Here is a 144,179-nt window from a genome sequence, read left to right as displayed (position 1 = left end):
GACAGGTGTAAGATGGTATCTCAGATTGTTTTGATTTGCATTTCCCTGATGACTAAGTATGTTAAGCACTCCTTTAAATGCCTATCTGCCATTTGAGATTCTTCTGTTGAGAATTCTCTATTTAGCTCTGTACCTCTTTTTTTAAATTGGATTATTTGATATTTTGATTTCTAGTGTTTTATCAGATGTGTGGTTGGTGATTATCTTTTCCCATTCTGTAGGCTGCTGTTTTGTCTTATTGACTGTGTCCTTTACCTTACATAAGCTTCTCAGTTTCAGGATGTCCCATTTATTAATTGTTGCTCTCAGTGTCTGTGCTACTGCTGTTATATTTAGGAAGTAGTCTCCTGTGCCATTGTGTTCAAGGCTACTTCCCACTTTCTCTTTTATCAGGGTCAGTGTAACCGGATTTATGTTGAGGTGTTTGATCCACTTGGACTTGAGTTTTGTGCATGGTGAGAGATATGCTGTTGCCTGTCTGTGAGACACAGCATGTCTAACGGCAGTGCAGACACAAACCAAGACACTGAAGATAATGTGGCCAGACAGACTCTCTGGCTGTTTAAATGCTGTGGTTTGTGGGCCCTTGATTCTCCTCTTCCCAGTACAGGAGGAGACCCTTGCAGGGGACAGAGACTTGAGTGGGAATTACACAACTGTGTAGAGTAGAGGCTGAGACTGAAGGTGAGGATGCACCATGGAGAGGAGCTAGCAGAGGAATAGTGTCAACAACATTTAGAGATCTAGGGTCTCTTGCAGCATTAGGAGGGGCAGATTATTCTGAGGACACCCAGTACAGGATCTAGTCAGGCATAGGAGCTCTGAGGAGTGCTGTTCTTGGAGGTTAGAAACCTCTGGGTGGAGGTGGGTGGGTGAGGGTTGGGACATATTCATTCTCTGTGAGTGGCTGTGGAAGTGGTTGGATCTGTTAAACACCAAAGGATAATGATGGTAATAATACTGTCCCTCTGGCATTTGGTTCTGAATGTGCTCTCCAGCACTGACTGATGAAAAAGGTTCACAGCAAGGTTCCTTGTCCAGGGAAATGCAGAAACTCCCAGGCCCCACATTCCATATTTGCACTAGGAGGCCCCTGTGTTTTGTTCTCCATGTGCTTGACCTGGACCTGCGGCAAAAGAGTGATTTTGCTTCCAGGACAAAGGGGATGTGTCAGGCAGTCTGTAGGCCCTATTAGTAGCTGAGCCAGGATGGCACTATGTCCAGGGTGTGTGTGCAGCCCTTTATGTCTCTCACCCCAAGGCATCCTAATGTGGACCCTGGTGATCCCTGCTAGGCCACTTGTTCTGCTCTACTCTGAGGAGACAGTACTTGCTTTATCCCTCAGCTCCTCCCTAACAGACTTTCTCCTTTGCCTGCTGTCAGCCAGCATATGGAGGCCAGCAGTGCCTTGGCAGGCAGAAACTTCAGCCTGACCCCATCTGTTTCCTGATTAGAAAAATCTTTGGCTCTGACTCCTGTGGTCAGAATCACTCACAACCACTAGAGGGCAGAGTTGGGTCCCATCCTCTCTGTCCCACCCAGGCTTGGTTTCTCAGGGACCATCAAGTTGGCAGGGTCTTATTGAATGTCCAGGATGTACAGGAGAGCGCACTTATGCTGATTTTTCACAACATGGTCACAAACTTCCACCCTTTCTGGAGCCGGGCTTTCTCAGTAGCAGACAGCCCAAGATGAAGATCTTGCAGCATGGCACAACTTTCTCAGGAGGATTCTCCCTTGAAGAAAAAGCATTAATAAAGAGAATCTCCAAACAGGACCATTTTAACAAGGTCGTCTGTTGCTATAAAAAGTGTTACGCATCAGTGGTGCTTCAGTAAGTTACCTGGACAGAGATGCCATCCATACTGTGAAGATGCTTGACTGTGGGTGTCTGAAATGAGGATGGAGATTTCAGGAGGCCCAGACATGTCCATCAGAAGAGATTGCTCTCCCCTGTCTCCCTGAGCATCTATTCATCTATTGAGGGCCCTTCTGCCTTTTACAGTTCCCTGCACACTTCTGGTTCCTGTGACACTCCTATTCTCCGTGGTCTTCCCGTCCTTAATTTCCATTCTTACCTTATTTTCATCACTAAGGTTTTTTATTTATCCTCTAAACAAAACAAAACTCCTCTCTTCTATTTTGTCTTTATATAAAAATGCCAAATCATGTTGTCTGCAAGTGTTTTCCTAAAACATTTTATCTCAGTCATCACACAGCTAGATCCTTCTTCCTATAGACCTGAGATGGCCATAACCTCTTGCCTCTGAGAAACTGCCTTTCTGGGGTTCTAGTTTTCCCAGGTACTCCAAGTCCCTCTTTTTCATCCACTGTTTTGAAGACCAATCACAGGAAATCATGAAGTGACAACTCTTGCATTGCTCTCCTTGGACACTAGAGGGCAGACAAAGATAAAGTTCCATAAGGTGCTAGATAACCTCAGTACAGGAAGACAGCTACCTGATAGTTCTGCTGGAGCCTGAACTTACTGCTGGTTGCAAGGACATTTCAGCAGATGAACAGGGCACTTCATCAAGAGTGTTAGCAGGGGACTTTCTTCTCCTTCTCTTTCTCCTTCTCCTCCTCCTCCTCCTCCTCCTCCTCCTCCTCCTCCTCCTCCTCCTCCTCCTCCTCCTCCTCCTCCTTCTCTTCTTTCTTCTTTCTTCTTCTTCTTCTTCTTCTTCTTCTTCTTCTTCTTCTTCTTCTTCTTCTTCTTCTTCTTCTTCTTCTTCTTCTTCTTTTTCTTCTTCTTCTTCTTCTGCTTCTTCTGCTTCTGCTTCTGCTTCTGCTTCTGCTTCTGCTTCTTCTTTCTCTTTCTCTTTCTCTCCTTCTGCTCCTTAACCTCATTTCCATCTCCTCCTCCTCCTGCATTTTTGAGACTGGAGACAAGATTTCTCTGTGTTGTTTTGTCCTGGAAGATGCTCTGTAGACCAGGCTGGCCTGGAACTCACAGAGATCCGCCTGCTTCTGCCTCTGGTGTGCTGGCATCAAAGACATGTGCCACTACCACTGGTCAGCAGGGAACTTTTTAGACTTGGGTAATAGTCTTAATTTTGTAGAACTTTATTGTCAAATGATAAATATTCACTCAAATTCACTCATTTATTCCATAGCTTAGTATATTGGAATAGAATATGAGGCATGTAACCACACCCACTTCAGGTATACATATTTATTTTCTGACTAAACAACAAATATTTTTCTATGTTTCTTTTCATTAACCATTGACCTGAGCCTTGTTCCCTGGCAACCAACTGACTTCTTTCTGGAGTTGAAGTTTGGAAATAGAGTATAATTCAGAAACATCAGAGTCTTGTCTACCTATCACAGGTAAGAATCATGTGTGAGCGGTTCTGTCACTAAGAATGTTTTTGAGATTTGAACTGCATTTTCCTTTGATGGTGAGTGAACTCACCACTTGTTGGAGCACATCTGAGTGACATCAGGTTTGGGCTATTTTAATCAAGCTGTCATGCTCTTGTTCAAACAAGACTTTGACTGGGCATGTTGGTACATGCCTTTAATCCCAGCACTCAGGAGGTAAAGGCAGGTGAATCGGTGAGTTTGGGCCAGCCTGGTCTATAATTATGAGTTCTCAGACATACAGGGCTATGTAGAGATCATCTGTCTCAAAACCAAACAAAATACAAGCAAACAAACAAAACCCATGACTTGATGTGATGCCATTCACTTGTTTCCTCAGGCTAAAGTCTTGGAAGTAGAACTGTTGAGTCACAGAAGAAAGGTGTTGAACTTTCAGAGAAGATGTGAAGTTGCCATCCCCAATCACCATGTAATCATTTTCCTTACCCTCTAGCCATGTGTAGCTGTATCAGATGCTCCATGTCTTTGCCAACACTTTTGCCTATGGGTCATGATCTGGTTATAACGACTGGGTGTGTGGTGGTGTCTCATTTCGGACACTTCCCTGAGCTTTACTCCTTTCCCTCTACACACACACACACACACACACACACACACACACACACACACACACACACACACACACACACTGACAATTTCCTCATATACAGAACATGACTGATGAGATTCTCCAGTCCACATTTCCTATGGTCTTTCCATCATCAATGTGGAGCTTCTGAAGACAGTGCATTAAGTAGCAGAGTGCACGGGGACCCTCCTCCAACTTGGTGCAGAAGCCCAGGATTCGGAAGATTACCATGCTGTCCAGTTAACTGAAGAAACTGGTCCTAGGACAGGGAGCTTGGAGGAGCTGAGGGCCTTCAGCCTCCATAATCCAGCTGTTCCTCAAACAGGGAATTGAGGGCAGAGAGAGCATTGCCTAGGCAGGAGCTGTGACCACAGAGTGTGCTGAGGAGGAGACAGATTATTGAGAGCAGGGTGATAGGACAAGCCGTGGTTGTACCATACCAGGGAAATGACCAGAAAACTGCCGTAGACTAAGTCTTTCTGTGTGGTTCTGTGTGCTCTATAGACTGGAAAATGGAACCAAGGCCAGTTCTTATGTGGCTCTAAAGTCTTTCTGAGTTTGAACCTCATGATACTATGTTTGGGAAATCAAGATGGGCTAGGTGGGACCTCCTGATTGTGTCCTCTCAGATGTAGTCTGCCAAGGCTCACAATGTTTCTGAAACTCCTGCTCAATGGCCTGCATTTGGACTTTAATTCAGGCCCCAAGAGCCCAGACTGTCCTTAGTATTAGAGCCAGCAGGCTCCAGTGCATGTGGGTTAGCACCTGTGAACTGGAGAGAAGCTGGCCACCAGAGTAGCTACAGTAAAGAGGCAGATTTGCAGTGTGTTTCATGAACTAAGGCATAAATGGGAGGGGCACATGGAGACCGATGAAGATCGATGTGTTGAGACACCCTGAACCTGGACTCAGGAACTGTAAGTCCTGAAAGCAGGGAGGTGTTTTCAGGGTGTCGGGCATGTGCACGCAGTTCCCCTTTACCCAGGTCACATTTCCTCAGTTCCATTCCATTCTCCATCTGTGACATCCTGAGAATGCATCTACTCAGAAAAGCCCCGAGCTTCTCTAGTTATAGCTTTCTGCTTCAGTCCCTTTACACCAATACTTTAATAGTCCTGTGACTGCTTTATAAGTCTGAAAATGGTGACTCCAGATTTGCAGAGAGGGCTTCAGAGTCCCTGCTGTGCCTCCTAAGGGGACTAAAGGAAGAGCAGGAATGGGAGGCAGCTTTGCCTCACTTGCTGCTCATTGGTTCCCACCATGCAGCCCAGCCAGTAGAGTTCAAGGTCCTTGGCCTGGACTGCCCCGCCCTCTGTCCCCACTCAGCCTATCTCCTTTGGTTCAAAGTTCCTGCCTGGGCAAGTGCATATATTTGTGACATTTACAGGAGGTTGATCGCACACAGCAGCACAGACTCAGGACTGGGAGCTAAGCATGCCTTCAGACAGACTTTCTAGATGGCTGAATTCTCTGACCTGTGGGCTTCTGCTTCTCTTCACTGTGCAGGGTAAGACTACCTAGGGAGGAATGGGGGACCCATGTCCAAGCTGCCAAAACTTGATGAGAGTTGCTGGCTGAGATTGCAGGAGTAAAAGTACCAGGGAGGAAGGAGCCGGTGGAGATGGCAGTGTGGGAAATGTGAATCTCCTAATTCCCTACAAAAGCCCAGAGTCTAGCCCCTCTACCAAACAGGGGGTCTGGGAGGACAGAGGACCTCCAATACTGAGAAGCTACCCCAGCATGATGGGCTCTCAGTTGTGTTGGATATAAATGTCAAGGGATAGAGGAGCAGAGGGGACATTTCCTCTCTGTGTGTCTGAAACTGTAGCTGCTACTGACTTGGATAATAACAGCGTAACTTCATGCTGCTGAAGAGTCCTCATGTGTCACTCTCAGAATGGAGAAGTACCATGGCACTCCATAAAGGCCCTGCAGAAGGTACTGGCTGCCACTAAGGTATGCAAACAGTTCCAGTCCTACAACCTATAGTTGTACCTACCTAGAATCTCTGGGTTCCCTTCTCCATGCTCCTTATCTAGGCTTGCTTTCTGGGGCAACTAGCATGTGCTGTGGGTGTGTACAATTTTCAGGTCCTATCAGAGCTGAGTCAGAGGGCACTGTGCTCAGGGTGTGTGTGCAGCCCTAGGTGTCCCTTACCACAGCGCCTCCTAGTGTCATCTCTGGTGACCTCTAGTCAGGCTTCCCCACTAAGAAGACTGCACTCCCCTTGGGCTGGGACTCTTCCCTCTTGTTTCCAGGGATCTGAGAGATCACCAGCACCTTCTCGACAGGAGATTCTGCCAGATTCACTCAGGGCTGTTATTTTATTTTATTTTTTTTCATTTTTTATTAAGAATTTTTCTATTCACTTTACATACCAACCACAGATCCCCCCTCTTCCCTCTTCCCACCCCCAGCTTTTCTCCCTACTCACCCTCATCCCCGCATTTTCCAAATCAAGGTCTCCCATGGGGAGTCAGCACAGCCTGGCCCACTCAGCTGAGGCAGGTCCTGTCAGGGACAAGGATAGAATCTCTAGTTAGTGGAAAAGTACAGACCCCCATAAGACAGGGAACTAGATCATCTTACAGTCAGGTTGCCTAGCAACAGGACATTGAGGCAGAGCCCTTGACCCTTTCACCCTGTAAACATCCTATACAAACATCCTGATAGCTTGCCCCACCTTATGCAGATGACAGCTTCTTGCTCCCCCCACCCTGCAGAAACTATATAAACCCTCTTGGAGAAAAATAAAGTTGCACCTTGATCAGAATCTAGACTTGGTGTGTTTCCTTGTATCTCCTGTCTCTATCATTCCGTCCTTAGGGTGGTCGTGAACCCGTTGAAACCCTGCAGGCAGGGCAAGGTCCAAGCCTTTACCCCCTGCACCAAGGCTGTGCAAGGTGTCACACCCTAGGCACTGGGCTCCAAAAAGCTAGCCCATGCACCAGGAATGGATCCTGATCCCCCTTCTGGTGGAGCCCTGCAAACAGTTCAACAAAACAACTGTCTCCCATTTCCAGAGGGCCTAATCTAGTCCTATGGGGGAAGCCACAGCATTTAGTCCACAGTTTGTGGGTTTCCACTAGTGTGCCTGGTCCTTTCTGCATGTTTACTCATCATGTTCTTGATGTCCCCTGCTACAGAATCCCTCTTCTCTCTCATTGATTGGATTCCAGGAGCTCAGCCTGGTGCCTAGCTTTGGATCTCTGCATCTGCTTCCAGCACTCACTAGATGAAGGCTCTTTGATGACAGGGTATTCACTAGACCAGTCACCTTAGTAGACATTCCGGCACCCTCTCGACCTTTGCCAGTAGTCCAAGGTGAGGTCATCCTTGTAGATTCTTGAGTGTTTCCCAAGCACCATGCCTCTTCTTATTCCCAGGATGTATTCAGTTGATCATGGTATCTCTTTCCTTGCTCTCCCACTCTGTCTCTGTTCCAACTCAAACCTCCAATTTCCTATGTTCTCATCCCCCATTCTTTGTCCTTCATTACCACCTGTCCTCACTCCCAGTTTGCTCATGTAGATCTCATCTATTTCTTCTTCACTGGGACATCTATGTGTCTGTCTTAGGGTCCCTCCTTGTTAGCTAGCTTCTCTGGAGCTGTGGGTTGTAGTCTATTATTCTTTGCCTTACATCTAGTATCCACTTATGAGTGATACATACTATGTCTCTCCTTCTAAGTCTGGGTTACCTCACTTAGGATGATATTTTCTAGTTCATCCATTTGCCTGCAAATTTCATGAAATCATTGTTTTTTTTACTGTTGAGTAGTACTCTATTGTGTATATGTACCACATTTTCTTTATCCATTCTTCAGTTGAGGGGCATCTAGGTTGTTTCCAGGTTCTGGGTATTATGAATAATACTGCTATGAACATAGTTGAGCATGTGTCCTTGTGGTAAGATTCAGTATTCCTTGGGTATATGGCCAAGAATGGTATAGCAGGGTCTTGAGGAAAACTGATTCCCAATTTTCTGAGAAACTTCCATGCTGATTTCCAGAGTGGCATTACAAGTTTGCATTCCCACCAACAGTGTAGAAGTGTTCCCCTTCCTCCACATCCTCTCCAACATAAGCTTTCTTCAGTGTTTTTGATCTTAGCCATTTTGACAGGTGTAAGATGGTATCTCAGAATCATTTTGATTTGCATTTCCCTGATGACTAAGGATGTTGAGCAATTTCTTAAATGTCTTTCTGCCATTTGAGATTCTTCTGTTGAGAATTCTCTGTTAAGCTCTGTAGCCCCCCCCCCTTTTTTTTTTTTTAAAAAAAAATTGGATTGTTCAGTATTTTGATGTCTAGTTTCTTGAGTTCTTTATATATTTTGGAGATCAGCCCTCTGTCAGATGTTGGGTTGGTGAAGATCTTTTCTCATTCTGTAAGCTGTCATTTTGTCTTATTGATCATGTCCTTTGCTTTACAAAAGCTTCTCAGTTTCAGGCGGTCCCATTTATTAATTGTTGCTCTCTGGTGTCTGTGCTACTGGTGTTATATTTAGTAAATAGTCTCCTGTGCCAATGCATTCAAGAGTGCTTCCTACTTTCTCTTCTGTCAAGTTCAGTGTAATTGGATTTATGTTGAGGTCTTTGATCCACTTGGACTTGAGTTTTGTGCATTGCGACAGATAGGGATCTATTTGCAATCTTCTGCAGGTTGACATCCAGTTATGCCAGCACTATTTGTTGAAGATGCTTTCTGTGGTGGTATTGTGTTCCCCAAAATATTATGCACCCTTACAAACTTTAATCCCAGAATGTGAGCCTTTAATCTCAGGGAGTGATGGCAGAAAGCAGAAAGGTATATAAGGTGTGAAAACCAGGAACTATTTGGTTAAGATTTCAGGCTGTGAGTAGCAGTTCAGCTGAGATTCATTCTGGTTGAGGACTGAGAAGCTTCCAGTCTGAAGAAACAGTATCAGCTGAGGAATTGGTGAGGTGAGGAAGCTGTGGCTTGTTCTGCTTCTCTGATCTTCCAGCATTCACCCCAATACCTGGCTCACAATTGATCTTATTAATAAGAACATTTTAAGATTCATGCTACAGCTTTCTTTTTTCTATGGTACAGTTTTAGCTTCTTTGTCGAAAATCAGATGTACACAGGTGTGTGGATTAATATCAGGGTCTTCAATTCGATTCCATTGGTCCACGTGTCAGTTTTTATTACTATAGCTCTATAGTAGAGCTTGAGGTCAGGGATCGTGATGCCTCTAGAGGTTGCTTTATTATACAGTATTCTTTTAGCTATCCTTGTTTTTTTTCCATATAAAGTTAAATATTGTTCTTTGCAAGTCTGTGAAGAATTGTACTGGGATTTTGATGGAGATTGCATTGAATATATAGATTGCTTTTGGTAAGATTGTCATTTTTACTATGTTAATTCTACCTATCCATGAGCATGAGAGATCTTTCCATTTTCTGATATCTCCTTTGATTTCTTCCTTCAGAGACTTAAAGTTTTTGTCATACAGGTCTTTCACTTGCTTAGTTAGAGTTACCCCAAGGTATTTCATATTATTTGTGGCTATTGTAAAGGGTGATGTTTCTCTGATTTCTTTCTCAGCCCATTTATCATTTGTATATAGGTGGCCTACTGATTTTTTTTTTGATTTAATCTTGTATCCTGCCACCTTACTGAAGGAGTTTATCAGCTCTAGGAGTTCTCTGGTAGAATTTTTGGGGTCACTTATGTATGCTATCATATAGTCTGCAAATAGGGAAGGTTTGACTTCTTCCTTTCCAATTTGTATCTCCTTTTGTTGTCTTATTGCTCTAGCTAGGACTTCAAGTACTATGTTGAATAAATATAGGGAGAGTGGACAGCCTTGTCTTGTTCCTGATTTTAGTGGAATCACTTTGAGTTTCTCCCCATTTAATTTGATGTTGGCTGTCGGCTTGTTGTAAATTGCCTTTATTATATTTCGGTACGTACCTTGCATTTCTGATTTCTCTAGAACCTTTATCATGAAGGGGTGTTGGATTTTGTCAAAGGTTTTTTCCACATCTAATGAGATGATCATGTGTTGTTTTTTTTTCAGTTTTTTTTATTTGGTGTATTACATTGACAAATTTTTGTATGTTGAACCATCCTTGTATCCCTGGGATGAAGCCTACTTGGTCATGGTGGATAATTGTTTTGATGTGTTCCTGGATTCTATTAGCCAATATTTTATTTAGTATTTTTGTATAAATATTTATGAGGGAGATTGGTCTGTAATTTTCTTTCTTTGTTGCATCTTTGTGTGGCTTGGGTATCAGGGTAACTGTAGCCTCATAAAGAATTTGGTAATATTCCTTCTGTTTCTATTGTGTGAAACAATTTGAAGAGTATTGGAATTAGTTCTTCTTTGAAAATCTTGTAGAATTCTGGGCTGAAACCATCTAGTTCTGGGCTTTTTTAGTTAGGAGATTTTCAATGACCATTTCTATTTCCTTGGTGGTTATTGGTTGATTTAAATAGTTTATCTGGTCTTGATTTAACTTTGGTATGGGGCACCTATCCAGAAAATCATCTATTTCTTTCACATTTTCCAATTTTGTGGAGCACAGATTTTTGAAGAATGACCTGATGATTCTCTGGATTTCCTTATTGTCTGTTGTTATGTCTCCCTTTTCATTTCTGATTTTGTTAATTTGGATGTTCTCTCTCTCTGCTTTTTGGTTAGTTTGGATAAGGGCTTGTCTATCTCATTGATTTTCTCAAAGAACCAACTCTTTGTTTCTTGGATTCTTTGTATTGTTCTCTTTGTTTCTATTTCATTGATTTCAGCCCTCAATTTGATTATTTCCTGGCATCTATTTCTCCTGGGTGAGTTTGCTTCTTTTTGTTCTAGAGCTTTCAGACGTGATGTTAAGTTGCTAGTGTGAGATTTCTCCAACTTCTTTATGTGGGCATTTAGTGCTATGAATTTTCCTCTTAGTACTGATTTCATAGTGTCCCATAAGTTTGGGTGTGTTGTAAATTTGTTTTCATTGAATTCTAGGAAATCTTTAATTTCTTTTTTTATTTCTTTCTTGACCCATTGGTGATTCAGTTGGGCATTATTAGGTTTCCGTGAGATTGTAGGCTTTCTGTTATTTGTGTTGTTGTTGAAATCTAACTTTAAGCCATGGTGGTCAGATAAGATACATGAGGTTATTCCAATTTTTTTGTATTTGTTGAGATTTGCTTTGTGACCAAGCATGTGGTCAATTTTGGAGAAGGTTCCATGGTGTGCTGAGAAGAAGGTATATTCTTTTGTGTTAGGGTGGAATATTTTGTAGAAATCTGTTAAATCCTTTTGCATTATATTGTCTGTTATTTCTCTTATTTCTCTGTTAAGTTTCTGTCTGGCAGACCTGTCCATTGGTGAGATTGGGGTGTTGAAGTCTCCTACTACTGGTGTATGGGGTTTGATGTGCAATTTAAGCTTTAGTAATGTTTCTTTTACAAATGTGGGTGCCCTTGTATTTGAGGCATAAATATTCAGAATAAGCCTTCATCATTTTGGATTTTCCCTGTGATAAATATGTAATGTTGTTCGTTACCTCTTTTGATTGATTTTAGTTTGAGGCCTATTTTATTAGATATTAGGATAGCTACACCAGCTTGCTTCTTAAGTCCATTTGATTAGAAAATCTTTTTCCAGTCTTTTACTCTGAGGCAGTGTCTGTCTTTGAAGTTGAGGTATGTTTCTTGTATGCAGCAGAAGGATGAATCTTCTTTTCATATCCATTCTGTTAGGCTGTGTCTTTTTATAGGTGAATTGAGACCATTGATATTAATGGATATTAATGGCCAGTGATTGTTAGTTCCTGTTATTTTTTGGTGGTAGTGTTGTATGTTTACATTCTTTGGTGTTTGTTGGTGTGTGAGTAACTATTTCTTGTGTTTTCGTGAGTGTATCTAACTTCCTTAGGTTGGATTTGTCCTTCTAGTGCTTTCTTTAGGACTGGATCTGTGGAAAGATATTGTTTAAATCTGGTTTTTATCATGAAATATTTTGTTTACTCCGTCTATGGTGAATGAGAGTTTTGTTGGGTATAATAGTCTGGGTTGGCATCCATGGTCTCTTAGTGTCTGCATAACATCTGTCCAGGACCTTCTGACTTTTAGAGTCTCCACTGAGAAGTCGGGTGTTATTCTTATAGGCCTCCTTTATATGTTTCTTGGCCTTTTTCCTTTGCAGTTCTTAATACTTTTTCTTTATTCTCTATGTTTAATGGTTTGATTATTATGTGGAGAGGGGACTTTTTATTTATTTTTGATCCATTCTATTTGGTGTTCTGTAAGCGTCTTGTATCTTTATAGGCATTTCCTTCTTTAGGTTGGGAAAGTTTTCTTCTATGATTTTGTTGAATATATTTTCTGTGCCTTTAAGTTAGTATTCTTCTCCTTCTTCTATCCCTATTATTTTTAGGTTTGGTCTTTTCATGGTGTCCCAAATTTCCTGGATATTTTGTGTTATGACTTTGTTGGCTTTTGTGTTTTCTTTGACTGATGAATCTATTTCCTCTATCGTATCTTCAACACCAGAGATCTGCTCTTCCATCTCTTGCATTCTGTTGGTTATGCTTGCATCTGTAGTTCCTGTTCATTTACTCAGATTTTCCATTTCAAGCATTCCCTCAGTTTGTGTCTTCTTTATTGTCTCAATTTCAGTTTTCAATTCTTGAACTGTTTCCCTCACCTGTTTAATTGATTTTTCTTGGCTTTCTTTAAGGGATTTATTGATTTTTTCCAATTTTTTTGTTTGACTTTTCCTCGATATCTTTAAGGAAATTTTTCATTTCCTCTTTAAAGATCTCTATCATCTTCTTAAAGTCATTTTTAAGGTCGATTTTTTTTCTGTTTCTTCTGTGTTGGGATGTTCAGGTCTTGCTGATGTAGGTTCTGATGGAGCCATATTGGTTTTTATGTTGTTGACTGTATTTTTGCACTGGCGTCTACCCATCTCTTTCTCCACTTGGTGCAAGTGGTGTCTGTGTCTGAGGGAGCCTTTCTTGGTCTGATCGATACTCTTGGTCCAGTGGGAGCTCTTGGTCTAGTTGGGACTCCTGGTCTAAGCAGTGCTGATGGACTTTTTGTCACAGGGAGCAGCTCTTAGTCCAATTGGCACTGGTGGGTTCTGTCTCAGGGAGTACCTGCAGTCTGGGAGGGTAGGTATGTTTGGGAGGGGTTGGGCTTGTGGGTTACAGGGTCTGGTGGGTGACGGTCATAGTCCAACATGTCTGTAGGATGCCTGCCTATTGGCCTGAGACTGGAACTGCAATGGCTGGTGGGCCCCTGGGCCCAACCTAGAGAAAGACTCACCTCTTAGTCCAGTCGGGCACTGGCAGGCTCTATCTCAGGGAACAGTTGCAGTCTCAGTGGGTGAATGGGATTTGGAGGAGATGGGGATTGTGAGTTACAGGGTCTTGTGGAAGATGGTGGTAGTCTCACCTGTCTGCAGGAGGTCTGCCTGCTGACTGGTTTGAAACTGGGACTGAAATAGATGGTGGAATGGGGGTGCAGGGTTGTGTCCCTAGTCCCAAAGCCTAGTGGCTGGGGTGTTTAGGTTTGAGCATAAAGACTCACCTCTTAGTCCAATCGGGTGCTGGCGGGCTCTGGTGGGCTCTGGCGGGCTCTGTCTCCATGGCTGATGTTTGTTTGAATGTCTGGGCTCAGAATCACTGAGAACAATAAAATGAAAAAGATTTGTGTCCCATCCCCTCTATACCTCCCAGGCCTGGCTCACCACAGGAACAGCAAATAACAGAGTCTAACATATAGTGCAAGGATTGCACAAGAAGAGATGTATGATTTGGGTGTAGCCAATCAGCTGCAAATTTAGCACCCAGGAAATTGAGACAGGAGGATCTCCAACTGCAGAACCAGTCTGTGCTACCTAGCAAGAACTTGTGTCAAGAAAATAAAAAACAAACAAGCAAACAAACAAAGGAGAGAAAATGAAATTTCTTCAGCTGTGTTTAATTTTACCTGTTGGTCATAAACTCTGTCCCCACTCTGGGTTATGGCTTACAGCCTCTGGTGGGAAGGACAGTTTACCAGATTTCATGTGAACTTTACAGAGAGCTTTTCTGTGAGGATGAAACATCGTGCATGCAGCTAGGCTACATGGGATAATGTTCAGCGTGACCGAATAGACCCTCTACTGGCTCACATACAGTTGATGCAGAGGACACTGTGTCATTGCCACATATATGGCTCAGGGCAGGAAGCTCATAGGGCTGAATGATGTCCTTGAGTCCCATGGTGCCTAGTTGAGTCTGGTGAATGGACTAGACCTGGAGGTACCTCAGTGAAGACTGTAAGAGGTAGGAAACATGTAAATCCTGTGTTTTCAGTCCAGGGTGTTTTGATGTGGCTGAGCAGAGGATAGAAAGGACAGAGCAACAAAAGTGGCCTATTGGACAGACTAACTGAGCTGTCACCTCTTTATTTACAGGCCAGGACTCATCCAGGCCCATCAGGAACACACACACTGGACAGGTGCAGGGTAGCCTTGTCCACTTGGAGGATATCAACATGGGAGTCCACACCTTCCTGGGAATTCCCTTTGCCAAGCCACCTGTAGGACCTCTGCGGTTTGCTCCTCCTGAGCCCCCTGAACCATGGAGTGGTGTGAGGGATGGAACTTCCCATCCTGCCATGTAAGCTCTTCTGGGGCCCAGTAGACTTCAGGCCTGGGAGTGGGCTAGTGTTGTGAGGGATGTCCCAGCTGCAGTGGTTCCAACTTCTCAATCCCACATCCAGTTCCCCTTCTTCATGGAGTAGGGGGGTTCCCACTTATATTTTCCCAAGGCCCTGCTCAGATTCTGAATGGAACAGCCAGTTCCAGGCTCAAGGTTCAGTGCATGGCACCCTCAAGGAGCTAGCCTTGAGTACTACAGATGGGAGCACAGGAACATTTGTCTTGAGAGTCAAGCTATGTCCTGTGTCTCTGACACTAGGGGAAATATCTCTGGGAGAAGATCAGGCTCCATCACTTAACCAGAAGAACTCCTGAGTTTTATAGCAGAGACTGAAGAATCCTAAATAGTGAAGCAGTGGTCCCCAAAGGACAGTACCCTCCACCGTCACTGTGCCAACCCATATAAGCAGATGTCGTTTGACAAGAACAAGTGCATGTGCTGACCATGAGAGGCCTGTGGGAGAGATGAGGAACCCTGAAAATGGAGACTTTAGATGAAGGAGGTCTTACTACTTTGTGGGAAACTAATTCATACCCATTTATGTAATAGCACTGTAGGGTCAACTCACCTGTTTCAGGCCTTATTGGGAATAGGGAGAAATGGTAAAAATATCAAAACCCATGGTCAAAGGCTGCCTTGAGGTGTCCTAGGACTCTCTATTTCCTGACTTTCCAATAAGTAGGATCTAAGACCATCTAAATCTATATATGGAGATCTGGGCTCTATCACAGCTTCCCTGAAGCCTGAGACTTTTATCTGTGGAGGAGTGACTTTATTTTATTTATTTATTATTTTGTGTATTTGGGTGTTTTAATGCATGTATGTCTGTGCTCAATGTGCATTCATTGTCCTTAGATCCCCCTTTGACTGGAGTTATAGGGGTTGTCAGCTGTCATGTGGATGCTGGGGATCTAACCCAGGTCCTCAGGAAGAGCAGCCAGGGCTAGTGACCACTGAACTATCACTCTATCCCCAGGAGGGACTTTAGAAAATGATCTCATATTTGCAGCATGTAGCTTTCTAGGAGCAAATCTATCCGGTTTCTGACTTTAACCAATTTGAGCCAGTTCAGTCCTTGGAATAGTTAACCATTTACCATTGTTGACAGGTGTCTACAGAATATCACTGTAATGAATTCAGTAGCCAAGACCATGTTCAAAGGCTCCCCACCTCTTCTTTCTATGTCTGAAGACTGCCTGTACCTCAACATCTACTCACCTGTTCATGCTTCTGAGGGCTCCAACATACCTGTGAGTATTAGGCCATGGACAACTAGGGGTGGAAGGACATTCCTTCTGAAGGAATATGGAAGGGCTAAGATCATTCTGGATCTTGCTTCAGTATAGATCCTGCCTGATATTGTGTCCAAGAATGCCTTCTTGCCCACCATAGGCAGTTAATTCATGGGCTTAGGCACAGAAATCCCTGGAAGCACTGAGAAGTCAGAGTCTTTATCTTAATGAATTCAGGGCTTGTGCCCAAAAAGCCCAGTCAGATTTCCCAGAGATGAGGTTTGTATCATGCCCAAAGCAAGTCATAAAATTGACTCATCTGCTTGGCCAAAAGATTGGAGGGCATTTGTTTTATTTCCATATGTGATCATGAAGGACACATGTCTTTCCTTTTCTGAGGGTCTCCTGGAGTATTGGAGACAGACTTTGGTACATGAGACAAAATAATGGTTGAGAGGCTTTTCTTCCTGATGAAACTTGGATCCTTTAACAGATGATGACAGCTGGGAACTGTCTATGTGGGCAGCTTTTGAGACAAAGCAATGGATATTCTAGATGACAGGTGGCACTTGAGTTGGGTAAGGGGAATGATCTCTTACTTTATTTTTTACCAGGTGATGGTATGGATCCATGGTGGTGGACTCGCTTTGGGCTTGGCTTCTGTGTATGATGGATCGAAGCTAGCAGCCATTGAGGACATCGTGGTGGTCACCATTCAGTACCGCCTGGGTGTCTTGGGTTACTTCAGGTGAGCCAAGGGCAAGGCAGATAATTGGGAGCTGGGCAAAAACAGGACAGCCCTGTGATTCCTTCCCCTGCCACTTCACAGCACTGGAGATCAGCATGCCAGAGGCAACTGGGGCTACCTGGACCAAGTGGCCGCCCTGCGCTGGGTCCAGCAGAACATCGCCCACTTTGGAGGCAACCCTGACCGGGTCACTATTTTTGGCGAGTCAGCAGGTGGCACAAGTGTGTCTTCACTTGTTTTGTCCCCAATGTCCAAAGGACTCTTCCATGGAGCCATTATGGAGAGTGGAGTGGCCACGATGCCTGGTTTCGTCTCTCAGTCTGAGGTGGTCTACACAGTGAGTTCTCTCAATTCTCCACATCCTAGTCCTCTGTCCCAGCCCTCACTCTCAGAACTCCTGGTTCTGTCTGCTCTCTGAATGCGGTAAATATCATAGGGGTACCTAGGACTTTCTTTTTCCTTCTTCCTTGCTGAAGGCTTCAAGGGTTAAAATGCATACACCTCTGTCTCACATAAGCTGAGTATTTTCTCTGCCCAAAGCAGTTCTGCCTAGTAGCTCACATTGTGTTCAGAAGCATTGCAGCGGATGCATTAGTTCCCTTGTCTATCTCATATTGACACTGGGGATGTGGGAACAATTGCATTTCTGCTGCAGTCCACATAGTTTACCCACTGTGATTTGTGGGGAATCCACACTAACTAGGAATATTAGGAAAACTTCTTTCCCTGCCTGGAATGATGAACAGGTTCCTGCTTGTAATCTGTACAGATGGTGGCCAACCTCTCTGGATGTAATCAGATGGACTCAGAGTCCATGGTGGGCTGTCTGAGAGGCAAGAGTGAAGAGGAGATTCTGGATATCACTAAGGTTTGATTGCATGGTGATAGTGTCTTGGAAGGGGTCTGATAGGGAGTAAAACAGAAAGTTCTTTCTACTCAGCGACAATGTAGCTGATGTGCATGGCTTGATACCCTTGTAACTGCCAATGCAAAATAGATACAAGTTCAACTAAACCAGGGATGTGTATGGATATTATGAGATTTTTTTGACATTAGAAAATATCTAGGCCCTGAACTTGATCCTTCACCTTGAATGCCCTTCAGGTCTTCAAGATCATGCCTGCTGTGGTGGATGGGGTGTTCTTTCCCAGGCACCCTAAGGAGCTGTTGGTCTCTGCTGATTTTCGACCTGTCCCCAGCATCATAGGTGTCAACAATGATGAGTTTGGCTGGGACATCCCAATGGTGAGTCCAGATACAACTCTTTGATTAACTGATTGGATGGGAGAGGGTGCTCAGAGCTCCATAGCTCCAACTATATCGTATTTGAAAATCAACTTGAACCTTTCCATCCGCCTCTTAGTACCTGTTCCACATTGATACTGGGGAAAAAATGGACAGAGAGACCATTCAGGCTGTTCTACAGAGCACACCAGCACAACTGGTAAGACTCTTAATATTGTGGGCCAGTGAAAAGGGAGCTTCTAGTTATCTGCCATTGCCAAGAGCCACCTGAGCAAAGAATACAGTATGTTTCTGTTTTGTGGTAGTGTCACCCTCAGTTTTGTCCTTTGCTCCATTACCTTCTCCCATCTCAGACCCCTCTCTTCACCTGAGGATACTGATTCCTGGTGTTAAAGTTTTCCTAACACATCTTTTCTGGATCCCTCTGACCTAGATGATGCCTCCTGGTGTTGCTGACATTCTGGTAGAGGAGTATTTGGGAGACACTGAAGACCCTGAGATTCTCCTAGAACAGTTTAAGGAGATGATGGAAGACTTCATGTTTGTGGCCCCTGGCTTGCAAGTAGCCCATGCTCAGAGTGAATACATCTATAAATATGCCTCTGGGTTGGGACTCTACCTAGTGGTAGAACACTTGCTTCATATGCATAATGCCACATGATTAATTTCCTGTAGTGTCACAAAGAAAAAGAGGCCTGATTCCAAGGAGATGTCTCAGAGATGTGGGTCCAAGGACAGCCCTCTGGTGTCCAGGTTCCCACCTGTGTATTTTTCTTTGGTTCCAGGCTTCAGAGGACTCTTACTTTAGTAAATCCTCATGTCTAATGTAAGAGCATAACTCCTCTAGACACAAATGAAGAAAGTGATGTAATGATGTGCTAGAACTCCCTCAAATGACTCTAGGTCATGATTTAACCAAGGGCTTTCCAAAGGCTCATTTTTCAGTCTTGGAGTCCACACTCCCCTAAACTCCCAGCCATTGTAACAACTTTAGGTCACAGTATCTCACACAAATGTTGAGATTTGACTGGTCCAGGTAAGAGGCAACTATGTCATGCTGTGTCTACACTTCCAGGTCCCCTTGCCCCTGTCTACTTCTATGAGTTTCAGCACCCAACTAACTTTTTCAAAGATGGAAGACCACCTCATGTGAAGGCTGACCATGATGATGAGATTTCCTATGTCTTTGGATCCTCCTTCTGGGGCAGCAAATGTGAGTCTTCCCTTTAAAAATCTCCATGAGTAAGATGGGGACCCAGATGAGAACTGAGGGATGACTGAGCTCACTGTCCAAGTGAGGAAACTGAGGTTCTTGGAGAGCCTTTCTCAGCCATCTTGTAACCCCAAATGGTATACTAGGACTAATCTGAATCCTTTTCAGTCCAGATTGTACTTTCTGTCCCATCCCTGCCCTGATGGTGATGTCAGGCACTTAAAGCTATGATGTTTTTTTAAGTGACTATGCCAGAGCAAAGAAAGGGCCTCTAGTCTAAGAATAAGCTGGGGTGGAGGTGGTGGGTTCATTAGAGGCTGGGACAATTAAGGGCAGGTGGAAAATGGAAGACCTTGGATCTAGGCAGGTGAGGAACATGAGCACCAGAGTTAGGTTGTAGCTGGGATTGTGGATGTGGCAGCTGCATGGGGTGTCTGGGACCTGGTCCTTTGTCTTCCTCATGACTACAGTTGACCTCACTGAGGAGGAGGAGCTACTGAACAGGAGGATGATGAAGTACTGGGCCAACTTTGCAAGACATGGGTGAGAAGATACACCCCTTGAATCTCCCAGGACCTCCTCCTGTTCCTGTTTGTGGTAGCCTCATGAGCATATATAGATGCTTTATCACATGATAGGTTATTCCTCAGGGGCAGGTTTCTCTCACACAGTTGTCCCATCTGAGTGTCAGCCAACAGTCATCTCCTGTGCCCTGGTGTGGGTGACAAACTGCTCTAGTTTTGTGTACATGAGCCTGCTATAGAGAAAGGAAAAACATCTCAGATGGTCTTGCCCCTTATGGAGTGACACTAGCAGGACTTTCTTTTTTGCCTTATCATGAGACCATCCTTCCTTGTCCTTGAATTCTGGCCTGCTTCATGCACCATATTGGCCCAAAGTAGGGGATCAAGTCTGTGCACAGCATAACTCATAGTGATCCTCACCGCACCCTAACATGGGGGTGTGTCCACAGGAACCCCAACAGCATGGACCTGCCCCACTGGCCTGTGTTTACCCAGGATGAGCAGTACCTGCAGCTGGACATCCAGACTACTGTGGGCTATGCTCTGAAGGCCAGCAGGATGCAGTTCTGGACCAAGACTCTGCCCCAGAAGATCCAGCAGCTGAAGGACGTTGAGAACAAGCACGCAGAGCTGTAGCATGTTATGCACCATAGTGGAGTGTCCTGAGTAGAAGTGGAGTCAACCTGAGGTGCCCCACACTCAGAAGAGAGGGCTGACTCCATCCTTCATGTGTCGGTGCATCCCCTCTTCATGTATCTGTTCAGCTCACACTTAAGTGTGTCACTGGTACCCTGTTTGTCTGGGTCCTGTCTTGTTTCACATATTCAATAAATTCCCCATGACAGTGTGTTTGTGTGAGCCCCAGCGGATGCCAACATTGCTTTGTATCCTAGTGGACCTGCATCTGTTCTTCTCTTCTTTTCCTCATCTTCTCCCAACCCTCTTTCTCCTCTTTCCCAAATCCTACATTTTTTCAAATGAATCAGAAGCTCTGGACAGTTTTGAACACGACACATGTGGGTGGGTATTAAAACCATGTGCATATCTCTCAGCAAGTCCCTATGAGTTGATTATAACCTGATTAGTAACAGCACTGGTGTCTTGGTATTTTAAAGATGCCATGAAAAAAATCATAATAAGCTGCAAGCTGAGTGTTGTGACAGATGTGTGGCCCCACTACTAGCAAGACTGAGGTGGAGGATCTAATGAACTGAGAAATGCAAGGGTAACTTGTTCTAAATATGGACACTCATGTAAATATATAATAACTATACAGATGAGTATATATATATATATATATATCTATATATATATATCTGTGTATTTAAGTATGTATCATAAACAGTATGGCATATAAACAACAAAAATTGGTTTCCAGAGTTGGTGATCATGAAGTTCAGGATTAAGATGATATTAGATTTGGTATGTGGAGAGGGCTTACTCTCTGACTCAAGGATTGCCCCATGTAATCTCCTTGAGTAAATAGACAAACAATGGTGTTAATTGCCTGGCCACTGCTCAGTGGACCCAATCTTATAATCATGACATTGGACATCAGGCTGTAACATACAAGTATGAGCCACAAAGACTTTCAGCATATAGCATCCAAGGTCCTCTCATCAGCCAGCAAGATTGGCAACAATTTAAAACCTGTCTAGCTATTGTCTCCATTGGTTGTCACCTGTAATGGACTGTGTAACAATCCACTTAGAAATTTCTGTGCTCAAATGCGGAGGACCTTTTTTTTTTTTTAAATTGAGTAGCATGTATGTTTAGGCATGTCCATTTGTGCCTTGATTCTGTGCCAGTGTGTGTGTGTGTGTGTGTGTGTGTGTGTGTGTGTGTGTGTGTGTGTGTGACAAGAAGAACCACTTTAGTTCCTTCCTATCTGCTTGCATCAAGGTTTGTTTTTATTCCAGGGCCCTACAGATGTGGTGAGACCCTATTTGCATGATCACAGCAGAGATGAGTGAAGCTGTTTGACTTTGGTTTAGTGTAGATGAGGTGTGAGCTGTTCAGCAGAAGAAATGGTCTGCCTGATCACTGAATAGAGGGTCCTTTGTCCTTTCTCAGTTCCTAGCTACTTCTTGCTTCCTTCTGAAACTCATACTGTCTTTGGTCCTCTAGCTCAATAGTTTTTTTTCCTTTTTTTGTTTTTATTTTCATTTTATTTTGTTATTTCCAGACAGGGTTTCTCTGTATAGTTTTGATGCCTGTCCTGGTTCTTGCTCTGTAGACCAGACTGGCCTCAAACTCACTGCCTGGCTCTGCCTCCCAAGTGCTGGGATTAAAGGCGCGTGCCACCACCGCCCAGCTTGTGTGATTTTTTAGTTTTCTTCTTTTTTATTTAAGAAATTTTAACAATTCATTTTACAGACCAACCACAGGTCCCCCTCTCATCCCTCCTCCCACTCCCCTTCAGCATTCCCTCCCCTGACCCACAACCTATTTCCTCTTCCAAAAGTGTAAGGCCTCCCATGGGGAGTCAGCAAAGCCTGGTACATTCAGTTGAGGCAGGACCAAGCTCCTCCCCCTGCATCAAGACTGTGCAAGGTGTCCCACCATAGGTAATGCACTTCAAAAAGCCAGCTCATACACCAGGGATGGATCCTGATCCCAGTGCCAGGGGCCCCTCAAACAGAAGAAACTACACAACTGTCTACCTTATTTATGCAGAGGGCTAGTCTGGTCCCATGCAGGTTCCACAGCTGTTGGTCTAAAGTTCCTGAGTTCCTATGAGTTTGGTTCAGTAGTCTCTGTAGATTTTGCTATCATGATCTTGACCCCCCTTGTTCATATAATCCCTCTTCCCTCTCTTTGACTGAACTCCTGGAGTTCAGCCTAGTGCTTGAATATGGCTCTCTGTATCTGCTTCCATCAATTACTGGATGAAGGCGCTATGATGACAGTTCAGGTATTCAACAATCTGATTACTAGGGTAGGCCAGCTCAGAAACCCTCTCCACTATTGCTAGTAGTCTAAGCTGGGGTCATCCTTGCCGATTCCTGGGAACCTTCCTAGCACCAGGATTTTCCCTATCCCCATGATGTCTCCCTCTATCCACAAATCTCTTTCATTGCTCTTCCACTCCATCCCTCCCCCAGGTAGACCATCTTGTTTCCTCAATTTCTCATCCTCCATGCCCTCCCCTCTATTGTCCTCTGTAATCCCCAGTTTATTCATGGAGATCTCATATATTTCCCCTTCCCAAAGTGATTCATGCATCCTTCTTAGGGTCCTTCTTGTTACCTAGCTTCTCTGAAGCTGTGGGTTGTAGTCTGGTTATCCTTTGCTTTACAGCTAATATTCACTTATGGGTGTGTACATACAGTGTTTGTTTTTCTGATTCTGGGTTACCTCATTCAGGATGACCATTTCTAGTTCCATCCATTTGCCTGCAAATTTAATGATGTCTGAGAGGCCTACCCATTTCTCTGTGGGAGGCCCACTCCCAATTTTTCCCCAGGGTACTCTTGAGGAGTGAGGGATAAGAAATATTAGATAGAAAGATAGAGGGCAGAGAAACAGATAGAAACACAGGATAGCCTCAGACAGGCCCGGATCAATATCCACCGGCCACTTCTGTCTCTTCTAAATGTCCTTTTATAGGAATGCCAAGGGGTGGAGCAAAAGACCTCCCCCTAGCACAGCCAAGTGCAGACCCTTCCAGTCACCTGGTAACCACGCACGTGGTCAAGCAATCCTCTAATGCAGCCCTGCTGAGTAAAGCAAGCTCAGATCTCACTAGGAAACCTTTTGTGGGCCTCCACACAAAACATTGTTTTTTTTTTTTTTTTTTTTTTTTTTTTTTACAGCTGAGTAATACTCCATTGTGTATATGTACCACATTTTCTTTATCCATTCTTCAGTTTCGGGGCATCTAGGTGTTTCCAGGTTCTGGCTGTTATGAATAATGCTGCTATGAACCTAGTTGAGCATGCATCCTTGTGGTATGATTGAGCATTCCTTGGGTATATGCCCAAGAGTGGTATCATTGGGTCTTGAGGTAGATTGATTCCCAATTTTTGAAAAGTGGCCATACTGATTTCCAGAGTGGCATTCAAGTTTGCACTCCCACCAACAGTGGAGAAGTGTTCTTTTTGCTCCACATCCTCTACCTCATAAGCTGTCATCAGTGTTTTTGATCTTAGCCATTCTGACAGTTATAAGATGGTATCTCAGGTTGTTTTGATTTGCATTTCCCTGATGATTAAATATGTTAAGCACTTCTTTAAATGCCTATCTGCCATTTGAGATTCTTCTGTTGAGAATTCTCTATTTAGCTCTGTACCTCTTTTTTTTTAAATTGGATTATTTGGTGTTTTGATTTCTAGTTTCTTGAGTTTTGTCAGATGTGTGGTTGGTGATTATCTTTTCCCATTATGTAGGCTGCAATTTTGTCTTATTTATCATATCCTTTGCCTTGCATAAGCATTTCAGTTTCAGGATGTCCCATTTATTATTTGTTTCTCTCATTGTCTGTGCTACTCTTGTTATATTTATGAAGTAGTCTCCTGTGCCATTGTGTTCAAGGCTGCTTCCCACTTTCTCTTCTATCAGGGTCAGTGTACCTGGATTTATGTTGAGGTATTTGATCCACTTGGACTTGAGTTTTGTGCATGGTGATAGATTTGAATCTATTTGTAATCTTCTACATGCTAACATCCTGTTATGCCAGCACCATTTGTTGATGATGCTCTCTTTTGTCCATTGTATGGTTTTGACTTCTTTGTCAAAAATTGGGTGTTCATAGGTGTCAGGAACACTTCTCCACTGTTGGTGGGAGTGCAAACTTGAATGCCACTCTGGAAATCAGTATGGCCACTTTTCAATTTGATTCCATTGATCCACATTTCAGTTTTGATGCCAATACCAAGCTGTTTTTATTACTATAGCTCTATCATGGAGCTCAACTTCAGGGATGGTGATGCCTCCAAAAGTTTCTTTATTGTACAGGATTGTTTTAGCTATCCTGTGGTTTTTGTTTTTTCATATGAAGTTCAGTATTGTTCTTTTGAGGTCTGTGAAGAAGTGCATTGAGATTTTGATGGGGGATTGCATTGAATCTATAGATTGCTTTCGGTAAGATGGCAATTTTTATTATGTTGGTCCTACCTGTCCATGAGCATGGGTGATCTTTGCATTTGCTGATATTTTCTTCAATTACTTTCTTCAAAGTCTTAAAGTTCTTGTCATGTAGATCTTTTACTTGTTTGGGTTAGGGTTACCCCCAGGTATTTTATTTTATTTGTGGCTATTGTAAAGGGTGCTGTTTCTTTGCTTTCTTTCTCAGCCCTTTTATCATTTGTATATATGATAGGTACTGATTTTTTTTTTTAGTTAATCTTGTATCCTGCCACATTACTAAAGGAGTTTATCAGTTTTTTTAGTTCCCTGGTAGAATTTTTGGGGTCACTTATGTATACTATCATATCATATTGTCTGCCAATAACTAAAGTTTGACTCTTTCCTTTCCTATTTCTATCCCCCGATCTCTTTTTGTTGTCTTATTGCCTAGCTAGAACTTTGAATACTATATTGAACAGATATGGAGAGAGTGAACAGCGTTATCTTGTTCCTGATTTCAGTGGAATTGCTTTGAGTTTCTCTCCATCTAATTTGATGTTGTCTGTTGGCTTGCTGTATATTGCCTTTATTATGTTTATGTATGTACCTTGTACTCCTGATCTCTCTAGGACCTTTGTCATGAAGGGGTATTGGATTTTGTCAAAGGCTTTCCCAGCATCTAATGTGATTACCATGTGTTTTTTTTCGTTTCAGTTTGTTTATATAGTGGATTACATTGACAAATTTTATATGTTGAACCATCCCTGCATCTCTGGGATGAAGCCTAGTTGATTATGGTTGATGTTTTTTATTCATTCTTGGATTTGGTTTGCCAGTATTTTATTAAGTATTTTTGCATCAATATTCATGAGGGAGATTGGTCTGTAATTCTCTTTCTGTGTTGAATCTTTGTGCGGTTTGAGTATCAGGGTAACTGTAGCCTCATAAAGAGTTTGGCAATGTTTCTATTGTGTGGAACAATTTGAAAAGTATTGGTATTAGCTCTTCTTTGAGATTCTGGTAGAATTCTGTGCTTAAACCATCTGTCCCTGGGCTTTTTTTTTTGTTTGGAAGACTTTAATGACTGCTTCTTTTTCCTTAGGGATTATAGGTCTATTTGAATGTTTATCTCATCTTGATTTAATTTGAGTATGTCATACTTATTCATGAAATTGTCCATTTCTTTTAGATTTTTTTATTTTGTGGAATACAGGTTTTTGAAGTATGACCTGATGATTTCTCGATTTTCTCATTGTTTGTTGTTTTGTCTCCCTTTTTGTATCTGATTTTGTAAATCTCCCTCTCTGCCTTTTGGTTAGTTTGGATAAGCATTTGTGTATCTCATTGATTTTCTCTAAGAACCAACTCTTTGTTTCACTGATTCTTTGTAGTGTTCTCTTTGTTTCTATTTATTGATTTTAACCCTCAATTTGATTGTTTTCTGGCATCTATTCCTCCTGGGTGAGTTTGCTTAATTTTGTTCTAGAGCTTTCAGGTGTGCTGTTAAGTCACTAGTGTGAGATTTCTGTAACTACTTTATGTAGGCATTTAGTGCTATGGACTTTCCTCTTAGTATTCTTTTCAAATTGTCCCATAAGTTTGTGTATGTTGTACTTTTATTTTCATTGAATTCTACAAAGTCTTTAATTTCTTTCTTTATTTCTTCCTTGACTTGGTGGTGATTCAGTTGAGCATTATTCAGTTTCCATGAGTTTGTAGGCTTTCTGTAGTTTGTGCCATTACTGAATTCTAGCTTTAGGCTATGGTGATCTGAGAAAATATAGGAAGTTATTTCAATATTTTTTTTTGTATCTGTTGAGATTTTTTTTGTAACCAAGTATGTGGTCAATTTTAGAGAAGGTTCCATGGGGTGCTGAGAAGAAGGTATATTTTGTGTTAGGGTGGAATGTTTAAGTAGTTGTCTATTAAATTCATTTGAGTCATAACATCTGTTAGTTCCCTTATTACTCTTTGAAGTTTCTATCTGGCAGACCTGTCCATTCGTGAGAGTGGGGTGTTGAAGTCTCCTACTATTAGTGTGTGGGGTTTGATGTGTGATTTAAGCTTTAGTAATGTTTCTTTTACATATGTGGGTGACCTTGTATTTGGGGCATAAATGTTCAGAATTGAGACTTCATCTTGTTGAAATTTTCCTGTGATGAATATGTAATGTCCTTCTTGATCTCTTGATTAATTTTAATTTGAAATCTTTTTAAAAAAATTTTATTTACTTGTATTTTACACATGAGTGCTCCACATGTATAACTGCATGCCAGCAGAGGGTGTCAGGTCCTATTAAGTTGGTTGTGTGCCACTATGTGAGCACTGGGAATTGAACTCAGGACCTCTGGAAGAGCAGCCAGTGCTCTCAACCACTGAGCTATCTCTCCAGCCCCCTAATTTGAAATCTTAAGCCCATTTGATTAGAAATCTTTTCCCAACCCTTTACTCTGAGGTAGTGCCTGTCTTTGAAGTTGAGGTGTGTTTCTTGTATGTAGCAGAGGATGGATCCTGTTTTCACATCCATTCTGTCAGCCTATGTCTCCCTTGCTCCCCGCCCCCCCGCGCAGCCCTCCCAAGACACGGTTTCACTGTATAGCATTGGAGCCTGTCCTGGAACTGGCTCTGTAGACTAGACTGGTCTTGAACTCACAGAGATCCACCTGCCTATGCCTCCCGAGTGCTGGGATTAAAGGTGTGATCCACCATTGCCCAGCTAGTCTATGGCTTTTTATAGGCAAATTGAGTCCATTGATATTAAGGGATATTAATGACCATTAATTGCTAATTCCTGTAATTTTTTGGTGGTAGTTTGGGTGTGTTGCCCTCCTTTGGAATTTGCTGGTGTGGAATTATCCATTGCCAGTGTTTTCATGGATGTATCTAACTTTCTTAGGTTGGATTTTTTTCCTTCTATTGCTTTCTGTAGGCTTAGATTTGTTGATAGGTATTGTTTAAATCTGGTTTTGTCATAGAATATCTTGTTTACTCCATCTATGGTGATTGAAAAATTTGATTGCTATAGTAGTCTGGGCTGGCATCCATGGTCTCTTAGTTTCTGCATAATATCTCTCCAGGACCTTCTGGCTTTCAGAGTCCCATTGAGAAGTCAGGTGTTATTCTGATGGGTCTGCCTTTATATGTTACTTGGCCTTTTTCCTTTGCAGTTCTTAATATTTTTTCTTTATTCTGTATGTTTAGTGGTTTGATTATTATGTGGCGAGGGGACTTTTTTTGATCCAGTCTATTTGGTGTTCTATAAGCTTCTTGTATCTTTATAGGCATTTTTTCTTTTGGTTGGGAAAGTTTTCTTCCATGATTTTGTTGAACATATTTTCTGTGCCTTTGAGCTGGTCTTCTTCTCCTTCTTCTATCCCTATTATTCTTTTTTTTTTTTTTTTTTTGGTTTTTCGAGACAGGGTTTCTCTGTGTAGCTTTGCGCCTCTCCTGGAACTCACTTGGTAGCCCAGGCTGGCCTCGAACTCACAGAGATCCGCCTGGCTCTGCCTCCCGAGTGCTGGGATTAAAGGCGTGCGCCACCACCGCCCGGCCCTATTATTCTTAAGTTTGGTCTTTTCATGGTGTCCCAGATTTCCTGGAAGTTTTGTGTTATGTCTTCTTTGGCTTTAATGTTTTCTTTGACCATTGAATATATATCCTCTATTGTATATTTCATCCTAGCACTCAAGAGGCAGAAATCTGTCTGGATCTCTGTGAGTTCAAAGCCACCCTGGACTACATGAAATTGATTCAGTCTAGGAGAGAAACAGAGCTAGGCAGTGGTAGGTCACACCTTTAATCCCAGTACTTGGGAGTCACATGCCTTTAATCCCAGCACTTGAGATCTCATGCCTTTGTAACAGTATTTGGGAAGCACATACACTTTTAATTCCAGCACTAGGATGGAAATGACATGGCTGGGTGGAGAAAGGCATATAAGTTGTGAGGAGACAGGAACTAGAAGGCCTTTTGGTTGAGAGCTCATTTGGCTGAGGACTCAGAGTCATTCAGTCAGAGGATTCATGGATTTGGTGAGATGAGAAGTTTCTCTAGTGGCTTGTTCCTTTGTCTCTCTGATCTTTCATCAGTTACCCCAATATCTGGCTCTGGGTTTTTATTAAGACCATTTAAGATTCATGCAACAAGTACATGTTTAATTTTTGAAGAAAGTGCTAAACTGTCTTCCAAATGATTATACAATTTTGCATCTCTTCCAGCCTTGTATGATGGTGTCAGTGACTCCATGTCTTTGCCAACATTTGGCTTTATAGTGAATGGGAATGTGATTGAATCTCATTTTATGTATTTCTATGAAGTTTGAGAGTTTTCTCTCTATCTGTCCCTTGATCCCCCCCTAATTTTGTCCTCTTACCATAGAAATACATTCAAGAGTCTTCTTCATTTCACTTTTTTATTAGTGCCTTGGCCATCAATAGCCCAAAGCCTTTGAGTGATGGTCTAACAAATGGCAGAAAAACATGGGCTGTCCAAAATCTGAGCCACAAAATCATCTTGGATTAAGAAGAAGTACCAGGATATCTAGGAAACATGATGAAGCTGGTTCCCTGACTCCAAGATTAGAGTAACTAGAGACTTCCCAGCCCCACAGCCCAGCAGTTCTCTGGGTCAGAGAATTTAGAATAGAGACAACATCTGCCAAGAGGAGTTCATGGACTGCACAAGAGTGCAGAGAAGTGGCTATTGGGAAATGAAAGTAAGCCGTGATGGTGAGAGGAGGCAAGAGGCATGACTGCCATGCTAGGGGAAAGAGAAACAAGGAGGAAGTCTTTCAGTTCTAGGCTGAGGGTTCCCAGGACTACTGGGACTGGAAATATGGACCAAGGCCAATTCTCAGACAATAGTACAGACTGACACTGATCCCTACAGCACATCCTCCAAGAGGTTAGACTGGGTCTCATGGTAACTCCTGATCCTGTGTTCTTTGATGCATCTTTCCAGGTTTCTTTATGATTCTGAAACTCCTATTTATAGATGTGTCTCCAGCTTTTATCACAGGCTATGAAAGCCCAGACTCTCCTTAGTCTGGAGCCAGCAATGCCTCAAGAAATGTTCATCGAGTGAGGCCTGGGAATGTAGTGGGTAGCCATTCCAACCTTGATCTGGAAATTCCAACCCCCATTGAGGCTTCGGTAACTGTCACGCCTACAAGGCAGGGCCAAGAGAGGACCCTGAAGACCCAAGATCCCGATGCACTGCCCTCTCTTGGTTCCTGGACCCTGGACGCCGAAGGTAGACTGAGCAGAGTTCTCTAGAGAACACCGCCGGACTGCGTTACGTCTTCCCCAGACCCTGCAACCTACCTATATCCCTTCATTTGTAAGTTAGGCCACTAAATAAACCCCCCTTTTAACTACATGGAGTGGCCTTAATAATTACACCAGTATGGGAAGATTGCCCAGTGGGTAAGGAAGCTTTCTGCCAAGCCTGACAAACAACCTGAGTTTAATCTTGAGGACACACATGCTAGAAGAAGAAAAGAACTGACTCCCACATGTTGTCCCTTTTCTTCCACGTAGGTGCCATGGTACATGAGTGCCCATACATGTGCATGCATGCATGCACCTGAATGCACATGCAGACACATAATGATAAATAAATGTGAAAAATTAAATGATATTTGTAAAGTAGATTGATGACTATGAAATTTTCTCATAAAGGTTTGACCAATAGAGTAGCTGCAGTATAGACGTGGATAGAAAAATAGATGAGGACTTAGGTGCAGATTTGCAGTGTTTCAATGAACCTGCCATGACCTGACAGGGAGGGCACCTGCAGACCTTAAGATCACTGTAGGGACAAGGGACCCTGAGGGTGGACTCACTACTCTAGGAGTCCTGACAGCACAGAGCAGTCTTGAGGATGAAGGTCACTTTCAGAGCTCCTGCCCTTGCACTTCTCTCCATCTGTGGCATCTTGAGTGTGTACCTACTCACAGGAGCCCTGTGGCTTCTCCTGTTACAGCTTTCTGTTCCCTGATCTTCACTCCAATATCTGAGTTGGGTTGGTGAGTATAAGAACAGGGATTATAATGGGCTATAGAGCTAAACAGAGAATTCTCAACAGAGGAAACTCAAATGGCCGAAAGACATTTAAGGAACTGCTCAACATCCCTAATCATCAGGGAAATGCAAATCAAAACAACTCTGAGATACCACCTTACGCCTGTCAGAATGGCTAAGATCAAAAACACTGAAGACACCTTATGCTGGAGAGGATGTGGAGCTAGGGGAACTCTCCTCCACTGCTGGTGGGAATGCAAGCTTGTACAACCACTTTGGAAATCAATATGGCGCTTTCTTAGAAAATTGGGAATCAATCTCCCCCAAGATCCAGCTATACCACTCTTGGGCATATACCCAAGAAATGCTCAACCACACCATAAGAGCACTTGTTCAGTTATGTTCATATCAGCATTGTTTGTAATAGCCAGAACATGGAAACAACCCAGATGCCCTTCAACTGAAGAATGGATAAACAAAATGTGGTACATATACACAATGGAATACTACTCAGCAGAGAAAAACAATGGCATCATGAGGTTTACAGACAAATGGATGGATCTAGAAAAAATCATCCTGAGTGAGGTAACCCAGACTCAGAAAGACAAACATGGTATGTTCTCACTCATAGCAAGATACTAGACATGAAACAAGGATGACTTGTCTGCTACTCACATCACCAGGGAGGCTACCTGGAAAACAGGACCCCAAGAAAGACACAGGGATCACCCAATGACAGAGAAATGGAATGAGATCTACATGAACAGCCTGGACATGAGTGGCGGTAATGAAAGGCGAGGGTTGAGGGAAAGAGAGCTTGGGGGAGCGGGAGATCCCAGCTGGATCAACAACAGAGAGGGAGAACAAGGAATAGGAGACCATGGTAAATAAAGACCACATGAGAATAGGAAGAAGCAAAGTGCTAGAGAGGCCCACAGAAATCCACAAAGATACCCACACAACAGACTGCTGGCAGTGGTCGAGAGACAGCCCGAACTGACCTACTCTGGTGATGGGATGGCCAAACACCCTAATTGTTGTGCTAGAAACCTCATCCAACTACTGAGGGATCTGGATGCAGAGATCCATGACTAGGCCCCGGGTGGATCTCTGGGAGTCCAATTAGCGAGAATGAGGAGGGTTTATATGAGCGAGAATTGTTGAGACCAAGGTTGGATAAAGCACAGGGACAAATAGCCAAATGAATGGAAACACATGAACTATGAACCAATGGCTGAGGGGTCCCCACTGGATCAGGCCCTCTGAATGGATGAGACAGTTGATTGGCTTGATCTGTTTGGGAGGCATCCAGGCAGTGGGACCAGATCTTGTGCTCATTGCATGAGTTGGCTGTTTGAAACCTGGGGCCTATGCAGGATTGTTTGGCTCGGCCTGGGAGGAGGGGACTAGACCTACCTGGACTGAGTCTACCAGGTTGACCTCAGTCTGTGGGGAAGGCTTTGCCCTGGAGGAGATGGGAATGGGGGGGGGGTTGGGGGGAAGGTGAGGGGGACGGGAGGGGGGAGAACAAGGGAATCCGTGGCTGATATGTAGAACTGAATTGTATTGCAAAATAAATTAATAAAAAAAAAAAAGAACAGGGATTATTGTGACTTGGGGTTTGAGGGCAGAGCTCTTGGTATCCCAGAATGGCTTCAGAAGCCACACTATATGTTTCACTTAGGGTTACTATTGCTATGATGAAACACCATAACCAAAAGCAACTGGGGAAGAAAGGGTTTATTTTGTTTGAAGTACCCTATGACAGTTTATCATTAAAAGCCATGAGGACAAGAACTTAAACAGGGCAGAATTCTGGAGGTAGGAGCTGATGCAGAGGTTATGGAGGAGTGCAGCTTACTGGATTTCTCTTCCTGGCTTTCTCTCTGCTTTATTATAGAACCCAGGACCACCAAAACAGGGTGATACTACACAACAATGGGCAGGGCCCTCCCTCATCAATCACTAATTAAGAAAATGCTGTATAAGTTTGTGTATAGCCCAATCTTATGGAGGCATTTTCTCTATTGAGGCTCCTTCCTCTCTGATGACTAGTTTATGTCAAGTTGACATAAAACTAACCAGCACATTATGCCTTTTTAGGAGGTCAAGGAAAGAATAGAAACGGAAAAAGTGGCTTTGCTCTGCCTGCTGGCTATGGGTTCCTGCCATTTTAGAATTCCAATACATATGTGGAAGAAGGAGGTTCTCTTAGAGTCTGGGTATGGGATGTAGGATTCCTCAATACCACATAAGTCAATATTTTGCAATCATTTCTGTAATTGGCACAGAACTCCAATATTTGGGTGTCTTAATTTCATTTCCTGTTGGTGTGATGACATACCCTGACCAAAGCAACTTAGGGGGGAAATCACAGAGGTAAAACTTTAAGGGACTGAGTCAGACCATTCCATAATCAGAAACAGAGAGTAAAGAATGCAAGCATTCCTGCTCATGCTCAACTCACTTTCTTCATTCATAGCCAGTGTAGAAGCTCATTCCTATGGAGTAATTCTTCCCATGACGAGAAGTTATTCTCACCTTAATTAACATCATCAAGAAAAATCCATAACAGTTATTGCCTAAAGGTCAACCTGATCTAAACAACCCCTCATTGAGACTTTTCCAGGTAATTCTACAAGGTGTCATGTCAATGATGAAAACTAACCATTACACAAGGCCTGAAAGAGTACAGAGGGAAGAGGTGAATGTCAACACATGCAGCCAATGATTTTCATAGATAGACTGAAAAGTCTCTATATCCCAGACTCAGAAAGAATAACATCCAGTCCCCACTTAGCTAAAGGCCTCCGTGGAAGCCAGGCTCCACCCCAGCTTCCACAAACCCTGTGGCCTTTACCTTGTTAGAAATGGACTTTGGAGAAGGATCTTGTCTTAGCAGGGCCTTATGATGAGCAACAACTGAGGTGGCTGAGAGAAAATCCTGATTAAGGATATGGTTTTCACCAGTGCACAGCTCTTAAAACAAAAGTCTGCCATTGTCATCAGGTGTCTAAAATATATTGATGAACTGAATTCAGAAAATCTGGAGATTAAGATGAACAGGCCTTCTGTCGCTATGTCTGAGGACTATCTGTATCTCAGCATCTACACACCAGCCCATGCTCATGAGGGCTCTAACCTGCCTGTGAGTTCAAGCCATGGTCATCTGGTTGAGAGGCAGGGAAAGGATTTCTTTCTCAGGCAGATTGGAAAGAAAAAAATAAACTGATCCTTGTCAGTGTGGACTCTGATGAGAGAGTTTCTCTATAGGATCCTGAGTGTGGGGCACAGAAAACTTGAGTTCTGAGATGTCTGGGGCTGTGGCTCTTTGATCAACTCAGGACTCATTCTACCAACTTGAGCCCTGTAGACCCACTCAGGTGTTCAAGGGCAGAATGCCAAGGCCACTCAAATTTCTAGCTTTGAAATATCTGGTGAACCAATGAGATGTGATGATCTCTTTGGATAACAACCAGGAAGGACATTCTTGGAGACATCTCTTTTTGTTCTGAGTTTGAAGGTTTTGAAAATGATGACATTACTTTGTATCTAGAGCTATAAATTCATGGTAGGATTCCCAGTGAAGAGAGAGGGGCTGGAAAATGCCGTTTGGGCTAGAATAATCCACCTGTGGCCCAGGCACCAAATTCTGTCTGTATGTGTACCTACACAGAGAGAAATCAGTGGATTATTTAGTGGGCAGTCCAGTGGAGCTTGGGTTGGGTAGGAGTCTCCTTGCATCTATCTTGACTTCCCAGGTGATGGTATGGATCCAGGGTGGTGGGCTACTTTGGGGCATGGCTTCCATGTATGATGGATCTATGCTGACAACCATTAAGGTGGTCACTATCCAGTACTGCCTGTATCTTCAGCTTCTTCAAGTGAGTGTAGGGCTAATTAGGGCTATGGGGGCCAAGCAGAAATAGGACAAATCTGTGATCTCTGTTTCTATTATTTCTCACCACTGGAGACAAGCATGCCAGAGGCAACTGGGGCTATCTGGACCAAGTGGCTGCTCTACACTGGGACCAGCAGAACATTGTACACTTTGGAGTCATCCCTGACTGGGTCACTATATTTGGTGAGCCAGCAGATGGCACAAATGTGTCTTCATATGTTGTGTCCCCTATGTCCCAAGGACTCTTCTATGGTGCCTTCATGGAAAGTGGAATCACCATCCTTCCTGACTTCATTTCCAACACCTCTGAGGTGGTCTACACAGTGAGTGCTCTCTATCATGTAGCCCTGAGTCTGGCAACATAGCCTTTACACAGTAGTATTCTGGTATTTTGTTCAGTGGGAAAAACAAGGACCACAGAAAAATAGTTTCTTTGCATTAGTTTCTGAGAGGCTTAAGGGTTGGAATCCACTATTGTCTGCTTTCCTCATGCTGAGTATGATATGTGGCCAGCAAGGCTGTACTCAGTGGCTTCCATCATTGGCAAAAAGAAGTATACATGAGTTGGAGAGATGGATCAATGGGTAACACTACTTGCTATGCAAATGTGATGACCTGAATTCAATACTCAAAACTCATAAAAGGCATGATAGAGTGCTATGTGTCTATAATTCCAGTGCTCTTATGGCTTGATGGGTGGCAGAGACAGGAGAACTCCCAGAGTGTCCCAGGTGGAGTATCTTAGAGTAGACTGTGGCAAACCAAAAGGCATTGTCTCAAGCAATGTGGAAAGAGAGGATTGATACCCAAAATCATCCTCTGACCTTCACACACAAATTGTGGTAGTCAGTCACATGCTCTCACTCACATATGAACACACACACACACACATATGCACATACACTCATATTATTAAAAAAGAAAAGAAAAAATACTGTGTGAGTAGAATGGTCTTTCTGAATATCACCTCTAAGCAACAGACATGTAGTTACAATTTCATACTTACTCCAGTCTACACACAGAGCACAATGGGATTTGATATAACATCTAGTTATACTTGTTAGTACTCTTCTATCTGCCTTGAAAGATGAGGCAGCTGTTACCTGGTCCCTTTACAGATGGTGGCCAACCTATCTGGATGTGAGCCTGTGGAGTCAGAGGCTTTGCTGTGCTGCCTATGAAACAAGAATGAAGAGGAAATTCTGGCTATTGACGATGTTGGAAGAATTATGTAGCTTAGAGAATGGGAAATAGGGGAGTGTGGGACAGCTAGTCCATACTATTCTAACAAATTACTCCACCTTTACATCTTCATGTCTTTTTAGTTCTGGGTGCAAAGTGAACAACAAGATAGGCTAGTCTAGGTATAGAATATCTTCTAGGATGGGACTGGGAAGTGGATAAGCATCCTGAGATAAATTTAGGAAATTAAGGAAATGGTGTGGGTAACTGAGTAGCAGGCATTGAAATACCTATGGGATTGACCTTCAGCATTGACCTTTAATACCCCTCAAGTCTTCAGAACCACCCCTGGTGTGGTAGATGGGAAATTCTTACTCAGACACCCCTTGGAGTTGTTGGCCTCTGTGGATTTTCACCCTGTCCCCAGTATCATTAGTGTCAACAGTGATGAGAAGGGTTGGATCATCCCCATGGTGAGATACAGTTTCAATCTCTGGTGGTGGGTGGCAGTAACTCAGAGATTTGCAGAATCAGTTTTATCCTATCCTACACTTATGACTGCCTTCCATATCTCAGTTCTACTCTAATCACACCATGAAGGAAACAAACAGAGAGACCATGAGGCTGTACTAAAGAGCACAACAGTACAGATGGTGAGATTTTATGGGTTTTCCCCTAATAAAGGGTCTTCTATTAGTCTTACCCAGAGAACAATCCATTAAATAAAGGTTGGTGTATGTGTGTGTTTTAGGGCAGGGTCATTCTAGAGCTTACATATTTCTTTCTATACCATATCTCATTCAGGGCCCCATCTCTCCATCCTGAGACTATTGTACCCCTACCCAATATCTGCACAACCTCAATCTTTCTGGCATCTCTGGTGTAGATGTTGCTTCCTGAGTGTAGTGATCTGTTAATGGGAGAGTACATGGGAGACATTGAGGATCCCCCTGACTTTCCAAATACAGTTCAATGAGATGATGGGGGACAACACATTTGTGATCTCTGCACTCCAAGTAGCACACTTTCAGCCTGAGTACATTCCCCAAGAGGGAAGCTCTGAATTGTGGGTTCCAGGTGAGCTCTGTAGTGATCACCCATGTCTTGATCAGGTATCCAACACCAGGCACCTGAGGACCCTTACCTCAGCAAATCCTTAGGTCTAGTGTAAGACATTAGGATTTTATCTATGTCCATATGAGGAAACAGGATAGTGATACTCACAGACTTGCCCAAACAACTCAGTTGAGATGACTGAACTTACTGTTAATCAAGGGCTTTCCCACAGGCAGTGCTTTAGCCAGGAGATTCCAACTCAACTGATGTAATTCCAGATAATTTTATATCAAGGCATCTTTATAGAAAGATAAGGCAGAAGCTCCAGGTAAGAAGCCACTATAACATGATGTGTCCTCACTCCCAGGTTCTCATGCTTTTGTCTATTTTTATGAGTTCCAATATCAGTCCAATTTCCTCAAGGATATCAGGCAACCTCATGTGAAGGCTGACTATGGTGATGAGCTTCTGTATGTGCTTGCATCCTTCTTTTGGGACATCAAATGTGAGTCTTCATTACTTTCCATGAACTTCAGACAGCCCTAGAAGGGTACCTGAAAGAACAATGAGTTCTCTGTGGCTTCTCTGTATGTTGGTCCCTGAAAACACACACACACACACACACACACACACACACACACACACACACACACACACACACACATGTATATGTGGTCAGACTCCAGGGGCCATCACCATCATGGTATTAGGTGCCTTCTTCCTTGTGGAGTCTAGGTGAAATTACATCCCTTCTGTAGTCTGATGTGTCTGATAATTTCTTGCATCTGGCTTTGTTGATACTGTTGCAATCGACCCATGTTTTCTACATCTCATTCTACTTGGGTAAACATTTATGGCAATACTCTTTCCACTTTTCGGAGTAAGTTATTTATCAGACTGTGCCTCATGGGTGGTGCTGGATAGAGGGTGTTGATTGTAAGGTGCAGGTCATCATCCATCCTCAAAATATAGTCAAATGCTTCTTGTACAAGAGTGTCTTGGTGTGAGAGACAGGCAGGTACGGCGGCGGGTGGCAACCAAAACACAGTTGCAATAAAGACCAGAAACTGAGCCAACACCGCTGAAGAGTTAGTGAAAACAAGCTCTTAATCAAGAGCTTGGAACAGGGACGCCTTTAATCCCAACACCCAGGGAAGGAGCTATCTCCATGGGATGGAACCAGAACGGATCTGAACACTCTGTCTGAGGCCAACCCAGGGCCCAGCTGCTGATCCTGTGAAACCCAACAACTTGGAGGTGTTGGTGAGATTACCCTGCTCAGCTGAAATCCATCTGGGAGAGGATTCAGAACCCTACAGTTTGAAGTCTGAGGAAACAAGTTCAGCTGAGGAGTTGATGAATGAGCAAAAACATGACCTGAGAACACAGAAGAAGGCGCCGCCCAGCCACCAAACCAGATCACCAGAATGGTAAGTATATACTTCACCGACTGAGAACAGGTAAGCTCCCATCTCCTGACAAACAGATCAGGTCTCTAGCCCCTAGGCACTACCCGTCGGAGTCCCAGAGACCAGACAGCTACCCTTCCCTGCTCCCCCACCACACACACACACAAAACAAACAAACAAAAAAAAACCTCAACTCCTACAAGCCTAACAACCACTGAAACCATAAGCACACTCTGCACCAACTGGGAACAACTGTTCCCAGAGACAGAACCCATTAACACTGATTTGACTAAGCTGCTCCTAAGAAACAGCCCAACAGCACCAATTAAACCAAGAACTCCTAGTGAACCAAGACTAAAAATTAGAACAAAAGAGGCACTTTCAGACACAGACACTGCCTGCACCGAGCAGAGGAAGAGATGAGTAGACGCCAGTGCAAAAAATACAGGCAGCAACATAAAGACCTATATGACAACATCAGAACCTAGTGATTCTACACCTGCAAGACCTGAACATACCAAGACAGAAGAAACAGAAGAAATCAATCCTAAAAATGACTTTAAGAAGATGATAGAGGCCCTTAAAGAAGAAATAAAAAAATTCCCTTAAAGAAATGGAAGAAAAAAATGAACAAAAAATTGGAAGAAATCAAAGAAAGCCAAGAAAAAGCAATTAAACAGATGAAAGAAACATTCCAAGATCTGAAAAATGAATTTGAGAAAATAAAGAAAACACATGCTGAGGGAATGCTGGAAATAGAAAAATCTGAGTAAACGAACAGAAACTACAGATGCAAGCAGAACCAACAGAATGCAAGAGATGGAAGAGTGGATCTCTGGTGTTGAAGATACAATAGAGGAAATAGATTTATCAATCAAAGAAAACACTAAAGCCAAAAAATTCATAACACAAAACATCCAGGAAATTTGGGACACCATGTAAAGACCAAACCTAAGAATACTAGGGATAGAAGAAGGAGAAGAATACCAACTCAAAGGCACAGAAAATATATTCAACAAAATCATAGGAGAAAACTTTCTTAACCTAAAGAAAGAAATACCTATGAAGATACAAGAAACTTACAGAACACCAAATAGGCTGGATCCAAAAAAAAAGTCCCCTCGCCACATAATAATCAAAACACTAAACACACAGAACAAAGAAAAAATATTAAGAGCCACAAAGGAAAAAGACCAAGTAACATATAAAGGCAAACCCATCAGAATAACACCAGACTTCTCAATAGAGACTATGAAAGCTAGAAGGTCCGGGACAAATCTTACGCAGACACTAAGAGACCATGGATGCCAACCCAGACTATTATACCCAGCAAAACTCTCAATCACCATAGGTGGAGTAAACAAAATATCCCATGATAAAACCAGATTTAATCAATACCTGTCCACAAACACAGCCCTACAGAAAGCACTAGAAGGGAAAATCCAACCCAAAGAAGCTAAACACATCCATGAAAACTCAGGCAATAGATAATCCCACATGATCATACACCAAAGAAGGACAACACAACACAACCACAAAAAATAACAGGAATTAACAATCACTGGTCATTAATATCCATCAATATCAATGGTCTCAACTCACCTATAAAAAGACACAGGCTAACAGAATGGATAAGAAAACAGGACCCATCCATCTGCTGCATACAAGAAACACACCTTAACTTCAAAGACAGACACTACCTCAGAGTAAAGGGCTGGGAAAAGGCTTTCCAAGCAAATGGACCTAAGAAACAAGCTGGTGTAGCTATCCTAATATCTAATAAAATAGACTTCAAACTAAAATCAATCAAAAGAGATCAGGATGGACATTACATATTTATCACAGGAAAAATCCACCAAGATGAAGTCTTGATTTTGAACATTTATGCCCCAAATACAAAAGCACCCACATTTGTAAAAGAAGCACTACTAAAGCTTAAAACGCACATCAAACCCCACACATTAGTAGTGGGAGATTTCAACACACCACTTTCACCAAAAGACAGATCTACCAGACTGAAACTTAACAAAGAAATAAAGGACCTAACAGATGTTATGACTCAAATGGACTTAATAGATATCTATAGAACATTCCATCCTAACACAAAAGAATATACCTTCTTCTCAGCACCCCATGGAACCTTCTCAAAAATTGACCACATGCTTGGCCACAAAACAAATCTCAACAGATACAAAAAATTGGAATAACCTCCTGTATCTTATCGGACCACCATGCCTTAAAGTTAGACTTCAACAACAACAACAATTATAGAAAGCCTACAAACTCATGGAAACTGAATAATGCTCATCTGAAACATCAATGGGTCAAGGAAGAAATAAAGAAAGAAATTAAAGATTTCCTAGAATTCAATGAAAATGAAAGTACAACATACCCAAACTTATGGGACACTATGAAAGCAGTGCTAAGAGGAAAATTCATAGCTCTAAATACACACATAAAGAAGATGGAGCAATCCCATACCAATGAATTAACAGCAAAACTGAAAGCTCTAGAAGAAACAAAATGAAACAAACTCACCCAGGAGAAATAGACACCAGGAAATAATCAAATTGAGGGGTGAAATTAATGAACTAGAAAACAAGAGAAAAATACAAAAAATCAATGAAACAAAGAGTTGGTTCTTTGAAAAAATCAACAAGATAGACAAACCCCTAGCCAAATTAACCAAAAGGCAAAGAGAGAGCACCCAAATTAACAAAATCAGAAATGAAAAGGGAGACATAACAACAGACAACGAGGAAATCCAGAGAATCATCAGATCATACTTCAAAAACCTGTACTTCACAAAATCAGGAAAATCAGGAAGAAATGGACAGTTTTCTGGATAAATACCATATACCAAAAATAAATCAAGAACAGATAAACCATTTAAATAGACCAATAACCCCTAAAGAAATAGAAACAGTCATCAAAAGTGTCCCAATCAAAAAAATCCCAGGACCAGATGGTTTCAGCACAGAATTCTACCAGACTTTCAAAGAAGAACTAATACCAATACTCTTCAAATTGTTCCACACAATAGAAACAGAAGGAACACTACCAAACTCTTTTTATGAGGCTACAATTACCCTGATACACAAACCACACAAAGATGCAACAAAGAAAGAGAATTACAGACCAATCCCCCTCATGAACATTGATGCAAAAATACTCAACAAAATATTGGCAAACCAAATCCAAGAATACATCAAAAAAATTATCCATCACAACCAAGTAAGATTCATCCCAGGGATGCAAGGATGGTTCAACATATGAAAATCTGTCAATGTAATACACCATATAAACAAACTGAAAAAAAAAACACATGATCATCTCATTAGATGCTGAAAAAGTCTTTGACAAAATCCAACACCCCTTCATGATAAAGGTCTTAGAGAGATCAGGAATACAAGGAACATTCCTAAACATAATAAAGGCAATTTATAGCAAGCCAACAGCCAACATCAAATTAAACAGAGAGAAACTCAAAGTGATTCCACTACAATTAGGAACAAGACAAGGCTGTCCACTCTTCCCATATTTATTCAATATAGTACTAGAAGTTCTAGCTAAATCAATAAAACAACAAAAGGAGATCAAAGGGATACAAATTGGAAAGGAAGAAGTCAAACTTTCACTATTTGCAGATGATACGATTGTATACATAAGTGACACCAAAAACTCTACCAGGGAACTCCTACAGCTGATAAACTCCTTCAGGAAAGTGGCAGGATACAAGATCAACTCAAAAAAATCAGTAGCCCTCCTATACACAAATGATTAAAGGGCTGAGAAAGCAATCAGAGAAACAACACCCTTTACAATAGCCACAAATAATATAAAATATCTTGGGATAACACTAACTAAACAAGTGAAGGACCTTTTTGATAGGAACTTTAAATCTCTAAAGAAAGAAATTGAAGAAGATATCAGAAAATGGAAGGATTGCCCATGCTCATGGACAGGTAGGATTAACATAGTAAAAATGATAATCTTACCAAAAGCAATCTACAGATTCAATGCAATCCCCATCAAAATCCCAACACAATTCTTCACAGACTTGAAAAGAAAAATACTCAACTTCATATGAAAAAACAAAAGACCCAGGATAGTTAAAAGATAAAGCAACCTTTGGAGGCATCACCATCCCTGACCTCAAGCTCTACTATAGAGCTATAGTAATAAAAACAGTTTGGTACTGGTATAAAAACTGACATATGGACCAATGGAATGGAATTGAAGACCCTGACATTAATCCATGCACATATGAATGCCTGGTTTTTGACAAAGAAGCCAAAACTATACAATGGAAAAAAGAAAGTATCTTCAACAAATGGTTCTGGCATAACTGGATGTCAATATGTAAAAGATTACAAATAGATCCATATCTGTCACCATGCACAAAACTCAAGTCCAAGTGGATCAAAGACCTCAACATAAATCCAGTTACACTAAACTTAATAGAAGAGAAAGTAGGAAGTAGTCTTGAACGCATTGGCTCAGGAGATCACTTCCTAAATATAAAACCAGCAGCACAACAATTAATAAATGGGACCTCTTGAAACTGAGAAGCTTTTGTAGGGCAAAAGACAACAGCCAAAAAAGACAGCCTACAGAATAGGAAAAGACCTTCACCAACCCCACATCTGACAGAGGACTGATCTCCAAAGTACATGAGGAATTCAAGAAACTAGACATCAAAATACTGAACAATCCAATTAAAAATTGGGCTAAAGATCTAAACAGAGAAGTCTCAAAAGAAGAATCACAAATGGCTGAAAGACATTTAAAGAAATGCTCAACACCCTTAATCATCAGAGAAATGCAAATCAAAACGACTCTGAGATACCACCTTACACCTGTCAGAATGGTTATGATCAAAAACACTAATGACAGTCAATGTTGGAGAGGATGTGGAGCAAAGGGAACACTCCTCCACTGTTGGTGGGAATGCAAGCTTGTACAACCACTGTGGAAATCAGTATGGCGGTTTCTCAGAAAATTAGGGATCGAACTACCTCAAGACCCAGCTATACCACTCTTGGGCATACACCCAAGGAATGCTGATTCATACCATAAAGATACATGCTCAACTATGTTCATAGCAGCACTATTTGTAATAGCCAGAACCTGGAAACAACCTAGATTCCCGTCAACTGAAGAATGGATGAAGAAAATGTGGTACATATATACAATGGAGTACTACTCAGCAGAGAAAAACAATGAAAGTATAAAATTTGCAGACAAATGGATGGAACTAGAAAAAAAATCATCCTGAGTGAGGTAACCCAAACCCAGAAAGACAATCATGGTATGTACTCACTCATAAGTGGATTCTAGATATAAAATAAAGAACAATCAGACTACAACCCACAGAACCATGGAGGATGGAGGATATATATATATATATATATATATATATATATATATATATATATATATATATATATATATATATCTCATGGAGGACCCTAGGACAACTGTGGCTTATAATAAATTTTGGTTTTACTCAATTACTGAGGAAGCCTCATTGAAACATTTCACTATTAAGATAAGAATACATACAGTATCAAGCTGATAATAGAAAAATAAATAAATTAATTAATTTTAAAAAATAAAAAAAAGAGTGTCTTGGTGCAAGTTACAATGTGGAACAGCACTGTTTCATACAGTGTGTTGTAACTGACTTAGGGCAGAATGCAGCTTATTCCCAACATGACACATTTGAAGGATTTTTTAAGCTACTCAAAATCAAACAGTTGAGCTGGGTGTGGTGGCACACACCTCTAATCCTAGCACTCCAGAGGCAGAGGCAGGAGAATCTCTGTGAGTTTTAGGTGAGACTGGTCTACAAAGTGAGTTCCAGGATAGCCAGGGCTGTCACACAGAGAAACCCTGTCTTGAAAAACTTTAAAAAAAACCCCAAACCCTTATGAACTTTTAAAGCATGGATTTCTGTAATATCATACTTTCATTTCCTTAGGCTAAAACCTCAGAGCAGATTTGCTGAGTCACAGCACAAATGTGCTTTGAAAGGACCAAGCAGAAGCCATAACAGGCTGTCCTGTCAGTCATCTCTCAGAGATCAGGCTTCAATTTCAGTTTCCTAAGACTTGAGCAAGCAGTTTCTGGGAGAGCCATGAACTGTAGTTGGAGTTTTCTCCAGTTCCTCCTGGGCTCAGACCCAAATAAGCACACAGAGGCTTATATTAATTAAAACTGTGTGGCCTAATGGCTCAGGCTCTTTCTAGCTAGATCTTGTATCTTAAATTAACCCGTTTCTATAAATCTATACCTTGCCACACGGCTCATGGCTTACTGGTATCTTTACATCTTGCTTCTCCTGGCAGTGGCTGGCAGCGTCTCTCTGTTCTGCCTTTCTCCTTCCTCCTCTCTAGTTGGAATGTCCTGCCTAGCCCTATTCTGCCTCACCACTGACTAAAAAGCTTTATTTATCATCCAATCAGAGCAACATATTTTCACAGCATACAAAATGACACTCCTATCATTTCCCCTTTTTTTTCTATTTAAAAGGAGGGTTTTAACTTCAACATAGTAAAATTACATATAACAAAACAGTTATCAAGCAAGAATTATAGTGATAATATCTAGTCTACTTATATTTGGCAAAATTAAAGAAAATATTCTATATCCTATATTTGTAAGTCTAAAGTTTCATATCTAATTTATCTTTTATCATAACCAGGGAAAATTATAACTATCTAGTCTTCAACTACATCAAAGACCTCAGAAGTATACAATATTACCTAAGTAAACAGGAAGAGCATTGTAAGCAACTTCCAAAAAATCTAGAATGACAGACACAGCTGCTTGCCTGGACAGTCATCCCAAGTTCCTCTGCAATGTTGGGGCATCCATCTTCAGCCCACAGGCCTAAAGTCTCTCAGTTGCTTCTCTTTGTGTCCTGTAGAATGTCTGGCAGTTTCTTCTGTAAAGCAGAAACCTGAAGAACCATCTTGCCTTGTAAATTTCAGTGGTCACCTTCCTATGGGCCCTGCATGTTCAGTTGATACAGCATTTTGTCAAGCAGTCCAGGCAAGAACAGTTTCTTGTCCAAATGGCTATTTTTGCCAAGAAGAAGATATACTCTATATGGAGTGTCTTTGATGCCCATCTTTCTCTCTGAAGTAAAATGGTGCTGCCAGGAGCAAATGAGTTTTTAAAACATTTTAAATGCCATATTCTGTAGGTCTTTGAAGTGTTTGAAGATTACCTACCTAGTTGAATTATATCTATGTATACCTAATTGAATTATATCTCTGTATATCTAGAAAACTCAACATGACTATAAGCTTGACTATCATAGAAGACTAACTATTAATCTCTATTTCTTAATTATCCATTATAATTTAAATGAGCTGCACAAACATACCTTAAACAATAGTAGAAATATATATATATATACATATATACAGTATAACAAAATTAACTTTAAATTTGTATCAATAAACTAAAATCTATACCAATGTAAAACATTTTAAACAAGTTACTCTTTAGAAGTAGATTCAATAATCTACCCTTTCATCCAATTATATCTATATCATATCCCCCTTTTTTCTTTAGAAGGATATTGACTATGACCATTATCAATCTGTAACCAACAACCTAAACAGAGACAAATATCCATAATCCATTTTTTGGGAATGTGGGCATAGTTAAAGGCTCCTTCCTGCTAATAAAGAGTGCTGTATTCTTATGGGGAATCCTGAGAAAATTAAAAATTATGGTCAAGTCCTGACTGGAATAGTCTGTGAGGCTCTATTGTCTGAGCCAGTTGCCTTGAAACAGTTCTGGATCTTGGATGATCTAGGCCATAGTATCATTGGAAACCTTTCAGGGGGTCTTGGGTGGTCAAACATAATGTATTTTAATCTGGAACAAATCCATAGCCTCTTGCTTCCTATGGAAACAAAAGCAGAGCCTCCTTTCCAAAGCAACATATTCTTAGATCCAAATTTTGAAGTCAAGATACCTTTAAAATATGCATATTTGTTTAACTAAGCAGCCTTTACAACCAAATGTCTTTCTACAGTTAAAAATCTCAATGACAACATAATCCAGACTCTCTGTGTGATTTCCATTTTTACATGGCTTATTTTTTATATTACTTTTACTTTTTCTTCAAAAACTATTTTTTAAAACTGTCGATTTCTTTATATAACTGCATATATTACTTTTTTCTCTCTTGCAAGCCTACATACATTTTTACACACATTGTAAACCATTTAGAGGTTTATTTAATCTTAATCTGACTTATTGTGAATCTGTTGCTTTAAAGTGCAGTGGCTAGTACTAAAGCAGAAGCCTTGGCTGCTGGATCTGCCCAATTCAGCTTTTCAACATGGCAGAACTATATTTATAGCCAGCTATGGGAACCATGCTCATGACTGACTCTGGGAAGCAGTGGGTCTACGCTTGTATGAAAGCAGCATGTAGCCCAGAAAGATCTTTTTCTTTCCTTCTTTCTCTTTCTTTCTTTCTTTCTTTCTTTCTTTCTTTCTTTCTTTCTTTCTTTCTTTCTTTCTTTCTTTCTTTCTTTTTTTTGTAGTAAAACCTATATCCACCATGCGCCATGTTGAAAGGCTTGCAGAAACCTCTGTGTACTGTGGTGGGAATCTGCCATGCTGCTTGACTCAAGCCTGCATGCTATGAACCTGCCATAGTGTAGCTCAAGCACGCAGGCTGTGGCTAACTTGAGAGAGACAACTAGGAAGCTGTTTTTAGCTGCGTTTTAGAATCTTTTTTTTTTTTTAAAGCTTTCTCAGGTTTAGGTGGAAACTCTTGCTCCAAGTTCTGGCTCCATTTGAAGCTGGAGTTCTCTTCAGTCCCTCTCAGGCCTGCAGTCGCTTAGACCCAAATAAACCCTCAGAGGCTTATATTAATTAAAACTGTATGGCCTAATGGCTCAGGCTCTTGCTAGCTAGATCTTGTATCTTAAATTAACCCGTTTCTATAAATCTATACCTTGCCACACGGCTCGTGGCTTACTGGTATCTTCACATCTTGCTTCTCATGGTGGTGGCTGGCAGCGTCTCTCTGTTCTGCCTTTCTCCTTCCTCCTCTCTAGTTAGAATGTCCTGCCTAACCCTATTCTGCCTCACCACTGGCTAAACAGCTTTATTTATCATCCAATCAGAGCAACATATTTTCACAGCATACAAAAGGACACTCTCATCAATGAAGAAAAGTTATAGTCCTTGCAGCAGCTCCCTTTCTACACGTACTCTTGACTGCTCAAGGTTCAGCCAGTTGTTAACTGTCTGGGACCCCTCATAAACTTAGAGCTACATGCATGGGTCAATGTGAATGTGCTAGGCCAGTCAGCTTCCATGGCTACTCAAGGAGAGAGCCTGGGCCACTGAGTCAGCACCCACAGCCAGTACATGCTAGCCCAGCCAGCCCCCATGGCAGCTCAAGGACAAAGCCTGGGACTTCTCCAGGCCTGCCCCCAAATGATAACTGTAACCCCCAACCAGTAAATTCAAAGGTTACATACCCTCACCCAATCATATAGTGCAAAGGCTTATACCACCCTGCTTGCAGTTTTTCCCTTTAAAACTCCCTCACCATGAGAGCTCAGAGCAGTCCTCCACTTGCTGTGTCAAGTGCTGGACATGGACCAACCCCAAAATTGCTTGTTATCAATAAACCCCTGTGTGTTTTGCATCAGATATTGGCTCTCTGGTAGTCTTGTGACGTGGCCACAATATGCTTAACTTTTGAAGAAAATTTCAACCTGTCTTTCAGAATGACAACACCATTTTGTATCTCTTCCAGACATGTGTGAGTATGAAAACGGCTCTGTCTTTGTCAACAATGATTCTATATGGGTGTGAGGTAGTGAACTTTAAACCTTTCCTACTGTATTAGTCTGGGTTCTCTAAAGAAATGGAATTTATAGAATGAATATCTATCTATCTATCTATCTATCTATCTATCTATCTATCTATCTATCTATCTAATATTTGTTAGAGTGGCTTACAGGCTGTGGTTCAGTTAGTCAAACAATGGCTTTCTAACAACAGAACGCCTAAGAATTCATTAGTTGTTCAGCACATAAGGGTGAATTTCTCAGCTTTCTAACAACAGAATCCAGAAGAAGTAGGCTCTAATGCCAGTGAAGGGATGGTCTTGCCATGGAAAGCAAGCAGGCAAAAAGAAAAAGCTTACTTCTTCCACGTTCTTTATATAGGCTGCCAGCAGAAAGTATGGCCCAGATTAAAGGCCTATCTTCTAACTCAAAATATCCAGATTAAAAGTGGATAGTCCCATTTCAAATGATTTAATTAAGAAAAACAAGCAACAACAAACCTTCACAGGTGTACTCAGATATTTGGGTTTTAGTTAATTCCTGATGTGGTCAAGGTGTCAACCAAGAATAGCCATTATACCCATATATGGAAGTTTCCACAACCACTCTCTTCCCCATACACACAGACTTTGAGATGCTTCTTCATTCTACATTTTTACTGTGATCTCCATCTTTACCATCATCAATGAAGAGCCTCTGAATGGTTCATTGGGTGTCACATCATTCAGGGCTTCCCCCAAGCCAGGCTACATAGCATGCTAGGATTAAGATGTCACACTGGGCTGCCCAGCTAATACAAAGAAGACAGTTCTATGACATGGGTTTGGAAGAGCTATGGACCCTTCAGCTCCCATTGCCTCAGTGTTCTTTTGATGTGGTATGTTGAGAGAGAGACTATCTCCCCAAATGCAGGTTGGGACCACAAGGAGTGTTGGAGGGGACATACTTTGATAAAATCCAACACCCCTTCATGACAAAGATATTGGAGAGATCAGGAATACAAGGAACATACCTAAACATGATAAAGGCAATTTACAGCAAGCCTACAGCTAACATCAAATTAGACAAGGCTGTCCACTCTCCCCATATCTATTCAAGGTAGTATTCAAAGTTTTAGCTAGAGCAATAAGATAACCAAAGGAAATCAAGGGGATACAAATTGGAAAGAAAGAAGTCAAATTTTCTCTGTTTGCAGATGTGATAGTATACATAAGTGACCCCAAAAATTCTACAAGTGAACTCCTACAACTGAACAGCACCTTCAGTAATGAGGTAGGATACAAGATTAACTCAAAAAAATCAGTAGCCCTCCTACATACAAATGATAAATAGGCAAAGAAAGAAATCAGTGAAATATCACCCTTTACAATAGCCACAAATAATAGAAAATACATTGGGATAACTTTAATTAAACAAGTGAAAGGCCTGTTTGACAAGAAATTTAAGACCTTGAAGAAAGAAATTGAAGAAGAACAACACTCAATGACATATAGAAAAAACAAAAAACCCTAGGATAGCTAAAACAATCCTATACAATAAAGCAACTTCTGGAGGCATCACCATCCCTGACCCGAGTTATAGTAATAAAAACAGCTTGGTTTTGGCATAGAAACAGATATTTGCACCAATGGAATTGAATTGAAGACTCTGACATTAATCCACACAACTATGAACACCTGATTTTTGACAAAGCAGCCAAAACTGTACAATGGAAAAAACAAAGCATCTTCAACAAATGTTGCTGGGATAACTGGATGTCAACATGCAGAAAATTGCAAATAGATCCATATCTATAATCATGGACAAAACTCAAGTCCAAATGGATCAAAGACCTCAACATAAATCCAGCTACACTGGACCTGATAGAAGAAAAAGTAGAACGTAGCCTTGAATGCATTAGCACAGGAGATCACTTCCTAATTATAACACCAGTAGCACAGAGAGCAACAATTAAAAATGGGACCTCTTGAAACTGAGAAGATTCTGCAAGGCAAAAGAAACAGTTAATAAGACAAAACTGTAGCCCATGCAATGGGAAAAGATCTTTACCAACCCCACATCTGACAGAGGGGTGATCTCCAAAACATATAAAGAATTCAAGAAACTAGAAATCAAAATACCTAACAGTCCAATTAAAAAATGGGGTACAGTTCTAAACAGAGAATTCTCAACAGAAGAATCTCAAATGGCTGAAAGACATTTAAGGTATTGCTCAACATCCTTAGTCATCAGGGAGAAGCAAATCAAAATGACTCTGAGATACCATCTTACACTTGTCAGAATGGCTATGATCAAAAACACTGATGCCAGCTTATGTTGGAGAGGATGTAGAGCAAGGGGAACACTCCTACACTATTGGTTGGAGTGTAAATTTGTACATCCACTTTGGAAATCAGTATGGCAGTTTCTCAGAATATTGGGAATCAATCTACCTCGAGACACAATGATACCACTCTTGGGCATACACCCAAGTGATGCCCAATCATACCACAAGTATACTTGCTCAACTATGTTTATAGCACCATTGATTGTAATAGCCAGAACCTGGAAACAACCTAGATGCCCCTCAGCTGAAGAATGGATAAAGAAAATGTGGTACATATGCACAATGTGGTATTACTCAGCTATAAAAAAACAATGAAAGTATAAAATTTGCAGGCAAATGGATGGAACTAGAAAATACCATCCTGAGTGAGGTAACTCAGACTCAGAAAGACAAACATGGTATGTATTTACTCATAAGTGAATACTAGATGTAAAGCAAAAGATAACCAGACTACAACACAAAGCTCCAGAGAAGCTAGGAAAAAAGGAAGACCCTGAGAGGGATGCATGAATCACCTTGGGAAGGGGAAACAAATGAGATCTTTATGAGTACACTGGGATGAGGGGAGCAATAGAGGGAAGGAGATGGAGGATGAGAACATGAGGGAATGGAATGGTTGAGCTGGGGGAGGGGAGGCATGGGAGAGCAATGAAAGAGATGTCTTGATAGAGGGAGACATTATGGGATGAGGAGTGCTAGGGAATTCCTGGGAATCACAAGGACAATCCCGGATTAGACTACTAGCAATAGTGGAGAGGGTGCCTGAACTGGCCTACTCCAGTAATCAGATTAGTGAAAACTGTCATCATAGAGCCTTCATCCAGTAACTGATGGAAACACATGCAGGGATCCACAGCCAAGCACTAGGCTGAGCTCTGGGAATCCAGTCAAAAAAGAGGGAGGAGGGATTATATGAGCAAGGGGTGGGGTCAAGATCATGATGGGGAAATCTACAGAGACAATAGAACCAAGCTTTTAGGAACTCATGAACTGTAGAGTGACAGCTGTGGAACCTGCTTGGGACTGGACTAGGCCCTCTGCATGTGGGGGATGGTTTTGTAGCTCGGTCTTTTGGAGGAGCCTCTGGCAGTGGAATCAGGATCTACCCCTGGTACATTAGCTGGCTTTTTGTAGTTGTCAGACACCTTGCTCAGCCTTGATGCAGGGGGCATGGTCTTGGTCCTCCCTCAAATGAATGTACCAGGCTTTGCTAACCTCCCCATGGGAGGCCTTACCCTTTTGGAGGAGGGGATGGGGGTGGGTCAGGGTGCTGTGGGGGGAGCAGGAGGAAGGATGAGGGGGAATCTGTAGTTGGTATGTAAAATTAATTTAAACATTTTTTAATTAAAAAAGGAAAAATTGGGTATAATTAAAAATCTGTAACAAAAATTAACTTAAAACTGGTAACTTCAAATTTAAACTGCTCTGGAAAACAAGTACATGGGCAGCCATCATGAAGAACACCATGTGGTCTGCCATCACCTAACAACACATGGGCAGTTCTCATTTTAGCTAAGGTTAAAGAGAGAGGTCATATGACTTCACCACCATCTAAGTAGAGGAGACCATGGGGAAATGGTTCCAACAGAAGGCATTAGTTATCCAAGTTATTTTGGATTAAGATAGATTTCTATATGATAATTCCTGTCCTTTCCAAAACCAACATTTATAAAAGATAGTATTTAAAACAATGCTGGGTTGCTGAGGTATTAAGACTGCACCTCCGTGAACTCATGTACATGTATCTTGCTGGCAGCCAGATCTTGTAACCCAAAGCTGTAGCCTTTTGCTATGACACAAGATGTAAATCTGTTCCAGTTGATTTACAGACACCTGCAGGTTGCTAGGAAAGAGAGTGCTACTACTGTATCAAGGAATCTGGCATGGTGGATCAGTCCTTAGAGAGGTTCACCCCTCCTGCCAGGTTTGTGCCAAGGCTAACCTTCAGGGGACCCTCCAGATATGCCAGCCCCTGCACCAACTGAGAACACCAACCAGATGAGTACTGACAGGTTGAGTTCACCCACATGCTCACCCATAAAAATCTCCATTATCTCCTAACTCTTATAGAAACCTTTACAGGATACATGCACTCACCAGCTCCAGGGAAACAGCAGATATAGTGTGTCAGATACTCCCGAACACATCATTCCAATTTGGCATGCTATCCCCTCAAGCTCCTGAGACATCAGTGCTGGTACTACCTCTCCAGACTCAAGGTTATATCAGATCTTTTGTCTGGCTCATTCACCCTTGCCTCTTTTGTACAATCAGGGCACTTCTCTATTTCATTGTTTCTGGCAACCACATGTTCCCGTGGCTAGTCCTTCTCATCAGGCAGATGTTAATAATCTGTTTTTTTCTTCTAGCAACCTGCCTTCTCTGCTTCCTCAAGAAACAGGTTTCTGATGTCTCCAGGATGGCAGCTAACCAGAATCTTCTTCATCCACACCTCCAACTGAGCATGATCTCATGGACACCTCTCCCATCTCCACCTCCCCACATTGTCCCTTGCCGTCAATAAGTACCCAGACTTGAACCAGCACCCATATAACGAAGGAGTCTGGGATGTTTAGGTGGAATCCCCACCTTGGTCCACCTCTCTCTCTCTCTCTCTCTCTCTCTCTCTCTCTCTCTCTCTCTCTCTCTCTCTCTCTCTCTCTTTCTCTCTCTCTCCAAACCCCACCCCTGAGAAAGCTGGCCAAGTAGTAGCTCTATTCATAGAGGGTATGTAAGTTCTGGCCCATAGACTTCTTGTGGTCTCTCCTCATAGTTTCTCCTCTTCCAGTGGGACCACCCAGGGATGCTCTGCTCAGATTAAACCCAGACTTATTAATTTGGTCTGATCTGACTTATTACTTTGGCAGAGTTACTCACTACCAGAGGATTTTTACTTATCAGCTTTCTTTAAGGAATTTATTGATTTCTTTCACTTTTTTAAATTGTCTTTTCCTTGATTTCTTTAAAGGAATTTTTTATTTCCTCTTTAAGGCCTCTATCATCTTCATAAAGTTGTTTTGCAGTTCATTTTCTTGTGCTTTGGGTGTGTTGGAATGTACAGGTCTTGGTGTTGTAGGATCACGGGATTCTGGTGGCGCCATATTGCCCTTTCTGTTGTTGAATGTATCCTTACACTGGCATTTACCGATTTGAGTTTGGAATAATTATAGGTACAGGTGTTGATTCTTGTGATGTCTTTGTTGGATGGATGTTTTGTTCCTTAATTATCTGTTTCCTTGATTGTTTTTTGGCCTGAATGGCCAAAGGTTCTGGTGATTGACAGTTCTTCAGGTCAAATAGGGATGTCTCGGCAGAGATTTGTGGGGGTTTGGGTGCCTAGATCCAGCATATCCTCCTGTTCTTCTGACTGGCATTGACTGTACCTGTGTCTACAAAGTCTGTTCTTACAAGTGGTATGGGCTGTGCCTGTGCCTATGGAGTCTTCTGGAGTTTCAGGTGAGGGCTGTCTATAGGGAGGATGATTAGGTGTGTGGGATTGGTTGATGGAGTGGGTCTTGGAGTAACAGAATCCAGTGGGTGGTGGCAGTGGTGGTGCAGCCTGCAGGCAGATGTCTCCCCTACTGGCCAGCTGCTGGGGACTGCACCAGAGCAGTGGAGTTCCACCAGAGTTGGGAGCAGGGCCCAGCTGCCTTGCTGGTGCTGATATAGGAGGGAGTGGAGATCAGGATTTGCCCTGGGGCTTATGGTCTGGGGGTTTGAGCAGTTCATTCATCTGGAAGGCTAGCCATTTATTGTTCTTCCAACTGGTATGGATTTGCCTTGCCTATGGAGTCTGCTGGAGTTTTGGGCAAGGGCTGGCCAAAGGAAGGATGATCAGGTGGGTGGGGTTGGGTACTGGAGTGGGTGCTGGAGAAACAAAATCCAGTGGGTGGTGGTGCTGGTAGTGTAGCTTGCAGGCAGGTATCTCGCCTGCTGGCCAGCTGCTGGGACTGCCTTAGTTAGGGCTTTATTGCAGTGAAGAGACACTATGACCATGGCACTTCTATAAAGGAAAACATTTAATTGGGTCTGGCTTACATTTCAGAGGTTTAGTTCCTTATCATCATGATGTGAAGCATAATGACAACCAGGCAGACATGGTTGGAGAGGTAGCTAAGAGTTCTACATCTTGATCCATGGGCAGCAGGAAGAGACTGTAGTACTGGGTGTGGCTTGAGGAGCCGACCTTAAAGCCCATCCCCAGTGACACATTTCCTCCAACAAAGCCTCACCTTCTAATAGTGCCACTCCCTGTGTGTCTATGTGGGCTATTTTATTCACACCACTATAGGGGTCTCTCAGACCCATAGCCAGTAATGAACACCTCCAAACATGAAGTTCTTACCACAAAGGAGATTTCTTGTCCTGGAGGAAGAAGTAGGGGTAGGGGCTGCCTCTGGATAAAAGGTGGGAGTTTTTGCAGGAGTGGGTTTTTTAAGAAAAAAAAAAGAAACTTTTGTTAAGATGAGTTGTTAAGTCGTGATTAGACAGGTTAGCCAGTATAGCTAAGTAGTGAATTTTATTGTTGGACCTTAGTGTTTTGGTGGTTGGACCTTTGGGATCAATCTCAGGAATGTGTCAGTGGGCAAATAAGGAAATAGACCCTGGGGCCTACCTTTGGGAATGTAATCTAACAGTTTAGCAAGAGAGAGGAAAGGGAAAAGGACAAAACCTGTCTGCAAAGCTTGCGCCTCCTAGAGAGCCCCTTAGGTACCATTACAACTTACATACATAGTTAGTGTTGGCAAAGACATGGAACCATTGGCATGGTCACAAATGCATGGATGGAGGAGATGAAAAATTGTGTAGTCATGTTGAAAGATAGGTTAGAATTTTCTTCAAAAGTTAAACACATTTGTGCTGGGACTCAGCAAATCTACTACTGTTGACATAGCCTACTTGAATTATCAGGTGTCTTTTTGTACCTCTTCCTGTCTGCATCTGACCTTGTCCTTTGCCTCTATGGCATCTATTATCAGGTCAACTCAAACCTGCACTCTACAGTGAGGATATTAAGAGTTGGACTACTAGGAAGTTCAAGTCAAGAGCATCATTATTTGTTCCACCTGCCCAAGGTAAACAAAAAGAACAATCTTTGAAATAGGAAGCTAGCCCTCAACATACAGCATACCTGATGATATATTAACTGTGGACTTCCTAGTCTCCAAAATTGTAATCATATCTCCATTGGTTATAAGTTAAGTAGGCTATGATGTACATATACTCATGTATGTAAGTAACATGTATCAATCTATGCTTGTATGCAGTTGAGAGGTATATGATACAGGTTGACCTTTAACTTTTGAGCTCATGAAATCCTTCTGCCTTGATCTTCTAAGTAGCCAGGCCACATATGTCTGCCATAGACCTGAGCTTGCAGCTTATTATGATTTTTGTTATGGTCACATGACCTTTCTAAGACACCATGGATGTGACAAATCACACGAACAGTAAGAAAACTGAAAGAGATCAAAGGGATACAAATTGGAAAGGAAGAAGTCAAAGTATCTTTATTTGTAGATGATATGACAGTATACCTAAGTGACCCAAAAAATTCCACTAGGAAACACCTGTAGTTGATAAACATTTTCAGCAAACTAACTGGATACAAAACTAACTCACAAAAATAAGTAGCCCTCCTATATACAAAGGACAAGTGGACCGAGAAGAAATTAGGGAAATAACTTTCACAATAGCTTCAAATAAATATAAAATCACATGAGATAACTCTAAGAAAGTGAAAAGTTTGTATGATAAAAACTTCAAGTTGTTGAAGAAAAAAATTGAAGACCATATCAGAAGATGGAAAGATCTCCCATGGCCATGGATCAGTAGGATCAATGTAGTAAAAATGACCATCCTCCAAATAGGACTCTATAGACCAATGAGACCCTCCAAAATTCTAACATACTACTTCCCAATTTCTAGCTTCGTACAGAAGCACATAATCCCAGGATAGCTAAGACAATCTTGAATAATAAAAGAAATGCTGGTGGTATCACCATTCCAGATTTCAAGTAGTACTACAAAGCTATAATAATTAAAAGCAGAATGATATTGGCACCAAATCAAGACACATTGATCAATAGAATCGAATTAAAGAACCAGATAGGGATACCTGATTTCTGACAAAGAGGCCAAAAACACAGACTAGAAAGGGGACAGAATCTTCAACAGTGGTGCTGGTCAAACCTGAGGGCTGCATGTAGAAGAGTGCAAACCAGGTTCTGCTGACTCCCCATGGGAGGCCTTACCTTATCAGAGGAGGGAATGGAGGGTGGGTAGGGGAGGAAGGCTTGGGGGCAGAAGGAAAGAAGAGAGGGGGATCTGTGGTTGGTATGCAAAATGAATAAAAAAGTTCTTAATGGAAAAAAAAAGAATTCACACAGGTCCATACTGACTTCCTGAAGAAAACTCAAATCCCAATGCAACAGAGACCTCAACCTAAAACCAGATACACTGAAACTGATAGAAGGGAAAGTGGGGAATGACCTTGAAGTAGTTGGCACAAGAAATAACTTTCTGAACAGAACACCTTTAGCATAGGCACTAAGATAAACAAGTAATAAATGGGGCCTCATGAAAGTGAGAAGCTTCTGTAGGGCAAAGGACACTGTTATTCAGACAAAGAGGCAGCCAACAGAATTGGATCAAATTTTGCCAGCTATAATCTGGGAGAGGGATAATATCCAAAATATATAAAGAACTAAAAAAGCTAGATATTAAGAAACAAATATCCCGATTAAAAATGGGGTACAGATCTAAACAGAATTCTCAATAGTGAAAAATCAAATGGCTGAGAAACACTTAAAGAAATGTTTAATATCCTTAGCCATCAGGGAAATACAAATCAAAACTACTTTAAGATTTCACCTTACACCTGTCAGAATGGCTAAGATCAATAAAACAAGTGACAGCTCATACTGGCAAGGATGTGGAGTAAGAGGAATTTTCCTCTATTGTTGTTGAGAGAGCAAACATGTACAGTAGCTATGGAAATCAGTGTGGTGGTTCCTGGGGATGATGGAAGCGGATCCCCATCAAGACCCAGCTATTCCACTCCTGGACATGTACCCAAAGAGTGACAACTTCTTTAAATGTTTAACATGTGTGTCTTATGACTTAGCAAGTCTGTTCTAGCTTATAAATCAAATTTTGAATACATGTAATCATATGAATCATGTGGGAGAATATCTATACAGCTTATTAAAAACTGGACCTCAGATGGGAGGCCAATACCTATGATCCAACCACTCAGGAAGCCAAGGCAAGTGACATCATGAGTTCAGGGACAACCTGGGCTGCATAGAGTCCTTGTTCAAAAAAGAGGAGCAAATAAGCAAGTAAAACAGTTGTCCATAGATTGGGTAAGTGGATAGAACGTGTTGTGTGCACACTTGATGGCATTCCACAATGAGAGAAAACAGACATTATGCAAAGTGACATAGCCAGTCCAACATATTCTACTTATATTGTACTGGAGACAAGCCCCAATATAGCAAGATAAAGTAATATCTTGGATACATTGAAACGGTGAAAGGTAGTGAATGATAGCAAAGGGGCCCAGGGAAAGCTATTGGTGGGGGAGTGAGGTATGTTCTAATTCTGATGTGGGTGGCAGTTGCATGCCTTGAAAAATTCCTCAGACTTAATAAACCATACATCTAAAAGAGATTGATTACATTTAAAAATCCACAGTAGTCTGAGGGAATAGTTCACAGGTAGAACACTTGCCTAACATGTACAAACCCCAAGATCAATCCCTAGTCACATAAAACAATCCACACTCAAGCTACTAAAATTGAGATAATTATTAAAAGTCTAGAACACATTCTGACTCCCCAATGGAAGTTTAGTGTGTATGTACAGAACTGAAAAGCAGAGGCAAGCTAGCAGTAGGAATGTCAATAAATGCTCTACAGATAGAGTGGAAATAATCTGCATGGTCATCTCACTAACAGGAAAATCTTCCCTGTCCCCAGTTCAAGTCAGTAGGGACCTAATGTTCTCCTTGAATGCCACTGCTGACACTTTCTACCAGGAGAGAACATAAGATGCAATCCTTGAGATCTCCAGCCAGAGACCTGTTTCCTACCACACAGCAAATCTGTCAGCATCTGGACCCTGGATTTCTCAATCTACAAAGCTGTACATTTGTTACTATCTGTAACTTACTGAGGTTATGGTTTTTGTTTTGTTTCTGAGATGTGGGACTTGTTATCCTGCCCTGAGCTTATATAATCATCCTGCCTCAGCCTCCAAATATTTGAGGTTACAGACACTAAGAGCCCAATTTGTAGTTTATTATCATTTGAGAAGAGCATTGTGAACTTATGAAGGCAATGGGGCTTAAGGAAGTCAGGTTTTCTATTGACAACTTAGAAATATGAGAAAACATGAACTTGCTGAAGGAAGACATAGGATTTCCTGTAGTCAATAGTTCCTGAAGCTTCTGCTTCATTTGAAGGGAGTCTGAGGCTTGGAAAAGAGGAGAGAGAGGATGGGAAGGAAATGGTGGGAGGAAGGAAAGATGGAAAGAAAAGAGGTGAGGAAGGAAGGAAGGAGTCTAATCACAGTGAAGTGTTAAATAAAATGGAGGAACTTTTGAGCTCACACATCTATATGGTTATGATAGTATTTAGTGAGTCTAATAAAATGTGTCCAGGATGATAAGGAGTAATGCACAGAGGGATTGTCATACATGACTGCAACGGCAAATACTGAGATTAGAAGTAATTATGTGAATATTGGAACAAATAAAGATATATAAATGGACTTTGAAACCTCAGGATGACCCCATCTGACCTCAACCCCACACACTTTTCCTGTTACAGGGCACTAAACCTCTGTGTGCTTGACCTGAGTCCCCTTTAGCTCCTAGATCTTCTGGGACAGAGTATTCATCTAGAATTTGCAGCTTTCTGGCCTTCAGGGCTCAGTCCACAGCAAGCTGAATGTTCAGCTGCAGGTGCTGCTCATTATGGACCAACTCAGGCCAGTAGGGTAGACCCTTGCTGTTGGGGTTCCTGTGGATATGTCACCAACAGTGAAGGGTCACTCTCATCCAAGACCTGATCCATTGATTTGGGCCAGATTTGGGCCAGAGCAGTAGATGACTAGGCCAAGGGCCTGAGGGTATATGACTGGTCTACTAATACAGAGTAAAAGTGACACCCACAAGTGTCTACTCCATATGAAGCAAGGGTAGCTGTCTAGTTTTGTCTCTCCCTCTCAGAGGAAAGTCTAAAGAACAGTACCACAATACCATTACTCACCCACCAAGTCCTTGTGGGATGAGCAGTAACTAAAGCTAGAAGGTACTGGCCTAAGTGTGCCCTGGGTTGGAGAAGACTATGGTATAATTAAGGACCCAAACATGCTAATGAGGCACACCCACATGGGGGCCCTGAATGAGACCCAGCCACAAGGAGGTTGAGAGAGGGGCATATTCTCACCCATGTCTTACAAAGTTGGCCTAGTATTTCACCATCCTCTTTTTCAGTAGCTTCTTCTCAGTGAAGTCAACTATAGACAGAAGGAGACAAAGGTCCAAGTCTTGCTACCTCATGCAGGTACCAACTCATGCTCTACTATAGCAACCATAGCCTAAACCTGAACCCCAGGCCTGGTTTAAACTCTTCCCTCAGTAGTCAGATCCAGGATCCATCTAGGCCTCTACTTGCATTCTCTCAGGATTACTCCTACCCCTGTGTTCTCTCATTCCTTCTAGCACTAGCATGAACTAGGAAGGTTCATGTTCTAACTCTGGTTGAGGTTTTGCTGGTTTCTTTGTGTTTAGATTTGTCTTGTTTTTTTAAGCTATAAAATGTTCTCTCCTAGAGCCTCAGTTTCCTCAACTGGACTGAGAGCTCAGTAATCCATGAAGAATTCATCTGGGGATCCATTCAAGTCAAGCACAACAAGGAAGACTCACCTTTAACACCCCAGAAGTAGGAACCAAAGACAAAGGGAGTGTGGTTACAGTGGGATGGCCTGGCATGCTTGATGAAGCTTGGCTGGTACTGGAACTCACAGAAGTAGACAGGAGCATGGGAGCCTGGGAGCGAGGACACATGTTGACATAATGTTTTCTTTCATGAAGCTTTTCCACCTAACCTTTGGTGACAAGAATCCTTGCTCTAAAATTATCTGGAACCAGATTTGAGTGGTGAGTTCTAGTCTGGAGAATTGACTATGGGCAACCTTTGGTTAAACAGTGACCCTGGCATTCCCAGATGATCAGTTTTGGCAAGACACCAAGTGTAACTAACATATTTCTTCCTCTGGACTTGAATAAGATGCTATTCTTTTACTCTAAGGATTTACTGAGGTAACTGTCAGAGACCTGGTGAAGACATGTGTCAGGACTGACACTACAGAGCTCATCTGGGACCAACAGTTTTGAGATCCCCCTGACCTTGGTCTTGTTAAAGATGTACTCATACTGAAAATGTGCTACTTAGAGTGCAGGGATCACAAACATGAAGTCCTCCATCAACTTTCTGAACTGTGCTTGGAGGTCCTCAATGTCCCCCATGCACTCTTCCATTAGCAGGACACTACATTCAGGAGTCAGCATCTACACCAGGAGGAATAAGGAAGAGTGATGTAGGGCAGACATTTGGATAGCTAGACAGCAGCCTCTGAGAAAGGAATGTTGCCCCGGCCAGCGGGGTATCAACGGGGCGACCCACCTGTGGGAGAGAATGAGAGGGACGGGGGAGACACGAAAGGACGACAGCAAGACAGTGTGTTCTGATCAAACTGCAAATTTTATTCTCCTCAGCAAGGCTTATATAGCATGGGAGGGGGCAGGAAGGAGGGAAGGGGTGCACGACATGCCGTACGGGCAGGTGAAGGGGGACGTGCAGGTGAAGGGCTACGTGCAAGTCATGCAAGTCGTGCAAGTCGTGAGGCTGCTAGGTGGTAAGGTCACTGGTCAGGGCCCATTGTTCTGTTGCTATGCTACCTGACCTGCCTGACCTGTTCTTTATCTTTGGGGGCATCAGGTTTAGGGTAGGGGCTTGTTCTCTGGCTTAGCTAATACTTTCCATGGTCTATGTTTGGTCTCTGACAGAATGTGGCCAGGGATGAGATAGGGTATGTGGGAATGGTACAAGCTTTGGGTGAGCCCACACAGAAGCACACAATACACTAACCTATATTTCTGGGAATGGCATCTGAGAAGAATATATGGGAACTCTCTCTGTTAGGACAGGAGTCAATGTCTCTCACCATCTGTATTGCTGTGTTCTTCAGAACATCTGTCAGGGTCTCTTTGTTTATGTTTTTTTATGACTTGATCAAGGCCCTTCAACTAGGAGGTAGAGGAGAGTCTTAAGTATAGGATGGGTAGGGTCTAGATCAAGTAATCTCTGAGTTCCCACCACCCACCATTTGAGTTTAGGTTCCCAGGGGCTTTGAACTAGGTCTCACCAAGGGGACTCCCCAGCCACACTCATCACTGTCAATACCAATGATGCTGGGGACAGGGTGAAAATCCATAGAGGCCAACAGCTCCCGAGGGTGCCTATGTAGGAATGTACCATCCACCACACCAGGCATCATAATGAAGACATGTGAGGCATTAAGGGTCAGTGCTGAAAATCAGTCACATATATAATCTGATGCCCACTGAATATCCACACTATTTCCTTATTTTCTATCTCATCTCAGGATGATATTTTAACTCCAAAAGAAACTGGACATCAAAATTTGCCTATCTTGTTCTTTCTGCACACAGTGTTAAAAGGACATCTAACCATACAGACAAGTTAACTGGTTCAAGTAATAAGGATAGGCAGTCCTACATCCTGGTGACCAGGTCCTCCAAGCACACAATTCTCCCAACCTGCTTGATAGCCAGAATCTCTGCTTCAGTCTTGTCTCATAGGCAGTGAACCAGGGCCTCTGATCTCACATCCAGATAGATTGGCCACCGTCTGTAAATGGAACAATTAATGGTTGGCTCATCACTCTTATCAGGGAGCAGTATTCCTTGATTCCATTAGTTGTCCTTTTCCTTAAATAACACATCCTACTGTTTGTTGTGTGAAAGGACTTAAGGGGAATTGTTCACATTTTCAGTTGCCGAGTGGTGACAGCTGGGGCAGAGATTGTTCAGTATGCATATATGTTTGGTTTTGTGTGTGGTGTTCACGTGTGACACTGGGTATGGTGTGTTATGTTGTGCCTCTGAAGGACAGACAACACCCTCTTGTGGCACTTGTCATCTTACCCCTTGTTTGCATATGTCTACAGTGGCTTAGCTGAACTATGACCTTCCAGGGAGTCTACTGTCTCTTCTTCCCATCTGTCCACAGGAGCTCTGGGTTTACTGACACATATTACTACCTCTAGACTTATGTGGGCTCTGGGGATTTGAACTTGGGACCTCACACTTACACAGCAAGTATTTATACCAGCTGATCCTTTCCCTCAATCCTTGTGTCCCACTTAGATATTTTTTTGTCAAGTTGACACAAGCGAGGGTAATCTTGAAAGAGGAACTTCAACTGAGAAAATGCTTCTATCAGATTGGTCCATAGGCAAGTCCAGGAATTTTCCTGATAAATGACTGATGCAGGAGGGTACATGTGGGAAGTGTCATCCATGGGGAGGTGTCCTGGGCTGTATAAGATAGCAAACTGAGGAAGCCATGAGTAACAAGGTGGTAAGCAGTGTTCCTCCCTGGCCTATGCTTGAGTTCTGGTCTCCAGGGACCTGCATGAGTGTCTACTCTGACTTCCCTTCAAGATGGACTATTATCTAGAAGCTGAAATAAACCTTTTTCTTTGCAAGTAGCTTTTGGCCAAACCTTTTTTTCCTTTTTTTATTAAGAGATTTTTCCATTCATTTTGTATATAAACCACAGATTCCCCCATCCTCCCTCCCCCATCTCCTAGCCCTCCTCCCAACGCTACCCCCTCCAAGGCAAGGTCTCCCACGGGGAGTCAGCAGAGCCTGGTGCATTCAGTTGGGGCAGGTCCAAGCCCCTCCTCTCTTCAGCAAGGCTGTGCAAAGTGTCCCACCATAGGCACCAGGCTCGAAAAAGCCAGCTCATGCACTAGGGACAGGTCCTGATCCCACTGTCTGGGGGACCCCTGAACAGTTCAATTTTGGCCAAATCTTAATCACAGCAATAGAAAGTAAATATGGAAATCATATAAATGTGTTTTTACCAATAATGCAAACCCTGTGCACAGCTTTTCTGTTGTATATCATCCTCAGCATATGTAAACCAGATGGGGATGGATTCTAAATTTTATGCCTTCCAGAAATTAATTGAAAGAAGCTATTTCCCATGATCCTTGTTCCCCAATTAACAGACACCAGATTACCAGAGGCAAGGAATGAATTGGGAAAGTAAGGGTTGGTAGTTTTGAGGGCACTCGCTGTGTAGACCACTTCAAATGTGTCAGAGATAAGGTCAGGCAACAGGGCCACTCCACTCTGCATAAAGGCTCTGTGGAAGAGTCTTTGGACATGGGGCACACAACAAGTGAAGACACATTTGTACTACCTGCTGATGTGCCAAAGGTAGTGACCTGGACAGGGTTGTCTCCAAAGTAGTCAATATTCTGCTGGATCCAGTGTAGGGCAGCCACTTGGTCCAGTGGCAAGGACAGGAATCACAGGTCTGTCCATGTTCTAGTCAGAACCCATTGTCTACCCCAGTCCCAGGATTACCTGAAAAAGCCAATGATACCAAAACAATACTGGATAACAACCATTACTGTGTCCTCAGTAGCTGCTAGTATGGATCCATCAGTCATGGAAGCTGTTCCCCTAACAAGTGCACTGTAGAAATAACCATCTTATTCAATAAGAAACACAGAACCAATGCAAAGAAGCAAGCCAAGAGGTCAGAGCAATAGATAAGAGCTAAAAACCTTACCCTTCCTCTCGCGGTGGTCCTACCTCTCCGAAAAAAGAGCTACTTCCTGTGTATTTTTTTTTTCCGAGACAGGGTTTCTCTGTGTAGCATTGTGCCTTTCCTGGATCTTGCTCTGTAGACCAGGCTGGCCTCAAACTCACAAAGATCAGCCTGCCTCTATCTCCCGAGTGCTGGGATTAAAGGCGTGCGCCACCACTGCCTGGCTTGTTTGTCTTTATAAAGACTTTCTGTTCTGCTGTCTCATTGGTTATGAACCCAACCACATGACCGCCTCGTTACTGCCTCTCTGTACAGACCTCCAGGTCTTCTATGGTTGGTATTGAGATTAAAGGCATTTGTCTCCAATGTTGGCTGTATCCTTGAACACACAGAGATCTACCTAGCTCTGCCTACTAAGTGCTGGGATTAGAGGTGTGCACCACCCCCGCCCAGCTTTTTTTTTTTTTTTTTGGTTTTTCAAGACAGGGTTTCTCTGTGTAGCTTTGCGCCTTTCCTGGATCTCACTTGGTAGCCCAGGCTGGCCTCGAACTCACAAAGATCCGCCTGGCTCTGCCTCCCGAGTGCTGGGATTAAAGGCGTGCGCCACCACCGCCCGGCCCCGCCCAGCTTTTGCTCTGGCTTGCTAATAGCTCTGACCCCCAGGCAAATTTATTTATTAACATACAAATAAAATCACATTTCAGTACAAATAAAATATCACCATATTTCCCCTTTTTTATTTTAATAAAAAGAAAAAAGGAAAAAGGTTATAACTAACATAAGAAAACTATATACAAAAGTACAATAACTATAGCTCATATATACAAGTAATAAATACCTAAACAATGTCTAGTCCATTTTTATTTGACAAATTCAGAGAAAATAATTTCATTATCTATCCTATTTTGGTAAGTCCAAAATGTACCTAATTTACTTTCTATCCTAACTAATCTTCAACTATAACTAACTAATCTTCAACTCCCTCAGAGACCCAAGATGGAAATAATATTACCTAATAAAAATAAAAACAGGAAGTACATACAAGAAACTTCCAAAAAATTGTGAGTTGACAGAAACAGCCAGCTGCCTGGACAGTCACCTGAGGTTTCTCAGCAGTGTTGGGGCATCATCTTCAGCCTATAGGCTTAGCGTATCTGACAGACTCATTTGTGAATTAGGATGTACACAAGGTCAACAGTTCAACCTCACATTGGATGAGAGCAGTCCATGTACCAGAAACACCTGAATTCCACTAGTGTCCTGTCATGATTCAGGATTTTAAATTCTGAAAATTGTTGATGTTTTTTTTTTCTTGTCATAATGATTATTTATTTATTTATTATTTTTTTTAATTTTACAATACAATTCAGTTCTACATATCAGCCACGGATTCCCTTGTTCTCCCCCCTCCCGTCCCCCTCACCTTCCCCCCAGGCCCCCCCCCCCCCTTTCCCATTTCCTCCAGGGCAAAGCCTTCCCCACAGACTGAGATCAACCTGGTAGACTCAGTCCAGGTAGGTCCAGTCCCTTCCTCCCAGGCCGAGCCAAGCAATCCTCCATAGGCCCCAGGTTTCAAACAGCTGACTCATGCAATGAGCACAGGACCTGGTCTCACTGCCTGGATGCCTCCCAAACAGATCAAGCCAATCAACTGTCTCACCCATTCAGAGGGCCTGATCCAGTTGGTGACCCCTCAGCCATTGGTTCATAGTTCATGTGTTTCCATTCATTTGGCTATTTGTCCCTGTGCTTTATCCAACCTTGGTCTCAACAATTCTCGCTCATATAAACCCTCCTCATTCTCGCTAATTACACTCCCAGAGATCCACCCGGGGCCTAGTCATGGATCTCTGCATCCAGTTCCCTCAGTCATTGGATGGGGTTTCTAGCATGACAATTAGGGTGTTTGACCATCCCATCACCAGAGTAGGTCAGTTCGGGCTGTCTCTCGACCATTGCCAGCAGTCTGTTGTGTGGGTATCTTTGTGGATTTCTGTGGGCCTCTCTAGCACTTTGCTTCTTCCTATTCTCATGTGGTCTTCATTTACCATGGTCTCCTATTCCTTGTTCTCCCTCTCTCTTGTTGATCCAGCTGGGATCTCTCGCTCTCCCAAGCTCTCTTTCCCTCGACCCTCACCTTTCACTACCCCCACTCATGTCCAGGCTGTTCATGTAGATCTCATTCCATTTCTCTGTCATTGGGCGATCCCCGTGTCTTTCTTGGGGTCCTGTTTTCCAGGTAGCCTCCCTGGTGATGTGAGTAGCAGACAAGTCATCCTTGTTCCACATCTAGTATCCTGCTATGAGTGAGTACATACCATGTTTGTCTTTCTGAGTCTGGGTTACCTCACTCAGGATGATTTTTTCTAGATCCATCCATTTGTCTGCAAACCTCATGATGTCATTGTTTTTCTCTGCTGAGTAGTATTCCATTGTGTATATGTACCACATTTTGTTTATCCATTCTTCAGTTGAAGGGCATCTAGGTAGGAAGTAGTCTTGAACGCATAGGCATAGGAGACCACTTCCTAAATAGAACACCAGTAGCACAGACTCTGAGAGAAACAATCAATCAATGGGACCTCTTGAAACTGAGAAGCTTTTGTAGAGCAAAGGATACAGTCAACAAGGCAAAGCGACAGCCTACAGAATGGGAAAAGATCTTCACCAACCCCACATCTGACAGAGGACTGATATCCAGAATATATAAGGAACTCAAGAAATTAGACATCAAAATGCCCAACAGTCCAATTAAGAAATGGGCTATAGAACTAAACAGAGAATTCTCAACAGAGGAAACTCAAATGGCCGAAAGACATTTAAGAAATTGCTCAACATCCCTAATCATCAGGGAAATGCAAATCAAAACAACTCTGAGATACCACCTTATGCCTGTCAGAGTGGCTAAGATCAAAAACACTGAAGATACCTTATGCTGGAGAGGATGTGGAGCTAGGGGAACTCTCCTCCACTGCTGGTGGAAATGCAAGCTTGTACAACCACTTTGGAAATCAATATGGTGCTTTCTTAGAAAATTGGGAATCCATCTCCCCCAAGATCCAGCTATACCACTCTTGGGCATATACCCAAGGAATGCTCAACCACACCATAAGAGCACTTGTTCAGCTATGTTCATATCAGCATTGTTTGTTGATGCTTTTTTAATTCAGCTGTCCATTCTTCTTGACTATGTGTGTGTGTGTAGTTTCATCTCAGCATCCCGTTCTTCTCCATATCCTTCTATTAAATGCCAGTCTACTATTGAGAGGTGTGAGTTTAGTTACTCCAAGAATAACTCTATCAGCTGTTCTTCCACTGCACATCAGAAGCCATCAGTCCACTGCCTGTTCAGCTGCCTTCGAAGAAAAGGGCACTGTACCTTTTCCGGATTGTGAAGGTCACTTCAGGGATGGTGCCATATTGTCCTGGCCTCAGAAGATGCCTTTTGATAAAGCCATAACCACACTTGTTTTGGCAAGAATCAGTAGTCCTTTGTTTCATGTCCTGTTTGTCAGCAGTTGATTCGACGATACTTTGTTGTCCAGTGGCTAACTTTTGCCACAATGAAAGTTAACTCCAATTGCAGTTTCTTCAATGCCCATATTTTCTCTGAAGTAGATTGGTACTGCCAGGAGTCGACATGTCTCATAATCATAAAAAAAAGAAAAATTTTCTAAGTTATTAAAACATTTTAAATGCCATATTCTGTAGATCTCTGAAGGGTTTGAAGATGACCTGTCTATCTAAAATATATCTGCTCAATCTTGAAAACATACCTAATATGACTACAAGTTCTATTATAATGTGTAACTACTAACTTTCATTTCTTTATATCCTAACAGTTGATAATAATAACATTCAAGGATTAGAAAATTGCATTACATTGTTAAATGAATGGTATAAGTACAATTAGAAATATATGTGTAGCATTTTCTAACAATATCAATTTCAATATATATAATTTGTATATAATATAAAACAATCCAATGCAATGTAAAGTATTTAAAACTAGTAATTGTCTTTTCCTTTTTCTTTTTTTTAAACAAGAATCTTAAATCTAATCTCCTTTGCTTAGCCCTTTTCCTAACCCTTGACAACAACTTGTAATCAACTCCCCTAAACAATGAAAATTATCCCAGACCCAAAACTCATTAAAAGACCAAAAAAACACCCACCCCACACCACCTCTTTGGGAATGTGGGTGTCGTATTCTTAAAATTGCTTCCTGCTGGGTGTGGGCGAAGGTATCTTTATCCTGAAAAGAAAAATTTTAGGTTAATTGTCAAATCTAGGAAAGGTAACTATATCCTTCATTATCCAGTCTGTGTATAATGCCAAAGTTCAGGGTTTATCTCAAGTCCTTATTCAAGTAGTCTTTGAGACTGGATCATCTCAGCTAGTCATCTCAAAATTGCTCTGAGCAACTTGTAGTTAAAAGTTGATCTATAGATGATGTTTGTCAGCTTAGTAATATAATTTGTTGTTGTTGTGGGGCCCCATCTTCTTCCTGGAGACTTCAGTGGATGTTAGGCCTGGCCGTGATTTCCTGCAGAAAACTGATAAGAGACTTGAACACAAAGACATATATATATTGAAGCCATTTTTCTTTCTAGAATTAGTACTCTATATGACAATTCATATCTTAACAAAGTTTAAAATTTATATATATCTATATATATATTAATCTTGTAAATTTTGATATAAAATTTATACTTTAAGAAAAGTTTAAAAATCAGAATAGAATCAAAGAGTTGAGATTAGTAATAGAATAGTCCCTTAATTAATTTGGTTTTTCTCCTGTCCCATAGCAGAAGATGGCTCTTTTATTCTGGCATGATACAAGGAGTTTGCATTTTCCTTTTAACAACATGCTTGAGTTTAAAGAAGGAGAGAGCCATTCTCCAACTCCAAAGTCAGCTTTAAATTTTAATTGAACTGGGACTATTAGAAGACCAATAGTGTTAAATTTCATTAGAGAAGAGCAGAAACAAACATTTAGGAAGACTTATAAAATTTGTTAGATAATATATACCCATACACTGTTTCACTCTGTTTCCTGGGATAGATGATTTGTCCCTTTTCTTCAGTTGTCTCATTTGTCCAGTGTTCTTCAGATTCCTTAACCTTCTTTCTCCTAAAAGACAAAAACAAAAACCTTTCCCCAAGACTAATTTTGGGGATGTTCCTTTTTGGCAAGTTATTATCTGATTAAATGAAAATACATATGTTACTGGTATAAGTTAGTTTAAATTGGATGTTCATGTTGGTTGATAAACTATCACCTCCTCTTATTAAGAGGTTTCTCTTGTTCAAATCGAACCTTTATCAATTTGATGGTACCCACAGCTTATCTTCTCCTGTAGAAACAAAAGCAAAACCTTGTCCCCAACGTAACACATACCCTGGTTTCCATTCAGAGGTCAGCACATCCTTAAAGTATATAGGCTGATTTAATTCTGTAGTTTTTTCTATTATCCAATGTCTCTCTGCAGCTGTTGTTCCTTTCTCATTGGCATTGAGAAAATTCAAAGTTAATAGAGCATTATGCAGTCTATTTCTGGGGCATTTGTTAACCCTTTCTGTTTATTTAGCATATCCTTTAGAGTTCTGTTTGATCTTTCTATAACTGCTTGACCTGTAGGATTATGTGGTATACCTGTAATATGCTTTATATTGTAATAAGCAAAAAACTGTTTCATTTTAACAGAGACATATGATGGAGCATTGTCAGTTTTGATTTGTGCAGGTATGCCTATGATGGCCATAACTTCTAGCAAATGAGTGATTACAGAACAGCTTTTTCAGAACTCAAAGCAGTTGCCCATTGAAATCCTGAATAAGTATCGATGGTATGGTGTACATATTTCAATTTTCCAAATTCTGCAAAGTAAAACATGTCCATCTGCCAGATTTCATTCCTTTGAGTATGTTTTGGGTTACATCCTGCTGGTAATGGTGTTTGATTGTAGAAGGAACAAGTAGGACATTTCTTTACTATTTCTTTGGCTTGTTGCCAGGTTATGGAAAAATCCTTTTTTAAACCTTTACTGTTGACATGATGTTTTTTATGAAATTCTGAAGCCTCCAGCACATTTCCTATCAATAATTTATCAATCTCATCATTGCCTTGTGCTAGAGGTCCTGGCAGACCAGTATGGGATCGAATGTGAGTTATATATAAAGGATGACTCCTTTTCCTGATTATATCTTGTAATTGAATAAATAGTGAGGTTAATTCTGAAGTATCAGGGATATATTCTGCAGTGTCAATATGTAATACTACTCTTTCAGCATGCTGAGAGTCAGTTACTATATTGAGAGATTCTGAAAAATCCATTAATATCAACAGAATAGCATACAATTCTGATTTTTGAACTGAATTATAAGGACTTTGAACCACTTTACTTCAATTTTCTGATTTGTAACCTGCCTTTCCTTGTTTGTTAGCATCTGTATAAAATGTACAAACTCCAGATATGGGTTTTTCCTGTACAATTTGAGGCAAGATCCAATCAGCTCTCTTATAAGATCAATTCTATCACTTTTGGGATATTTGCTGTTAATTTCTCCAAAAAAATTACTGCAAGCTCTTTGCCAAGGTCCACTTTCTGTCCATAATTTTTTAACGTCCTCCTTAGTTAAAGGTATGACAATTTCTGCTGGGTTTATTCCTGCTAATTGACAAAGTCTCAATTTTCTTTTCCAAATGAAGTCAGAGATTTTTTCCACATCAGTTTTTAATTTTTTATTTTGTTTATTTGGTAAAAATATCCATTCCAATATAATATTTTACCTCTGCATTAATATTCCTGTAGGAGAATGCCTAGAAGGTAAAATAACCAAAATGCAATCCAGCTTTGGATCAATATGATCCACGTGTCCTTCATGTACTTTCTTTTCTACCAAGGCCACTTCTTTCTCAGCTTCAGGTGATAATTCTCTTGGACTATTAAAATCCTTGTCACCTTCTAAGGATTTGAACAAATTATGCAGTTCATCATTTTGTACCCCAACAATAGTTTGTAGATGAGAAATATCTCCAAATAATCTTTGAAAGTCATTAAGAGTCTGTAGTCTATCTCTCCTAATTTGCACCTTTTGGGGTCTAATTTTTTGTAGCTCTATTTTATATCCTAAATAATTAATAGAATCTCCTCTTTGTATCTTTTCATGAGCAATTTGTAATCCCCAGCAAGGCAAAATTTTCTTTACTTCTTCAAACATTCTTTCTAAAGTATCTACATTTGATTCAGCTAGTAAAATATCATCCATATAATGATAAATTATAGATTTAGGAAATTTTTTACGTATCACTTCCAATGGCTGTTGTACAAAATATTGGCACAGAGTTGGGCTATTCAACATTCCCTGTGGGAGGACCCTCCATTGAAATCTTTTAACCGGTTGAGAATTATTATAAGTAGGCACTGTGAAAGCAAATCTTTCTCTGTCTTTTTCTTGTAAGGGTATTGAAAAGAAACAGTCTTTTAAATCAATAACTAGGAGAGGCCATCCTTTTAGTAACAGAGCAGGCAAAGGAATTCCATATTGTAGAGAGCCCATTGGCTGAATTACTTTGTTATTTGCTCTAAGGTCTGTTACCATTCACCATTTACCAGATTTCTTTTTAATAACAAATACAGGAGAATTCCAAGGGCTGATTGATTCTTCAATATGCTGAGCATTTAACTGTTCTTCTACCAGCTCTTCTAAAGCCTGGAGTTTCTCTGTTGTTAAAGGCCATTGCTGGACCTATACAGGCTTGTCTGTCAACCATTTTAAAGGTAGAGCTGTTGGTGTCTTTGGAAGATCATCAGTTGTTGTGCCCTGTTCTTGTATAATATGGATGGCTGGTGACCACTCAGAATAATGCCTTCTAATATTTCTCTCAGAAACATGTGCTAGTTTATGATTTGTTTCTGAGATTGGAGGGATGTTAATCTGAGTATTCCATTGTTGCAGCAAGTCTCGACCCCACAGGTTCATAGCTATGTTAGCCATATATGGTTTTAATTTTCCTCTCTGTCCTTCTGGACCTATACATTCAAGCCATCTTGCACTCTGTTTCACCTGAGATAATGTCCCAATTCCTAATAGTTGAATGTTTACCTCCTGAAGAGGCCAAGTTGGATGCCAAAATTCTGGTGCAATTATGGTAACGTCCGCACCTGTGTCTACCAGACCAGACAACAAAACACCATTTATTTTTATCGATAATTTTGGTCTTTGTTCATTAATAGAAGTTTGCCAAAAAATTTTCTTTAGGTTTTCTCCTGAATTTTCTATTCTCTCTGTTTCATCATCCTGACCAGCATGACTTATTCCAATAGGCATTTGGTTATTTAATTGCTCTGAGTAGGGGTTTCCTCTATGACTGCAGGAAATGTTTGAACTGGATTTGCTATAGGGACCTGCATGAGGCCCCTCTGGGAGTTTCCCGAAGACTGAGGTAAAGGATTACCCTGTCTGTCCCTTGTTGATCTACATTTGTTGGTCCAATATTTTCCCTTATCACACCTTCTGCATACTCCTGAAGGAAGGGGCATTCTGTTGCCATTGTTCCTTGAAGTACCATTTTTTTCTAGGAATGACCTGTTTACAGTCCCTTTTCAAATGTCCTTGCTTTCCACATCCAAAACATCTAACATTCCTCAAACCTTTTGAAATTGCTTTTCCTACCCACATATCATCATGCTCATGGGCTTCAACATTAACTATGTCTCTATTCCAATCTTCCAAAGGTGCAGATCTTTCCTTTAACAGACTGATTATTCTTTTGCATGCTGCATTCACATTCTCAAAGGCCAAAGATTCATTTATTATCTGACTGGCTTCTGAATCCGGGACCATTCTCTTTACTGCTGAAGCCAGTCTTTGTAAAAAATCTGTGAAAGATTCTTTAGGGCCTTTTATAACCTTTGTAGATGACTCAGGTTTTTTCCCTGGTTCCTCAATTCTGTCCCATGCATTCAAGACTGCCATTCGACATAAAATTAGGGTTTGGACATCATAAAAACATTGTGTTTGTGCTGAAGCATATTGACCTTCTCCAATAATCTGATCCTGGCAGACTTGTATTCCTTTATCCCTCCATTGTTTTTCTATGTTTTTAGCTTCATCCTTGAACCAAGTTAGCCACTGAAGCCTTTGACTGGGTTCAAGAACAGCTTGTGCCAGCTCCCGCCAGTCCTGTGGTACAATCCTATTATATGTTGACCAAGAGTTTAACATTTGCTTTACATATGGAGAATGCATGCCATAAGATACTATTGCCTCCTTAAACCTTCATAAATCTAACATTTCAATTGGAGCCCAAATATTTTGTGTAGTCATTTGATTAGGCAACTGCTGTACGGTTACTGGACAAATTAAGGGTGACTGTGTGAAAACAGGCTTTCTTTTTGTAACCTTATGATCCAATCTTGAAGCAACTTCACTGTTAATTTCTTCTGTCTGAATTTTTACAGGTTTAACAAGTTTTTCTAAAGCTGTCATCCTGGCACTTAAATTGACTATCTTTTTAAATAGTAAAATGAGGATAAGCATAGTAATAAACTGCATAATTTGATCAACATTAATCTTCTCATATAGTTGTTCCATTGTCAGACTGCCTAAAATTGTAAAGAAAGCCCAATTTTCTTCCAATGTACACAGAAAACCAATTTATTTTAAACATGGAAAAAATTTCTCTTTTAAATAGTTTCCTTTAAAATATCTGATATGTTAAGTGACTTACCAAGTCTGCGTAGAACAGTAGAAATCTGAGGTAATTTCAAAACAGCCACCTAGTGTCCAAGGTGTGAATCCAGAGAGAGAGAGAGAGAGACAGAGACAGAGAGAGAGAGAGAGAGAGAGAGAGAGAGAGAGAGAGAGAGAGAGCAAGCGTAGCCACAAGTTCTGCCTAAGAGCTTGAATCCAGCCACGTGTTCCCATTTGAGCGGAGTCAAGCCTTGGCTCTGACTTCCTTAAGCTCCAACCAAGTGCATTGGCTTTACAGGCAGGGGCCCTGTTCGGCAGGGCAGGCCTGAGTTGTTTGTAGCACCGGCTTTAAGCTAACCGCTTGGGGCTATGGTCAGTCTGGCCTGAGGCCAAGCCGAACTGGGCCTGGGCTAGGCAGCCGGCAGGCCCAGCTAGGGAGCTGCCGGCAGCCCAGGCAGGAAACTGGATCTGCCACCAATCCAAGTTAAGCGTTTTTTAATGGATTCTTGCCCCACATTGGGTGCCAAATGTAGATGTAACCAACTGTCTTATTAAATAAGAAACACAGAGCCGATTCAGAGAAGAATGCCAAGAGTCAGAACTAAGAGCCTTACCCTTCCTGCTTCAGCCAAGAGAGCGCTCCAAAAGGCAGCTACTTCCTATGTGTTTGTCTTTATAAAGACTTTCAGTTCTGCCTTCTCATTGGTTGTAAACCCATGCCTCATCACCGCCTGTCTGTAAAGACTTCCAGGTTTTCTATGCTTGGGATTGAGATTAAAGGCGTGTGTCTCCAATGCTGGCTGTATCTTTTTACACACAGAGATCTACCTAGCTCTGTCTACCAAGTGCTGGGATTAAAGGCATGCGCCACCACCGCCACACTCTTGCTATGGCTCTGATAGCTCTGACCCCCAGGCAACTTTATTTATTAACATACAATTAAAATCACATTTCAGTACAAATAAAATACCACCATAGGGGAGTCAGGGCCAGGAGCTTCCCCCTGAGCCCCGGGTAACTCTTAAAGTGGAAGGCCAACCGGTGACATTCCTGGTTGACACAGGGGCCCAGCATTCGGTCCTTACCCAGACGAAAGGGCCCTTGAGCACCAAAACATCATGGGTCCAGCACTTGGTAGACAGAGCTAGGTAGATCTCTGTGTGTAAAAGGATACAGACAACATTGGAGACACACGCCTTTAATCTCAATACCATAGAGGATCTGGAGGGCTGTACATACAGGAAGTGATGACGCAGTCATGTGTTTGGGTTTACAACCAATGAGAAGGCAGAACAGAAAGACTATAGAAGACAAACACACAGGAAGTAGGTCCCTTTCGGAGAGCTCTTTTGGCTGAAGAGGATCACTGAAGGAGGAAGGGTGAGGCTCTTAGCTCTGACCTCTTGGCTTTCTTCTCTGAATCGGCTCTGTGTTTCTTATTTAATAAGATGGTTGGTTACATCTACAGGATATGCTGTTGTTTCAGACACCATAGTGGTTGAAACACAAGCCCTTCCAGCCCACCTCACAAATCAGCAGGCTGAATTAATAGCTCTTACCCATGTCTGTCAACTAGGAAAGGAACAATCCCTAAAACTATATTCAGACTACCAGCCTACCTGTGGTCTCAGAAGAATGAGACCTCATAAACCTGTCAAGACTTGAGCCCCACCCTATTGGTTCATGCCCTACCTCTTCTCCTTATAATTCTTCTCAGTTACCCATATTTCTACCAAACTCTGTGTATGGAGGTTTGAAATTCAGGAGACACATGCCCAACAGTTCAACCAGACCACTCATGTGGTAGGGTCTTGAGACTGCTGGAGACATAATGCATATCTAGGAAAACACTCTGCCTTTTATGAAGAATGGAGAATCTTTTACATCCTAATTAAGGATGCATGGCACCTCAGGAGGGAAATAGGAGTCATTGATAAACTTTACTGTAGTATTTATCAAACCTGCCCACCAGATATGCTCAAAATTCAAGGTACACATTCATCTCTCTCAATCCCTAGGTATAGATACAGTAGAAGAAGTGGTCCAAAGCTCCTCTAAGGCTCTTATATTCTTAATATCACCCTTTTTGATGATGTTGATCTTACCTCCTTGTCACACCATCTGTTGTTTCAGATCCTAACTACTATATATCAGCTATTGAATGATGCTCAGCTTGACCACTTTGGAGAATGCTGGTTGTGTGTCCCTCCATGGTCAAACACTCATCCACCATTTGTGGCCTAACCCATTGTCCTATTAGATCCTCTCACCTTACCACTTGTTAATTGCCCCACGCCAAATATCACTACTACCCTTATCTCTTTCACATTCCCCTCTTTGGCATTACTGACTGCTTTAACTCTTCAGGAAGATGCTTTGCGGGTACCGTGGATTCTGTAGACTGCAATAATACCATTATCCTTGGTACTATCACCCAGGCCCTATGTCCAAACATTCACAATGCCTCTATTCTCTGTGGTACTCAAATTTTTCACTGCTTACCTGCTAGGTGGTCTGGGACTTTTGTCCTGGTGTTTCTGTTTTGCTGTGGATATTGCTCTATATAAATAAACACTGTTTGGCCAATAGCCAGACAGGAAGTATAGGCATGACTAACAGAGAGGAGAATTGAGGAAGGAGGAAGGAAAGGAGGGACTGCTGGAGCCACCGCCAGGACAAGAAAGTTGTAAAGTACCGGTAAGGCAGGAGCCACATGGCAAACTAAAGATTAGTAGAAATGGGCTAAATATAAGAGGATTTGTTCCAGATTAAGATACATCAGGTTTCACCAGCCAAGACCCCCTGAAAGGTCTCCGATAACACCATGACCCAGATGATCTAACATCCAAAATGATTTCAAGGCAACTGGCTCGGACATTACAGCCGCACAGACTACCCCATAAGCCTAAAATTTTCTTTGTGTCCCCATAAGATACAGCGACCCCTCCAGCAGGAAGTAGTAAGAGATGCTATGCCCAAATTCCCAAATATACCAAGCTGGCTTTAGAGATGGAATTGACTCACTCCCCCTCTAAACCCAGACATATACCTAAAATAAAAGGTTAAAAGATTCTTTTGTCCCATATCAAAAGATTTCTCTGGTATGGGACAGAGAAAAACCAATATTTTTATTTAAAACAGGTTGATTATAAATGCAATCTCTTTCTAAAGAAGAAAATAGGATAGGATATAGATATACAGGATATAGATATGATATACAGGATATAGATATAAGGTAAATGAACCTACTATTAAAGAACAATTTGTTTAAAGTATTTTACATTTGGTATAGATTATAGTTTACGTTTAAAATGTTTTACATTGGTTTAGATTTTAGTTTATTGATACAAGTTTAAACTTAATTATTTTATACTGTATATATATGTATATATATACATATATATTTCTATTCTTGTTTAAGGTATTATGTTTCTATTCTTGTTTAAGGTATTATGTTTCTATTCTTGTTTAAGGTATTATGTTTATGTAACTCATTTAAAACTGTAATGGATAATTAAAAAATAGATTAATAATCAGTCATCTATGATAATCATATTTGTAGCCATGTTGGTTAAGTCTTCTAGGCATACATAGATATATTTCAGATAGATAGGTAATCTTCAAACACTTCAAAGACCTACATAATATGGCATATAAAATGTTTAAAAATTTAGACTTTCTGGACAGTGAGAAATGTCTGCTCCTGGCAGCACCGATTTACTTCAGAGAGGAAGATGGGCATCAAAGACACTCCATATGGAGTTCATCTTCACCTTGGCAAAAATAGCCATTTCGACAAGAAACTGTTCTTGCCTGGACTGCTTGATCAACTAGACATGCAGGACCCACAGAAAGGTGACCACTGAACTTTGCTTGACAAAATGGTCCTTCAGGTTCCTGCTTTGCAGAGAAAACTGCCAGACATTCTACAGGACACAGAAAAAAATGACTGAGAGGCTCTAGTCCTGTGGGCTAAAAAAAGATGCCCCAACTTTACAAGAGAACTTTGGATGACTGTCCAGGCTATCAGCTGTCTCTGTCTACCCTACAAGACTCCCAAAAGTTGCTTACATCCTTCTCCCATTTGTCAGGTAGTATTACATCCTTCTGAGGTCTTTGATGTGGTTGAAGACTAGATATTTACAATCTTCCTTAGCTATGATAAAAGATAAGTTAGATATAAAACCTTAAACTCACAAATATAAAATAGTTAGGATATCTTCTTTAATATTGTAACTGTAATTTTTGCTCAATAATTGTTTTGTTATATGTAATTTTACTATGTTAAAGTTAAAACCTTCCTCTTTAAAAAAGAAGAAGAGGGGGGCTGGAGAGATGGCTCAATGGTTAAGAGCACTGACTGCTCTTCCAGAGGTCCTGAGTTCAATTCCCAGCAACCACATGGTGGCTCACAGCTTCCTGTAATGAGATCTGGTGCCCTCTTCTGGCCTGCAAGGACACATGCAGGCAGAATACTGTATACATAATAAATAAATAAATCTTAAAAAAAAAAAAAAAAAAAAAAAGAAGAAGAGGTGAAGTGCTGTGGATATCGCTCTATTTAAATAAACACTAATTGGCCAATAGCCAGACAGGAAGTATAGGCGGGACTAACAGAGAGGAGAATTGAGGAAGGAGGAAGGAAAGGAGGGACCGCTGAGCCACCGCCAGGACAAGAAAGATGTAAAGTACCAGTAAGCCACGAGCCACATGGCAAAGTAAAGATTAATAGAAATGGGCTAAATATAAGAGTAAGAGCTAGACAATGATAGGCCTGAGCTAATGGCCAAGCAGTTTAAATAATTAAGGGTCTGTGTGTTTATTTTATAAGTGGGTTCCGGGACTGGCGGGACTTGGAGGGAGCTGCAGAAAAATTCTCCATCTACACTGTTTCCAAAATTAGGGGTGGTACCTGGTGAAGAACCCTTGCCAATTCTCATTGACAAGTTCATAGCAGCATGGCATGACAAGTGAGCAATCAAGTAATACCCTTCCTAACAGCCCTGGGCATAAATGCAGGTGTAGCCACTGGAATAGAGGGCTGACTAGTTCCCAAGCTATTTACCATAGGCTTTCCTCACAATTCATCCAGGATTTCCAACAGGTAGCTCAGACTATCCTTACCCTTCAGGGACAAATAGACTCAGTGGCCACTGTAGTACTACAAAATCAGAGAGGATTAGATTACTAAGAGCAGAAAGAGGTGGTCTTTGTCTCTTTCTTGGAGAAGAATATTGTTTTTATGTCAACCAATCAGGTGTAGTGAAAGATAAGATCCAACGAGTTCAAATGGAACTTCAAAACCAGAAACAGCCTGATACTTCTAGCTAGTGGATCACTAAGAGTCAGATATGGAACTGGATGCTACCCTTCTTATCCCCTCTTTTCTTCCTTTTCTTATGCCTGCTAATTGCACCCTGTCTCATAAACCTCTTGCCTAGATTTCTTCACCAACAGACCCAAAATATTTCTAGCCAGACTTTTAACTAGTTACTATTACAGGATTACCAGCCCCTAGCTATGGAGCCAGAGATCTGCAGAACCTGTTACATCCCAAGATTGTCCCAAGAACCTTGATGCCCCAATTCAGCCAGAAGTAGTCTATCTAATGATAACTTGTTTACCCTTATGTGTGTAGGAGCTGGCCATGAAAGTAAGGCAGTCTGGAAATGGAGTGGATAGGGGATAGGTACTTGAGAGGTGCCAGGTTTGCAGTGTGTTTCAATGAAACAGCTGTGTTTGACTGGGAGTGTAATGTGTAGGCTTAACATCACGACTGTAAGGTATGAGGGACTCTGGATGTGGGCTCCTGCTTCTCCTTCTTCTCATTCAGGGGAGACTCCTCAGGGGACATAGGGAACCTTAGATTAAACTGGTAAGTTCTGCAGAGTCAGAGGCTGATATTACAGACAGGGAGTAACTCATAGACATGTCAGAAGAAATTGTCGGAGATGTGTGTCCTCAAATTCCCTTGCCAGGGCCTGTGAAATGACTCAGCAGGTAAAGGTGCCTGCCTCCAAGCTGGTGGCCAGAAATCAACCCCAGAGTCCTCATCATGGAAGGAGAGAACTAACTCCAAATGCCCCTACCAATGTCCACAGAGTAGCCTTCTACCAGGCAAAGCATCATTATACAGGAGGAGGTCACCCATACAGAGGAGTGCCCCCCCACCAATTAGTAGCGGACTTGCTGAAAAAGGAGCAGATGAATCTTTTTCCTGAGTGCTTTTGTAGCTGTGGCTGCTCCTGGATTTTGGATATTTATAATATAACACATTCATGCTGCCAGATATCTGTGAGTGTGTCAACCCCTAGGACAGAATAGTGGCCTCTCGACTTTCAAAAGGCAAAATGTTATTTGGAGCATACAGAAGTTCCTGGTGCCCCACATGCCTCAGCTGACCAGTGCCTCTGTGCTCCCTTTACCAAGCACCTATCCAGGGGCAAGGGTTAGTCAGAATGGCTTCATGCCCAGGGGGTGTGTGCAGCACTTAAACACTCTCTTAGTGTGAACCCATTGACCTCTTGGGCCTCTGCCATCTGATAGTGAAAACTTCGCTGACCTCTTTTGAGTCTTCTCAGTCAGGCCCACTGAACTCATCTCACCCGTGACTTGTAATGTGGGGCACCAGGCTCTGGGAGGTCACCAGGGTTCTCCATGCAGGAAGATGTGTCTGACTCACTCATGGCTACTGTGTGGAGTATTCTTTGTTTGGATTCCTGGGCTCAGAGTCAGTGACAACTCTAAGAGGGATGGAGTGTAATGTCCTGTTCTGTCTCATCTTGGCCTGTATCATTCATGGGAATATCAGAGTGGTCGAGACTTAGAGATGATGCCCAGGATTCCTGAGAAGGGATGTATTAGGTGTATGTTTTGTGACACACCTATAAACCTAGAACCTGAGAAGCTGAGATAGCAGGCCATTCTGCACTGCATTCAATACTCTGTTTCAAAAATAAAAACAAAAGCAAAAGGCAGAAAGAGAAGAAATATGTTCACCTAATGTAATTTTCACCAATGACTCCTGGTCTGGATTATTGCCCTTTAGCTTCCAGCCAGAGGGACATTTTGCCCGATTACACAGGGTTTCATGGACAGATGATAAAGCACTGTGGGTATAGGCAGGCTCTATTACCTTCCTCCAGTTATTTTATTCAACAATACAAAATGATAATTGCAGCTGGGAAAGGTTCCAACTACCAAAGTCATCTTTCTCTTGCTGCTCACGAGAACTGACAACCCACACATATCTAAGTCCCTTTTTTTTTTTTTTTTTGGTTTTTTCGAGACAGGGTTTCTCTGTGTAGCTTTGCGCCTTTCCTGGAACTCGCTTTGGAGACCAGGCTGGCCTCGAACTCACAAAGATCCGCCTGCCTCTGCCTCCCGAGTGCTGGGATTAAAGGCGTGTGCCACCACCGCCCGGCCTAAGTCCCTTTTGATTATAGCAAGATGTAATCAAATGTAAGAATGCCAGGTCTGTCTACAAGGACTGTCTTAGGACCAAGGTCAGTGTAGCTCCAAGTTCTGAAGTATCAGCAAAGCACAGACTCTCCAGAGAAACATTTCTTCAAAGCTTAAACAGTCCCAAAACAATTTCTGAGCCTCTACTGATTAACTCAAACATAGCAAAGGCTTTGCTGAAACAGCTCTCTCAAATTCAGACACAAAGGCATTTCACTTGAAGCTGGACATAAAGGCTTTACTTACATATCACTACAGACATAAGCATTCCTGCTAATGCTTCACTTACTCTCCATTCTTACACAATTTTGAAGCCACTTCCTAGGGAATGGAACCTCCTACAACAGACAAGTGTTCCTATCTCAATGAACATAATCAAGATAATTGGCCACAGACATGCTTAGAGACCAACAGGATCTAGGTCAGTGGTACTCAACCTGGGGGTGTTATCCCACAGATGTTGAATATCACATATCCTGTATATCATATATTTACATTACTATTCATAACAGTAGCAAAATTAAAGTTATGAAGTAGCAACAGAATAGTTCATTGGAGGGCACCACAAAATGAGGAACTGTGTTAAAGGGCCTAGAATTTGTAAAGTTGTAATTCACTGATCTAGACAATCCCTCATTAAGGTTATTTTCCCAGTAGATTCTACATTGTGTCAAGTCAACAGTCAAAACTAATTGTCACACCAGGATTTAAATAGTATAGAAGTGATGAATGATAGTACATGAAAGAAATCATTTTCATAGAGACTGCCAGCAGTCTCCATCTATGCGCTCAGGATATTACTATCTGACCAGAGGCCTCCCTGAAAGTCCTGCTCTATTTGCATTTCCACAGAGCCTGAGGACTCTACCTTGGTGGGAGGGGACTTTAGAGAGGAATCATATGTTATCAGGGCACCGTGGAAAGCAGTAGCTGAAGGTGGCTGAGAGAATGTCCAAACTAAGACAGGTTTGATTATCACATATCCTGAACTAACTGTCTTCCACTTTCACCAGGTGTCTGCAGACTGATATGATGAATAATGAGGTTGTGAAGATGATGAATCTGAACATGCCTCCTACTTCTATGTCCAAGGACTGCCTGTATCTCAACATCTACACACCAGCTCATGCCCATGAAGGATCTAACTTACCTGTGAGGGTCTTGAACTGTGGTTAGCTTGGGAAGAGGAAGTTTCTTTCTCAGGAAGATTGGAAGGGACAAAGTAATTCTGAACACTGTAATTTAGACCCTGATTAATAGTCTTACCTTATTGGGTTCAAGAACATCACCCCAGCCATGGTGAACTGCTTAAACCTGGGTGTGTGACACAGAGCACTGGGCATCTAAAGGTAACAGGCTCTAGGTCTTTGATTAAATCAGGAATTCTTCTACTGACTTGAACCTGGCAGACCCACTCTAGAAAGTGCTCAAGCACTGTATATTGACATCACCAAAATTTCTAGCTGCCAATGGGATCTGATGACTCTAGCAATCAAGAAAGACACTCTTCAAGATACTCTTCTTTTCTCTACTTTGATGGGTCTAAGAGTAATGATCATATTACTTGTGATCTAGATCCACTAATTCATGCTGAGATTTTCTGTTTGGAGAAGAGGAAATGGAAATGTGCTTATAGGCCTAGAGTAATCATCTGTAGAGCATATCCTGAAATCTTCAGGATATCTGTGTGTAAATCGACCTGCACAGACATAAAAATGTTTATAATCTAATGAGCAGTTGGGCTGTGTGAGGGGCTCCTGAGATCTGTGTTGATTTCTCCAGGTGATGGTATGGATCCATGGTGGTGCACTTGTGGGAATGGCTTCCATGACTGATGGATCCAAACTGGCAGCTACCGAAGAAATAGTAATCATTGCTATCCAGTATCGCTTGGGTATCCTTGGCTTCTTCAGGTAATTCTGGAACTGGGTTGCACAATGGGGTTGAGTAGAATAAGGACAGCCCTGTGATTCCTGTTCCTGCCACTTCTCAGCACTGGAGACCAGCACGCCAGAGGCAACTGGGGCTACCTCGACCAAGTGGCTGCCCTACGCTGGGTCCAGCAGAATATTGCCCACTTTGGAGGCAACCCTGGCCGGGTCACTATTTTTGGTGCATCAGCAGGTGGCACAAGTGTGTCTTTACTTGTTGTGTCCCCAATGTCCAAAGGACTCTTCCATGGAGCCATTATGCAGAGTGGAGTGGCCCTGCTGCCTGACCTTATCTCTGACACATCTGAAGTGGTCTACACAGTGAGTACACTCTACACTACTATCCATTACTTTGCTGCTTTAGTCCTTGCCTGTAGTACTTTGGTATTCTGTTAATTGGGGAACAAGGATCATGAGAAATATCTTCATTCCATTAATTTCTAGCAGTATTTTTTAGTTAGTCCTCCAGGAATGAGGGCAGTGAATGGGTTGAGGCCACAGCAGATCTACTCCAGTGCTGAGGATTATACTGCGGGATTGGACTTGGAGGTATGGGGGGAAGGGTGAAGATCTGCAATAACCTTACTTACTTCCTGGTCTAAGTTGCCTGTGGGTTCCCAGGGAGTGCCTGCTGCATTTGGGGCCAGAAACAAAGCAACAGGTGGAGGTAGGGACATTGAGAAGGGAAGATCTGTGGGACCCCCTGGAGATGGGTGCAGGGGGAGGAAGGGAGGCTGCAGCAGGTGTTCTAGTGCAGACCTGGGGATGAGGCTGAGGAGATTGGATTTGGAGGAGAAGAGGGAGAGGTGAAGATCTGCAGTTAGACTACCTGCTTCTATGTCTAGACCATATCTGTGAACTTTTAGTTTCTCTCTCTCTCTCTCTCTCTCTCTCTCTCTCTCTCTCTCTCTCTCTCTCTCTCTCTCTCTCTCTCTCCCCCTCCCCTCTCTCTCTCTCTCTGTCATGTATGAATATATACACACAACTGTCCAATATACACAGATTTGAGACTCTTTTTTCATTCTACATATTTACTATGGTCTTCCTCATCATCCACAAAAGGCTTCTGAGTGATGCTTCACTGGGTGACAGAGCACATGGGGACCTTCCCTCAAGTCATGCTACACAGCTTCCCAGGATTAAAAGAACACACCAGGTTGTCCAGGTAACATAAATAAACTGCTTCTGTAATTTTGAACATGAGGGATCTTACATAGCCCAGTCATTCCTTCGGTTAGGGAGAGAGAGAGAGAGGGAGGGAGGGAGGGAGGGAGAGAGAGAGAGAGAGAGAGAGAGAGAGAGAGAGAGAGAGAGAGAGAGAACGTCTTTTCCTAGTATGGGCTAAAAACACAAAAATACTGTCTGGAACAGAGAAAGTATTAGATGGAGACACTGAATCTGTAGATTTCTTTACTGATTAGAGGAGGCAGGTGAAGCCATGGCTGCACCATGCCAGTGTGAATCTGCAAACCATTAAAGAGAAAAGTCTACTGTTCTGGGCTGTGGGTGCACTAGACCTCAGGGCTAGACAGAAGGAGCCAAGATTAGACAGTCCTCAGGTGTCCCTAAAGTCTGAGGTTGCTTACTGCCTCATCCAGGAATTCATAGTGAGCTGCTTCAGAATCTTTACCCTGTGCTCTTTCTGTATCCAGGCAGAGTTCCCTAGGACTTTGAAACTCCTGTTCATAGGCCAGTATCTCAGCTTTATCATTGGCTCTGAGAGCCCAGAGAGTCCCTGTGTTAGAAAAAACAGGGCCTAAAAATGTTTGTCAGGTGGATATACATGTCTCTAAATGTCTCCAAATTTGATCTCAGTGAACTTGCTACTAGTGTGGGTACAGAGTGGAAGAAGGATGAATAGGAGATGGGCACTTAAGGAAATTACAGAAAAATAAACAGAAAAATATGATGAAAATGATATCATAGAACAAATGGACTTAACAGATACCTATATAAAATTCCATCTGAACACTAGAGCACACATTCTTTTCAGCAGCTCCTGGAACTTTCTACAAAATAGGTCATATATTAGGATACGAAGCGTATTTTGACAAATATAGAAAACTGAAATAATTTGTCCTATTTTATTACAATGGAATAAAATTTTCTACCCAGAGCAAAAGAAAGTATAGAATACACACAGTCTCATGGAGATTGAACAATAAACCTTTGAATGATGAATGTGTCCTTGAAGAAATAAAAAAGGACAGTTAATATTATAAGAATGAGTGGTTGGGGATTTAGCTCAGTGGTAGAGTGCTTGCCTAGCAAGCACAAAGCCCAGGGTTCGATCATCAGCTCTGAATAAAAAATTTAAGAATGATATGAAACTGAAAAGGAAACAAATGAAAAGCAAAAGATAGAAGACAAAGTCTCGAGGGAGATATAGCAGTCCATGGGGTGGGCATCTGCAGGCCTAAGTCCCAGGGTATAAATTTCAAATGTCCAAGCCCTTCTCCATCTGTGGGATCCTCTGCTCACCTGCTTAGAGATCCAGAATCTCCAGTGCACCCTTCTACTTTCTGCTCCCCACTCCTTCACCCATGCTGGATCTGTGACAAGGGAGTTACCATGATTTGGGGTGAGGTTTGGGGTGAGGGTGACTGATATTCAGACATCATTAGGATCTTATGACTTATCACATTGGTCAGAGAATTACCCGGGTATCTTCCAGAGGGTAGAGCAATAAAAAAGCAAAATGATAGGTGGCTTTATGAGCCTGATAAGCACAGGCTTTGCTCAGCTCTGTCTGGTTAGAACAGGTCTCCTGTGACAATATCTTCCTCGGCCCCATAAAGCTACCAGCTACACCTTTTGGGTACAAATTCCTACCTGGATGAGGTTCACAACTGCTCCTGTTGGGAAACACAGTGCATCCCACAGCAGCACAAACACAGGCTAAGGAGCTAGCTGAGCCGTTCTCAATCTGACCCCTTTGTGGTGGGGAAGGTCATGTGATCCTTGCACATGGGTCCCGTATCTCATATCCCACACATCAGATATGTACATTACAACTCATGTCAGTAGAAAAATTACATTTATAAAGTAGCAATACAATAATTTTTGTTTTTTAAATCGTAACCAAAACTTCCCCTCCCTTACCTATCCCCTGTTCCTCCCCACCTACTCTACCCTCCACTCCATGCATTCCTCCACCTTTTCTCTTCAAACACCAGCTGGCATCCCATGGATTTCAGCCAGTCCTGGTATATCAAACTGCAGTGAGACTGGGAATCCCCTCCTGCACCAAGCTTAGATGAAGCATTCCTGCAGGAGGAATGGGTCTTCAATGCAGGCAACAGAGTCAAACACCCCTTGCTCTCCCTGCTAGGAGTCCCACAGGAAGACCAAGTCACACAACTGTAACATATATGTAGAGAGCCTAGGTCAGTCCCATGAAAGCTCTCTGCTTGTCAGCAACACAATAATTTTATGGTTGGGGGTCACCACAACAGCCTTAGGAAGGGTCACAGCATTAGGAAGGGTGAGAACCACTGAGCTAACTGATCATGCCACCGGATTAACTTCCTGACTTTCTGAAGGATGTAGCCTGTGGGTTTCTGCTTCTCCTCCTGTGTGTTCAGTGTGAGACTCTGAAAGGGGAAGATGGGAACAGGGTCAGAGCTGCAAACCTTTGCAGAGTCAGAGACTGAGAGGGCAGGAGGCAATGGATCAGGGAGGGAGGAGCATATGAGTAATGACAGACAGCTGTGAGGGATAATACCTCAACTAAAGCCCACAGGTGGTCCTGCAGCACACACAGGTCAGTGATGCCCAAGGACACTCAGCATCGAGGAGTAGAACAGTGTGAGGGACTCTGAGGAATGAAGGGCCTGGAGGTCAGATAGACAAGGCAGATGGTCAGGAACAGAGGGACCAATGGGGCATTTCCCTTCTCTATGTGTGGCTGTGGTTAGACTGTGGTGGTTGGTGCTGAGAACCCTTGGATAACAATGAAATTATTAACACCTTTAAGACATCATTAGGATCTTATGACTTATCACATTGGTCAGAGAATTACCCGGGTGCCCTCAAAAGGATTCTGAAAGTTTCCTGTCCCAAAACAGAACTAGAGCTCCCCAGCCTCACAGCACAGTGCAGAAACGAGAGGCCCAGAGTCCCGTCAATGTGTCTGACCTTGGGCAAAGATGCAACTTGGCTTCTAATGCAAAGAGTATGTGGTCTGGGCCTGTAGCATAGTCTTCAGGCCCTTCCAGAAACTGAGCCAAGAGAGTACCAGGGCAGAGTGTGTGAGCAAACCTTCATGCCTCTTCTTCCTAGATATTTTACTGTGAACTCACAAATTCCTGCCACATCCCCTGCCTAGTCAGAGACACTCTAAGGAAGCCATAATTGCCTCAGCCTGAGACCCTTACCTGTAGATTCCTGGGTTCTAAGAGTCACTTGGCATTATAGTCAACAAGATCTAGTGCACTCATTCATGACTGCTCTTCTGTACAGTTTTGGTTCAGGTACCTGGACTCTGAACCACAGACAACTGTAAGAAGACACAGAGTTGTATCACATCCTCTTCTATCACACCGAGATCTGACTCATCCACAGGGACATCAAGGTGACAGTGTCTTTCTTACACATGCTCCCTAGGATTACTTTAAAAGATAGGTGTGAGCAGGGTGTAGTGGAACAAGTCTGATAATCCAGCACTCATGTTGAGGCAGAAGAAATAGGAGACTCTCCAACTGAAGTCTGGCAATCCGGCAAGAAACTGTTCATACAACAAAATCCTGAGGATGTTCAGGCAATGAAGGGTTGCTGGGGCAATAGGCTCAGGAAGTCCATCCCTTCCTCAGCATCTCTGGGTGGGTGATGGATACTGGGGAGGAAAGAGACATTTCCTTTAGTGATGTTGCTACTGGCAAACCACCCATACTCCTGTAAATAAACCCTCATCCAGTTAGTTACTCTAATCAAACTGATTGGATGATCAACAACTATTTAAAAGACAGTAAAGTAGAAGAGTGACCAGCTGACAGCAAAAAGGAGAAGATGAACAGTAAGAGTAGTAGAGAAATGAAAAGGAACTAAAACCTCATTCACATGTTTGAAAATGTCATAATGAAACCCATTATTATGGATTATTAGTATATACTAAGAGAAAACTTAGAGGAAAAAAAGAATTCCAATACACTAATGTCTTTGCAGATTATCTACATCAAGATAACATTACTTTTGCAGAGAGATGTTTTTAAAAGGGAGTATTATAAGATCTTCCATTGTGCTGCAGGCCTAAGCATACTCAGCTTCATTCCTCTGCCAGGTGTAATAATACAAGGCTCTAGGAACCCCACTAGGAAGACAGTGAACCTTGTTTAAATTCCTGGTGGACTTCTATCCAGTGCACATCAGCAACCACACGTGATCCCATTCACCAACAGAGAAGGGGTTCTTAGCATGTAACTCCAGATGCCTCCAAAACCAGATGCATGGCAACTGTAAAGGGAAGACTCCTTGCTTGAGTGTGTCTTGTCCTCTCCTTGGGGGCCTCTCTTTAACACTGTGCTGCAAACATCTGTTCTTTCAAATGCCAAATCTGAAAGTGGACTGCTGGGAAGAGGAGACTCTTGGATCTATTGAGCTGTGTGAAAACCACACATACATCTCTTGGGATTCAGCTCTTCTGAGTCATCACTCAGGTTGGGGTTGACTTTGGGATTTCCATGCTGCTGTAAGCAACATCTGTTACTCTCACACCACACCCCAATAAAAACCATTGGTCAACCAGGAAATGAAAAAGATTCCCAGCTCTGCTTCAAAAAAACTAAAAAAAACCAGAAAGAGGATAAATGTGTGCACAAATCTTCGGTTTTCACGTATTGGTCACCATCTAACCCCTTCTTGGGCTGGGCTTATCCACCCTCAGACTGAAAGGACACCATTCCACTAAATGTCACTTCAGAGACAGCTGCTCTTTGTGAATGAATTGTCATGATTGTGCCATGCCCCAAGTAGGGCCATATCTTCAAGTTTTATCTAAAGCTGTAACAGTGCCAGACATCAATGGTGGATTCAGTGAGCTTCATATTCTGAGAATCCATATGGCCAGGCGTGTCATGTAGGCAGTAATTCACTGAAGACAGAGGTTTGAGCTTTTGACCTTGGAAAGATGTAGGCAAAATCCTCTGATGCATGTACATGCTGCTGCTCTGGCCTTTTTCACATCAGTTGTCACAAAAGGTGCTTACCCATGTGGATCAGATGGGGGAAGAACTCTCAGAAACACCATGCTGATTTGAAACTTAGGTCTGTCAGATTCTACAGTGTCCAAACATGATGCTCTGGGAGGTGAGGTGCCAGGGAGATGGGAGCTTGTGGACATAACAAACCCAGAAGAGCCAGAAGGGCTTAGCTGGACGCTTCCCTGCACCTTTGGTCGTGGAAAGAGTCAGGGCTGTCTGTAGCATGAATCTTAAAAGTTCTTATTAATAAAATCAAACCCGAGGCCAGTTATTGGGGTCAGTGCTGGTAGATCAGAGAGACAGAACAAGTCACAGCTATCTCATCTCGCCGGATCCTCAGCTGGTCTCGTCTCCTCAAACTGGAAGCCTCTGTGTCCTCATGCCAATGGCTCTCAGGTGAACTGTGCTTCTCGAAAGTCTGAACGCTTAACCAGCCAAATGCTTAACCAGCCAAATGCTTCTAGTTTCTGGTCTCCACGCCTTATATATCTTTCTGTTTTTGCCATCACTCCCTGGGATTAAAGACTCACTTCTTGGGATTAAAGGCATGTGTCACCATGCCTGGCTGTTTCCAATGTGGCCTTGAACTCACAGAGATCCCAGATGGATTTCTCCCTCTGGAATGCTAGGATTAAAGGCGGTGAGTGCTACTATTTTCTGGCCTCTGTATCTAGTGGCTGTCTGTTCTCTGACCCTAGATAAATTTATTAGGGTGCACAATATTTTGGAGAATAGAATACCACCACAGCTGTCTAAAGAGTGCATAGCCTCCAAGGCAATCCCAGTCTGAGACGGAGAATAGTTAGCATATTCCTCATGTCCATCATCCACCCTCACTCAAATCAGAACTTGCACAGCCTAGGTTTATTAGGGTCATTAGACGAAAATGATGATTCTTGCATGTTCTACCCTGGACACCATGGGGTAGACAGAATACAGCACAGCCTGAATGAGGTGCTGGGTGAGGGAAGAGCAATTCTTCTGAGTGCAGGAGGATGGCTGCCTGATGCTTCCACTGCAGTCTGAAGTCTCCTTTTGCAAACACCCCTGTGTGTGCTTAGGGGGCTCACAGGACACTTTAGAATTTCAGTAGCCATATTATTTTTGAAGAGTTTCATTATAAAATGATCCATAGATGATCAAATCCAGCCATTTATATGAATACCTTTGTCGTTTTGAGCAAATGTATGAGACATTGTAACCATGTCCAATTGAAGTGGGAGGATGTTTCTGTCACTCAAAACAGTTCCTTCTCACCTCTCTACACTGGCTATTGTCCTGAACCATGTTTCCTGGCAACCACCCAGCTGCTTTCTGGTTCTGGGGTAAGAAAAGGACCACAATTTAGACATTTTAAATCTCTGTGTATGCTATCACAGAAATGGAATTATTTGTCTGTGCCACAAGTGTGCTTGACATGTCACGTCGCCTGTGTCTCGAAGACTCTTCCACTGTGACATAAGGTAGTGTGGGAAGCATCAGATGCCCATTTTCATCTCCATCTTCCCTGAGATTGTCTGCACAGTGAGTGACCTCTCACCCTGTCTTGACCTGCTGACTCTCTATTCACCTTGTGAACTCCAGCAGTGTGAGGATAAGAAGGCACGGGAAAGTGCCTTGTTCCTGGGAACTGCTGAGGTTCTCAAGGGACACAATTCATACACCTCTGCCTCACATAGGTTAATGTTCTCTTTGGCCACAAATTGTACCTAATGGTTCCCATTGTCTGTAAAATCATGTGAGGAGATGGGTTGGCTCCTCTGGCTGTCACTTTTCAGCATGGGGAAGTGGGAACAGTTTCACACTGGTCACACAGTGTACACTACAAGATTTTCAGCGTGCACACACTCATTGAGGATGTTGAAAATCTTCTGTTCTCTCTCTTTTTTTTTTTTTTGGTTTTTTGAGACAGGGTTTCTCTGTGTAGCTTTGCGCCTCTCCTGGAACTCACTTGGTAGCCCAGGCTGGCCTTGAACTCACAGAGATCCGCCTGGCTCTGCCTCCCGAGTGCTGGGATTAAAGGCATGCGCCACCACCGCCCGGCAATCTTCTGTTCTCTTACTGGAAGAATGAGTCTGTGCCTCCCTACCTAGTTCTTGTACAGTTGCTGTTAAACATGTCTGGATGTGGCAGCTCAAACCCTACTGTGGGATTAGAACTCAAGCTCCTTCCACACCAGCCTGTGCTCCCTCCTTCTGTACCCATCCCCATGTGAGCACAGTAACAAGTATCCAGGCAGAAGAGCATGCTTTATGTTATGTTATGTTATGTTATGTTATCTATCTATCTATCTATCTATCTATCTATCTAATTTGAGAAAGGTTGCACTATATTATACTGATTGTCCTAAAGTTCACTTCACAACCAGCATGGCCTGAAACATCACCCAGTCCTTCTACCTAGGCCTGAGATTAAAAGGGTGTGCAACTACTCCCTGACCCAGGAAAACAGTCCTTTTATTGCTGTTTTAAACCAATCAACCATCATCAGTGATGATTCCTGCAGTGCCCTTTTCAAACACCAGGGGGCAGGAGAGACATGAGGATTTTTAGCCAGTCTCTCGGGTTTGGTAGAGAGAAGAGCCCTTCCTAGGAGTAAAGATGAAATGTGACCCTTGCTTCCAGGGGAGCCTGAAGGCATTACTGAGCTCCTGCTGTAAACACACTTCTGTGGAGGTATGCATTTCTGAGGATGAACAGGACACTTCACCAAGGAGGTTTTATACTCTTAGTAGCCCTTACCATTGGAAAATGTGTTGTCAGTTAAATATTCTTTTAACATCATAACTTGGTTAATTTGCATAAGGGTAAGAGATAATCAACAAGCCACTTCAAGGATGAGAATAATTATTTCACTGGAAAATTCAGCTTTTGATTCTTTATGTCTCTGGTCTCTGCTCCCTACAATCACTTGACTACTTTTTGATGGAACAGTTTGGAAACTCCACAGAATTTAAAAACATCAGAGCCCTGGTCCTCCTATCACAGAAAAGGAATCATTTGTATCTCATCCTACTACTAGGTACAAGCTATTCAAGCCTGTTGTCTCTTGTTTTACAGTGTCATTCCTTATATGCAGGCAACACATTTTACCCACTACCCAGTTCAGGACCACCTGAGTGATCTAATTTAACTACTACTCTCTATCAAGTCCTTGTGAACATCTCAAACACAGGTTTTTGAGAGCAGTATTTTCTTTTCAATGGGCTAAAGACATCAGCGAAGAACTGCTGAATCTTTTAACATATGCGTGTTTAACTTTTAATGCAGATGCCAAACTGTCTTCCATGACTGTCATTTTGCATCTCCTCCAGACAAATGTGAGGGTGCCAGTGTCTTCATATCTTTTCGACCACTTGGCATTATGGCTCCTAAGGCTGATTGTATTGAATGGGTGTGAAGGAGCGTCTCACTGATGTTCCAATGAAAATTGAGCCTCTGTTCCCTGCTTCCACTTGCTCCTGTTCACTCCATACTTCCTCCCATAGAAATGCACCTCAGCATCTTTATTTCACATATCTGCTATGGCCTTGGAAATTACCAGCAGAGGGTCTCTGAATGAAGGTGCAGTGAATAACAAAGCACATGGGTTCCACCCCTCCCCCAGCTCTCTCAGTTATTGTTCTAGTGCTGTGAAGAGACACCATGACCAAGAAGACATCTTGTAGTAGAAATCATTTAATTGGGAGCTTCCTTACAGTTTTCAAAGGATGAGTCCATGGCCACTATCCTGGTGGGCAGCATGGCAGCAGGCAGGCATGGTGCTGTGGGCTCTTGCTGCAGCTGAGAGATTACACCCTGATCCACCAGCAGGAGCCAGAGAGTTAGACTGGGCCTGGCATGGGTTTTTGAAACCTTAAACCCCATCCCCATTGAAATACCTTCTCCAAAAAGGCCATGCCTGTGGGGCGTTTACCCAACCACCCCCACAGTTCCCCAGAGTTTTCTTGAGTGGGAGCAGCAGGAAATATTAGATAGAAGGATTTATTGCAGAGAATATCGCAGAGATAAACAGATAGAAAATAAAGGATAGCCTCGAGAGGGCCTGGAACCTATTCTAATGGTTCCTGACTGTCTCTGCCCCAGGGTTTTTATAGAGACGCCAAGGGGTGGAGCAAAAGACCTCCTCCCCCAGCACAGCCAAGTGCAGACCATCTCAGACACCTGCACTCAGGCCCGTGGTCCTAATCATCCTCTATTCGGACATGCTTGGTAAAGCCACGAGGAACCCGAGAACAGGCTCCCACAGGTCCCCCTTTCTTAATATATAAAAAAAAAAAACTAATAACTGCTTACAGCAATCTCTAAGCTGTTACACCTCCCAGTATGGGAGTAGAGGATGATAAAAATGGCATTTCTCTTTTGAATTAGGTCCAAGGTGACTACAGAGTCTTAGCTGCCTCAAGCCCTTTCCAAACCAAAAACTTGTTGGAGACCGACTCTGGACAGCTGTGTCTTGAATTTTGTGTGACCTTCCTTACTTTATCAAACCTTGCAAAAACAGGTTCCTGGCCTAACCGCGGGCTGTACAACTTCCTGGAGTAGGTGCTAATCAGCCAGCTGCAGGGGCCTGGGACCAAAGCGACCTCACCCTTCCTTAGGAATTTTCCATTCTTCTCTCCTTTTGCTTCCCCTGCTCCCCCTCCCTGCCTGAAGCCCTGCTTATAAGCCTCAATACCCAGTCAATAAACGAGACCTTGACGCGACTCAGACTGCCTCTGTCTTCCCTTATGCGCCTGGTCTCCTTTCTCTCTCGCCCCCATTGATCTTTCAGGAGGTGCCTCCTCGGGTCTCCCCAATAACCTGGCCCGCGGGACGGGTCAAGTGGCGCCCGAACGTGGGGTTCGAGGCACGGTGACCTGCCGGACAATGGACAACAGAAGGGGACCCCCGGAGAGGATCAGGGTAGAGACGCCCGGACCGCATCACTCTTGCAACGCGGGAGAGTCTTGAGGTAAGTATGTCGTCCCATCGATCATGGGCAAAAATTTATCTAAAGAGGCTGTTTTTCTAAAGGAGATGAAAGGTAATCTTAGGGAGAGAGGAATAAGAGTTAAGAAAAAGGATTTGAGGCCAGGCGGTGGTGGCACACGCCTTTAATCCCAGCACTCGGGAGGCAGAGCCAGGCGGATCTTTGTGAGTTCAAGGCCAGCCTGGTCTACAGAGCGAGATCCAGGAAAGGCGCAAAGCTACACAGAGAAACGCTGTCTCAAAAAAAAGAAAAAAGAAAAAGGATTTGATAAAATTCTTCCAATATGTGGAGGAGAAATGTCCCTGGTTAGTGATTAATGGACCGGGAATTCACCCTTTGACTTGGAACAAGGTTGGAAAAGATATTAACAAATACTCAGAGATGGGGAAAATGTCCCCGATGCCTTTTTTAGTTTTTATGGTGTGATTAGAGATGTTCTAAAGGAAGCAGAGGGAGATGGGCGTGTTTCACATTTACTAGCCCTTGCAGAGGATTTTCTCTCAAACTCCCCCTGCCTGACACCCAAAGGTCCAGAGGTTTATTGACATCTACCGGTATGAGCGCTCTCTGTCTTGTCTGTATCTCTCTGTCTTGTTACTTTTGTTTTAAACTTTGCAGGCTCGATTTGTACTTTGCAGGCTCACTGGGACAGACGTGTCCAGACAGTGAACCTGGAGGCAAAGGGAGACGTCCCAGAGCCCTAAGGCCACCTCAGAGGTGACCATTTGGTTTAGGAGCATCTTTGGGTATCTTCCCCCATGGTGGGAGGAAGTGCCACTTTGTATTTTGTCCCGGGAATTTGTCAGAGCCATTTTGTGGGGTTTTTTTTTTGTATGTTTTGTTGTGATCATTGTTACTTTACTCTCTCCTTCTCTTCCAAGAAAAAAAAAAGGTGCATGTCTGACTGACAGGGATGTGGAAGCCCCTGATGTCTGTTTGATTAAGGACAGAGATCCTCGAGTCTGGATTGTTTTTGATGTGATTGAGCCTGGAGGGTTACCCTCCCCCCCTCCAGAGCACATCAGGCTGTCATTGTTCTTGGAGCTTTGTTGGTTGTTTTGTTGGGGTAAAGTTTTTTCGTGTGCCCTTGGTCTTGTGTGTAATGTATTAACTGTTCTCATTGTTGACTTGACTGTGACGGACACTATGGGACAGTTCCCTTCTTCTCCACTAGACCTTTGCCTAGCCCACTGGAAGAATGTGTGAGCCACAATAGAGGGAACTGGGTTCCCCACCCCCACTCCCGGATTGAACTGAGATAAACAGGTAGCTCCTGCCAGGTGTGGCTTGCATACCATAAGAGGGACTTGCTGGCTGTGAATGAGGCCGTCATCTCAGTGCTGATGTTCCGGTTCTTGGATTGTCTGTGTAAATGTTATTTGTTTCTGTCTACTAACCTCCCTTATTTTCCTAAAGAAAGAGGAGGAAAGAGAGGCATAACTAAGGCCACCTCCGTCCCTCCCTAGCTCTCTTGCTATCAGGACTGCAGCCAGCTGGCTGCTCTCATGAGGGTGGGGGTGCGTGCTCTCGGTACAGGCCCGGCAAAGACTGGAGCTCTGGACAGGGCAATGGGGACTGCCTGCAATTGACAAAAACTGTATGAACACTAAAGGGAGAATCTGACTTTAGTCAGAGGAGTTAATAAAAACTTTTTTTCAGGAACACTGGCAGCCAAGGACATGCTCTATGCCCACTACTCCCCTTCCCTTCCTTTACTGTGATAACTTCAAGGTCTCTTCTGCCGGCCAGCAGCTTCTCTTGTTAACCCTTCTCTGTCCTGGTATTGCTTAAAAAGAAATGTTAAATTATCAGTTCAAGATACTGGGAAAATTATGCTTTTGTTTCCACAGGAACAATAAAAATTTACATGGTCTTTGGTCATTTGAGTTCAATGGGTTACAAATACTTGCCATCATTTAAGAGAATTGGTTTCAAATTATTGTTGGTTAAGATAAAAAAAAAAGTTTTAAAAAATATATAAAATGCAAGTTATTAGAATACGTAAAAGCAAGGTATAAAGGTCTGAGGATAAAAAGGCTTTAATAATGATTTAAAAAAATGACTTGAGATATATAAAAAAAAATGAAAATGAAACATGTTTCAGATTTCGTTGTCTTGCTATTCTGCTGTTACATTGAGACTCCAAAGGGTCATAGTTGTAAAAATGTCTGTCTACTCTACAGGTATGAATGAAAAATGTGGCCACATGTATGTTTGGTTTTGAATGTCTGAGTTTGCATGTCCTTTATGTTAAGGAATACAAGTTAATACTAGTCATCTGGCTGTTCTGATACTAGTTTAAAGCATAAACTGTTCTATTTTAATAAAAAAAACTGAGAGGTATATTTGACTAATATATCTATAAGAGAACAAATTGGCCTGGTTATTGTTACCAAACTTAGAGATATTTTCAAGATTGGGCCTAGATTTGTTTGGCTCAGATACATTTAATAGATAATGGTTCTCAAACCTGTCGAAGATCTGTTAAATATGGCATTTACATTATTTGATAAAAAGCTTACTATAGCAAACAGAGACTCCAAGCTCCCCAACAGCCAAGACTGATGCTGTCCTGACACCTGTCCTGCCAACACTATGAAGACTATAGGAGCCTGGGATGATGGCAGTCTGGGTTATGGATAGTCTATGATGTTGTTTTTTAAATAGATTTAAAAGTCTGCACTCAGGTAAAGTTTATCCTTCTCAGATCTTTGATGACATTGATGACTGGACTAGCTATAGCTTTCTCAGCTTAGTAATTGATTGATCAATGGATTAATTAATTAAAGCTAATAAGTCTCTTTAAAAAAGATAAACAGGTTCTAAATATAGACTTAGAGATGCTTTTCATTGGGCCAAGGAAATTTCAGTCCAATCTATACTTGGCTCTCTAGATAGAAAAGACACTATGGATTTCAGGGCAAATTGATAATACTACAATTACTAAGACTATGGGTCTAAAAGTTCCAAATAATTTCGTAAGTTTTAACTCCTGTTCCTAGTTTATATGTATCTCAACAGGTTTCCACTTGGCTGACAGATACATCCTAGCATCATTTGCTGGTGACAACCTACTGCAAATGACTGTGAGCCCTGAACTTGCTGAAAGCTGATATGGACCAATTCAGTCGATATGCATACCATCTCTTCAGCTGGTCAATAAAACGTTCCCTCTTGTCTTTGACTAACATTCTGGCTTTCCAGGGCCTTGACAACAACGTCCCAATGTCAGCAGGAAGTAATTATAGAAGAGAAAACATCACCCTTGTTTCCCGCCCCCCTGGAATGTTAGATCAAAAGGGAATTTCTTGTCATAGGGAACCTGATATAAAGTTCCAAGTTCCTTGAGGATAAGGAACTCTGTCAGCCATCATAAGGCTTTTGGCCCTTGTGCTTCTGCTAATTACTGTTGGCTCTTATATCACTGATGTCTTAACTAAATGATAATTCATGTCTGGGTACCACTAAACTGAGGATGCTAGAATTCCAATATCCACCTCTGAACCCATGACACACTTGCAGATGGCAAAAACTGAATAAGGGGAAGCTCGCTTTGCCATTGATAATGGGAAAACTCTTATGTTCTGGTCCAATTAGTCTCCGATATAGAATTCTTTGAGCAGAGAGGCAGATACACTCGAGAACCTGTGTCTATGACTATTGCCCTCTTGTTAGGTATTGGGGGCATCACTGCAGGAATTGGTACAGGAACTACTGCCCTCGTGCAGAACCACCACCTTATGCAGTTACAAATGGCTATGACTACTGACCTAGAGGCCATAGAAAGATCCATTTCTGCTCTGGAGAAATCTTTAACCTCGCTCTCTGAGGTTGTGTTACAAAACATAAGAGGTCTGGATTTACTATTTTTAAAGGAGGGGGGATTATGTGCAGCCTTGAAGGAAGAATGCTGCTTTTATGCCGACCATACTGGTATTGTCAGGGAATCGATGGAAAAATTAAGGGAAAGGCTAGCCCAAAGAAAAAGGGAGTTTACCTTTGGTCCCTGGGCCTTTCAGCGGTTGACTTGGTTTATCAAAAATCAGATTGATTCGGCCTTACCACGACACGTCTCAATTCATTATCACAGAGTAGATTCTGAGGAGGCCGGCCAGGAGCCCTATCAAGGACTCAGATTCAGTGTCCTAAGGCCCTAACGTCCCCACGGTCCTGCTAGAGGGTACCCAATGACGGGAATAGTACAGGGCCCACGCCGGAGACAACAGCGTACAGAGGTCGTCGAGACCGGCTCAACATGGCACGCTGCTGAGCGTGGGAAGCCCCCTGTGTAGCCTAAGACAGGGACTCTCTCGGACCCTAGCCACCCCGATCACATGGACTTGGTCCATTTTTGAGAAAAGAGGGGGAACTGTTGGAGACCGACTCTGGACAGCTGTGTCTTGAATTTTGTGTGACCTTCCTTACTTTATCAAACCTTGCAAAAACAGGTTCCTGGCCTAACCGCGGGCTGTACAACTTCCTGGAGTAGGTGCTAATCAGCCAGCTGCAGGGGCCTGGGACCAAAGCGACCTCACCCTTCCTTAGGAATTTTCCATTCTTCTCTCCTTTTGCTTCCCCTGCTCCCCCTCCCTGCCTGAAGCCCTGCTTATAAGCCTCAATACCCAGTCAATAAACGAGACCTTGACGCGACTCAGATTGCCTCTGTCTTCCCTTATGCGCCTGGTCTCCTTTCTCTCTCGCCCCCATTGATCTTTCAGGAGGTGCCTCCTCGAGTCTCCCCAATAACCTGGCCCGCGGGACGGGTCAAAAACTCTTAAGGCGACTACAAACTTAAAGAATCCCTTAGCTTCATCATTACCATTAACAGGTTAACATAAATATTGCTATACATAGTCACAATTCTCTCAATCTTACAACTCAAAGCAAACTCTTAACAGAACTATTTGAATTAGCATATATGGTGCTATATATAGTTAACAATTTTCTCCGTCTTACAACTTTAACTCTTAATCATTTGAATTTTCTTGCTAACAGAACATAGGAAAAACTTCGATGTATTCACATCAAACTTAAATATTCCTTAACTCCACAAAACCAGGGTGCATTAATATCAATAGGGTAAATATAATTTCTGCAAACATAATTCAACCTCATAACTCCTCCTTTTCTTTATAATTTTTTAAACAAAATCTCAAACCTAATTAGAGGAACCCAAACTTATACAATTCCTACAGACCCATATTGAAAAGCACTATTTTTAATCTAACCATGAACACTTTGAAAACTTTTAGCAAAACATCCAAAAGCAGTTTCTTAATAAAACTCTTTACACTTTAAAAGTAGCCTCTTAGTATACCCCATTTGCATTTCTTACTAACAAAACATGACATTAATCCACTCAAACAACTTTTGAAATTAGACTAAGGAATACTAACTCTCCCCCTTTTCTTTATAATTTAAGCAAAATCTCAAGCCTAGTTAGAAAACCCAAACTTTTCCATTTAAACAGTTCCATTTATAACACAAAACCAGTTCTGTAAGTAATTTCATTTTTACATAAACAGTTCCACAAAACAATTCATGAATCACCAATTAATAAAGCATATATGCATACACAAAACTGCATCTTGATTCTAGGTAGAAATAATAAATTTCTTCATTTAAACAGTTCCATTTTTAACCCAATTCCAGAAAACAGTTCCTAGGTCATTACTATAAGTAAACTCAAAATTGTCCCATATCAATGAAATCTCTATTGTTCATTTCATTTCTTAAGTCTTAAAATTCAAACGATAAATTCTGGTACTAGCCTTCCAAATATGAAGAAATCCATAGCCAAAACCTTTTTGTAATTTTATCTCATTTTAAGTTCAAAAAGTTCAAACAAGAAAAATTCTAGTATCAGGCTTTCACTTCAAAATATGAAGAGACGTTTTTCAACCAAAACTTTTTGCAGTTAACAATTTTTGTTCAAACAAGCGTCTCTGAACTTATTCTCAAGCCAGAGACCTTTTTAGGTACAGTAGTATTCTAAACCGCACCATTTTTGATGTTAGCTCAGGTTTTTCTGTGTTGTGTTGATTTTCCACGGATCTCAGCTGCAGATGCCTTGTTGTGCTGGTTCTGGCACCCGCCATTCTTAGCTTCTTAGCGGCTTCTGGAACTTTTGAAAACCGCTCAGACTGCCTACTTTTCAGTCTGCTAGGACACTACCTTCTGTGTCTCAGGTTCTTTCACCATATACATTAAAAATAGACTCACTCTTAACATGTTTTGCCTTGCAAAGCATTTAGACTCACATTCAACATTTACATTGTACAAACTCACATATAACGTATTAACATCTACTTATTTATACTCCTTAAGGAAACTATAGAACTACTTTAGCAAATATATTTCTTATTACTTCTTATATACTTATTTAAACTTACATTTACAACTAGTATCTTTACTTCTTACAAGCTTATTACTACATGTCTTAAGACTACTTAGATATTTCTTGCAAGCTTATATTCTTAAAGGAACTCTATAGATCTATTTTACAAACTTACATAGGGCTACCATTAGCATATATTTAATTTAGCAAACACCTAAAGATTTCTTAACACAGATCTAACAAAACAGAATTTCTACAAACTCACATCTTATTTTCATCTTTTTCTACTTCTTACTCTTAATTATCACTATCTCTATTAGAAAGATTCTCTCAACTAGACAGGAAGTACGTACATCATTTCTAAAGTTTGGAATTTATAGTCAGCTTTGTTATAAAACACTGGGATTTAGTGAGTGTTTTTGTTATAGAATTGTGATAGTTGTTGCTAGGGGACTGTAACATCTTCGGGACAAAGCCACACTCCAAAGTTGCCAGTTCTCTCAGCTGTTCCGGACCGGCAGAGATGCACTGTCAGCGGTAGACGGTTTTTAACTAGAGGCTGTCCCTTCACCCAAATTCATAATAGCTCCCCTAAGTACTTCAATTCAGACAAACGTTTCTATTACAGCAGTATTTTTGGTTTGTTCTACCAAAAAACTTCACTTCACACTGAGGGTGAAATTACTGTATTTAGCTGCTGTAAAGCTCTTTGCTAAATACCGCACAGCTATTAGGTGATATAAAGTATTTTTCTAAAGGAGCTAGTAAAGCCAAAAGCGGCACAGCTTCAAACTCTGTTTCCTCACTGTTTGCATTAACCAGTGACAAAACCTCAGAAATACTAATCGAGCCACTTTCATTCTGGTTCCTTTATAGGAACGTCATTGGAGCTGACCTTGCTTAATTCCACGCTCCTTACCAGACGCTCCGTTAAACACCGAGCTTCATTCTCCTCTTGTGAAAAAACACAAACATGTCCTCGACCCCATATTAACACAGGATCGGGACCCTTCCATAATCCCGAGCAGGGATCTTTCCATTTCGCATTACCCTCAGCTAAAGGACCAGGAAGATTGGAGTGAGCTCTAATATGGCCCACAAAGCATGACAGCTTTCTTTTGTGAATAGCATCTTGAATTTATTGAAACATTTTGACTTGGTTGTTGTTAGTTCCAATATTTTCACCAAAACTGTTACTATTCAAAGGAGTCAAGAACATAGATGTTCTTTCATGAAACATACCCTTCATTAGCTTACTCTGAGAAAAAGATATTTTCAGGATTTAGTATTTTCACTTCATTAGCTTTAACTCCTGATGGTATTAGCAGCTGTGATATTTAGCATTGATTTCTTATAAGGAACTTTCAGGTGAAGCTTTTTTTAGACAGTTTTTTCTGAAGTTTGTTTCCCATCTATAAAGCAGTCATTTCTTTTTTGAATGCCTGTTTCCTTGTCTCCTTATTAGATTTGCAAAGGAATTACTCATTGTAGGCAGTTTGTTCAAAAGGTAAATAATTTTTAATTTCACATAAGTTTCTTCATATCTAAGACAACGTTCAGTGTATAAAATGCTCTCTTGCTTTCTTAAGGTTTTTAAAGTGGCTTGTTTGCTCTTAAAGCTAGCTTTTTGTCTTCCAACTACTGTACAAACTTTGCACAGCTATTAGGGTAAGGAAGGGATTTTACCAACGGAGCCCCAAACCACAAAGCACCTAGTTCCGTATCCTTTCAATTTTTCATTGGAACTGACACTTAAACTCTTAGACGATTTTCCTCCTTATTCTTTTAAAAGCTGTATTTTAAGTTTACCAGGAACGTATTTTCGAGCTGACAGAAGTGTTTCAGGGCAATGTCGCCATCTTTAGCAGAAAAACTACCTTTCCCAGAATGCATTTCCCTTATATCAGTCCATAATAATATCAGTCCCTTATATCAGTCCTTTATATCATTTCCCTTATATCAGTCATTTCCCATAGTTCTTTTTGGGTCTGAGAGACAACTGGTTCTTTTACCAGACTTGCTTACAAATTCTTGCCTGGGAGATTTGAACAAGCATTTTACATTTTCAATTATGGGACATCGGGAGATTTCTATTCTCTCCTTAGCTGGCTTTAACAGGTGTCTCTCTTCATTTGACACTGGCCCCGGATCAGAACTGCACCTACCTCGCTAGCCGGCATTGAGGCTGGCATTTCTGATAGCAACTTTCCTAGGGCCTTGTGTTTGTTTTAGCCAGTCAGTGAAAAACATTCACAACAGTTTTTCCATAGCTCCTTCGGAGAGATTTTCTCCCACTGATCTGTCTCATTTTGCTTGTTCCTTCCTTCCCCAGATGCAGAGCTTCAGGTATCTGTCTGTGGTTCTGTTCCTCTGCTAGCTGCTTTTGGAGGTAGGGGCTTTTTTTTCTCCCCCCAAATCTGCCTCAAATTCTAGCAGCTTTTCACAGGTCATGTATTTTCTGGGGAGGAATATGTCCCTTCTGTTTCTTTGGAGACTTTTTCCCAGACAGTTCCCAGTTTGGTCTCAGTTTATCCCCTCTACCCCAGAAACAGTTTCCGACACTACAGTGGCGGCTTTCCCTGCTGCTGAAGGTAGGGGCTTTAGTCTGTTTCCATTTTCGGGGTCTGTGGAGTTTGTGTTCATTAATCAAGCTTCTGCTTTTCTAACAGGGGAGGTTTTTGCCATTTCTAAACTCCCATTAGGACAGGTTTTTTGCTTCATCAGGCCTTCACCTGGCCCAGTCCCCCAGTGGGTTGCATTTGCTTGTCTGGGTGCTCAAGGACAGAGCTTATGCCAGAGGCAATCACCCCTCAGGGCTACACTCCCTCATTTCACCAGGAGTTAGTTGAAACAAAGCTTTTCTCAAAGAGATGCTTTCTCTGACAGAAAAGAAAGCTTTACTAGTTCGGTTCTGCCCTGGCTGGGCTCTTTCCCCAGACATCGTTCTGACTCAGCAGCACAATTGCTTCAGACACAGTTCAGCTTTACTGTTTTCCCAGAAAGGTCCTTACTCTGATAGGAAAGCTTTTTCTCAGGTTTTTTTTTTTTTTTTTTTTTTTTTTTTTTGCAGCTGTGGACCTATCAACCCGGAACTTGTAGGAAAGTGGATAACTGTGCCGTTCCCACCGGCTTTAGCTTTGTTTATTCATTAGCAATCTTCCCCTGGGTCCTGCACCTTCCTGCCTCAGCTCTGTGCTCCAGGAAGTTTACCACTGCAGGAACCCTAGTATCCCCGAAATGCATTCCAACTCAGAGAAGCTGGCCAGTTGCCTCTGGGTTTTTGGTCAGAAGCGAGGATACAATGCTAACAGTTTGCATTGCTTCAAGGGATCTTTGCATTAGGATGATTAGGAGCACCTTTTCATTCTGAAACAAAACCCTTCTCACTCAGAAACAAAACCCTTGATGCCTCAGCTGGGCTGTAACTGAAAAGCTTGGCTTTTTTGCTTTTCTCAAGGTAGTTTCCTGCCCTTTTGGGCTCTCTGTTACTCTTTACCCATACTCTCCCAAGCGTTTCCCTGAGGGTGCTCTGACCCACTGTCTTTTACTAGCTTGAAGAGACAGAGCTTAGAAGAGGTTTTTAGAAACTTGTCCCTGCCTCCTGCATTGCAGGGAGGATTGTTAAAGCTTGAAAACTTAGAGGTTTTGCTGTCTTAAGAGGTTTGTTGTTTTCCCTTAGAGCTAATCACAGGTGGTCCCCATACTAATATCTTCAGGTGATTCTAGTTTGTCCTTCTGAGAGAGAAAGTTAAAGGCTTTAGTTTTTAAGTTTTTAAGAGCTTTTGAGAAAGATGAAGGCTTTTTGGAGAGTTTTTTCCCCCCAAATTTTCCAAGAAAAGCTTTTAGTTTAAGAGAAAGATTTTTTTCCTAAGAGAAAGACCAACTTTTCCCAAAACTTCCCAACTTTAAACTTTTTGGCTTTTTACACCCCCATTTTTGCCTCAGGGAGAAATCACTTTCTCCTGCCGCTTGGACTTAGCATTTCAGCTGTCCCCAGGTCAAAAGCTTCCATAGGAAACTTTTTCTTCCCCATAAGCTCAGAGAAGAGCTTTTTTACTACCCGTAAAGCCCAAAGAAAGATTTTTCCCCCAGTTTGCATTCATAGCCCCCAAAGTTAGAAAATTGAAGAGTATTTCTGTCTAGTTGCCTTTTTTCTACACAATCTTACACTTCTAAGTTTTTCCTACACTGTATTACTACACTATACCTTATACTTATTTTTCAGATAGAAATTGAGAAAGGGATAAAAGATAGAAAATGTTGACAGAAGAGAATTTCGCTGCAGCATCGGACATCCTTCCAGTCCGCTTTCCTTTTCTCTCGAGGATAAAACCCCTGCCTCTCAATATATATAAAAAATATATATTTTCCATAACACTGGCATGCCTTATCCACTGGCAGGGCTGACTCAGCACTTTCGCCAAAAAACTCTGTAATAAAACTATTATTTTCCTTTATCTTTAGTTCCTATTACTTTGTCTTTAGTCCCTGTCCATTTATCTTTAGTCGCCCCTTTTTTAGTCCCCCCTTTTTTTCTTTAGTCCCTTTTTCTTTTTTCTTTAGTCCCTGTTCATGGAGCCATTCTGTGGGGCATTTACCCAACCACCCCCACAGTTCCCCAGAGTTTTCTTGAGTGCGAGCAGCAGGAAATATTAGAAGGATTTATTGCGGAGAATATCACGGAGATAAACAGATAGAAAATAAAGGATAGCCTCGAGAGGGCCTGGAACCTATTCCAATGGTTCCCGACTGTCTCTGGACCAGGGTTTTTATAGAGACGCCAAGGGGTGGAGCAAAAGACCTCCTCCCCCAGCACAGCCAAGTGCAGACCATCTCAGACACCTGAACTCAGGCCCGTGGTCCTAATCATCCTCTATTTGGACATGCTGGGTAAAGCCACAAGGAACCCGAGAACGGGCTCCCACACATGCCTCCTAAAGAGTCCACCAACTGGGAACCTAACACTCAAATATATGAGTCTATAGGGGTCATTCACATTCTAACCAGCACACCAACTGAGCTGTGAAAAAAGTCTTATATCAAGAAGCAACAGGAAGCCCAGGAGACATGGAGAAACTACTGAGAGTAGGGAGAACAGCTGCCATTAATGGCTGGGACAACAGACTGGACAGGAATGCATTGGAGCTGCTACAGTGTAACAGTAGGAAGTTTTAATTATTAGAGGAGGCTGGGAAAGGCATGGCTGTGTCATGCTAGGAAAAACACAAAAGAACTAAGGAGGGAGTGCCCGCCACTGAACAGGCTCTGGGTGCATGTGTGTGGAACATGGAAATCCCTGAGTCAGTGGAGAACTCCCAGCGGGCCTGGAGCCGCACTCACCATGCTGAAGATTGCCAGGGCTGGCGGATTCCCCGTGCTTCCCACTGCTTCCAGTCCAGGCACTCGGGGAGCTGCTCCACAGCGCTCCAATGTCTGAGCTAGACCCCTCCCGGGTCCCCCAGCCACACCACAGACCGCCAACACGCACTGGCCCCAGCAGAAATAGAAGTCAGAGGAGAAAACTTTTCCCACCACCAGCCGAGACCCCGCCCACAGCTTGGTTCCGATTGGCTTTCTCAACTGCCTCGCCACGCCCACCGAGGGCTCCTGCTGTGCTTCCGCCATCTCTGAGACCAGTCTTGGGTAGTCCCGGGAAAGGGTTCAGAGCCGCAATTTCCGGTTCCAAGCTGGTGGACTTCAGGTCTTAGAAGGGTTTCCTCCGACTCTGGATGTCTTTTTTTTTTTTTTTTTTGGTTTTTCGAGACAGGGTTTCTCTGTGTAGCTTTGCGCCTTTCCTGGAACTCACTTGGTAGTCCAGGCTGGCCTCGAACTCACAGAGATCCGCCTGGCTCTGCCTCCCGAGTGCTGGGATTAAAGGCGTGCGCCACCGCCCGGCTGGATGTCTTTTTTTAAAACCTGGATGTGACGATTTGTATTGAAGAAGCCGAGGGAAATAGAATCGAAAGCGTTTTAAGATGGCGAACCGTACGCTCAAGGATGCCCACAGCATCCATGGCACCAACCCTCAGTATCTGGTGGAGAAGATCATTCGCACGCGGATCTATGAATCAAAGTACTGGAAAGAAGAGTACTTTGGACTTACGGCTGAACTTGTAGTCGACAAAGCCATGGAGTTAAGGTTTGTGGGTGGTGTCTACGGTGGAAACATAAAGCCAACTCCTTTTCTGTGTTTAACCTTAACGATGCTTCAGATTCAACCTGAGAAGGATATCATTGTTGAGTTCATAAAAAATGAAGATTTCAAGTATGTCCGGATGTTGGGGGCACTTTACATGAGGCTGACAGGAACTGCAATGGATTGCTACAAGTACTTGGAGCCTTTGTACAATGACTATCGAAAAATCAAGAGCCAGAACCGGAATGGGGAGTTTGAACTGATGCACGTAGATGAGTTCATTGATGAACTTCTGCACAGTGAGAGAGTCTGTGTGATATCATTTTGCCCCGGCTACAGAAACGCTATGTGCTGGAGGAAGCTGAACAACTGGAGCCCTGTGTCAGTGCTCTAGAAGAGGACATGGATGATGTGGAATCCAGTGAAGAGGAGGAAGAAGAAGATGAGAAGCTGGAAAGAGTACCATCACCTGACCATGGACGAAGAAGCTACCGAGACCTGGACAAGCCACAACGTTGCTGCTACAGGAGGAGTCGGAGTCGGTCTCCCAGGAGGCGAAGTAGATCCCCCAAAAGAAGAAGCCCTTCTCCACGCCGAGAAAGGCATAGGAGCAAGAGTCCACGACGCAATCGAAGCAGGTCCCGAGACAGACGACACAGATCCCGCTCTAAATCCCCAGGTCACCACCGTACTCACAGACATAGGAGTCACTCCAAGTCTCCTGAAAGGTCTAAGAAAAGACACAAGAAGAGCCGGAGAGGAAATGAGTAATGGATTCATTTTGACTTCTGTCCAGATGGCCTCCTGTGGATAGGAGAAGAATAGGTTTAGTGAAAGGATCAAGATCTCCTCTTCAGGCAGCTATGCGTATTTTGGGTTTTTAAAACATCAAGTCGTTTGGTTGGTTTTTGTTTTGTTTTTATTTTAATATTACAGAGGTGGTGCTAAGTTTTGTGTCTCTTTGAATTATAATCAACATCTTTGAAGGATGTTTTTGACCAAATCAAGGTCAGGTTTTGACCTAACCAACTATGGTTATTCATACTTAAAAAGGGTCAAGAGGATCTGGGAGTTGGGGAGATTCATGAGAATGAAGAGATGTAGCCACGTGGTGATCCTTTTCTTATTTGTAATTAAACTGGACACAGTTGTCATTTTTCTTTAGTTTCTGCTTTCATTATGAAAACCTGAGAGTTCTGTAGTTGATACTGCTGCGACCCAGCTAGTAAAGCATAGTAATTCCTACCTTCTCATTAACTACAGACAGCAGTAGTACATTAAACATGCAAAATTACCAGTTAGCAGTTTTGTAAGAACAAGTTACGTTCAAACGTAAAGGTTTTTCTGGATTTCTTTCTAATTCTGCTTCATTAAACAATTCAACATGACTGCACTTAACATCCTTTATACAAGCCAGGTATGGTGGTTCACACCTGTAATCTCAACACAGGCTGAAGCAGAATACAGTTTGTAGTTTTGACCTAAGTTGCTAGATAACATTAGAGACTGCTTTAGAGGGGATGGGAGTGAGAGGGCTGTGGTAATGAAAACAACACACTCAGTTTAGCAAGTTGAAGACATCCGAGGGTATTTCTACATGGATGGAAATAGGGACTAGTGGGGCTCAGCAGAGTGATCTAGGCCAGAACTAAGAATTGTCAAAGATGTTTAGAGGCCCAAGGGAGTATGAATAGGTTTAAGGTCAGACAGAAGCACCACAGGCAATGCCCACATTTGGGACTAGTAATACAGGTCACCTAGTAAATACTGGAATGAGCCGTTCACAAAGGTAGAAGAATCAGTAAGTCAAGGATACCAAAGGGTCTGAAGATATAAAAGCAAAGTAAAAGCTTTACTATGTCCGTAGGCTCTGACACTAGAGAGTATTACAAACTTAGCTAAAACAGTTCCTTTTGCCTGAACTTACCTTTTCTCCTTTTAAGGGGGTAGAAATGATTGACTTCTTGTAACTCTAATCCTAAGAAGAATTGTAAAGACCAGCTGCCTTATAGGAACCAGCTTCTCAGGAAGTAATATCTGGTCCTAGAATAAACATTTCTATTGTTTGCTGTTGCCTGGGGGACTGTTGTAGCAATATTAAAAGCAGTTTTTATCAAAAAAAAAAAAAAAGAACTAAGGAGGAAGTTCTACAGTGCTAGGCCATGGTCCAGAGATTATTGGAGTCTGGAAAGCCAGAGGGAAGGCAATTATAGAGGTGGATTGAATAGGGGATGTGGCTTAAGAAGTGCTTGAGTTGCAGTGTCTAAATGAAATAGCCAGCACCTATCGGGAAGGGTCCACGTAGATCCTATGATCACCTTAATAGTCACATTCTGAGCTCTCTCAGAATATGTTTGTGACACCCCATAAAAAAAAAGCCACTCCAGTGTAAGGAGGTCTGAAGAGTACAGAACCTGCAGATTAGGGGAAAGAGAACAAAAGGGACATTTCCTTCCTCTGTGTGTGACTGTAGCTGCTACAGAACTCTGGATAATAATGAAGATAATACATTCATGCTGCCAAGTGGCTCTGAGCAGCTCTCCTTGTGGGCCAGAGACATGCACAGGCACCACTCAAAAGGGGCAGGGATGTAAGCAACATTACTGGCTTTGGGGAATAAAGAAACTCCAACCCTAGACAGGCAGTGGATGTATATACCTTTAACCCCAGCAGTTGGGAGGCAGAGGTAGGAGGATCTCTGTGAGTTCCAGGCCAGCCTGGTCTCGAGAGTGAGTTCCAGGACAGCCATGGCTACATAAAGAAATCCTGTCTGAAAAAACAAACATGGGGGGATGTAGGGAAAGGGGTTCAGTTAAAGAAACCCACCATGACCCTGGAGTCCAGAACCAGTGAAAGAAAGAGCCTAGATCTGGAACCCAAGCCAGAGCTCTTCTAGCACCTCAAGATATAGCCTGACTCCCTGAGCAGTCAGGATACCTTTCCCTCCAGAGCCAAACTGGACCCATTGCAGCTCCAGCCACCAGAGCTGTCCTAACACGTCAAGGTATAGCCTGACTCCCCAAGCAGTAAGGGTAGCTTTTCCCCAGAGTTGCAACATTCACTTACATTTTGATGCCAAAACCCAGGACAGATTCCCTTGGGGCCTATGCTCTCCCCTTGTGGTCTGAGCCACACTAGGACCTTATCCCTTTTCTCCAGTCCATCTGCAATGGACCCAGCTTCCAGTTCTCTGATCACTCAGCAGTAATTAGGAGAGTTCCCCCTTTAGTCGTTGTAGATATTTCCCTCCGTCTAAGGAATGACCATTGAGTGTTCAGCACCCTGTAGTACTCTTGGAATCTGAGGTACCCCCAGTTATGGTCTTTAAGGCTACAGCTGGCCCTCTTTACCTGACCACACTCCCCACCCTTAGAACTTTAATCAGGCTGTTTTCTTACGCCCAATTAGGTTATTGCATCCCTTCCTGTGCTTTCCCCTGTTTTCTCAATAAAAAGGAACCACAAAAGTCTCCTTTTCCCAGCCCTTTCCTCTGGATGAGACTCTTCTGTAGCTAGAGTTTCCTGCCTGGCCCACAGTCAGGACAAATCTCTCTCACCTGCCAGTCCCATAGCCGCTCGACCCGACCAAGTAAACACAGAGACTTATATTGGTTACAAACTGTATGGCCGTGGCAGGCTTCTTGCTAACTGTTCTTATAGCTTAAATTAATCCATTTTCATTAATCTATACCTTGCCACATGGCTCGTGGCTTACCGGCATCTTTACATGCTGTTTCTCATCTTGGCGGCTGGCAGTGTCTCTCTGACTCAGCCTTTCACTTCCCAGCTTTATTCTCCTCCTTGTCCCGCCTACACTTCCTGCCTAGCCAATGGCCAATCAGTGTTTTATTTATTGACTAATTAGCAACACATTTGCCATACAGAACATCCCACAGCACTCATCCCCTAGAGCTTGGTTTTCTCTTGCCCTCTTGCTTCTACAGAAGACCTACTACCAGGCACCCAAGTTTCTCCATTGGCTTAGGCAGGCGAAGCTTGTTACACCTGACCCTCTGAATGGCTTGGTCCTCAGTCCTCCTTGAGTCCAGGGGATGCCCATGACTACAGGCTGCAGTGACCTTTTCCTTAACCTTTCACCCATGGGAACTTTGTACTCCATACCTTCCTATTCCCCTTGGGATGCCTCTTAGAAAATCTCAAGCCTTTACACCTGGTGCCCGATTTGAAAGACCCTAAACTTGTTCACCTTTGCAATAAAGTTTGGCCTCAATATTCCTTAGATAACCAAACTAAATGGCTGCATAATGGCACACTCGATTGTGGTGGTATTGTATTCCCCCAAATATTGTGTACCCTAATAAATTTATCTGGGGTCAGAGAACAGACAGCCACTAGATACAGAGGCTAGAAAATGGTGGCACTCACACCTTTAATCCTAGCATTCCAGAGACAAATCCCTCTGGATCTCTGTGAGTTTAAGGCCACATTGGAAACAGCCAGGCATGGTGACACACGCCTTTAATCCCAAGAAGTGAATCTTGAATCCCAGGGAGTGATGGCAAAAACAGAAAGATATATAAGGCGTGGAGACCAGAAACTAGAAGCATTTGGCTGGTTAAGCGTTCAGACTTTCGAGAAGCACAGTTCAGCTAAGAGCCACTGGGATGAGGACACAGAGGCTTCCAGTCTGAGGAAACAAGACCAGCTGAGGAATTTGCAAGGTGAGATAGCTGTGGCTTGTTCTGGCTCTGATCTTCCAGTGTTCACCCCAATAACTGGCCTCAGGTTTGACTTTATTAATAAGAACTTTTAAGATTCATGCTACACTCGATCCCAATATTATTCAGGACCTTTTCAACTACTGTGAGCAATCAGGGAAATGGAAAGAGTCCCTCTATGTTAAAGATTTCTCTTACCTTTACTCCAAGCCTTCTCTCTTTGCCTCCTGTTCCCTAACCCAGCTCCTGCTATCTATGAAGTCAGAACAGGATGAATCTATTTCCTTTGATCTAGCTAATGAGCCTCCGCCTTATAGACCAAAGCCCCACAGCTCCCTCGTTGGTCCCTGCAGTCTCCCCTTCTCCTTCCTCAGTGACAGATCATCCACCTGGTCAACTCTCACTGGCACCCACTTTCAGCCCACCAACAGCCCCTAATCTTCCCACTACTCATCCCTGCTCTACATTGGGACCTCCTGTACCTCCTCAATCTAAACCATCACCAGTTCTCCCTTTGCAAGAATTTGCTGGGGTGGATGTAGTCAGGGTAAATGTCCCCTTCTTATTATCTGACCTCTCCCAAGTAGAAAAAAGATTAGGGTCTTATATTGCCAATTTTTTCACTTTTATTAAAGAATTCCAGTTCATTAGCCAATGCTGTGACCTTACCTTTCACTATGTTTATATGATCCTTATCAACAATCTCCTCCCAGAAAAGAGTAGATGAGTCTGGGATCAGGCGAGGGGCCATGAAGATGAACTCCATCAAAAGGATAACACTTACCCAGTGGGGGCTAGGGTAGAACCCTGAATGGATTACAATAACCCAGGAGACATCCTCACTAGTAATCAATTTATAATTTTCCCCCCAGCTGATCTCCACAGGACTACCCTTAAGGCAGTAAGTAAATTACGAAAAAGTCCAAGAGGTCATCCAGGGAAAAAATGAAAACCCATCTCAATTCCTCAACCACCTTACAAAGGCCCTCTTACAATATTGGAACCTGAATCCTGAGAACTCAGATGGAAAGCATCTCCTTATGAAGTTAACTTTTAGGTCCTCCATTACTATCCTTTCTCCTCACCACCTGTCATACCTTTTACCATACAGAAGTCTTCAAACATTACCTCCCTCCCAAGTTCTCTCCCTTCAGGTAGCATTGGTAGAGGACACAACACTGACTTTTCAACCATGTCCACCTCTTAACATTTCAAATCTTCTCCCCCAACCAGTCCTGGAATACTCCCCACAACACTCATACACCAATATACTAAAAGACTTATTACCTTATCTTATACATAAACAGGTAGGAGCAATACCTCAGGCCACTTACACATGGTATACAGATGGCAGCTCCTTCCTATATGAAGGAGTACATGAAGTGTGACATGATGTTGTTTCAAACACCATAGTGGTTGAAACACAAGCCCTTCCAGCCCACCTCACAAATCAGCAGGCTGAATTAATACCTCTTACCCATGTCTGTCAATTAGCAAAGGAGAAATCCCTAAAACTATATTCAGACTACCAGCCTACCTCTGGTCTCAGAAGAATGAGACCTCATAAACCTGTCAAGACTCAAGCCCCACCCTATTGGTTCATGCCCTACCTCTTCTCCTTATAATTCTTCTCAGTCACGCATATTTCTACCAAACTCTGTGTATGGAGGTTTGAGATTCAGGAGACACATGCCCAACAGTTCAACCAGACCACTCATGTGGTAGGGTCTTGAGACTGCTGGAGACATAATGCATATCCAGGAAAACACTCTGCCTTTTATGAAGAATGGAGAATCTTTTACATCCTAATTAAGGATGCATAGCACCTCAGGAGGGAAATAGGAGTCATTGATAAAATTTACTATACTGTTTATCAAACCTGCCCACCAGATATGCTCAAAATACAAGGTACACATTTGTCTCTCTCAACCCCTAGGTATAGATACAGTAGAAGTGGTCCAAAGCTCCTCAAAGGCTCTTATACCCTCAATATCACCCTTTTTGATGATGTTGATCTTACCTCCTTGTCACACCATCTGTTGTTTCAGATCCTAACTACTACATATCAGCTATTGAATGATGCTCAGCTTGACCACTTTGGAGAATGCTGGTTTTGTGTCCCTCCATGGTCAAATTCTCATCCACCATTTGTGGCCTAACCCATTGTCCTAGTAGACTCTCTTACCTTACCACTTGTTAATTGCCCCAAGCCAAATGTCACTACTACCCTTATCTCTTTCACATTCCCCTCTTTGGCATTACTGACTGCTTTAACTCTTCAGGAACATGCTTTGCGGGTACCGTGGATTCTGTAGACTGCAATAATACCATTATCCTTGGTACTATCACCCAGGCCCTATGTCCAAACATTCACAATGCCTCTATTCTCTGTGGTACTCAAATTTATCACTGCTTACCTGCTAGGTGGTCTGGGACTTTTGTCCTGGTGTTTCTGTTTTGCTGTGGATATCGCTCTATATAAATAAACACTGACTGGCCAATAGCCAGACAGGAAGTATAGGCAGGACTAACAGAGAGGAGAATTGAGGAAGGAAGAAAAAAAGGAGGGGCCGCTGGAGCCACCACCAGGACAAGAAAGATGTAAATTACCGGTAAGCCACGAGCCACATGGCAAATTAAAGATTAGTAGAAATGGTCTAAATGTAAGAGGAATTGTTCCAGATTAAGATACATCAGGTTTGACCAGCCAAGACCCCCTGAGAGGTCTCTGATAACACCATGGTCCAGATGATCTAACATCCAAAATGGTTTCAAGGCAACTGGTTCAGGCAATACAGCCTCACAGACTACCCCATAAGCCTAAAATTTTCTTTGTGTCTCCATAAGATACAGCGACCCCTCCAGCAGGAAGTAGTAAGAGATGCTATGCCCAAATTCCCAAATATACCAAGCTGGCTTTAGAGATGAAATTGGCTCACGCCCCCTCTAAACCCAGACATATACCTAAAATAAAAGGTTAAAAGATTCTTTTGTCCCCTATCAAAAGAGCCCTCTGGTATGGGACAGAGAAAAACCAATATTTTTATTTAAAACAGGTTGATTATAAATGCAATCTCTTTCTAAAGAAGAAAAGGGGATAGGATATAGATATACAGGGTATAGATATGATAAGATAAAAGGGTAGATTAATGAACCTACTATTAAAGATCAACTTGTTTAAAGTGTTTTACATTTGGTATAGATTATAGTTTACATTTAAAATGTTTTACATTGGTATAGATTTTAGTTTATTGATACAGGTTTAAACTTAATTTTGTTATACTGTATATATATTTCTATTCTTGTTTAAGGTATTATGTTTATGTAACTCATTTAAAATTGTAATGGATAATTAAAAATAGATTAATAATGAGTCATATATGATAATCATATTTGTAGCCATGTTGGTTAAGTCTTCTAGGTATACATAGATATATTTCAGATAGATAGGTAATCTTCAAACACTTTAAAGACCTACAGAATATGGCATTTAAAATGTTTAAAAATTTAGACTTTCTGGACAGTGAGCCATGTCTGCTCCGGGCAGTACCGATTTACTTCAGAGAGGAGGATGGGCATCAAAGACACTCCATATGGATTTTATCTTCACCTTGGCAAAAATAGCCATTTGGACAAGAAACTGTTCTTGCCTGGACTGCTTGATCAACTAGACATGCAGGACCCACAGAAAGGTGACCACTGAACTTTGCTTGACAAAATGGTCCTTCAGGTTCCTGCTTTGCAGAGAAAACTGCCAGACATTCTACAGGACACAGAAAAAAATGACTGAGAGACTCTAGTCCTGTGGGCTAAAAAAAGATGCCCCAACTTTACAAGAGAACTTTGGATGACTGTGCAGGCTATCAGCTGTCTCTGTCTACCCTACAAGACTCCCAAAAGTTGCTTACATCCTTCTCCCATTTGTCAGGTAGTATTACATCCTTCTGAGGTCTTTGATGTGGTTGAAGACTAGATATTTACAATCTTCCTTAGTTATGATAAAAGATAAGTTAGATATAAAACCTTAAACTCACAAATATAAAATAGTTAGGATATCTTCTTTAATATTGTAACTGTAATTCTTGCTCAATTTTGTTATATGTAATTTTACTATGTTAAAGTTAAAACCTTCCTCTTTAAAAAAGAAGAAGAGGGGAAGTGCTGTGGATATCGCTCTATTTAAATAAACACTGATTGGCCAATAGCCAGACAGGAAGTATAGGCGGGACTAACAGAGAGGAGAATTGAGGAAGGAGGAAGGAAAGGAGGGACCGCTGGAGCCACCGCCAGGACAAGAAAGTTGTAAAGTACCAGTAAGCCACGAGCCACATGGCAAAGTAAAGATTAATAGAAATGGGCTAAATATAAGAGTAAGAGCTAGACAATGATAGGCCTGAGCTAATGGCCAAGCAGTTTAAATAATTAAGGGTCTGTGTGTTTATTTTATAAGTGGGTTCTGGGACTGGCGGGACTTGGAGGGAGCTGCAGAAAAATTCTCCAGCTACACTGTTTCCTAAATCAGGGGTGGTACCTGGTGAAGAACCCTTGCTAATTCTCATTGACAAGTTCATAGCAGCATGGCATGACAAGTGAGCAATCAAGTAATACCCTTTCTAACAGCCCTGGGCATACATGCAGGTGTAGCCACTGGAATAGAGGACTGACTAGTTTCCAAGCTATTTACCATAGGCTTTCCTCACAATTCATCCAGGATTTCCAACAGGTAGCTCAGACTATCCTTACCCTTCAGGGACAAATAGACTCAGTGGCCACTGTAGTACTACAAAATCAGAGAGGATTAGATTACTAACAGCAGAAAGAGGTGGTCTTTGTCTTTTTCTTGGAGAAGAATATTGTTTTTATGTCAACCAATCAGGTGTAGTGAAAGATAAGATCCAAGGATTTCAAATGGATCTTCAAAACCAGAAACAGCCTGATACTTCTAGCTAGTGGATCACTAAGAGTCAGATATGGAACTGGATGCTACCCTTCTTATCCCCTCTTTTCTTCCTTTTCTTATGCCTGCTAATTGCACCCTGTCTCATAAACCTCTTGCCTAGATTTCTTCACCAACAGACCCAAAATATTTCTAGCCAGAATTTTAACCAGTTACTATTATAGGATTACCAGCCCCTAGCTATGGAGCCAGAGATCTGCAGAACCTGTTACATCCCTAGATTGTCCCAAGAACCTTGATGCCCCAATTCAGCCAGAAGTAGTCTATCTAATGATAACTTGTTTACCCTTATGTGTGTAGGAGCTGGCCATGAAAGTAAGGCAGTCTGGAAATGGAGTGGATAGGGGATAGGTACTTGAGAGGTGCCAGGTTTGCAGTGTGTTTCAATGAAACAGCTGTGTTTGACTGGGAGTGTAATGTGTAGGCTTAACACCACGACTGTAAGGGATGAGGGACTCTGGATGTGGGCTCCTGCTTCTCCTTCTTCTCATTCAGGGGAGACTCCTCAGGGGACATAGGGAACCTTAGATTAAACTGGTAAGTTCTGCAGAGTCAGAGGCTGATATTACAGACAGGGAGTAACTCATAGACATGTCAGAAGAAATTGTCGGAGATGTGTGTCCTCAAATTCCCTTGCCAGGGCCTGTGAAATGACTCAGCAGGTAAAGGTGACTGTCTCCAAGCTGGTGGCCAGAATTCAACACCAGAGTCCTCATTATGGAAGGAGAGAACTAACTCCAAATGCCCCTACCAATGTCCACAGAGTAGCCTTCTACCAGGCAAAGCATCATTATACAGGAGGAGGTCACCCATACAGAGGAGTGCCCCCCCACCAATTAGTAGCGGACTTACTGAAAAAGGAGCAGATGGATCTTTTCCCTGAGTGCTTTTGTAGCTGTGGCTGCTCCTGGATTTTGGCTATTTATAATATAACACATTCATGCTGCCAGATATCTGTGAGTGTGTCAACCCCTAGGACAGAACAGTGGCCTCTCAAACTTCAAATGGCAAAATGTTATTTGGAGCATACAGAAGTTCCTGGTGCCCCACATGCCTCAGCTGACCAGTGCCCCTGTGTTCCCTTTACCAAGCACCTATGCAGGGGCAAGGGTTAGTCAGAATGGCTTCATGCCCAGGGGGTGTGTGCAGCACTTAAACACTCTCCTAGTGTGAACCCATTGACCTCTTGGGCCTCTGCCATCTGATAGTGAAAACTTTGTTGACCTCTTTTGAGTCTTCTCAGTCAGGTCCACTGAACTCATCTCATCTGTGAAATGTAATGTGGGGCACCAGTCTCTGGGAGGTCACCAGGGTTCTCCATGCAGGAAGATGTGTCTGACTCACTCATGGCTACTGTGTGGAGTATTCTTTGTTTGGATTCTTGGGCTCAGAGTCAGTGACAACTCTAAGAGGGATGGAGTGTAATGTCCTGTTCTGTCTCATCTTGGCCTGTATCATTCATGGGAATATCAGAGTGGTCGAGACTTAGAGATGATGCCCAGGATTACTTAAAAGGGATGTATTAGGTGCATGTTTTGTGACACACCTATAAACCTAGAACCTGAGAAGCTGAGATAGCAGGCCATTCTGCACTACATAGAATCCTCTGTTTCAAAAATAAAAACAAAAACAAAAGGCAGAAAGAGAAGAAATATGTTCACCTAATGTAATTTTCACCAATGACTCCTGGTCTGGATTATTGCCTTTTAGCTTCCAGCCAGAGGGACATTTTGCCCGATTACACAGGGTTTCATGGACAGAAGATAAAGCATAGTGGGTGTATGCAGGCTCTAAGCAGGACCAATTCCATAGGTATTTCTTGTTGCAATAACTGTCAGGCATCACAGACAGGTGCCCTCAGTGAAACACGTGGACAAAGATGCTGTGTGGTAAGTCTTGTGTTTAGGCAGCAAGTCACAGGGACAGGGTGAGCACCTGACTCAGAAAGATGTTGAAAAGTTGCTGTGGGTGGCTCCTGCCCTGTCCTCATCCACAAAGGTGGCACCAAAGTTGCTGATTCATGTGGGTCAGATGGGGAGGGCTGCAACAGAAGAGTCACTAGGCTGATTTGGGGCTTTTAACTTCTCTTGTTGTAACTCATCATGTCTGCCTAATTCTGCAGTGTGAGAACGTGGTGCTGTGTGAGAGGAGGTGATGAGGAGGTGGGAGCTGGTAGCGATGACACACAGCAGGCGGAGGGTCTCACTGGACACCTCCCTGCACTCTCAGACAGAGAGGATCAGGACTGCTTAAGACTGCACAGCATCCAGTCAGGACATTTTCTGAGGTAAAGTGAGTTAAAACCCCATGGTGTCCAAATCCTTATCTTCACCCAATGTCCACACTTAGAGCACGGAGGTTGTCTAGGTCAGTGGGAGACTTTGTGTCATCTCCTCATTTCCTGATCCCACCACAGCAGCCGCCATTTTGTGTGCAGGTCCCATCTGTGCTTCTCTCAGCAGCTCTCACGTCAGCGATGGCACAGACAATGGTGTGTGAGTGTGTGAGTGAGTGTGTGAGTGTGTGTCTATGTGTGTATGTGTGTGTGTGTGTGTGTGTGTCTATGTGTGTGTGTGTGTGTGTGTGTGTGTGTGTGTGTGTGTGTGTGTGTCTGTCTGTCTGTGTGTGTTGTTGGAACTGGTTGAAGTTTCTCCCCACCCTCACCCCTCGCAGAGCCTTAAGATACTATGAGGTTCATATTTACCTGCTCTGGACAGCTGTGAACATGTTTGAGAATATGATTGTGAGGTGTGTCCTGGAAGTGGGAGGGGAGCATCAGACGGTCCAGAAATAACCAAGAGAAGAGCATCCTAACCCTGTCTCCCGAGTACCTGTCCATGTAAGGAAGGTTATTTCTAACTCACACAGATCCCCATAAACGCTTTGGGTCCTTGTGACACAATCACTCTCCTTCATCTCTTGGATTATTAAATTATTCTGAGTTCATCGTTGTTCCTAAATTTTTCTTAGGCCCTCTGTTAAAAACATTCTCTCATAATATATTCCATTATACAAAGGTGACGAATGGTGCTCAATCTGTCTCTCTGTTTCTCTAAAGCATTTTCTCTCTGTCATTAAAGGGCTCTGTCCCCCATCTTCTAGATCCTGGTGATCCCAGTCCCCCTACATATCACACCCCTGTGCCATCCTAGGATACTACCTTTTACAGGTTTCATTCATTGTCTTGAAGGCCAACCATAGGACTTCACCAAAATCATGATTCTTGCTGATGCCCTAGGACTAGGGCTGTGCTTCTCAACCTTGTGGGTCATGGCCACTTATGGGGTCACATATCAGATATCCTGAATACCAGATGTTGTTGTTATGATTTATAAGAGTAGCAAAAGTACAGTAATGAAGTAGTAAAAGAACTTTATTTTCTTTGAGGGTCACTACAACATGAGGAACTCTACTAAAGAGTTACAGCATTAGAGACCTGAGAACAACTGCACTAGGGCCTGAAGGGATTATTGAACTGCTGCACACACAGCAAGAGGAGCGAGAATTTCAGTGTCTTTCAAAGAAACCAGCATGACCTAACAGGGAGGGGACCTGCAGATCCTAAGATCACCATAAGGACAAGGGACCCTCAGGGTGGACTTACTACTCTTTAAGTCCCGACAGCACAGAGGAGTCTTGAGGATGACGGTCACACTTAGAGCTCTTGCCTTTGCACTATGGTGACTCCATGTTGAAGGACAGGCATCCTGGCATTCCAGAAGGACTTCAGCTGTCATGCAGTGTCTACCCCAGAGGCCAGGGAAGGAGCAGAGACTGCATAGGTGGTTTTTCTCTGCCTGCTATTGGCTCCCTGTGGCTTCTGCCTTATCAATTCTCCTGCAATAAGAACTTTACCCAACTCAAATAAATTTCCACACCTACACCTGAAAGGTACAAATTCCTGCCTGGGCAAGGCCTAACTGTTCTGTTTCCTGTTGTTATTAGAGTGTCATCGTGTAGCAGCACAGACTTGGGCCTAGGATTCAACATGCCACTTGATAGACTTCTAGCCTGGCTGTATGCTATGACCTGTGGGCTTCTGTTTCTTCTCCTCCACGTGCATGGTGAGTCTGTGTAAGTGCGAAGAGAGCACCAGGGTCAGAATTGTCCCAGTCCTGCAGATTTGCAGGCTGAGCTTGTGGCAGGGAAGCACCAGGGAGGAAGGAGGAGGTGGAGATGACAAATGATAGTGTGGATTTGTGCATGCCCCTAATGCCTCCACAAAAGCCCACATGATAGACCCTGTGGTACATGCATGGTCAGAGCTGTGTAAGAATACCATGTACTGAGAAGCCAGCATGGACAGAAGAGTAACGGGGACATATCCCAACTCTGTGTGTGGCTGTGGCTAGAGCTCTTTCTGACCGTGGATAATGACAATATTTCTTTTGTAATTCCAAGTGGTCCTGAGACTGTCATGTTGTTGACTAGGGAAGTGCCCTGTTAAATTTTAAGAGGGCCTAATGTCAAGGTTTCAAGTTCTAGGTAATCCATAGACCTCATCTCCACATCCCACAGCTGAACTGGGAGGACTTGGCTTATATTCCCCATGTACCACAGTGACAATGATGTAGGAATTCCCAAGAATCACAGCTAACGGCATCTCTCCACTTACAGGCCAGGACTCATCCAGCCCCATCAGGAACACACACAGGGCAGGTGAGAGGAAGCCTGGTCCATGTGAAAGACAATGAACTTGGTGTCTATACCTTCCTGGGAATTCCCTTTGCCAAGCCACCTGTAGGACCACTGTGCTTTGCTCCCCCTGAGGCCCCTGAGCCATGGATAGGTGTGAGAGATGGGACCTCCCATCCAGCCATGTAACTTCTGGGGCCCAGGGGACTTCTGGCCTGAGCTCTAGGCCACAATGCCTCCTCCATCTCAGCTGTATAGCAGTTTTTTATCTGTGCTGAGGGCAGTCTCCCAGGCAAGTTTCCGATGAATGTGCTAAGGATTAGAGAAGAACAACTGTGCCAGGCGCCTGGGTCAGAACTTGGCACTTGTAGGGATTTAGCTGCAGGTACTGCAGTGAGGAGAGAGATTAAGGCCATTCTCAAATTCACTGTGAGCATCCATTTTCCAGGTGTCATTGAGTATGAAACAAGTACACATGCTTTCATCTGGAGACTATGTGGAAGAAGGAGAAACCTTTAGAGTCTGGAGTGAGATGGAGAATGTCTCCCTACCCTATGGTATTGTCCATTCATCCCTGTAGTTCCTACGTGGCCATAGATCCCCAGTACCCAAGTGTCTTAGTTTGTTTTCTGTTGCTGTGATGGAATACACTGACAAAAGCAACATGGTGAAGAAAGATTTTACTATGGATCACACTTCTAGGTTATAATCAACTATAGGTAAAAAACCAGAAGCAGAAATTCAAGAGAGCTGGTCACATCACATCCCAAATAAGGAAGAAGCCCTAAAGAAAACATATTGTTTGATGTTGGGTCATAGGTGCTGCAGTAGGGAGAGAAGCTCACTAAGACGCCAAGCCTTCATTTTCTGAAGGAGCAGAGGGATACAACACTTTTTTAAAAGACCGACATTCAGTTACCTCCCTCCAGTTATGTTATTCAACAATACAAAATGATAATTGCAGCTGGGAAAGGTTCCAACTACCAAAGTCATCTTTCTCTTGCTGCTCACAAGAACTGACAACCCACACATATCTAAGTCCCTTTTGATTATAGCAAGATGTAATCAAATGTAAGAATGCCAGGTCTGTCTACAAGGACTGTCTTAGGACCAAGGTCAGTGTAGCTCCAAGTTCTCAAGTATCAGCAAAGCACAGACTCTCCAGAGAAACAACATTTCTTCAAAGCTTAAACAGTCCCAAAACAATTTCTGAGCCTCTACTGATTAACTCAAACATAGCAAAGGCTTTGCTGAAACAGCTCTCTCAAATTCAGACACAAAGACATTTCACTTGAAGCTGGACATAAAGGCTTTACTTACATATCACTACAGACATAAGCATTCCTGCTAATGCTTCACTTACTCTCCATTCTTACACAATTTTGAAGCCACTTCCTAGGGAATGGAACCTCCTACAACAGAAAAGTGTTCCTATCTCAATGAACATAATCAAGATAATTGGCCACAGACATGCTTAGAGACCAACAGGATCTAGGTCAGTGGTACTCAACCTGGAGGTGCTATCCCACAGATGTTGAATATCACATATCCTGTATATCATATATTTACATTATATTCATAACAGTAGCAAAATTAAAGTTATGAAGTAGCAACAGAATAGTTCATTGGAGGGCACCACAAAATGAGGAACTGTGTTAAAGGGCCTAGAATTTGTAAAGTTGTAATTCACTGATCTAGACAATCCCTCATTAAGGTTATTTTCCCAGTAGATTCTACATTGTGTCAAGTCAACAGTCAAAACTAATTGCCACACCAGGATTTAAATAGTATAGAAGTGATGAATGATAGTACATGAAAGAAATCATTTTCATAGAGACTGTCAGCAGTCTCCATCTACTGCGCTCAGGATATTACTATCTGACCAGAGGCCTCCCTGAAAGTCCTGCTCTATTTGCATTTCCACAGAGCCTGAGGACTCTACCTTGGTGGGAGGGGACTTTAGAGAGGAATCACATGTTATCAGGGCACCGTGGAAAGCAGTAGCTGAAGGTGGCTGAGAGAATGTCCAAGCTAAGACTTAGGTTTGATTATCACATATCCTGATCTAACTGTCTTCCACTTTCACCAGGTGTCTGCAGACTGATATGATGAATAATGAGGTTGTGAAGATGATGAATCTGAACTTGGCTCCCACTTCTATGTCCGAGGACTGCCTGTATCTCAACATCTACATACCAGCTCATGCCCATGAAGGATCTAACTTACCTGTGAGTGTCTTGAACTGTGGTTAGCTTGGGAAGAGGAAGTTTCTTTCTCAGGAAGATTGGAAGGGACAAAGTAATTCTGAACACTGTAATTTAGACCCTGATTAATAGTCTTACCTTATTGGGTTCAAGAAGGTCACCCCAGCCATGGTGAACTGCTTAAACCTGGGTGTGTGACACAGAGCACTGGGCATCTAAAGGTAACAGGCTCTAGGTCTTTGATTAAATCAGGAATTCTTCTACTGACTTGAACCTGGCAGACCCACTCTAGAAAGTGCTCAAGCACTGTATATTGACATCACCAAAATTTCTAGCTGCCAATGGGATCTGATGACTCTAGCAATCAAGAAAGACACTCTTCAAGATACTCCTCTTTTCTCTACTTTGATGGGTCTAAGAGTAATGATCACATTACTTGTGATCTAGATCCACTAATTCATGCTGAGATTTTGTGTTTGGAGAAGAGGAAATGGAAATGTGCTTATAGGCCTAGAGTAATCATCTGTAGAGCATATCCTGAAATCCTGAGGATATCTGTGTGTAAATCGACCTGCACAGACATAAAAATGTTTATAATCTAATGAGCAGTTGGACTGCGTGAGGGGCTCCTGAGATCTCTGTTGATTTCTCCAGGTGATGGTATGGATCCATGGTGGTGCACTTGTGGGAATGGCTTCCATGACTGATGGATCCAAACTGGCAGCTACCGAAGAAATAGTAATCATTGCTATCCAGTATTGTTTGGGTATCCTTGGCTTCTTCAGGTAATTCTGGAACTGGGTTGCACAATGGGATTGAGTAGAATAAGGACAGACCTGTGATTCCTGTTCCTGCCACTTCTCAGCACTGGAGACCAGTGCAACTGGGGCTTCCTGGACCAAGGGGCTGCCCTACACTGGGTCCAGCAGAACATCGCCCACTTTGGAGGCAAGCCTGGCCGGGTCACTATTTTTGGTGCATCAGCAGGTGGCACAAGTGTGTCTTCACTTGTTGTGTCCCCAATGTCCAAAGGACTCTTCCATGGAGCCATTATGCAGAGTGGAGTGGCCCTGCTGCCTGACCTTATCTCTGACACATCTGAAGTGGTCTACACAGTGAGTGCACTCTACACTACTATCCATTACTTTGATGCTTTAGTCCTTGCCTGTAGTACTTTGGTATTCTGTTAATTCGGGAACAAGGATCATGGGAAATATCTTCATTCCATTAATTTCTAAAAGGCATAAAATTTAGAATCCATCCCTCTCTGGTTTATCTATGCTGAGTGTGATATATAACAGAAAAGCTATGCACAGTGGCTACCATATTTGTCAAAAATACATGTGCATGGTCTCCAGTTTTGCTTTTTATTGCTGTGATAAAGACCATGGTCAATAGGTATGTGGTAAGGAAAAGGTTAATTTCAGCTTACAGTTTATAGTCCAACTTGAGGGGAAATCGAGTAGACCCTCAGGAAGGTACCTGGAGTCCAGAACTCAAGCAGATGCCAGGGAAAAACACTGCTTACTGCCTTGTTACCCATGAATTCCTCAGATTGATTTCTCATACAGCCCAGCACACCTGCCCATGAGTGGCACTGCGCATAGTGCTATGGGCCCTGCTGCATCAGTCACTTTTAGAAAAAAGCCCGGATTCACCTATGGACCAAACTGATAGAGGCATTTTCACAGTTGAAGTTCATTTTTCCAGTTGTCCCTGGCTTGTGTCAACTTGATAAAAAAAAAAAAAAAAACAAACATCTAACTGGGACATATGGATTGAGGGAAATAGCCAGCTGGTATTAATACTTTCTGTGCAAGTATGAGGTCCCAAGTTCAAATCCCCAGAGCCCACATAAGTCTAGAGGTGATAATATGCGTCAGTAAACCCAGTGCTCCTATGGACAGATGGGAAGTAGAGACAGTAGAATCCCTGGAAGGTCATAGTTCAGGAAGCCAGTGTAGAATAATACAAACAAGGGGTAAGGTGACAAATGCCACCTGAGGTGTTCTCTGTCCTTCATAGGGACAACATGACACACCATATCTGTTGTCACACATGAACACCACACACAAAAATAAACAAACCAACAACAAAACAAACACGCAGGTAGAACGGTCCCTTTTCCAGCTGTCACCTCCATTGCACCTGAAAATGTGAACAATTCCATTTAAGTCTTTCATACCCAACAAACAGTAGGATGTGGTGTTTGGGGCAATGACATCTACTTGGAATCAAGGAAATTCTGCTCCATTCTGAGAGGGATGAGATAACTATTATCTGTGCTTCTTACAGATGGTTGCCAACCTGTCTGGATGTGAGGCCAAGGACTCAGAGGCCCTGGTACACTGCCTATGAGACAAGACTGAAGCAGAGATTCTAGCTATCAACCAGGTTGGGAGAACTGTGTGACTTGGAGGACCTGGTCACCAGGAATGGGATTGCCAGTACTTACTACTCAAACCAGTTAACTTTGTTCTATGGTTAGATGTCAGTTAGTATTATGTGCAAAAAGAACAAGATAGACTAATTTTGATGTCCTGTTTCTTCTGCAGTGAGCATAGCACCCAGAGATGAGATAGAAAGTAGGGAAATATGTTGGATATTCAGTGGGCATCAGAATATTTATGTGTTTGATCTTCAGCACTGACCCTTAATGCTCTATAGGCCTTCACTATGATCCCTGGTGTGGTGGATGGGATGTTCCTACCAAGGCACCCTCGGGAGCTCCTGTCCTCTGTGGATTTTCACCCTGTCCCCAGCATCATTGGTATTGATAGTGATGAGTGTGGCTGGTGAATCCCCATGGTAAGACCTAGTTGTAATACCCTGGGAACCTAAACTCAAATGGTGGGTGGTGGGACCTTAAAGGTACTCTGATCTAGATCCAACCCATCCTATACTTAAGACTCTCCTCTACCTCGTAGTTGAAGGGACTTGATCCTGTCATAAAGAACATAACTAGAGAGACCCTGCCAGGCATTCTGAAGAGCACAGCAGCACAGATGGTGAGCAATGTTGAATCCTGTCCTAACAGAGAGGGTTCCCATATATTGTTGTCAGATGGCATGATCAGAATAAATGTTAGTGTATGTGGGTGTTTCTGTGTGGGCTCACCCAAAGCTCATACCTTTCCCTCTATACCCGGTCTCATCCCTGGCCACATTGGTTACTCAGAGGCTGCTGTCTACCTATCCAGGGACATGCCCTACATCACTCTTCCTGATTCCTCCTGGTGTAGATGCTACCTCCTGAATGTAGTGACCTGCTATTGGAAGAGTACATGGGGGACGTTCAGGACCCCCAGACCCTCCAAGCACAGTTCAGGGAGTTGATGGAGGACTTTATGTTTGTGATCCCTGCACTCCAAGTAGCACATTTTCAGCGTGAGTACATCTGTAACAAGACCTAGGGGAGGGGAGCTCAGAGCTGTGTGTCCCTGATGGTTTTTGTAGAGTCCAGACATGATACATGTCTTTAACAGGTCTCTGATTCCAGGCACCTGAATACACTTACCTCAGTAAATCCTTATGTCTAGAGTAAATGAATGACATCTTATCCAGGTCCAGAGGAGGAAACATGATAATTATACTTGGTGTCTTATCACAACTACTCATCTGGGAATGCCAGAGTTTCTTTTTAACAAAAGGTTTCCCATAGTCAGTTCTCCAGCCTGGAGCTCACCATTCAATTGTGATTCCAGATAACTTTACAGGAAGGTTTCTTATCACCAAAGGTTGGGCAAAAAAGCTCCATGTGAGAAATCATTATGTCAACATGTGTCCTCACCCCCAGGCTCCCATGCTCGTGTCTACTTCTATGAGTTTCAGCACCAGCCAAGCTTAATCAAGCATGTCAGGCCATCCCACGTTAGGGCTGACCATGGTGATCATGATGTCTTTGTCTTTGGCTCCCACCTTTGGGGCATGAAAGGTGAGTCTGCCTAGTTTTCCTTCAGTTCAATGGAGGCCTAGATGAGTTCCTGAGGGATTTCTGAGTTCTCAGTCCAGCAGAGTAAACTGAGGCTCTGGGAGAGAACAGGATCAAGTGTTCAACTTTTCTGAGCTGAAAAAAAATGCAAAGCCAAAACAAACAAACAAAAACTGTATCAGGGTTAGAATAGGACCTTCCTAGTCTACCTTGTGCAAGAAGCAATGAGAGCACACTGTGGTAGGAGTGATCCTGAGAGAATTCAAGTAGAGGCTTGGATGGATCCTAGATTCTAAGTGGTAAGAGAATTGTTTAAACCAGGCCTAGTATTGAGGTCCAGGCTATAGTTGCTATAGTAGAGCATGAGTTGGCACCTGCATGAGTCATCTAGGACTTAGACCCTTGTCTCCTTCTGTCTACAGTTGACCTCACTGAGGATGAGAAGCTGCTGAACAGGAGGATGATGAAATTCTTTGCCAACTTTGCAAGACATGGGTGAGAATATGCCCCTCCCTCACACTCCCTTTGTCTGGGTCTCCATCCAGGGCTCCCATGTGGGTATGCCTCTTTAGCATGTGTAGGTCCTCAATTCTACCATAGTCTTCTCCAGCTTGGGACATACATAGGCAGACACCTTCTAGCTTTAGTTTTGCTCATCCCACAGAAAACTAGTGGGTGAGTCATCGTATTGTGATACTGTTCTTAATATTTTCCCTCTGAGAGGGAGCTACATAACTTACCTTACTTCACATGGATCAGACACTAATGGGTGACACTTGTATTCTCTATCAGTAGACCAGTTTTTCTTTACCTTCTGACCCTTAGCCTACTCATCCACTGCTCTCATCCACTGCTCTGACCCAAATCAAGGGACAAAGTCTTAGATGAGAGTGACCTTATCCTTCCCTATTGGTGGCCTATCCACAAAAACCCAAACAGTGTGGGTCTTCCATACTGGCCCGAGCTGGCCCATGATGAGCAGTACCTGCAGCTGGACATTCAGCCTGCTGTGGGCCGAGCCCTGAAGGCCAGAAAGCTGCAGTTCTGGACCAAGACTCTGCCCTAGAAGATCCAGGAGATAAGGGATGCTCAGGTCAAGCATGCAGAGCTTTAGTGTCCTGTGACAGGAATGAAGGTGTCTGGAATGAAGATGGGGTCATCCTGAGGTTACAAAGTCCATTGATTTATCTGTAGTTGTTTCAACACTAACATAAGCATTTCTAACCTCAGCATTTGCACTTTCAGTCACGTATGACAAATCCTCTGTGTCTTTCTCCTTATCCTTCTGGACACATTTTATTAGACTCAATAAATACTCTTGTAACCATATGGATGTGTGAGCCTGAAAGTTCCTCCATCTTCTTTAACACTTCACTGTGATTAGGCTTCTTTCTTCCATTCTTTCTTCCTTTACTCCTTCCTTGCTTCCTCCCTCCCATCATCCTCTCCCCATCCTCTCTCCTTTTTCCCAAGCCTCAGATATTCTTCAAATGAAGCAGAAGTTTCAGACACTGTGGACTACAGGAAATCGAATGTCCTCTCTCTTCAAGTTCATGTTTTTCCATATTTGTCAGTTGCCAAAAGAAAACCTGATTTCCCTAAGCTCCATTGCCTTCATAAGTAACACTGCTGTTCCCAATAGACAATAAACTACAAACTGGGATATTAGTTGTTTGATCTGTGGCCTCAGTTGTTTGGAGCCTGAGGCAAGAGGACTAAATAAGCCCAGGGCAATATAACAAGATCCACATCTCAGAAACAAAACAAAAATCATAACCTCAGTAAGTTACAAACAGTAACAAATTATAATAAGTTCAGAATTTCTTTCTGAATTCTGTCTTGAGCCTTTTTCCATTCAGTAGAGAATTATTTGGATTCCTTATGTTTCTGTTGTTATTAATATTCTGCTTAAATCCATGGTGGTCAGATACGATTTAGGGCGCTATTTTGATTTTTTTTCTATTTGTTGAGACTTGCTTTGTGTCCAAGAATGTGGTCAATTATGGAGTAAGTCATGTGGTGTTGAGAAGAAGGTATATTCTTTGTGTTTAGGAGAAATGTTCTATAAATATCGGTTAGGTCAATTTGTTTTATAACATCATTTAGCTTCCACATTTCTCTGTTTAGTTTTGTCTGTATGGTCTGTCTATTTTCCAGAATGGGTTTTGAAGTCTCCCACTATCAGTGTGTGAGGGTCAATATGCGATTTCAGCTATATTAGTGTTTCTTTTTTGACCTTGTGTGTCCTGGTGTTTGTGGCATAGATGCTAAGAATTGAAATGTTCTCCTGGTGAATTTTTCCTTTGATGACTGTGCAGTTTCCTTTCCTATTTCTTCTGATTCATTTTGATTCGAACTCTGTTTTGTCAGTTATTAAAATGGTCACATCATCTTGCTTCTTAGATCTATTTGCTTGGAGAATCTTTTATCCAACATTTTACCTGGAGGTGATATCTAGCCTTGATATTAGGGTGTATTTTTTGGATGCAGCAGAAAATGGATCCTGTTTTCCCATTCATTCTGTTCACCTGTGTCTTTTGGGGGGGAAACAAAACTACTAATGTTGAGAGACAGCAATGACCAATAATTTTTGATTTCTGTTATTTTGTTGATGTTGCTGTTGGTGTCGGTTTTGGTGTTCGTGGCAGTGGTAGTGCTGTTGGTGATAATGCTGTATGTGAGTGTGTGTGTGTGTGTGTGTGTGTGTGTGTGTGTGTGTGTGTGTGTGTTTCTCTTCTTTTGACTTTCCTGGTGTATTAGTTGCCTGGATTACTTAATCCCTGTATTTTCTTGAATGTACTCATTCTCTTTAGGTTGGAAACTTCCTTCTAGCACTGTCTTTATGGCTGGCTCTATATATAGATATTGTTTAAATTTGGTTTTATCATGGCATGTCTCATTTTCTCCATCTCTGGTGATAGAAAGTTTTTCTAGGTATATTAATATGGTTGACATCTGTGGTCTCAGACTCTACAGCACATCTCCCCAGGCCCTTCTGGTTTTGAGAGTCTCCAGTGATAATCAAGTGTATTTCTAATAGGTCTACCTTGATATATTTTTGGCCTTTTGCCTTTTTGGCTTTTAATATGCTCTCTTTGTTTTTTATTACTATGTGCTGAGGGACCATCTTTTCTGATGCATCTTTTTTTTTTGGTTTGTATGCCTCTTGGAACTTGATAAGCATTATCTTCTTTAGGTTATGGAAATTTCTTTCTATTATTTTGGTGAATACATTTTCTGTGCCTTTGTCCTGGGTATCTTCTTCATCCTCTGATTCTATTACACTTAGATTTTGTCTTTCCATAGTGTCCCAGATTTCCTACAAGTTTTGTGCCAGGATAATTTTGGGTTTAATCTTTCCTTTAATCATGTATCCATTTCTTCTATTGTGTCTTCAATGTGTGAGATTCTCTCTTCCATCTCTTGTATTCTGTTGGTGAAGCTTGACTGTGGATTATGTTCAATTCCTAATTTTTCATTTCCACATCTCTCTCAGTTTGTTTTTCTTTATTGATTCTCTTTTCCACTTTCATGTCTTGAAAACTTTTATTCATTTCTTTCCACTGTTTATTTGTGTTTCCGTACATTTCTTTAAGGGAATCTATTCATTTCCACTTGAAGGATCTATCATATTCATGCAGACTAATTTTCATGTACTTCAGCTATGTTGAAATATTCAAAGCCTGCTGTGGTACGGTTGCTAGGCTCTGGTGGTATCAATATGAAGCCCTTGAGCACCCTCCAGAGTGGGTCTGCCAGGTTCAAGTTGGTAGAAGAATTCCTGGTTTAATCAAATAAATTGAGCCTCTTACCTCTCAGAGCACCAGTGCTCTGAGTCACACACCCAAGTTTAAGCACCTCACCATGGCTGGGATAACCTTCTTGAACTCAATAATGTAAAACTACTAATCATGGTCTAAAATACAGTGGCGCTCAGAATTACTTTTTCCCTTCCAATCTTCCAGAAAAAGAAACATCTTCCTCCCCAGCTGACCACACCCTGGCACTCACAGGTAAGTTAGAACCTTTATGGGCATGAGCTGGTGTGTAGATATTGAGATACAGGCAGTCCACAGCCTGACACTCACAGGTAAGTTAGAACCTTCATGGGCATGAGCTGGTATGTAGATGTTGAGATACAGGCAGTCCTCAGACATAGAGATGGGAGGCACAATCATCTTCCTCTCCTTTGTAGCTTGAAAACTCATCATATCAGTCTGCAGACACCTGGTGAAAATGGAAGATAGTCCAGGATATGTGATGATCAAACTGAAATCTGTCTGAATTTTCTCTCAGCCACCTTCAGCTACTACTTTCCATGATGCCCTGTAATATCTGACCCCTCTATAAAGATCATTCCAATCAAGGCAGAGGCTACCAGCTCAGTGGAAATGGGAATGGGGCAGGACTTTCAGGAAGTCATCTGGTTAGATAGTAATGTCCTGAGGGCTAGTATATGGAGACTGATGGCAGCCTCTATGAAAATGATTGCCTTCTCATCCCTTCTGTACTATTTAATCCTGGTTTGGAGGTTAGTTTTGACTGTTGACTGACACAATGTAGAAACTACTGGGAAATGAATGTTCATGAGGGATTGTCTAGATCAGTGGTTCTCAACTTTATAAATGCTTTGACACTTTAACACAGCTCCTCATGTTGTGGTAACACCCAACCATAAAACCATTTTGTTGCTACTTTGTAACTCTAATTTTGCTACTGTTATGAACAGTAATATAAATATATGATATGCAGGATATCTGATATTTGAGCCCTGTGGGGATAGCAACCCACAGGTTGAGAACCACTAGTCTAGATCCTGTTGGCCTGAGAGCATACCCGTGGCAAATTATCTTGATTATATTCATTGAGATAGGAATACCTGCCTATTGTAGGAGGCACCATTCCCCAGGAATAATTTCTGAATTGTGTAAGAATGGAGAGAGTAAATGAAGCTTTCACAAGCATACATGTATTCTTTAGGCTCTTTTTCTGACTAGGGATGTGATGTGATCAGCTCCCTTAAAATTCTGCCCTGTGGTTTCCCACCTTGGTTGATTATAACCTGAAATTGTGATCCATAGTAAATCTTTCTTTACCATGTGGCTTTTGTCAGGGAATTTTATCACAGCAACAGGAAACAAACTGAGACACTTGGGTATTGGAGTTCTGTGCTACATAGAAAGTACAGGGATGAATGGACAATACCATAGGGTAGGGAGACATTCTCCATCTCATGTACCTCCTTCTTCCACATAGTCTCCAGATGAAAGCATGTGTACTTGTTCCTTAGTCAATGACACATGGACAATGGATGGTCACAGTGGCTGTGAAGAATGGCCTTAGTCTCTCTCCTCACTCCAGTACCTGCAGCTAAATCCCTACAGGTGTCAAGCTCTGACCAAGGTGCCTGGCACAGTGGTTCTTCTCTAGTCCTTAGATCATTCATCAAAAACATGCCCGGGAGACTGCCCTCAGCACAGAGGGAAAGCTACTATAGAGCTGAGATGGAGGAGGCACTGCAGTGTGGCCTAGAGCTTCAGGCCAGAAGTCTTCTGGGCCCCAGAACTTACATGGCCGGCTCGGAGATGCCATCTCTCACACCACTCCATGGCTCAGGGGCCTCAGGGGGAGCAAAGCACAGTGGTCCTACAGGAGGCTTGGCAAAGGGAATTCCCAGGAAGGTATAGACACCAACTTCAGTGTCTTTCACATGGACAAGGCTTCCTCTCACCTGCCCTGTGTGCGTGTTCCTGATGGTGCTGGATGTGTCATGACCTGTAAGTGAAGAGATGCCATCAGCTGTCACCACACTTAGGAATTCCTACCTAATTGTTGCCTGGTACACAGCAAAGGTAACCTGGGTCCTCTCAGTTCAGCTGTGGGATGTGGAGATGAGGCTTTCTCGATTAACTAGGGCCAGAAATCTTGTTCAGTGGCCCTCTTGAAAATTAATAGGATACTTCTCTAGTCAACAAGGTGACAGGCTCAGAACCACTTGGTCTTATGGAGGATTTATTATCATTGTCCATGTTCATTAGGAGCTTTAGCCACAACCACATACAGGAAAGGGACATGGCCCTCCCGTTCTTCAGTCCCTGCCAGCTCCTCAGTACATGCTAACCCTATTCATCCTGACCATCCCTGTGCCACAGAGACCACCCTGTGGTCTTTACTGAGGGCATTAGGGGGTGCACAATTCCACACTTTCATCTGTCATCTCTACAAGTTCCTCCCTCCCACAAGCTCAGCCTCTGACTGTAGAACTAGGACAGCTCTGACCCCAGTCCCCTCTTTTCACTTAGACAGTCTCACCATGCACATGGAGGAGGAGAAGCAGGAGCCCACAGGACACAGCATACAGCCAGTCAGGACATCTATCAAGTGGCATGCCGAATTCCAGAACTAAGTCTGTGCTGCTACAAGACGACTGTCTCGTAACAACAAGAAACAGAACAGGTAGGCCTTGCTGAGGCAGGAATTTGTACCTTTTGGGTATAGGTGTGGAAATTTGGTTGGGTAGGGCAAAGTTCTTATTGCTGGAGAACTGATAAGACAGAAGCCACAGGGAGCCAATAGTCAGCATGCAAAGCCACCACTGCTGTTTCTGCTCCTTCCCTGACCCCTTGGATAAACAAAGCATGGCATCTGAAGTTCTTCTGGAATGCCAGGATCTCTGTACTTGAACATGGAGTCACCATGATCCCAGGCCCTTTTACTCACCAATCCAATGTGGGTGTTAGAGTGAAGTCCAGGGGGCAGAAAGACATAAGAGGAGAAGCCACAGGGCTTCTGTGAATAGGTACACACTAAAGAAGCCACAGATGGATAGAAGTGCAAGGGCAGGAGCTCTAAGTGTGACCTTCATTCTCAAGACTCCTCTGTGATGTCAGGACACCTAGAGTAGTGAGGCCACCCTGAGAGTCCCTTGGCCTTTATGGTGATCTTAGGATCTGCAGGTCCCCTTTCGGTCAGGTCATGGCAGTTTCATTGGAAGACACAAATTCTGGATCTTCTGCCTGTGCATGTGTGCAACAGTTCAATAACACCTTCAGGTCCTAGTGAAATGGTTCTCAACATTCCTAATGCTGTGACCCGTTAATATAGTTCCTCATGTTTTGGGGAATCTCCAAACATAAAATAATTTTTGTTGCTATTTCATAACTGTAATTTTGATACTGTTACGAATAATAATGTAAATATTTAATATACGTGATATCTGAAATACCACCCCTGAGAAAGACTTGTTCAACTCTCAAAGTGGTCATTGCCCTAGTGGAAATCGCAGACATCAGCCCTCCTTCACTCAAAGGAAGGGCTTTTCTCTCTGCTCAGATCCTGAGCACAGCTGAAGCTCAACCTCAACTCTCTCTACTTCATGGTGTTGAAGATTGGCATTAAAAGAATCATCATTTTGGAGAGATGTCCTATGGTTGGCCTTCCAGGCAATGAATGAATCCTGTAAAAGATAGTATCCTTGAATGGGACAGGTTTGTCATATAAGGGTCTTGTGAGCATCAGGAACTGGAGGAGCGGGGACAGAGCCCTTTAATGACAGAGAGAAGATGTTTTAGTGGAACACAGGAATAGACTGAGCACCATTTTCACCTTCGTATAATGGAATAAAGAATAAGAGAAAGTTTTTAACAGAGGGCCTAAAAAAGTTTAAGGACAACAATAAAGCCAGAATATAAATAAGTAATCTGGGAGATGAAGGAGAATGATTGTTTCACAAGGAACTGAAGAGTTCATGGGGCTCTGTGAAAGTTAGAAATAGCCTTCCATACATGGACAGGTAGGTACTCAGGGAGACAGGGTTAGGATGCTTTTCTCCTGGACATTTCTGGACCTTCTAATGCCCCCATTCCACTTCCAGGACACACCTCACAGTCATATTCACAAACATGTTCACAGATGTCCTGAGCATGAACCTCATAGTATCTCCAGGCTCTGCGAGGGGTGAGGGTGGGGAGAAACTTCAAAGGATTCCAACACACACACACACACACACACACACACACACACACACACTCGCACACTCACACACACACACATGCACAAACACACACAGAGGCACGTGCGTGCACACACACACACAGAGGCACACACAGAGACACACACACAGACACACACTCACACACACACAGACATACACACACTCACACAGACACACACACACACTCACACACACACACACACTCACACACTCACACACTCACTCACACACTCACACACCATTGTCTGTGCCAGCACTGACGTGAGAGCTGCTGAGAGAAGCACAGATGTGACCTGCACACAAAATGGCGGCTGCTGTGGTGGGATCAGGAAACGAGGAGATGACACAAAGTCTCCCACTGACCTAGACAACCTCCGTGCTCTAAGTGTGGACATTGGGTGAAGATAAGTGTTTGGACACCATGGGTTTGTTAACTCTTCTTTACCTCAGAAAATGTCCTGACTGAATGCTGTGCAGTCTTAAGCAGTCCTGATCCTCTCTGCCTGAGAGTGCAGGGAGGTGTCCAGCGAGACCCTCCTTCTGCTGTGTGTCATCGCTACCAGCTCCCACCTCCCGGCACCTCCCCTCCCACAGCACCACGTTCTCACACTGCAGAATTAGGCAGACATGATGAGTTACAACAAGAGAAGTTAAAAGCCCCAAATCAGCCTAGTGACTCTTCTGTTGCAGCCCTCCCCATCTGACCCACATGAATCAGCATCGTTGGCGCCACCTTTGTGGATGAGGACAGGGCAGCAGCCACCCAAGAGTGACTTGTCAACATCTTTCTGAGTCAGGTGCTCACCCTGTCCCTGTGACTTGCTGCCTACACACATTGCTTACCACACAGCATCTTTGTCCACGTGTCTCACTGAGGGCACCTGTTTGTGATGCCTGATAGTTGATTGCAACATAAAAAACCTGTGGAATTGGTCCTGCTTAGAGCCTGCCTACACCCACTATGCTTTATCTTCTGTCCATGAAACCCTGTGAAATCGGGCAAAATGTCCCTCTGGCTGGAAGCTAAAGGGCAATAATCCAGACCAGGAGTCATTGGTGAAAAATACATTAGGTGAACATATTTCTTCTCTTTCTGCCTTTTGTTTTTGTTTTTATTTTTATTTTTGAAACAGAGTATTGTATGTAGTGCAGAATGGCCTGCTATCTCAGCTTCTCAGGTTCTAGGTTTATAGGTGTTTCAAAAAACATGCACCTAATACATCCCTTCTAAGTAATCCTGGGCATCATCTCTAAGTCTCGACCACTCTGATATTCCCATGAATGATACAGGCCAAGATGAGACAGAACAGGACGGTACACTCCATCCCTCTTAGAGTTGTCACTGACTCTGAGCCCAAGAATCCAAACAAAGAATACTCCACACAGTAGCCATGAGTGAGTCAGACACATCTTCCTGCATGGAGAACCCTGGTGACCTCCCAGAGACTGGTGCCCCACATTACATTTCACAGATGAGATGAGTTCAGTGGACCTGACTGAGAAGACTCAAAAGAGGTCAACGAAGTTTTCACTATCAGATGGCAGAGGCCCAAGAGGTCAATGGGTTCACACTAAGAGAGTGTTTAAGTGCTGCACACACCCCCTGGGCATGAAGCCATTCTGACTAACCCTTGCCCCTGGATAGGTGCTTGGTAAAGGGAGCACAGAGGCACTGGTCAGCTGAGGCATGTGGGGCACCAGGAACTTCTGTATGCTCCAAATAACATTTTGCCTTTTGAAAGTCGAGAGGCCACTATTCTGTCCTAGGGGTTGACACACTCACAGATATCTGGCAGCATGAATGTGTTATATTATAAATATCCAAAATCCAGGAGCAGCCACAGCTACAAAAGCACTCAGGAAAAAGATTCATCTGCTCCTTTTTCAGCAAGTCCGCTACTAATTGGTGGGGGGGCACTCCTCTGTATGGGTGACCTCCTCCTGTATAATGATGCTTTGCCTGGTAGAAGGCTACTCTGTGGACATTGGTAGGGGCATTTGGAGTTAGTTCTCTCCTTCCATGATGAGGACTCTGGGGTTGATTTCTGGCCACCAGCTTGGAGGCAGGCACCTTTACCTGCTGAGTCATTTCACAGGCCCTGGCAAGGGAATTTGAGGACACACATCTCCGACAATTTCTTCTGACATGTCTATGAGTTACTCCCTGTCTGTAATATCAGCCTCTGACTCTGCAGAACTTACCAGTTTAATCTAAGGTTCCCTATGTCCCCTGAGGAGTCTCCCCTGAATGAGAAGAAGGAGAAGCAGGAGCCCACATCCAGAGTCCCTCATCCCTTACAGTCGTGATGTTAAGCCTACACATTACACTCCCAGTCAAACACAGCTGTTTCATTGAAACACACTGCAAACCTGGCACCTCTGAAGTACCTATCCCCTCCCTATCCACTCCATTTCCAGACTGCCTTACTTTCATGGCCAGCTCCTACACACATAAGGGTAAACAAGTTATCATTAGATAGACTACTTCTGGCTGAATTGGGGCATCAAGGTTCTTGGGACAATCTAGGGATGTAACAGGTTCTGCAGATCTCTGGCTCCATAGCTAGGGGCTGGTAATCCTGTAATAGTAACTAGTTAAAAGTCTGGCTAGAAATATTTTGGGTCTGTTGGTGAAGAAATCTAGGCAAGAGGTTTATGAGACAGGGTGCAATTAGCAGGCATAAGAAAAGGAAGAAAAGAGGGGATAAGAAGGGTAGCATCCAGTTCCATATCTGACTCTTAGTGATCCACTAGCTAGAAGTATCAGGCTGTTTCTGGTTTTGAAGTTCCATTTGAACTCGTTGGATCTTATCTTTCACTACACCTGATTGGTTGACATAAAAACAATATTCTTCTCCAAGAAAGAGACAAAGACCACCTCTTTCTGCTCTTAGTAATCTAATCCTCTCTGATTTTGTAGTACTACAGTGGCCACTGAGTCTATTTGTCCCTGAAGGGTAAGGATAGTCTGAGCTACCTGTTGGAAATCCTGGATGAATTGTGAGGAAAGCCTATGGTAAATAGCTTGGGAACTAGTCAGCCCTCTATTCCAGTGGCTACACCTGCATTTATGCCCAGGGCTGTTAGGAAGGGTATTACTTGATTGCTCACTTGTCATGCCATGCTGCTATGAACTTGTCAATGAGAATTGGCAAGGGTTCTTCACCAGGTACCACCCCTAATTTTGGAAACAGTGTAGATGGAGAATTTTTCTGCAGCTCCCTCCAAGTCCCGCCAGTCCCAGAACCCACTTATAAAATAAACACACAGACCCTTAATTATTTAAACTGCTTGGCCATTAGCTCAGGCCTATCATTGTCTAGCTCTTACTCTTATATTTAGCCCATTTCTATTAATCTTTACTTTGCCATGTGGCTCGTGGCTTACTGGTACTTTACATCTTTCTTGTCCTGGCGGTGGCTCCAGCGGTCCCTCCTTTCCTTCCTCCTTCCTCAATTCTCCTCTCTGTTAGTCCCGCCTATACTTCCTGTCTGGCTATTGGCCAATCAGTGTTTATTTAAATAGAGCGATATCCACAGCACTTCACCTCTTCTACTTTTTTAAAGAGGAAGGTTTTAACTTTAACATAGCAAAATTACATATAACAAAACAATTATTGAGCAAGAATTACAGTTACAATATTAAAGAAGATATCCTAACTATTTTATATTTGTGAGTTTAAGGTTTTATATCTAACTTATCTTTTATCATAACTAAGGAAGATTGTAAATATCTAGTCTTCAACCACATTAAAGACCTCAGAAGGATGTAATACTACCTGAAAAATGGGAGAAGGATGTAGGCAACTTTTGGGAGTCTTGTAGGGTAGACAGAGACAGCTGATAGCCTGCACAGTCATCCAAAGTTCTCTTGTAAAGTTGGGGCATCTTTTTTTAGCCCACAGGCCGAGAGTCTCTCAGTCATTTTTTTCTGTGTCCTGTAGAATGTCTGGCAGTTTTCTCTGCAAAGCAGGAACCTGAAGGACCATTTTGTCAAGCAAAGATCAGTGGTCACCTTTCTATGGGTCCTGCATGTCCAGTTCATCAAGCAGTCCAGGCAAGAACAGTTTCTTGTCCAAATGGCTATTTTTGCCAAGGTGAAGATGAACTCCATATGGAGTGTCTTTGATGCCCATCCTCCTCTCTGAAGTAAATCAGTGCTGCCAGGAGCAGACATTTCTCACTGTCCAGAAAGTCTAAATTTTTAAACATTTTATATGCCATATTATGTAGGTTTTTGAAGTGTTTGAAGATTACCTATCTATCTGAAATATATCTATGTATGCCTAGAAGACTTAACCAACATGGCTACAAATATGATTATCATAGATGACTGATTATTAATCTATTTTTTAATTATCCATTACAGTTTTAAATGAGTTACATAAACATAATACCTTAAACAAGAATAGAAACATAATACCTTAAACAAGAATAGAAACATAATACCTTAAACAAGAATAGAAATATATATACGTATATATATATATATATATATATACAGTATAACAAAATTAAGTTTCAACTTGTATCAATAAACTAAAATCTATACCAATGTCAAACATTTTAAATGTAAACTATAATCTATACCAAATATAAAACACTTTAAACAAGTTGTTCTTTAATAGTAGGTTCATTTATCTTATATCTATATCCTGTATATCATATCTATATCCTGTATATCTATATCCTATCCTATTTTCTTCTTTAGAAAGAGATTGCATTTATAATCAACCTGTTTTAAATAAAAATATTGGTTTTTCTCTGTCCCATACCAGAGAACTCTTTTGATATGGGACAAAAGAATCTTTTAACGTTTTATTTTAGGTATATGTCTGGGTTTAGAGGGGGAGTGAGTCAATACCATCTCTAAAGCCAGCTTGGTATATTTGGGAATTTGGGCATAGCATCTCTTACTACTTCCTGCTGGAGGGGGGCGCTGTATCTTATGGGGACACGAAGAAAATTTTAGGCTTATGGGGTAGTCTGTGCAGCTGTAATGTCTGAGCCAGTTGCCTTGAAACCATTTTGGATGTTAGATCATCTGGGTCAGGGTGTTATCAGAGACCTTTCAGGGGGTCTTGGCTGGTCAAACCTGATGTATCTTAATCTGGAACAAATCCTCTTACATTTAGCTCATTTCTACTAATCTTTACTTTGCCATGTGGCTCGTGGCTTACCGGTACTTTACAACTCTCTTGTCCTGGCGGTGGCTCCAGAAGTCCCTCCTTTCCTTCCTCCTTCCCCAATTCTCCTCTCTGTTAGTCATGCTTATACTTCCTGTCTGGCTATTGGCCAAACAGTGTTTATTTATATAGAGCGATATCCACAGCAAGACAGAAACACCAGGACAAAAGTCCCAGACCACCTAGCAGGTAAGCAGTGAAAAATTTGAGTACCACAGAGAATAGAGGCATTGTGAATGTTTGGACATAGGGCCTGGGTGATAGTACCAAGGATAATGGTATTATTGCAGTCTATAGAATCCACGGTACCTGCAAAGCATGTTCCTGAAGAGTTAAAGCAGTCAGTAATGCCAAAGAGGGGAATGTGAAAGAGATAAGGGTAGTAGTGACATTTGGCTTGGGGCAATTAACAAGTGGTAAGGTAAGAGAGTCTACTAGGACAATGGGTTAGGCCACAAGTGGTGGGTGAGAGTTTGACCATGGAGGGACACACAACCAGCATTCTCCAAAGTGGTCAAGCTGAGCATCATTCAATAGCTGATATATAGTAGTTAGGATCTGAAACAACAGATGGTGTGACAAGGAGGTAAGATCAACATCATCAAAAAGGGTGATATTAAGAATATAAGAGCCTTAGAAGAGCTTTGGACCACTTCTTCTACAGTGTCTATACCTAGGGGTTGAGAGAGATGAATGTGTAACTTGAATTTTGAGCATATCTGGTGGGCAGGTTTGATAAATACTACAGTAAAGTTTATCAATGACTCCTATTTCCCTCCTGAGGTGCTATGCATCCTTAATTAGGATGTGAAAGATTCTCCATTCTTCATAAAAGGCAGAGTGTTTTCCTGGATATGCATTATGTCTCCAGCAGTCTCAAGACCCTACCACATGAGTGGTCTGGTTGAACTGTTGGACATGTGTCTCCTGAATCTCAAACCTCCATACACAGAATTTGGTAGAAATATGGGTAACTGAGAAGAATTATAAGGAGAAGAGGTAGGGCATGAACCAATAGGGTGGGGCTCAAGTCTTGACAGGTTTATGAGGTCTCATTCTTCTGAGACCACAGGTAGGCTGGTAGTCTGAATATAGTTTTAGGGATTGTTCCTTTCCTAGTTGACAGACATGGGTAAGACCTATTAATTCAGCCTGCTGATTTGTGAGGTGGGCTGGAAGGGCTTGTGTTTCAACCACTATGGTGTCTGAAACAACAGCATATCCTGTAGATGTAACCAACCATCTCATTAAATAAGAAACACAGAGCCGATTCAGAGAAGAAAGCCAAGAGGTCAGAGCTAAGAGCCTCACCCTTCCTGCTTCAGCGATTCCTCTTCAGTCAAAAGAGCTCTCCGAAAGGGACCTACTTCCTGTGTGTTTGTCTTATATAGTCTTTCTGTTCTGCCTTCTCATTGGTTGTAAAACCCAAACACATGACTGCGTCATCACTGCCTGTATGTACAGCCCTCCAGGTGCTCTATGGTACTGAGATTAAAGGCGTGTGTCTCCAATGTTGGCTGTATCCTTTTACACACAGAGATCTACCTAGCTCTGTCTACCAAGTGCTGGGATTAAAGGTGTGCACCACCACTGCCACGCACTTGCTATGGCTCTAATAGCTCTGACCCCCGGGCAAATTTATTTATTAACATACAATTAAAATCACATTTCAGTACAAATAAAATACCACCATAGTAGTTAATGAGAAGTTAGGAATTACTATGCTTTACTAGCTGGGTCACAGCAGTATCAACCACAGAACTCTCAGGTTTTCATAGTGAAAACAGAAACTAAATAAAAATGACAACTGTGTCCAGTTTAATTACAAATAAGAAAAGGATCACCACGTGGCTACATCTCTTCATTCTCATGAATCTCCCCAACTCCCAGATCCTCTTGACCCTTTTTAAGTATGAATAACCATAGTTGGTTAGGTCAAAACCTGACCTTGATTTGGTCAAAAACATCCTTCAAAGATGTTGATTATAATTCAAAGAGAAAAGCCGGGCGGTGGTGGCCCACGCCTTTAATCCCAGCACTCGGGAGGCAGAGCCAGGCGAATCTCTGTGAGTTTGAGGCCAGCCTGGGCTACCAAGTGAGTTCCAAAAAAGGTGCAAAGCTACACAGAGAAACCCTGTCTCGAAAAACCAAAAAAAAAAAAAAATAATAATAATTCAAAGAGATACAAAACTTAGCACCACCTCTGTAATATTAAAATAAAAACAAAACAAAAACCAACCAAACGACTTGATTTTTTAAAAACTCAAAATATGCATAGCTGCCTGAGGAGGAGATCTTGATCCTTTCACTAAACATATTCTTCTCCTATCCACAGGAGGACATCTGGACAGAAGTCAAAATGAATCCATTACTCATTTCCTCTCCGGCTCTTCTTGTGTCTTTTCTTAGACCTTTCAGGAGACTTGGAGTGACTCCTATGTCTGTGACTGCGGTGGTGACCTGGGGATTTAGAGCGGGATCTGTGTCGTCTGTCTCGGGACCTGCTTCGATGGCGTCGTGGACTCTTGCTCCTATACCTTTCTCGGCGTGGAGAAGGGCTTCTTCTTTTGGGGGATCTACTTCGCCTCCTGGGAGACCGAGTCCGACTCCTCCTGTAGCGCAGTGCAGGAGAACGTCGTAGCTTGTCCAGGTCTCTGTAGCTTCTTCGTCGATGGCCAGGTGATGGTACTCTTTCCAGCTTCTCATCTTCTTCTTCCTCCTCTTCACTGGAGTCCACATCATCCATGTCCTCTTCTAGAGCACTAACTCGGGGCTCCAGTTGTTCAGCTTCCTCCAGCACATAGCGTTTCTGTAGCCGGGGCAAAATGATATCACACACTCTCTCACTGTGCAGAAGTTCATCAATGAACTCATCTACGTGCATCAGTTCAAACTCCCCATTCCGGTTCTGGCTCTTGATTTTTCGATAGTCATTGTACAAAGGCTCCAAGTACTTGTAGCAATCCATTGCAGTTCCTGTCAGCCTCATGTAAAGTGCCCCCAACATCCGGACATACTTGAAATCTTCATTTTTTATGAACTCAACAATGATATCCTTCTCAGGTTGAATCTGAAGCATCTTCAAGGTTAAACACAGAAAAGGAGTTGGCTTTATGTTTCCACCGTAGACACCACCCACAAACTTTAACTCCATGGCTTTGTCGACTCCAAGTTCAGCCGTAAGTCCAAAGCACTCTTCTTTCCAGTACTTTGATTCATAGATCCGCGTGCGAATGATCTTCTCCACCAGATACTGAGGGTTGGTGCCATGGATGCTGTGGGCATCCTTGACTGTTCGGTTCGCCATCTTAAAACGCTTTCGATTCTATTTCCGTCGGCTTCTTCAATACAAATCGTCACATCCAGGTTTTAAAAAAAGACATCCAGAGTCGGAGGAAACCCTTCTAAGACCTGAAGGTCACCAGCTTGGAAACCGAAATTGTGGCTCTGAACCCTTTCCCGGGACTACCCAAGACTGGTCTCAGAGGTGGCAGAAGCATGTCAGGAGCCCTCGGTGGGCGTGGCGAGGCAGTTGAGAAAGCCAATCGGAACCAAGCTGTGGGCGGGGTCACGGCTGGTGGTGCAAACAGTTTTCTCCTCTG

At 42.5% G+C, this 144,179-nt stretch overlaps 2 protein-coding genes and 4 pseudogenes across 2 annotated transcripts; 4 read left to right on the top strand and 2 right to left on the bottom strand.

Moving 5' to 3' along the window:
• Nucleotides 1-5,386: 5,386 nt before the first annotated feature.
• Nucleotides 5,387-20,335, top strand: LOC128104573 (acylcarnitine hydrolase-like). Its single transcript, XM_052729511.1, has 12 exons — nucleotides 5,387-5,459; nucleotides 14,386-14,590; nucleotides 15,741-15,882; nucleotides 16,479-16,612; nucleotides 16,694-16,949; nucleotides 17,382-17,480; nucleotides 17,717-17,857; nucleotides 17,976-18,056; nucleotides 18,291-18,435; nucleotides 18,933-19,070; nucleotides 19,541-19,613; nucleotides 20,044-20,335. Exons 1-12 carry the CDS (start codon nucleotides 5,387-5,389, stop codon nucleotides 20,228-20,230), a joined length of 1,674 nt encoding a protein of 557 aa, XP_052585471.1. The 3' UTR covers nucleotides 20,231-20,335.
• A 13,302-nt stretch (nucleotides 20,336-33,637) lies between these two features.
• Nucleotides 33,638-37,366, top strand: LOC128104571 (pyrethroid hydrolase Ces2e-like; annotated as a pseudogene).
• Nucleotides 37,367-59,225: 21,859 nt separating this feature from the next.
• LOC128103442 (liver carboxylesterase-like) lies at nucleotides 59,226-133,787 on the bottom strand (annotated as a pseudogene).
• LOC128103444 (pre-mRNA-splicing factor 38A-like) lies at nucleotides 106,835-107,863 on the top strand (annotated as a pseudogene).
• LOC128103443 (liver carboxylesterase-like) lies at nucleotides 120,619-128,513 on the top strand (annotated as a pseudogene).
• Nucleotides 133,788-142,898: 9,111 nt separating the features above from the next.
• On the bottom strand, nucleotides 142,899-143,884 carry LOC128103694 (pre-mRNA-splicing factor 38A-like). The gene has a single exon (XM_052728272.1). It carries the CDS (start codon nucleotides 143,882-143,884, stop codon nucleotides 142,946-142,948), a length of 939 nt encoding a protein of 312 aa, XP_052584232.1. The 3' UTR covers nucleotides 142,899-142,945.
• Between the last annotated feature and the right edge of the window lie 295 nt (nucleotides 143,885-144,179).

The sequence above is a fragment of the Peromyscus californicus genome, unplaced genomic scaffold (genome assembly GCF_007827085.1).
Source record: "Peromyscus californicus insignis strain IS unplaced genomic scaffold, ASM782708v3 Scaffold_8__1_contigs__length_139910024, whole genome shotgun sequence".
Lineage (NCBI taxonomy): Eukaryota > Metazoa > Chordata > Mammalia > Rodentia > Cricetidae > Peromyscus > Peromyscus californicus.
Note: the sequence above shows the minus strand (reverse complement) of the source record. Positions and strands in the feature narration are given on the sequence as shown.

Excerpts from the sequence above, each read along its gene's own strand:
- LOC128103694 (XM_052728272.1), bottom strand. The coding sequence starts at position 143,884 with ATGGCGAACCGAACAGTCAAGGATGCCCACAGCATCCATGGCACCAAC.
- LOC128104573 (XM_052729511.1), top strand. The coding sequence starts at position 5,387 with ATGCCTTCAGACAGACTTTCTAGATGGCTGAATTCTCTGACCTGTGGG. Across the intron at positions 16,950-17,381 it reads AGTCTGAGGTGGTCTACACA|ATGGTGGCCAACCTCTCTGG; the intron begins GTGAGTTCTCTC and ends TAATCTGTACAG. Across the intron at positions 17,858-17,975 it reads TTGGCTGGGACATCCCAATG|TACCTGTTCCACATTGATAC; the intron begins GTGAGTCCAGAT and ends TCCGCCTCTTAG.